This window comes from Amblyraja radiata, chromosome 5, assembly GCF_010909765.2.
Source record: "Amblyraja radiata isolate CabotCenter1 chromosome 5, sAmbRad1.1.pri, whole genome shotgun sequence".
NCBI classification, from domain to species: domain Eukaryota; kingdom Metazoa; phylum Chordata; class Chondrichthyes; order Rajiformes; family Rajidae; genus Amblyraja; species Amblyraja radiata.
The window spans coordinates 53,592,728-53,713,209 of record NC_045960.1 but is presented as its reverse complement, the minus strand read 5'-3'; the positions used below and the strand labels follow the sequence as shown (position 1 = coordinate 53,713,209).

At 43.6% G+C, this 120,482-nt stretch overlaps 1 protein-coding gene across 1 annotated transcript; it reads right to left on the bottom strand.

Moving 5' to 3' along the window:
- Positions 1-34,667: 34,667 nt before the first annotated feature.
- On the bottom strand, positions 34,668-117,263 carry rspo3 (R-spondin 3). Its single transcript, XM_033021220.1, has 5 exons — positions 116,186-117,263; positions 99,717-99,908; positions 85,066-85,215; positions 81,788-81,985; positions 34,668-37,919 (listed from the first exon to the last, which is right to left on the bottom strand). The coding sequence occupies exons 1-5, from the start codon at positions 116,280-116,282 to the stop codon at positions 37,738-37,740; spliced, it is 819 nt and encodes a 272-aa protein (XP_032877111.1). The 5' UTR covers positions 116,283-117,263; the 3' UTR covers positions 34,668-37,737.
- Positions 117,264-120,482: the final 3,219 nt, after the last annotated feature.

The following is a 120,482-nucleotide window of genomic DNA, read 5'->3' as shown; positions in this document are numbered from 1 at the left end:
AAGGATTACTGATTTGATAAGCTATTTATGAAGAATAAATTTGGGCATAAGAGGGAAAGTAATCCAATAGAAGATCATGTAAAATCTGTGAAATGTGATTCTGAGCTACAGGAAAGCGGGTGGCACGGTGGCACAGCGGTAGAGCTACAGTGCCAGATATCTGGGTTTGATCCTGACTATGGGTGCTGTGTGTGTTTGTGCGTTCTCCCCGTGACCCGCGTGGGTCAACCCGTGACCTGCGTGGGTCACCCTGTGACGTGACCTAGGTCCCACACTCCAAAGATGTACAGGTTTGTAGGTTTATTGGCTTGGTATAAATGTAAAATAGTCCATAGTGTGTGTCGGGTAATGCTAATGTGTGGGCATCGCTGATCGGTGCAGGTTTGGTTACCTGAAGGGCCTGTTTCTGTGCTGTATCACTAAACTAAAGTGGAGTGTCAGTGGAGAGAGAAAACTTGAGTTAATGTTAGATTCATCATCTGCAGCAGAATTGGTCTACTTTTATACAAACAGAGTAAACAATTTAGCTGAAATTGTTGAAGTTGATATTGAGTCTTAATAGAAGATAGAAGATGAGGTGCTGTTCCCCGAGTATACATGGTGCCTGATCAGTAGAGCCAGGATGTTTAGGCGCTAAAAATCTCTGAAATAAGCAGGCAAAAAGGCAAAATAAAATTACCAAAAATGCACGAAAATGGCATTTATTGACAATAAAGGTATAAAAAGGCATGTATTCCACCACCAAAATATGGTTAAAAATGATTTTTATAAAGGTATACTACATTATTGCCTGGTTGCACATAACTACTAGCATTCTTTTCAAATTATCTGGTGTTAAACTATGCTGTCTGTCAGACAGAATATGCTTCAGTTGTGAAAAACTTATTTCTACCCCAGCTGAGGTCACTGGTGCATTCCTGAAACAAGCTACAAACTCTACATTACAACTACCTTTGAGAATTTATTTTTTTTAAATAATATTTCTATTGGAAGTAATGCACGATAATATAAGACATGAATAACATATTACATTTCATGTACAACTTCTTATTTTAAATTTAATAGTAAAAAAGAAGAGTAAGAAAAGCAATAAATAAAGAGAAAGAGAATATTATATAGCTCGAAAAAGAAAACAAGAAGGTGATGTGAAATAAGAAAAAAAAAAGAATAGAGAAGAAAAAAGAGAACAAGAAAAAAAATGAGAAATGGAAAGGGATATACCTACTTCATATCTTTACCCACCCCTCACCCGGTTCTGAAACAATTAATTTCTAAGATTGTGTTGCACTTTTCTAAGGTTGTGTTGCACCACCTTTGAGAAATTTAGCTATGTTTTGTACTTCAAGATCTTTGTTAGCTAAAATCCCCCTCACATTTTCCTTGTATGTCTTTACCTACATCGCCAGGAACTTTAAGTACAAAGTACAGCAAGTGAGGATGTAAACAACTGAGCAATAGTTGAGCTGTCTGACTTCTTCAATACTTCCAACGTCAACAAATACTCCTTTGGTGGTTGACCTGCTTCCAGTGTACCAATGGCCACATTGGCAACATATCTCCCCACAGCATCGATTGTCTCGTCTATTGAGATCCATATTTTGTTGCGTGCAACTTCCTCTCTAATTTTCTGCACAACAATGTTGAAGTTGCTATCATCAAATTTTTCCGTAATGATGACTCGCTATGTTCGATGTGACCGATATGTTCCTCTGTGTATTTCTCTAAAAAACCTGAGAGATTTGTTTTCCAATTTCCACAGTGGAATTCCAGCATCAATGAATGCTTTGCACAGGTCACATGAAAACTCAGATTTGCGACTGGAGCCAGCAGTAAATGTTGTGAGGAGACAAGCTTGCGTATTTCCTGCCTTCAGTTTCTCTGCCGCCTGACTTGTGTTTAGCTGTCTGTACATGCTGGGAGATGAAATATTTCTTCTCATAATTCACTGCTTTCTCACATGCTTTGCAAAACAGCACAGTTATCTGTAGCGAATATATCACTCCCATACTCTCACCAAATTGTTCAGTTTTTTTACAAGGCTTCACTTGACTTTAGGCATTTTGACGTTTGCAGGGGTAGATCCCACTGGAACGGGGATGCAGACCTCTACAGGCAGGCCAAGTACAAGCTGAGAAGAGGAATCAGAGCTGCCAAGGAAAGGTACTCTGAGAAGTTGAGGAGCAAGTTCTCAGCAAATAACTTCTTCAGTGTGGAAGGCTTGCAAGTAATCACAAGCTACAAGGGGAAAAAACCCCGCTCCTTGGACAATCGTCAGCTGACCAACGACCTGAACGAGTTCTACTGCAGGTACACAAAAATGCTGGAGAAACTCAGCGGGTGCAGCAGCATCTATGGAGCGAAGGAAATAGGCGACGTTTCGGGCCGAAACCCTTCTTCAGACTGATGGGGGGTGGGGGGGGAGAAGGAAGGAAAAAGGGAGGAGGAGGAGCCCAAGGGCGGTGGGATGGGAGGAGACAGCTCGAGGGTTATGGAAGGGGAGGAGACAGCAAGGGCTAGCAAAACTGGGAGAATTCAACGTTCATGCCATCCGGACGCAAGCAACCCAGGCAGAATATGAGGTGCTGTTCCTCCAATTTCCGGTGTTGCTCACTCTGGCAATGGAGGAGACCCAGGACAGAGAGGTCGGATTGGGAATGGGAGGGAGAGTTGAAGTGCTGAGCCACTGGGAGTTCAGGTAGGTTATTGCGGACTGAGCGGAGGTGTTCGGCGAAACAATCGCCCAACCTCCACTTAGTCTCCCCGATGTAAATCAGCTGACATCTAGAGCAGCGGATGCAGTAGATGAGGTTGGACGAGATACAGGTGAACCTTTGTCTCACCTGGAATGACTGCTTGGGTCCTTGAATGGAGTCGAGGGGGGAGGTGAAGGGACAGGTGTTGCATTTCTTGCGGTTGCAACGGAAAGTGCCCGGGGAGGGGGTGGTATGGGAGGGAAGGGAAGAATTGACAAGGGAGTTGCGGAGGGAGCAGTCTTTGTGGAAGGCAGACATGGAAGATGTGGCGAGTGGTGGGGTCACGTTGGAGGTGGCGGAAATGGCGGAGGATTATTTGTTGTATTTCCCGGCTGGTGGGGTGAAAGGTGAGGACTAGGGGGACTCTGCCCTTGCTGCGAGTGCGGGGATGGGGAGAGAGAGCAGTGTTGCGGGGTATGGATGAGACCCTGGTGCGAGCCTCATCTATGGTGGCGGAGGGGAATCCCGTTCCCTGAAGAACGAGGACATTTCCGATGCCCTGGTGTGGAATGTCTCATCCTGGGAGCAGATGCGGCGTAGGCGGAGGAATTGGGAGTAGGGGATGGAGTCTTTACAGGGGGCAGGGTGGGAAGACGTGTAGTCCAGATAGCCATGTGAGTCAGTTGGTTTGTAGTGTATGTTGGTCAGAAGTCTGTCCCCTGCGATGGAGATGGTGAGGTCAAGGAATGGTAGGGAAGTGTGGGAAATGGTCCAGGTGTATTGGAGTGCCGGATGGAAGTTGGTGGTGAAGTGGATGAAGTCAGTCAGTTGTGTGTGGGTGCAGGAGGTGGCCCCAAAGCAGTCGTCAATGTAACGGAGGTGGAGGTCGGGGATGGGGCCCTGGTACGTATTGAACAAGGATTGTTCAACGTACCTGACAAAGAGGCAGGCATAGCTGGGGCCCATGCGTGTGCCCATAGCTACGCCTTGTGTTTGGAGGAAATGGGAGGAGTCAAACGTAAAGTTGTTGAGGGTGAGGACCAACTAGGCGGAGGAGGGTGTCAGTGGCTGGGTATAGGTTGCTCCTCTGGTCGAGGAAGAACCGGAGGGCTTTGACGCCATCCTGGTGGGGGATGGAGGTGTAGAGTGACTGGACATCCATGGTGAAGATGAGGGGGTGAGGGCCTAGAGAGTGGAATGCGCGGAGGCGGCGGAGAGTGTCTGAGGTGTCTAGAACATAGGTGGGAAGGGATTTGACCAAGGGGGATAGTATGGAGTCAAGGTAGGTGGAGATGAGTTCGGTGGGGCACGAACAAGCAGAGACAATGGGTCTGCCGGGAGAGCCGGGATTGTGGATTTTGGGGAGAAGGTAAAAACGGGCCGTGCAGGGCGTGGGAATTGATGAAGGCGGTGATGGTGCTAGATATGGTGGCCTGGTTCTCGTCAGTGGGGTCATGGTCCAAGGGTAAGTAGGAGGAGGTGTCCGAGAGTTGGCGCGTGGCCTCAGCTTTGTAGAGATCGACGCGCCAGACTACCACGGCACCTCCCTTGTCGGCTGGTTTGATAACCCAATCTGGGTTTTTGCGGAGTGATTCAATGGCAGTGCATTCAGGGGGGGAGAGATTGGAGTGAGACAGGGGAGTGGAGAAGTTGAGGCGGTTGACGTCGCGGCGGCAGTTCTGGATAAAGAGTTCCAGAGCCGGGACTTTACGAGAGGGGTTCCACGAGGAGGGGGTGCGGTGGAGACGGGAAAAAGGGTCATCATTGGGGGGCGAAGACTCCTTCCCATGGAAGTGCGCTGTGAGGCGGAGGCGACGGTAGAAGCGCTCCAAGTCATGGTGGGCGCGGAACTCATTGAGATGGGGATGGAGGGGGACAAAGGTAAGGCCTCTGCTGAGGACAGACCGTTCGGTGTGGGAGTTCACAAGGCGTAGCTATGGGCACACGCATGGGCCCAGCTACGCCTGCCTCTTTGTCGGGTACGTTGAACAATCCTTGTTCAATACATACCAGGGCCCCATCCCCGACCTCTACCTCCGTTACATTGACGACTGCTTTGGGGCCACCTCCTGCACCCACACACAACTGACTGACTTCATCCACTTCACCACCAACTTCCATCCGGCACTCCAATACACCTGGACCATTTCCGACACTTCCCTACCATTCCTTGACCTCACCATCTCCATCGCAGGGGACAGACTTCTGACCGGCATACACTACAAACCAACTGACTCACATGGCTATCTGGACTACACGTATTCCCACCCTGCCCCCTGTAAAGACTCCATCCCCTATTCCCAATTCCTCCGCCTACGCCGCATCTGCTCCCAGGAGGAGACGTTTCACACCAGGGCATCGGAAATGTCCTCGTTCTTCAGGGAATGGGGATTCCCCTCCGCCACCATAGATGAGGCTTGCACCAGGGTCTCATCCATACCCCGCAACACTGCTCTTTCTCCCCATCCCCGCACTCGCAACAAGGGCAGAGTCCCCCTAGTCCTCACCTTTCACCCCACCAGCCGGGAAATACAAGAAATAATCCTCCGCCATTTCCGCCACCTCCAACGTGACCCCACCACTCGCCACATCTTCCCATCTCCCCCTATGTCTGCCTTCCGCAAAGACCGCTCCCTCCGCAACTCCCTTGTCAATTCTTCACTTCCCTCCCGTACCACCCCCTCCCCGGGCACTTTCCGTTGCAACTGCAAGAAATGCAACACCTGTCCCTTCACCTCCCCCCTCGACTCCATTCAAGGACCCAAGCAGTCGTTCCAGGTGCGACAAAGGTTCACCTGTATCTCCTCCAACCTCATCTACTGCATCCGCTGCTCTAGATGTCAGCTGATTTACATCGGGGAGACTAAGCGCAGGTTGGGCGATCGTTTCGCCGAACACCTCCGCTCAGTCCGCAATAACCTACCTGAACTCCCGGTGGCTCAGCACTTCAACTCCCCCTCCCATTCCCAATCTGACCTCTCTGTCCTGGGTCTCCTCCATTGCCAGAGTGAGCAACACCGGAAATTGGAGGAACAGCACCTCATATTCCGCCTGGGTTGCTTGCGTCCGGATGGCATGAACGTTGAATTCTCCCAGTTTTGCTAGCCCTTGCTGTCTCCTCCCCTTCCATAACCCTCGAGCTGTCTCCTCCCATCCCCCCACCCTCGTGCTCCTCCTCCTCCCTTTTTCCTTCCTTCTCCCCCCCACCCCCCATCAGTCTGAAGAAGGGTTTCGGCCCGAAACGTCGCCTATTTCCTTCGCTCCATAGATGCTGCTGCACCCGCTGAGTTTCTCCAGCATTTTTGTGTACCTTCGATCTTCCAGCATCTGCAGTTCCTTCTTGAACACGAGTCCTACTGCAGTTTTGATACACATAAACTTGGGGAGGGGGTGTGTGGTACCCCTACACTCCCTTCCCAACCAACACTTCACACCTACTCACAGCCTGACTCCAGTTTGAAAAGGCTAGATCCTTCCCCACCTACACCTCCCCAATCACCACTTCACACGTACTTAAAGCATGACTCCAGTCTGCAAAGACTGGACCCTTTCCCACGCACGCACCCTTTTCCAATCTCCACTTAACACCTACTTACAGCCGGGTTTCGCCCTGGTAGTGTAAATTTTCTTGTAAATTACGTTAAAATGGCAAAAAAAAAGGCTTATTTAGGCACACATCGTGAAAAAGGCATTATCTTCCTGAAATCATCAAAAAAGCATGAAAAGGCATGGCATTTACAGCAAAATCCTGGCTCTACTGATTAGTATGGGTAAGTCACAGACAGATAGGTCAGAGACAATGGGACAGGCCATTAGAATGAGAGGTAATTGAAAGGTCAGGATCACCCCCGTGGATTAAGAAAAGATGCTCTGCAAAGTTGTCACCCAATCTGCATTTAGTCTTTCCAACATAAAAGACTGCAGGTTGTGAACACTGCATACAGTATACTAGATTAGATTCCAAGTTAATCACTGCTTTACCGGTAAAGACTATTTGAGTCCCTGGATAGTAGGAAGGGAAGATGTAAAAGAACAGATATTACATTTCCTGCCTTTGCATAGGAAAGTGCCATGTTCACTCTGAGCATGTAATCAAATAAGCCATTTCATAATAAATTCTCAATTCAGGTTATGCCAGTATCAATTGCCTCAATAGTTTATAGCAGCCTTGCTCCACTCAAAAATATAAAGGTTTTAGTCTTATCCTAAATCCACTATCAACATTTGGGGTAAGGTAAATACTCATTTAGGACCTTGCCCATCTCCTGTGGCTCCACACAGAGGTGACCGCTTTGATTCCTGACAGGTCCCACTCTCTCTCTAGTTCCCCTCCCTCATCCCAGCTCTCCCACATAGCCTATTGTCTCCGCCTCTTCCTTTCTTTTTCCTGCCCCCACCCCCCGACATCAGTCTGAAGAAGGGTCTCGACCTGAAACATCGCCTACTCCATTTCTCCATAGATGCTGCCTCCTCACCCGCTGAGTTTCTCCGGCATTTTTTGTCTACCTCAGATTCCTATTAAATCTTTTCCCCTTCACCTTGAACCTATGTCCTCTGGTCCTCGGTTCCCCTACTCTGGGCAAAAGTATCTACCGATCTATTCCTCTCATGATTTTGTATACCTCTATAAGATCTCCCCTCATCCTCCTGCGCTCCATGAAATAGAGACCCAGCCTACTCAGCCTCTCTCTACAGTACACATCCTCTAGTCCTGGCAACATCCTTGTAAATGTTTTCTGAACCCTTTCAAGCTTGACAATATCTCTCCTATAACATGGTGCCCAGAACTGAACACAATATTCTAAATGCAGTCTCACCAACGCCTTATACAACTGCAACATGACCTCCCAACTTCTATACTCAATACTCTGACTGATGAAGGCCAAAGTGCGAAAAGCCTTTTTGACCACCTTATCTACCTGCGACCCGACCTTCATGCACCTGTACTCCTAGATCCCTCTGCTCTACAACACTACCCAGAGGCCTACCATTTACTGTGTAGGTCCTGACCTTGTTCGACATCCCAAAATGCAACACCTCACACTTTTCTGTATTAAATTCCATCAACCATTCCTGGTCAATTGATCCAGAACATGCTGCAATCTTTCACAATCATCTTCACTATTTTCAAAACCACTAACTTTTGTATCATCAGCAAACTTGCTAATCTTGCCCTGTATGTTCTCATCCCAATCATTGATGTAGATGACAAACAGTAACGGGCCCAGCACCGAACCCTGAGGCACACCACTAGTCACAGGCCTCCAGTCCAAGAAGCAACCTTCCATCATTACCCTCTGCTTCCTTCCTTGGAGCCAATTTGCTATCCATTCAGCTATCTCTCCTCGCATCCCATGCGATCTAACCTTCCAGAGGACCCTACCATGCGGAACCTTGTCGAACGCCTTACTGAAGTCCATGTACACAACATCTACAGCTCTGCCCTCATCAACCTTTTTGGTCACGTCTTCAGAAAATTCAATCAGATTTGTGAGACACGACCTCCCACTTACAAAACCATGCTGACTATCCCTGATCAGCCCATGCCCACCCAAATGCCTGTATAAACTATCCCTCAGAATACTCTCCAGTAACTTACCAACTACAGATGTTAGGCTCACTGGCCTATAGTTCCCACCATTTTCCCTGCAGCCCTTCTTGAAAAGAGGTACACCATTTGCCACCCTCCAGTCTTCCGGCACTTCTCCTGTATTTAAGGATGACTCGTATATTTCAACCAGGACTCCCGCAATTTCCTCTCTAGTTTCCCGCAATGTCCTTGGATATATCTGATTAGTCTGTGGAGATTTGTCTTCCTTCAAACACGGCAGTACCTTTAGTACTTCTTCGATGGTAACCCTGACTGCTCTCAAGACACGTCCAGCGACTGCTCTAATTTCCTCCATCCTACTGTCTTTCTCCTCGGTATATATAGAAAAGAAATACTCATTTAGGACCTTGCCCATCTCCTGTGGCTCCACACAGAGGTGACTGCTTTGATTCCTGACAGGTCCCACTCTCTCTCTAGTTACCCTTTTCCCCCATGTATTTATAAAATCTTTTGAGATTGTTCTTAATGCTTTTTGGATTGTCCAGAGCTATCTCCTGCCACTTTTTGCCTTTCCTTTTTTATTTTACTCCTTAGTTCCCAAAACTCCTCCAGGGATGCACTTGATCCCAGCTGCCTATACCTGTCCCATGCATCCTTCTTGCTTTTGACTAACGTCTCAATTTCCCTCGTCAGCCAAGCTTGCTTACATTTGCCTGCTTTGCCCTTCACTCTAACGGGGATGTACATATCCTGAGCTTTCTTCAGTACACTTTTAAAAACATCCCACTTGGCCGATGATCCTTTCCCCTCAAATAACCTGCTCCAGGCAACTTGAGCGAGACCTTCTCACATACCCTCAAAGTTGGTCTTACCCCAATTGAGCGTTTTAACATGTGGACCCTCTCCGTCCCTATCCATAACTATCTTAAACCTAAACACACTGTGGTCACTGGTCCAAAAAGTCTCCTCCACACACACTTCATTAACTTGCCCCTCCCATTTTCCTAATACTAGATCCAGCATTGCCCTCTCACATGTGGAGGCCTCCACATAATGCTTAAGAAAACTCTCCTGAACACTTTTGAGGAATTGCACCTGATCTAAACCCCCAAGGCTATGATTTTCCCAGTCAATATTAGGAAAGTTAAAATCTCCTACTACAACAACCTTATTTGACCTGCAGCTGTCTGCAATCTCCTGGCATATTTGTTCCTCTAATTCCCATTGACTATTTGGGCGTTTGTAGTGCACCCCCAACAAGGTGATCATCCCTTTCTTGTTCCTCAGTTCCACCCATATAGCCTCACTAGACAAACCATCCATAATGTCACCTGCCAATCTAGTTTAAACCCTCCAGTGTAGCATTAGCAAACCTTCCCGCTAGAATATAGGTCCTTCTCCAGTTTAGGTGCAACCCGTCCCTTTTATAAACCTGTAACTTCCTGCTTCTTGACTTAAAAGTGATAATACTGTAAAATGGGTCGCTGTAACCTCTTCTTTTCTTTCTGTCTTGACTTTTCAACCGACAGGATAAATATGTCAACCTGCACAATTCTCTCTAAAGCATTGCCGAATGAGTCAGTGAATGTCATGGGATCTAATTAGAGCCATTAGTAAAATCCACACCAGCTGTCATGTAAGAGTTCCTTGGAGACCCAGAAAGGGCTCAAGGATGAAATTCCCAGTGGATCTTAAGAATGCCTACCGATTTGCTCCCTTGATATGGCAAGGTGTGCTGAATATCAATCTGATGTGTTGTCAGTGAAAAATGAGAGCAACATAGGGCAGAGAGCAAGTAGATTGGATTTGCTCTCATTTTCTAGTTTGCCCAGATTGGTTGGGGCCTCGTTGAAATTCTGTTCCTATGTCATTTATAAGATTGGACTTTTGCTTACAATTTTTTTCCTACACTCGTGAATACTCCCATAACCCACAGTTAAATGGCATGTTATCTCATAACTAATACTTACACATGAGCATTTGCACAAAGTACCTCAACAACCGTCTCAGATACAGGGTGATAATAAGATATTGGGTGATAAGAAGTTATATGAATTATGCACTCATAATTACTTTATATTGGTCTGTACTTCAGAATAATTTTTAACATTCCTTTTGCTTCATCCAGGAAAACAAAAAGCAATATGTTTTATAACACAACTTACTATCAACTATAACAATATATACCATACCAAAATAAATTGACCTCCATCTTATCTATCTATCTATCTATCTATCTATCTATCTATCTATCTATCTATCTATCTATCTATTGTATCTATCTCTCTCGTGTTGGTTCCTACGGGTTCTATTTCGCGAATATTCGTTTTAGGCGTTTGTGAATCTCCTCCAAAATTTTCAAAAACTAAAGAATTTTTACATATTCCGGTAGGGTTTTTCCTCCTCTTAATGTTTGTAAAATTAGAACATTTGGTTCAATCTTTCCCTGCTTTTTTGGTAAAAAACATTAAAAATTTCAAAATGTTAAAAAAAAATCAAACAGCTTCTCGCCCACAGAACGCTGACGAACGTTCCATCGTGTGATGTCACAATGCCCAATGCTCACAGATGTCCAATCGCAATGGATCTCATTTACATCTGTCTTTGCTCCAGCCCCAGCCCCCTCCCCCCCCACCTGATGTCGCAGCACGTTCCATTGTGTGATGGCACAATGCCATCGCTCACAGATGGCCAATCGCAATGGATCTCATTTACATATGCCTTTGCTCCAGCTCCAGCCCCAGCCCCGCCTCCCACCGCCTGTGTCAAAGCGCGTGATCACGAGTGTGGGAATCGAGGGAGAGGAGTGGGGGTGATAGGGAGTGGGGAACAGATGGACTGCCCCTACCCATCCCCCTCCCCCTCACTTTTCCCCTCTCTCCCCCCCACCCCTCTCCCCCTCCCTCCACACTCTTCCGCCTCTCTCCCCTAACCCATCTCCCTCCTCCCCTCCCTCCCCTCCACCTCTCTCCCCCTCCCCACCACTCTCTCCTCCCCTCCCCCACCGCTCTCTCCTCCCCCTCTCCATCTCCCTCTGCTCACCCCTCTCCCACTCCTCCCCCTCCTCCCACCGCGTCTATCACCCCCAACCCTCTCTCCCCACCCCCCTTCCCTCTCTTCCCCCACCCCCTACCTCCCTACCCCTCTCTCCCTCTTCCACCACTCCCCCCTGCCCCTATCCCCCTCCCCATATCCCCCTCCCTCCCCACTCTTCCACTTTTCTGATTGCGGGGGGGAGGCCCCCCGCAATCGCACGTTGAGGGGACGGGACCCAGCGGTCTCCCCCTCCCTCCCCTCTCCCCACCCCATCTCCCCCTTCCCCCTCCTCACCCCATCTACCCCCTCCACCCCCCCCATGTGTGTGTGTGAGTTGGTTAGTGTGCGTGTGAAGCCGCAGCACCCCCGCCCAACAGCGCGTTGGGGGAACAGACCCAGCGGGTCTGCACAGCTTCTCACCCATAGAATGTTGATGAACGTTCCATCGTGTGATGTCACAATGCCCAATGCCCACAGATGAACAATCGGAATGGATCTCATCTCATGGACCCCTCACCCCTCACCCCTCTCTCCTCCCCCCTCTCTCCTCCCCCCTCACCCCTCACCCCTCTCCCCTCACCCCTCTCTCCTCACCCCTCCTCCCCTCTCTCCTCGCCCCTCTCTCCTCACCCCTCTCTCCTCACCCCTCTCTCCTCACCCCTCTCTCCTCACCCCTCTCTCCTCACCCCTCTCTCCTCACCCCTCTCTCCTCGCCCCTCTCTCCTCGCCCCTCTCTCCTCGCCCCTCTCTCCTCGCCCCTCTCTCCTCGCCCCTCTCTCCTCGCCCCTCTCTCCTCGCCCCTCTCTCCTCGCCCCTCTCTCCTCGCCCCTCTCTCCTCACCCCTCTCTCCTCTCTCCTCGCCCCTCTCACCTTCCCCATCTCTCCCCCATTCGGCCCTTCGAGCCTGCACCGCCATTCAATATGATCATGGCTGATCATCCAACTCAGTATCCCGTACCTGCCTTCTCTCCATACCCTCTGATCCCCTTAGCCACAAGGGCCACATCTAACTCCCTCTTAAATATAGCCAATGAACTGGCCTCGACTACCCTCTGTGGCAGAGAGTTCCAGAGATTCACCACTCTCTGTGTGAAAAAAGTTCTTCTCATCTTGGTTTTAAAGGATTTCCCCCATATCCTTAAGCTGTGACCCCTTGTCCTGGACTTCCCCAACATCGGGAGCAATCTTCCTGCATCTAGCCTGTCCAACCCCTTAAGAATTTTATAAGTTTCTATAAGATCCCCTCTCAATCTCCTAAATTCTAGAGAGTATAAACCAAGTCTATCCAGTCTTTCTTCATAAGACAGTCCTGACATCCCAGGAATCAGTCTGGTGAACCTTCTCTGCACTCCCTCTAGGGCAATAATGTCCTTCTTCAGATTTGGAGACCAAAACTGTACGCAATACTCCAGGTGTGGTCTCACCAAGGCCCTGTACAACTGCAGTAGAACCTCCCTGCTCCTATACTCAAATCCTTTTGCTATGAAAGCTAACATACCATTCGCTTTCTTCACTGCCTGCTGCACCTGCATGCCTACTTTCAATGACTGGTGTACCATGACACCCAGGTCTCGCTGCATCTCCCCTTTTCCTAGTCGGCCACCATTTAGATAATAGTCTGCTTTTCTGTTTTTGCCACCAAAATGGATAACCTCACATTTATCCACATTATACTGCATCTGCCAAACATTTGCCCACTCACCCAGCCTATCCAAGTCACCTTGCAGTCTCCTAGCATCCTCCTCACTGCTAACACTGCCCCCCAGCTTAGTGTCATCCGCAAACTTGGAGATATTGCCTTCAATTCCCTCATCCAGATCATTAATATATATTGTAAATAGCTGGGGTCCCAGCACTGAGCCTTGCGGTCACTGCCTGCCATTGTGAAAAGGACCCGTTTACTCCTACTCTTTGCTTCCTGTTTGCCAGTCAGTTCTCTATCCACATCAATACTGAACCCCCAATGCCGTGTGCTTTAAGTTTGTATACTAATCTCTTATGTGGGACCTTGTCGAAAGCTTTCTGGAAGTCCAGATACACCACATCCACTGGTTCTCCCCTATCCACGCTACTAGTTACATCCTCGAAGAATTCTATAAGATTCGTCAGACATGATTTACCTTTTGTAAATCCATGCTGACTTTGTCCAATGATTTCACCACTTTCCAAATGTGCTGCTACCCCATCTTTAATAACTGACTCTAGTAGTTTCCCCACTACCGATGTTAGACTAACTGGTCTGTAATTCCCCGTTTTCTCTCTCCCTCCCTTCTTAAAAAGTGGGGTTACGTTTGCTACCCGCCAATCCTCAGGAACTACTCCAGAATCTAAAGAGTTTTGAAAGATTATTACTAATGCATCCACTATTTCTGGAGCTACTTCCTTAAGTACTCTGGGATGCAGCCTATCTGGCCCTGGGGATTTATCGGCCTTTAATCCATTCAATTTACCCAACACCACTTCCCGGCTAACCTGGATTTCATTTAATTCCTCCAACTCCTTTGACCCGCGGTCCCCTACTATTTCCGGCAGATTATTTATGTCTTCCTTAGTGAAGATGGAACCAAAGTAGTTATTCAATTGGTCCGCCATATCCTTGTTCCCCATGATCAACTCACCTGTTTCTGACTGCAAGGGACCTACATTTGTTTTAACTAATCTCTTTCTTTTCACATATCTATAAAAACTTTTGCAGTCAGTTTTTATGTTCCTTGCCAGTTTTCTTTCATAATCTATTTTTCCTTTCCTAATTAAGCCCTTTGTCCTCCTTTGCTGGTCTCTGAATTTCTCCCAGTCCTCCGGTATGCTGCTTTTTCTGGCTAATTTGTACGCATCATCCTTCGCTTTGATACTATCCCTGATTTCCCTTGTTATCCACGGATGTACTACCTTCCCTGATTTATTCTTTTGCCAAACTGGGATGAACAATTTTTGTAGTTCATCCATGCAGTCTTTAAATGTCTTCCATTGCATATCCACCGTCAACCCTTTTAGAATTAATTGCCAGTCAATCTTGGCCAATTCACGTCTCATACCCTCAAAGTTACCTTTCTTTAAATTCAGAACCATTGTTTCTGAATTAACAATGTCACTCCACCCTAATGAAGAACTCAACCATATTATGGTCACTCTTGCCCAAGGGGGCACGTACAACAAGACTGCTAACTAACCCTTCCTCATTACTCAATACCCAGTCTAAAATAGCCTGCTCTCTCGTTGGTTCCTCTACATGTTGATTTAGATAACTATATCGCATACATTCCAAGAAATCCACTTCCTCAGCACCCCTGCCAATTTGATTCACCCAATCTATATGTAGATTGAAGTCGCCCATTATAACGGTTTTGCCTTTGTCGCACGCATTTCTAATTTCCTGTTTGATACCATCTCCAACTTCACTACTACTGTTAGGTGGCCTGTACACAACACCCACCAGCGTTTTCTGCCCCTTAGTGTTTCGCAGCTCTACCCATACCGATTCCACATCCTCCAAACTAATGTCCTTCCTTTCTATTGCGTTAATCTCCTCTCTAATCAGCAACGCTACCCCACCTCCTTTTCCTTTCTCTCTATCCCTCCTGAATATTGAATATCCTTGGATGTTCAGCTCCCAGCCTTGGTCACCCTGGAGCCATGTCTCCGTGATCCCAACTATATCATAGTCATTAATAGCTATCTGCACATTCAACTCATCCACCTTATTACGAATGCTCCTTGCATTGAGACACAAAGCCTTCAGGTTTGTTTTTACAACACTCTTACCCCTTAGTCTGCCTGCCACTTTTACTTTTCACCTTGCTACCTATTGCTTCTACCCTCATTTTACACCCCTCTGTCTCTACGCTCACACATTTAAGAAACCCTTTCCCTTTAACTCCATCCTCCACTATCCCATTCGACACCCCACCCCCCTTATTCAGTTTAAAACCACCCATGTAGCAGTGGCAAACCTGCCTGCCAGAATGCTGGTCCCACACCTGTTAAGATGCAATCCGTCCCTTTTGTACAGTTCCCCCTTACCCCAAAACAGATCCCAGTGATCTAAGAATCTAAATCCCTGCCCCGTGCACCAGTTCCTCAGCCACACGTTCAGGTCCCGTATCTCCCTGTTCCTGCTCTCGCCAGCACGAGGAACTGGAAGCAAACCGGAGATAACAACCCTGGAGGTCCTGCTTTTCAGCATTTTTCCGAGCTCTCTAAAGTCACGCTGCAGAATATTCATCCCCTTCTTTCCGACATCGTTTGTGCCAACATGCACTACCACTTCCGGATGTTCACCTTCGCCCTTGAGGATTTTCTGCACTCTGTCCGTGACATCCTGGATCCTGGCACCAGGAAGGCAGCACACCATCCTCGCATCCCATCTGTTGCCGCAGAAACCCCTGTCCGCAGTTTTCGAGGCAACTGCTGGTGTTCAGTCTCCGCTAGGCTGTCCTTCTAATCGTCTGTTTGTCCCCGAGTCTCTTCGTTCACAGGTGATTCACTGGGCTCATACGTCTCGGATCTCCTGTCATCCCGGTGTCCGCCGAACCCTGTTTGTGGCCAAACAGCGGTTTTGGTGGCCTTCCATGGAGAGGGGGATTAAGGAGTACGTCGCCGCCTGCAGTATTTGTGCTCAGAACAAAACCTCACATCGGGCCGCCTTTGGCCTCCTGAATCCGCTGCCTGTCCCCTCGCGCCCCTGGTCAGACATCTCCATGGACTTTGTCACGGGCCTGCCCTCTTCTGAAGGTAACACTTCAGTCATGACTGTGGTGGACAGATTTTCTAAGATGGTCCATTTCATTCCGTTGCACAAGCTTCCCTCCGCCAAGAAAACGGCAGAGGTCATGCTGTCTCATGTTTATCGAATTCATGGATTTTCCAGAGACATTGTGTCTGACCGGGGGCCTCGGTTCGTGTCCAGGTTTTGGAAGGAGTTTTGTTCTCTGTTGGACGCCACAGTCAGCCTTACATCTGGTTATCACCCGGAATCCAATGGACAGACTGAACGCCTTACCCAGGAATTGGAGACAGGACTGCGGTGCTTGGTGGCACAGAACCCTTCAACTTGGAGCAAACACCTTATTTGGGTGGAGTATGCACACAACACACTTCCTTGCTCATCCTCTGGTCTCCCTCCATTCCAGTGTGCCTATGGTTATCAACCGCCATTGTTCCCTGCTGTGGAGAAGGAGTCCAGTGTGCCCTCCGCTCAGGCTCTCATCCGTCGCTGTCGCAAGGTTTGGAATGGGGCTCGTCAGATGCTGTTGCGCAGTTCTGCGCGTTACAAGAGGATGGCTGATCGTGGAAGAACGCCGGCTCCAGTATACTCGCCTGGCCAAAAGGTGTGACTCTCCACTCGAGACTTACCTCTGAGGGTGGAATCCCGGAAGCTGGCTCCTCGTTTTGTTGGTCCTTTCCCCATATCGAAGGTCATCAATCCTGTGGCGGTTCGTCTCAAACTCCCCCGTGCCATGAGGGTCCACCCTACTTTCCATGTCTCCCGACTGAAGCCATTTAAGGAGAGTCCTCTGGTCCCTGCCTCCACACCCCCTCCGCCCCCCCGGTTCCTTGATGGGGGTCCAGTGTTTACGGTCAGCCGGTTGCTGGGGATGCGCCGGCGTGGTCGTGGTTGTCAGTATCTTGTGGATTGGGAGGGTTATGGACCTGAGGAGCGGCCTTGGGTGCCAGCTCGCAACATATGCGACCCGGAACTTATCAGGGAATATCGGCGCCAACATCCTGAAGATCCTGGGCCGTCAGGTACCGGCCGTGGAGGGGGGGGGGGTACTGTCAGGTCTCGCGTTTGATCTAGTTTCTGTTTCTTATTGGTTTTTAGTATTAGAGTTTGCATTCTTGTTTTATTTTGGTGTCTCACATCTCCTCTTGTTTCAGGTCCCATTTCCTGTCAGGTCGTTTACCCTCATGTGATTGTTGGCCACGCCCTGATGTGTTTCACCTGTGTCTCGTTATCCCCTGCTAGTCTGTATTTAAGCCCTTTGTGTTTTAGTTCTCATTGCCAGTTTGTTGTCTATGTTACTTGGTATCACCTCGTGCCAGCTCCAGAAATCTTGTGACCTTGTGATCTCGACCATTGCCTGTTTTTCGACCACTGTTTTTTGCCTGCTCCTAGATTGTACTGTTGCCTCCATTTTTGCTTACCTGTGTACTGACTTGGACCGATTAAACTCTGAAGACTGATCTGCCCTGTGTCTGAGCCTGCATTTGTGTCCTCCTCCTCGTTCAGTTCTGATAGACATCTGGTTAGGTTACTCATTTTATTTCATTCTTGTCTCATAACCAGCTGTTTGATAATAAAACCAGAGCAATCTGGGAGGTTTCAGCAGTTCAAGAAGTATTTGTAAGGACAAAAAGGTAAGAGTTTGTCTTGTCAGTGATTTTATTGAACTTGGGTTATGGTGATAAACTTAATCTATTAACCCTATGTTCTCTCTCGGGTTGGATTTTGTTCGATTGCAAAAGATTTACAGTACATTTTTAAGGTATTTACAGCTTTGGCAGTGTATTTAATAATTTTTTTTGCAAGGAAGTGTTGAGTGGAATTTTGGACCAACAGAAACAACTTCAAATCAAAGGCACATAAGAGATAAATTTTGAATGTATTTATTAGAATGTTTGAGCATCTTTTGTGTTGTCAGAATGGCCCAAAGTGCTCCACTTTTAAAGTACTTTTCTGAGGCATTGCTTTAACTGCTAGTATTGACTTCAGTCTGTGTATTCCAGCATTCTTAGCCAGACAGATTCTGCTGTGTATTGGAAGTTGCTTATTCCAAGGCTAGGAATGCATTCCGGTGGAGTGCACAGCTTTGTGTAATCTTTAGATTGCTATACTGACACCTGGTGGCAGTATTGCATAAAGACTAACATCCAACTCTTAAAGGAGGACAAACACAGAATGATCAGTGCTTAGACAAACTTGATGTAGCATTCACACATGAGTTTTATAAAGACTGCACAACAGTGTGTTAACATGAGGTAGGTTTTACCCTTGTGTTCTGAAAAATCTTGTGCAACAGTTCTCTTGCATATAATTCAGCATGTGGAGCCAAAAAGTTTGCTATAGTCAATTCCTGATTCTGCAGAAATTTTTATTTATAGTCAGACTAACCTCTTCATTCTAATTCAATGAATTTACTGAATGTATTGGAGGGACATTTCCCAAATCATTCATGATATCTCTCTTTATTTGTTTTATTTGTGCGTACCTATGTATGCGTGCGTGTATATAAATAAATAAAACACAAAGGTAGACACAATTGCTGGAGAAACTCAGCGGGTGTGGCAGCATCTATGGAGCGGGGGGGGGGGGGGGGGGAGGAGATGGGAAGATGTGGCGAGTGGTGGGGTCACGTTGGAGGTGGCGAAAATGACGGTGGACTATTTGTTGTATGTGACGGCTAGCGGGGTGGAAGGTGAGGACTAGGGGGACTCTGCCCTTGTTCTGAGTATGGAGATGGGGAGAGAGAGCAGTGTTGCGGGGTATTGAAGAGACTCCGGTGAGAGCCTCATCTATAAGGTAGGGGAGGGGAACCCCCGTACCTTGAAGAATGAGAACATTTCCGATAAAACACTCTTGACGACTCTTCAAATATGTAAATTTGTTAAGGATTTAATTTTTAAATATCTTGAAATATAATTTGATCCCTTTTGGTTTTATTATGTAATTAGATTTTCTAATGCATATTTTCTCTGTGTGATATCTAACAATTTTGATAATTTATATTGGGCTTTAAATTGCATTCTAGTTCCATGCCCATATGTGGTGCATGGCCAACAATTTTCACCAATTGGTTTCAAATGGGAATGTCAGTGAAACATTATCTCCTTAACAAAATCCTTACCTGATGAATGCAGAATCCCTTTTTCCCATTACTCATTTAATTAATTTTTATAGTGTAAACGCAGAAGTGAGATATTAATAGAAGCAGCATAGGGTGAAGTGTGAAGGACAAGGATGGCAAATTCAGGGTGTAATTTCTGACTTTTCCAGTGTCCTCTTTTCCAGTTGCCATTACTACATAGGTAAGAGTGATCTTACGCAGACCAAATAGAACAGATCTTTCAGTCATTAATTCCAGTTTAATTGGTTGTTTTTTGAAGCAGTTGTACAAATAAAGAGATGAACGTACCATGTTTTCCTTATTCTGCATGCAAGTTGTAGCTGTCTGTTCTGTCCCTTGTCGGGTGAGAACTGTATGCTCTCCCTCCCTGTGCCTGCCACTTCCTGTCCTCTATGCCCTTATATATACGCCACTCTGTGCATCTAATGGCTGCCCCCAAGCATCCAAAATAATATGGCAAGATATATCTAGACAAAATAATATAATATGCCAACAGCAGCTAGCCTAAACATAAATGGCACCTACACAGGGAGTCCCTGTCGATGGGAGATGTTGAGGCTCTGGTAAGGAAAGAGAAAGAGGCATGTCATATTTAGGCAGTCGGGATCAAGGGAATCCCCTGCATGAATGCGAAATATAGTACACTTAAGAAGGCAATCAGGAAGGCAAAAGTAGGACAGGAATGGGGTACTGATTTTGGATGATCAGCCATGATCATATTGAATGGCAGTGCTGGCTCGAAGGACCGAATGGCCCACTCCAACACCTATTTTCTATGTTTCTATGTCTCGACCCGAAACATCACCCACTCCTTCTCTCCAGAGATGCTGCCTGTCCCGCTGGTTACTCCAGATTTTGTGTCCATCTTCGATTTAAATCAGCATCTACAGTTCCTTCCAACACACAAACGTCGATGTCTTTTGTAAAAGGTCAACATTTCCAGTGCTGATGCTGTAATTACACTCAGTCAGGGTGTGGGGCACAATGTTCATGTCTGACACCAGACTTGTGAAACACATATTCTCTTATAAGCTCTGCCACAGAAATAGATTTTTTTCGCAGTCATAGAAACATAGAAAATAGGTGCAGGAGGAGGCCATTTGGCCCTTTGAGCCAGCACCGCCATTCATTGCGATCATGGCTGATCATCCCCTATCAATAACCCGTGCCTGCCTTTTCCCCATATCCCTTGATTCCACTAGCCCCTAGAGCTCTATCTAATTCTCTCTTAAATCCATCCAGTGACTTGGCCTCCACTGCCCTCTGTGGCAGGGAATTCCACAAATTCACAACTCTCTGGGTGAAAAAGTTTTTCTCACCTCAGTCTTAAATGGCTTCCCCTTTATTCAGACTGTGCCCCCTGGTTCTGGCCTCGCCCAACATTGGGATTTTTTTCCTGCATCTAGCTTGTCCGGTCCTTTTATAATTTTATATGTTTCTATAAGAACCCCCTCATCCTTCTAAACTCCATGAATACAAGCCTAGTCTTTTCAATCTTTCCTCATATGACAGTCCCGCCATCCCAGGGATCAATCTCGTGAACTTACGCTGCACAGCCTCAATCACAAGGATGTCCTTCCTCAAATTAGGAGACCAAAACTGTACACAATACTCCAGATGTGGTCTCACCAGCATCCTATAAAACTGCAGAAGAACCTCTTTACTCCTATACTGAAATCCTCTTATAATGAAGACCAACATTCCATTAGCTTTCTTCACTGCCTGCTGCACCTGTAAGCCAACTTTCAGTGACTGGTGTACAAAGACGCCCAGGTCTCGCTGCACCTTCCCCTTACCTAACCTAACCCCATTGAGATAATAATCTGCCCCCTTGTTGCTGCCGCCAAAGTGGATAACCTCACATTTATCTATATTATACTGCATCTGCCACGCGTCTGCCCACTCACTCAACCTGTCCATGTCACCCTGCAACCTTCTAACATCCTCTTCACAGTTCACACTGCCACCCAGCTTTGTGTCATCTGCAAACTTGCTAGTGTTGCTCCTAATTCCCTCTTCCAAATCATTAATATATATGGTAAATAGTTGCTGCCCCAACACCGAGCTTTGCGGCACTCCACTTGCTACTGCCTGCCATTCTGAAAAGGACCCATTTAATCCTACTCTTTGCTTCCTGTCTGCCAACCAATTTTCTATCCATGTCAACACCCTACCCCCAATAACATGTGCTCTAATTTTAGTCACCAGTCTCCCGTGCAGTACTTTATCAAAGGCTTTCTGAAAGTCTAGATACACTACATCCACTGGCACCTCTTCATCCATTTTACTTGTCACATCCTAAAAAAATTCCAGGTTAGTCAAGCATGATTTTTCTTTCATAAATCCATGTTGACTTGGACTAATCATTTTACTGTAATCCAAATGCCCCATTATTACCTCTTTAATAATTGACTCCAGCATCTTTCCCACCACCGAAATCAGGCTAACTGGTCTGTAATTCCCCGTTTTCTCTCTCACTCCTTTCTTGAAAATTGGGATAACATTAGCTATCCTCCAATCCACAGGAACTGATCCTGAATCTATTGAACATTGGAAAATCATCACCAATGCGTCCACTATTTCTAGAGCCACCTCCCTGAGAACCCTGGGATGCAGACCATCAGGCCCAGGGGATTTATCATCCTTCAGTCCCATTAGCCTACCCAATACTATTTCTCGCCTAATGAAAATTGCTTTCAGTTCCTCTGCCCCCTTAGATCCTCTGTCCTCCAGTACATCTGGGAGATTGTTTGTGTCTTCCTTAGTGAAGACAGATCCGAAGTACCCGTTCAACTCTTCTGCCATTTCCTTGTTACCCATAATAATTGTCTCTTGGGAGTTCCAGGCCCATCAACATCAACTCAAAGTGAAGAAGGAGCATTCTCAATCATCTTGAGAATCTCAAGACTATACATCGAGAACATACAGAGAATTAGTGTAATGCCTCACAATCCATCCCATCAGGACCATCCTGCCCAATCTATGGAAAAGTCTACAGTTCCCACATTGGCCTCATCAGCCAACTCTGAACCCACAAATCTGGAGAGGAAGCATTTCATTTCGAGGTCTGCCGGAAAAAAAAATCTTTAGTGGATCTTTCACTTGTTAAAGTCTCTGCAGAAAGAGAAATGGTACTTGCAGTGATGTTGTCGGTAGTCCATACCTCACTAGTCACTCTATTCATTGTTCATATTCAAAGTGGTGCTTCTGGAGGGTAATGACTGCCTATCTGCCTTTCATTAGCTTTGCTTGGTTGCCAGTGCGATGACTATGGATTGTTTGAGAGCAATGATGAACCCACGCATGTTGTGAATAACAATTTGTGGCTAGATCTCCTGTGCTCTTTCCACCCGCCATTGGTTGTTTATGGCATTGTTTTTTTGTTGTATACTAACCTTTAGATGCCCATTGTGCTATGTTTTTTCCATTGAGGCTCAATGGAGTTTTGAAACCAAGAACATGTTACAATTCAGTTACTTTAGTTCAGTGTTCAGCATGGTCCTTCTTAAATTGGTCCCCATTTTCCCTGACCTTAGACTATTCTCCCTTCTTAAACATTCTGTCCTAATACTTCCGCAGACTTCAGTAACCTCTCCTGCACTCTCCTTCCCTTTAACTTCATGCATACATTTTCAATTTGTTGCCCCCACCCCTCCCCCACTATTTAGTTTAAAGCCCTAAAAACAGCTCCAGTTATGTGGTTTTCCAAGGACCTTGGTCTCAGCATGGTTCAAGTGGAGCCTGTCCCATCAGATCAGCTCCTTCCTCAATACGGATGCCAATGTCCCATGAATTCAAACCCTCTTCTTCCACACCAATCTTTGAGCCACGCATTCAACTTTTTAATCTTCTCGACCCTGTATGAATTTGCACATGGCTCAGATAGCAATCCAGCGATTATTATCTTTTTGGTTCTTTTTTTCAATTTTGGATCTCGCTGCTTAAATTCCCACAGCAGAACCACTTTCCATGTTCTACATACGTCATTGGTTCCTACATGAACCAAGCCAACTGGGTCTTTCCCCTTCCACTCCAAATTCCTCTGCAGGTCCTATGAGATGTGCCAGACCCAGGTACCTGGCAGGCAACACAGCTTTTCGGACTTTCAATCCTCATGACAGAGAATCCTGTCTATTTTGCTAACTATACTACCCCAATGACAACTATTTGTCTCCCCTCTCCCCTCTTGAATGTGTCCCTGATGCACTGTGCCATGGTTAAGTTGCTCATCTTTCCTGCAGCCACCACACTTATCTGCACAAGAAGCAAGAATCTCAGACCTGCGTGACAAGCTCAAGTGCTGAGGCACCTCTAACACTGCCTTTACCTCTATCCTTCTGCCTGCCTATTATTTCTTAAAATGTTGTATTGACAATAGACAATAGATGCAGGAGTAGGCCATTTCGCCCTTCGAGCCAGCAGCGCCATTCAATGTGATCATGGCTGATCATCCCCAATTAGTACCCCGTTCCTGCTTTCTCCCCATTTTCCCTGACTCCGCTATTTTTAAGAGCCCTATCTAGCTCTCTTGAAAGCAACCAGAGAACCTGCCTCCACCACCCTCTGAGGCAGAGAATACCACAGACTCACCACTCTCTGTGAGAAAAAGTGTTTCCTCGTCTCCGTTCTAAATGGCTCACTCTTTATTCTTAAACTGTGACCCCCAACATCGGGAACATGTTTCCTGCCTCTAGTGTATCCAAGCCCTTAACAATCTTATATGTTTCAATGAGATCCCCCTCATCCTTCTAAACTCCAGAGTGCACAAGCCCAGCTGCTCCATTCTCTCAGCATATGACAGTCCCGCCATCCCGGGAATTAACCTTGTAAACCTACGCTGCACTCCCTCAACAGCAAGAATGTCCTTCCTCAAATTAGGGGACCAAAACTGCACACAATACTCCAGGTGTGGTCTCACTAGGGCTCTGTACAACTGCAGAAGGACATCTTTGCTCCTATATTTGATTCCTCTTGTTATAAAGGCCAAAATGCTATCTGCTTTCTGCACTGCCTGCTGTACCTGCATGCTTACTTTCATAGACTGATGTACAAGGACCCCAGACCCCGTTGTACTTCCAATGCTTTTATCACTTAATCCTTCACTATCTTCACATTAGAGGGCACAACTTTAAGGTGAGAGTGGCAAAGTTTAAAGGTGACTAGACCAAGTGCAGACCCGTTGGGTCAGTTTCTCCAACGGCGTTTGCGGGGCGGGGGGGGGGGGGGGGGGCTGCGGCATCACACTCACATTAACCACCCCCCAAACACACAGGTGGGGGGAGGGGGGTGAGAAGAGGGGGGGGGGGGGAGAGGAGGAAGAGGAAACGGGACAGATTTGGGAGGGAAAGGAGAGCGGGGTAGGGGGTGAGAGAGGGGGATGGGGAGAGAGATGTGGGGGAGGGGGGGGGATGGAGGGGAGGAGGGAGCAAGGGGGAGAGGGGTGGGGGGGAGAAAGGGGAAAGAGTGGGGAGGGAGAGTGGAGAGGGAAGGGGGAGAGAAGTGGAAGAGTGGAGGTGGAGAGGGGTAGGGGGAGTGATGGAAGAGGGACAGAGGGGAAGGGGTGGGGGGAGAGAGTGAGGGGTGGGGTATGGGGGAGTGGTGGAAGAGGTACAGAGGGGAAGGGGGCGGGGAAGAGAGGGAAGGGGGTGGGGGAGAGAGGGATGGCGTGGGAGGAGGAGTGGTGAGGGGGGAGGAGAGCGGGGCGGGGAGAGATGTGTGCGGGTAGGGGAGAGAGGAGGAAGAGTGTGGAGGGAGGGGGCAGGGGTGGGGAGAGAGGGAAGGGGTGGGAGAGGGAATGGGGGTGGGGGAAGAAAGTGATGGGGGAGGTGAGGGAGGGGGAGGAGAGAGGGATGGGGATGGGAGAGATGTGGGGGGGGAGGGAGAGGGGGAAAGAGTGGGGAGGGATAGTGGGAGAGGTGGAAGAGTGGGGAGGGTCAGAGGGGTAGAGGTGGGGGGAGGGAGGGGTAAGGGAGGGAGGAAGAGTGGGGAGGGTCAGAGGGGAAGGGGTGGGGGAGAGAGGAGGGGGAAGGGAGGGAGAGGGGTGGGGTGAGGGAGAGAAGTGGAAGAGTAGGGGGAGTGGTGGAAGAGGGACAGAGGGGTAGGGGAAGGGGGCGGGGGGAGAGGGAAGGGGGTGGGGTAGAGAGTGAAGGGGGGTGGGGGAGAGAGGGATGGGTGGGAGAGGGAGAGGTTGAGGAGAGGGAAACATAGAAACATAAGATTCTATAAGATCCCCCTCAATCTTGTAAATTCTAGCCAAGTACAAACCGAGTCTATCCAGTCTTTCTTCATATGAAAGTCCTGACATCCCAGGAATCAGTCTGGTTAACTTTCTCTGTACTCCCTCTATGGCAAGAATGTCTTTGGGCATTGGGCATTGTGATATCACACGATGGAACGTTCACCAGGGGCTGGGGCTGGTGCAAAGGCATATGTAAATGGATCCATTCCGATTGGACATCTGTGAGCATTGGGCATTGTGACATCACACGATGGAATGAATCAAAAGGCAGAAAGGCAGCCGGACGGCAGGCACACAGTTTTATATATTAACTAGACCAAGTGCAGACCCGTTGGGTCTGTTTCCCCAATGGCGTTTGCGGGGGGCTGAGGCATCACACTCACATTAACCACCCCCAAACACGCAGGTGGGGGGAGGGGAGAGGAGGAGGAGGAAATGGGACAGATTTGGGAGGGAAAGGAGAGCGGGGTAGGGGGTGAGAGAGGGGGATGGGGAGAGAGATATGGGGGAGGGGGGAATGGGGAGGGAGGGAGAGGGGTGGGGGGATAGAGGGGGAAGGGGGGAGAGAAGTGGAGGAGTGGGGAGGAAGGGGTAGGGGGAGTGGTGGAAGAGGGACAGAAGGGTGGGGGAAGGGGGCGGGGGGAGAGGGAAGAGGGTGGGGTAGAGAGTGAAGGGGGTGGGGGGAGAAAGGGATGGGTGGGAGAGGGAGAGGGGTGAGGAGAGGGAAACATAGAAACATAAGATTCTATAAGATTGTAAATTCTAGCGAGTACAAACCAAGTCTATCCAGTCTTTCTTCATATGAAAGTCCTGACATCCCAGGAATCAGTCTGGCGAACCTTCTCTGTACTCCCTCTATGGCAAGAATGTCTTTGGGCATTGGGCATTGTGACATCACACGATGGAACGTTCACCAGGGGCTGGGGCTGGGGCTCCTGCAAAGGCATATGTAAATTGATCCATTCCGATTGGACTTCTGCGAGCATTGGGCATTGTGACATCACATGATGGAACGAATCAAAAGTCAGAAAGGCAGCTGGATGGATGGCGGACGGCAGGCAGAGCCACACAGTTTTAAATATAGACTAACCCAAGTGCAGACCCGTTGGGTCTGTATCCCCAACGGCGTATGCGGGGCGGAGGGGGGGAGGGCTGCGGCATCACACTCACACTCACATTAACCACCCCCAAACACACAGGTGGGGGAAGGGGGATGAGAAGAGGGAGGGAGCGGAGAGGAGGAGGAGGAGGAGGAGGAAACGGGACAGATTTGGGAGGGAAAGGAGAGCGGGGTAGGGGGTGAGAGAGGGGGATGTGGAGAGAGATGTGAGGGAGGGGGGGGAGGGAGGGACGGGGAGAGGGGAGAGGGGAAAGAGTGGGGAGGGAGAGTGAAGGGGGGAGAGGTGGAAGAGTGGGGAGGGAGGAGGAGAGGGGTAGGGGGAGTGATGGAAGAGGGACATAGGGGTAGGAGGAAGGGGGCGGGTGGAGAGAGGGAAGGGGTGGGGAGAGAGGGATGGGTGGAAGAGGGAGAGGGGTGAGGAGAGGGAAACATAGAAACATAGAAATTAAGTGCAGGAGTAGGCCATTCGGCCCTTTGAGGCTGCACAATCATTCAATATGATCATGGCTGATCATTCAACTCAGTATCCTGTACCTGCCTTCTCTCCATACTCCCTGATGATTCCATTATGATTGGGCATATGTGAACATTGGGCATTGTGACATCACACGATGGAACGTTCACCAGGGGCTAGGGCTGGGGCTGCTTCTATGGGTGAGATGCCAGTTTTTTTTTTAAATATTGGGGGGGAGAGGGATTTGATTAAAAATGTGTACATAAACACGACGAAATGTAATCAGGAGTTTCTATAAGATCCCCCCTCAATCTTCTAAAATCTTGTAAATTCTAGCCAAGTACAAGCCGAGTCTTTCCAGTCTTTCTTCATATGAAAGTCCTGACATCCCAGGAATCAGTCTGGTGAACCTTCTCTGTACTCCCTCTATGGCAACGATGTCTTTGAGCATCTCCCTCTCCACTCGATGGAACGTTCACCAAGTGTTTGTGCTCCTGCAAAGGCATATGTAAATGAATCCATTCCGATTGGACATCTGTGAACATTGGGCATTGTGACATCACACAATGGAACGTTCACCATTGGCTGGGGCTCCTGCAAAGGCATATGTAAATGGATCCATTCCGATTGGACTTCTGTGAGCATTGGGCATTGTGACATCACACGATGGAACGAATCAAAAGTCAGAAAGGCAGCTGGATGGATGGCGGACGGCAGGCAGAGCCACACAGTTTTAAATATAGACTAGACCAAGTGCAGACCCGTTGGGTCTGTATCCCCAACGGCGTATGCGGGGCCGGGGGGGGGGGGGAGGGCTGCGGCATCACACTCACACTCACATTAACCACCCCCCAAACACACAGGGGGGGGAAGGGGGATGAGAAGAGGGAGGGAGCGGAGAGGAGGAGGAGGAGGAGGAAACGGGACAGATTTGGGAGGGAAAGGAGAGCGGGGTAGGGGGTGAGAGAGGGGGATGTGGAGAGAGATGTGAGGGAGGGGGGGGGAGGGAGGGGGGAGAGGGGTGGGGGGAGAGAGGGGAAAGAGTGGGGAGGGAGAGTGAAGGGGGGAGAGGGGGAAGAGTGGGGAGGGAGGAGGAGAGGGGTAGGGGGAGTGATGGAAGAGGGATATAGGGGTAGGAGGAAGGGGGCGGGTGGAGAGAGGGAAGGGGGTGGGGAGAGAGGGATGGGTGGAAGAGGGAGAGGGGTGAGGAGAGGGAAACATAGAAACATAGAAATTAAGTGCAGGAGTAGGCCATTCGGCCCTTTGAGGCTGCACAATCATTCAATATGATCATGGCTGATCATTCAACTCAGTATCCTGTACCTGCCTTCTCTCCATACTCCCTGATGATTCCATTTCGATTGGGCATATGTGAACATTGGGCATTGTGACATCACACGATGGAACGTTCACCAGGGGCTAGGGCTGGGGCTGCTTCTATGGGTGAGATGCCAGTTTTTTTTTTTAAATATTGGGGGGGGTAGAGGGATTTGATTAAAAATGTGTACATAAACACGACGAAATGTAATCAGGAGTTTCTGTAAGATCCCCCCTCAATCTTCTAAAATCTAGCGAGTACAAGCCGAGTCTTTCCAGTCTTTCTTCATATGAAAGTCCTGACATCCCAGGAATCAGTCTGGTGAACCTTCTCTGTACTCCCTCTATGGCAACGATGTCTTTGAGCATTGGGCATTGTGACATCACACGATGGAACGTTCACCAAGTGCTTGTGCTCCTGCAAAGGCATATGTAAATGAATCCATTCCGATTGGACATCTGTGAACATTGGGCATTGTGACATCACACAATGGAACGTTCACCATTGGCTGGGGCTCCTGCAAAGGCATATGTAAATGTATCCATTCCGATTGGACATCTGTGAGCATCGGGCATTGTGACATCACACGATGGAACGTTCACCAGGGGCTGGGGCTGGTGCTGATTCTATGGGTGAGAAGCCAGTTTATTTTTGAAATATTAGGGGGGGTGAGGGGGAGAAGGATTTGATTAAAAACGTGTACTTAAACACGACGAAATGTAATGAGGAGCGGATACTTAGAAAGAAAAGTGAAATCTCTACCGAAATGGAAAAGATGTCGGCGATTCTGCGTCTGGTTTCGGAGTTGCAGGGAATCAAAGGAAGAAAGGCGGCCGGCAGCCGTCCATGTGAATGGATCCATTCCGATTGGACATCTGCGAGTATTGGGTATTGTGACATCACACGATGGAACGAATCAAAAGGCAGAAAGGCAGCCGGACGGCAGGCACACAGTTTTATATATTAACTAGACCAAGTGCAGACCCGTTGGGTCTGTTTCCCCAACGGCGTTTGCGGGGGGGGGGGGGGCTGAGGCATCACACTCACATTAACCACCCCCCAAACACACAGGTGGTGGGAGGGGGGGTGAGAAGAGGGGAGGGAGGGGAGAGGAGGAGGATGAAACGGGACAGATTTGGGAGGGAAAGGAGAGTGGGGTAGGGGGTGAGAGAGGGGGATGGAGAGAGAGATGTGAGGGAGGGGGGGGGGGAGGGAGGGGGAGAGGGGGGGGGGGAGATTGGGGAGGGAGAGGGAAGGGGGGGGAGGGGGAAGAGTGGGGAGGGAGCAGGAGAGGGTAGGGGGAGTGATGGAAGAGGGACATAGGGGTAGGAGGAAGGGCGCGGGTGGAGAGAGGGAAGGGGGGGGGGGAGAGAGGGATGGGTGGCAGAGGGAGAGGGGTGAGGAGAGGGAAACATAGAAACATAGAAATTAAGTGCAGGAGTAGGCCATTCGGCCCTTTGAGGCTGCACAACCATTCAATATGATCATGTCTGATCATTAAACTCAGTATGGGGGATGGGGAGAGAGATGTGGGTGAGGGTGGGGAGGGAGGGGAGGAGGGAGGGAAGGGGAGAGGGGTTGGTGGAGAGAGGGGAAAGAGTGGGGAGGGAGAGTGGAGGGGAAGGGGGGAGAGAAGTGAAGTGGAAGAGAGGGAGGAGAGAGGGATGGGGAGGGGAGAGAGATGTGGGGGGGAGGGATGGGGGCGGAGAGGAGGAGGGAGGGGTAAGAGTGTGGAGGGAGGGGGAAGAGGGGGGAGAGAGGTGGGGGGAGAGGGGGGAAAGAGTGGAGAGGGATAGTGGGAGGGGGAGAGGTGGAAGAGTGGGGAGGGTCAGAGGGGTAGGGGAAGGGGTGTGGGGGGGAGAGGGGAGGGAGGGGGAGAGAGAGGGGTGGGGGAGGGAAAGGGGTGGAGTGAGGGAGAGAAGTGGAAGAGTGGGGAGGGAGGGGTAGGGGGAGTGGTGGAAGAGGGACAGAGGGGTAGGGGGAAGGGGGCGGGGGGAGAGAGGGAAGGGGATTGGGTAGAGAGTGAAGGGGGGTGGGGGAGAGAGGGATGGGTGGGAGAGGGAGAGGGGTGAGAAGAGGGAAACTTAGAAACATAGAAATTAGGTGCAGGAGTAGGCCATTCGGCCCTTCGAGCCTGCACCTCCAGTCAATATGATCATGGCTGATCATCCAATTCAGTATCCTGTACCTGCCTTCTCTCCACACCCCCTGATCCCTTTAGCCACAAGGGCCACATCTAACTCCCTCTTAAATATAGCCAATGAACAGGCCTCAACTACCTTCTGTGGCAGTGAATTCCAGTGATTCACCACTCTGTGTGAAAAATGTTTTTCTCATCTCGGTCCTAGAAGATTTCCCCCTTATCCTTAAACTGTGACCCCTTGTTCTGGACTTCCCCAACATCGGTTTCTATAAGATCCCCCCTCAATCTTCTAAAATCTAGCGAGTACAAGCCGAGTCTATCCAGTCTTTCTTCATATGAAAGTCCTGACATCTCAGGAATCAGTCTGGTGAACCTTCTCTGTACTCCCTCTATGGCAAGAATGTCTTTGAGCACTGAGCATTGGGCATTGTGACATCACACAATGGAACGTTCACCATGGGCTGGGGCTCCTGCAAAGGCATATGTAAATGGATCCATTCCGATTGGACATATGTGAACATTGGGCATTGTGACATCACATGATGGAACGAATCAAAAGGAAGAAAGGCCGCCGGCAGCCGGACGGATGGACGGCAGGCGGCAGCCACAGACTTTTATATAATAATAGATAGATAGATGTGCAGGCCAAGTTTTTAATGCAGAGAGTGATGATTGCCTAGAAAGTGCTGCCAAGGATGCTGGTGGAGACGGGCACCAGGACACGCAGGGAATGGAGGGATATGATGCACGTGCTGGCTTGACCATGTTTGACATCATTATTTGCCAAAGGGCCTGCTCTTGAGCTGTAGTTCTATGTTCTATCAGAAATCTTCCTTGGTCCCCTCATCACTTTTTCGCCATCTTAGAAGTTACATTTTCTTAATTACCATTTTTATTGAAAGATTATTTTTCTATGTCTGGAATGGAAGGCGTCTGATTTGTAAGTATGTTCAATCATAACCAACACAGACTTTGTGCCATACTGGGTTTCAGCAACTAAGTTACAGAGAAAGGTTGAACAAGTTAGGGCTTTATTCTTTGGAGCGCAGAAGGTTAAGGGGGGACTTGATAGAGGTTTTTAAAATGATGAGAGGGATAGACAGAGTTGACGTGGAAAAGCTTTTCCCACTGAGAGGAGGGAAGATTCAAACAAGGGGACATGACTTGAGAATTAAGGGACTGAAGTTTAGGGGTAACATGAGGGGGAACTTCTTTACTCAGAGAGTGGTAGCTGTGTGGAATGAGCTTCCAGTGAAGGTGGTGGAGGCAGGTTCGTTTTTATCATTTAAAAATAAATTGGATAGTTATATGGATGGGAAAGGAATGGAGGGTTATGGTCTGAGCGCAGGTATATGGGACTAGGGGAGATTATGTGTTCGGCACGGACTAGAGGGGTCGAGATGGCCTGTTTCCGTGCTGTAATTGTTATATGGTTATATGGTTATATGTTCACAGTTAATTCTCCAGAGAAATGTGATAGAAATGATTTTTTTTGCTCCAGTTTGTGGCACTGAAACAAACATTAATGTTCAAATAACCACAATTCTGCTGTCAGAAATTGCTTTATCTTAATAAAGGTATATGAATAAAATTTAAAAGAGAATATTTGACTTAAATCCATGTCAGAATAAAAGGACGTACCTTTAGAAAGATGTGGTGGAATTTCGTTAGTCAGAGGATGGTGAATCTGTGGCATTCATATCTACAGAGGACTGTGGAGGCCAGGTTCTTAGGTATTTTTAAAGCAGAGATTGGCAGATTCTTGATTAGCAAGGGTGTCACAGGTTATGGGGAGAAGCCAGGCGAATGGGGTTTAATAGGGAAAGATTGATCAGCCATGATTGAATGGCAATGTAGACTTGATGGGCTGAATGGCCTATTTCTGTTCTTATGACTTGTGAAATTATATTATGCAATTAGCAGGTAGATGTTTGGCATTAAATGTGTCTGTTACTGTTTTAAAGAAGGACATGCAGTATAATGTGGATAAATGTGAGGTTATCCATTTTGGTGGCAAAAACAGGAAAGCAGACTATTATCTAAATGGTGGCCGATTAGGAAAAGGGGAGATGCAGCGAGACCTGGGTGTCATAGTACACCAGTCATTGAAAGTAGGCATGCAGGTGCAGCAAGCAGTGAAGAAAGCGAATGGTATGTTAGCTTTCATAGCAAAAGGATTTGAGTATAGGAGCAGGGAGGTTCTACTGCAGTTGTACAGGGTCTTGGTGAGACCACACCTGGAGTATTGCGTACAGTTTTGGTCTCCAAATCTGAGGAAGGACATTATTGCCATAGAGGGAGTGCAGAGAAGGTTCACCAGACTGATTCCTGGGATGTCAGGACTGTCTTATGAAGAAAGACTGGATAGACTTGGTTTATACTCTCTAGAATTTAGGAGATTGAGAGGGGATCTTATAGAAACGTACAAAATTCTTAAGGGGTTGGACAGGCTAGATGCAGGAAGATTGTTCCCGATGTTGGGGAAGTCCAGGACAAGGGGTCACAGCTTAAGGATAAGGGGGAAATCCTTTAAAACCGAGATGAGAAAAACTTTTTTCACACAGAGAGTGGTGAATCTCTGGAACTCTCTGCCACAGAGGGTAGTTGAGGCCAGTTCATTGGCTATATTTAAGAGGGAGTTAGATGTGGCCCTTATGGCTAAAGGGATCAGAGGGTATGGAGAGAAGGCAGGTACGGGATACTGAGTTGGATGATCAGCCATGATCATATTGAATGGCGGTGCAGGCTCGAAAGGCCGAATGGCCTACTCCTGCACCTAATTTCTATGTTTCTATGTTTCTATGACATATATTTTACTTCCCATACTTTCTCTATTTTCTTTTCTTTGATTTGTTATGTTATTCTTTATATGTTGTTATCCTATCATTTATCTACCGTTGATTGTGTTTCTGTATTTAACTGCTCATATGCTAATATCTCAGGTACATTTCTCAGATCAAACTTCCTTTACTATCACCTTTTAAAAAAAAATCTTTCTAATCTTTCAATACTCTACTTTGATTTTTTGTACTTTGACATTTGCTTAATTTATACTTGGCATAATGTATCAGTCTCAACCATGTCTTTTCTCTTTCTCTTCTTCCACCAGTGTCAGTTATAAGTTAAAAAACTGAAGCAGTGAGTTTCGTTTAATTTAGTTTGGAGATCCTGCGCGGAAGCAGGCCCTTTGACCCACTGAATCCACTCCGACCAGCGATCCCCGCACACTAACGCTATCCTACACACACTGGAGACAATTTACAATTATACCAAGTCCATTAACCTACAAACCTGTGCGTCTTTGGCGTGTGGGAGGAAACCCACACAGGTCACAGGGAGAACGTACAAACGCCATACAGACAACAGCCGTGTCAGGATCTAACACGGGCTTCTGGCGCTGTAACGCAGCAACTCTACAGCTGTGCCACCATGCCGAGTTAGACTGAATAAAATCTAGGCTCAAATGACATTCTCTCCCCATTTAAACACAGAAGAATGATAGTTGACTATCATTGCGACTAACTGTCTGGAACCAAAATTGGTAATATATTAAGACAAATTAGTGTAATTATTGTGTAGGAAGGAACTGCAGGTGCTGGTTTACACCGAAGATACACACAAATGCTGGAGTAGCTCAGCGGGAAAGGTAAAATCTCTGGAGAGAAGGACGTTTCGAGTCGAAATCCTCTTCAGCCAATTATTAACCATTCAAGTGACTGCTTGAACAAAATAAGCCATGAACCATTATCCAGATGTGATGGCTCATTTCGATGACATCAATTGTTTTGGATTCCAGCTGAGGTCTGTGCTGAATGAGGCAAATTAAAACAACATTTTTGGGATGGCATTATAGTAAGAGCATTTACTGGAGCATTCTACAGCCTATGAAGTTCCACTAAATTTTTGCCACTGTTGTAACTTGATCAAGCTCTCGTGAGCAGCAAATTAAAAATGACCAGATATTCTGTCATTGTGATGTTGATTGGGACATTATGGTTAGCTATCCTGCTATGCTTCAAAATGTTGCAATTAAGTACATATTAGACAAGGCACAGGCTACTGATAAAATAGCACCACTGACAATCTAGCATTTCCTCGGTACGGCAGAACAATGTCATGCTGAATTTTTGTTCTCTCTGTGATGACTGTGAAGTTGACTGTTTTGTATTTGAAAGAATTGTTTTATGGTTGATCCATGCAGCATACTGATGTAAACACGTAATGTTATCCAATAATTTTCACTAATAATAATTACTTTAATAGAGTCTTGTAAGTATATGAAGTGCTTTATTACAAAGGGTAATTGAGACTGAGATAAAACCAATTACAACAGAAATAAATAACTTGCAGAAGATATGGGAAAAGGGCAACCGAAGAAGTATTTCATTTAATCACTTGTAAGAGCACGGTATTGACTGAGTTGCTTCCTTCTTCACAGTTTTTTTCCCTAATTTAAAAAAATGGAAGCTTAAATGGCAATATTTAACAAACATCATGGACATTAACGGAGAATACATTTTTTCATAGAGGCTGGTAAAATGGTTGAACTAATTGAGAAATTAGTTGCATAAAAGGTTACAGAAGAAGCCACAGTTGAATTTGGTTGAGGTGGGGGAAACTTTAAAAACCGGATATACTTTCATAAATTCAAAACAACCTTAAATTGATTACTACTGTAGGTATAAAATCTGGAATAATGACGGATTACAATTATGTTATTTGGGCAACAAATCATGACAATTAGCACACGAGATGAAAGAAACAGGTGAAATTTGTATTCTTAAAGAGATTTCAGGAAATGTTGTTTAGGTTTCTTTCCTTCTTTATTCATAAGCACATATTGCAATAAATAACATGAACTACATCAAAACATACAAGAGTATCATTTCAGCTGGACACTAGAATGATGAAGTAACATTTTTGTTTCTGACCCGCTCCAGAAATCTTTACGGAAACCTTTAATGAAAGTCATGGTTATATAATCATACGAATTGGGAATGGTACAAAATAAATGTCCACAAAATAAATTGGAAGGTAAATGATAAAACTAGATTTAAATATTAGAAACAAATAAAAATAAAATATTAAAAGGCCTACTAATACTTATTTATAGATACAAAGGAAACATGGAAGAAAATGAAAAAGGAAACAAGTTTCAATTTGCTGAAAAATTATCTGAAATAATTCAATGAATTTGTATAAACAAAGTATTAGCACACTAATCATGTTAGGCCAAACTGATAGTTGTTAAATGAATTGTTCATTGTGGATTGAAAGCAAGCATTCTGGGATGACCTCATTTACAGTCTGACATAGCTGATATCTGATGAAGGAGCAAGAATGATGGTCTATTTTACCTCACAACCCTGGTGAGGAGGAAATGCACCATGCAATATGCTCATTTTTGCAGTTCAATTACTCCTCTTTATTGTATGTGTGCGCTCATGTGTGTGTGTGTGTCTGTGTGTATTTCTGAGTGCGTCTTTCTGTATCTGCATCTATGTGTGTGCTGAATATGTGTTTGTGATTTGGAGAGAGGTATAGAGAAGGTCTATGTGTTTGGCACAGAATTAATATCACACTATATTTTGCTTAAGCTAGTGTCCATAAATGAAGACTCACCACTCTTAGTAGAGGTGTTAGCTTAGGCTTTTGATGTAACTGTATACAATGGAAGAGTGAAAAATGAAAAAAAAAATCACCAAATTCACCACTAAGCAGTATAATTCAGCAATAACTTCCAGAATAAGAACCATCCACTTCTTTCAATGTTTATCATCTCACTATATAAAAAAACAGTTGGAGATAATGGAGGCAATTGGTCCATCTAGCTTAATACATGTTGGAACTCTGGTTTGCCTCTCTTCAGCAACTTCAATTCTTCAGGCAATGTTTCCATTATACTCAATTGACAAGTTCAATTAGCATCTCAAAATCACTGTTCTCATTTTTAGTAAAACAAAAAAATAAAAACATACTTGTTAGTGTTAAGTAGTTTTACTCGACATTAATGCATAATTATTAAACATGGGTGAATCTCATTTGTCATGACTCTCAAAAAACATTTTCAACTGCATATCTTTTTTTCATGCCTCCACAGTTCACCATTTGAATATGAAAAATGCTTTATATATATAAGCATGAAATGGCACTTTGCAATATTAGTAATAAACGATTCATTGGTTGATATAAAATGTTACTATTGACATTGAAAAGATTTTCATTTAAAGCAGCATCCCAATGAATTTCACATTAAAATAGTAAAGATCCATATCATACAAAGTGTTTTCAACTCGGAGATAAATATCTGCAACCAGTTATCTTGGATTTTTTCAAAACATTGATTTTTTTTCCTTTAACTATAACTTTCATATTTGTAATATTTTTTCAATTATTTAAAATTTTCATTTAAAAGATAATGCCAATAAGGAAAAGCAGAAATGGACAAACAAAGCAATATTGATCTGTTGGTAAGTACATCTGTTCTACTTGACTTTTATCAAGTCCTTGCTAAGGAATGCTTAACAAATAGTTAGATTGGGGTAATATTAACTAGTTAATCAAAATGTTTCCAAAAGTACATGCAACAAACTAGTAAATAAATAGTATTTCCCCAAAATATATACTGCAATGCTACATATAGAAAAATATTCCACGTCATAAACATGTACTCTGAGGACTCATTAAAGGAAATATATTTTTTATTTGAAATACAGGTGCTTTTAAGCAGTTTAGTGGCATCTGTTGACAACAATGACACTTGCTATGATGTGTGCACTGTTTCTTACAGAGGTCATAAACAGAAACTTAAAAACAATACTTGAAAAGAAAAGTAACAGTTGGTTCTCTGGGCTTCAAATGACATTTATTACATTCCTCTATATTACAAGGCAGCAATCTGTTAATAATTAAAAGAAAAGAAAGGGTCCTGTTGTCATTTTATACAGAAACCAGTACATGCACATTTGCATATGACATTTGATGAGGAATCTGGCGCAGAAGCTAAAGATACCTCTAAAATGTAATCGTTTTTCTCAGCATAATTCACTGTTTTCTTTTAACCCTTAAAGGGCTAGTCATGATATTTGTTGTGCTAATCATCTGGAGTTTTAATTTATTTGGCAGGGCAGAGGTTAATTATGCATAATATTGTATAAACGTAGGTATATCTACACTTTCAGCTTCGACTGTAGTCCTTGAAATGATTAGCAATGTCCACGAAGATCAGGTATATGGATTAGACGTAGGAGTCCAGCGCTGGATCCATTATGGAGTGCATCTCTATAGGTTAGCTTGTTAATACATAGCAGCATCAGAAATCGCAGCAACCAGGTGAGGTTTTATTGAACAGTGCTCACGGTTGTGGGGATCTGTTTCTTACTCTGTCCTCTCCTTTTTTTGTTTTCAGGTCTTTCTTTCCTTACTCGACCTCCTTTGTTTTCTTTGCCTCTTCTGCTACCTTTGCCTTGTTTGTCTTGTGTCATTTCCCTCCCTGGTTTCTTTGGTTCTTTACTCTTATTTCCTAAAGTAAAAGTGCATGGATTAGAACCAATAATCCAACTTAAAGTTAGAACACATTAAAAGAGAAAATAAACATTTTGAACTTTACAGACCATGAAGAAACAGCACTATCATGAATTTTATGAATATTCTGAAGAAAGGATATACAAAGCATGGAAAATCAGAATACCAATTTAGTCTTAAACGTTATAGGAAAGCAAAGTAATCATGGGGGCACATGTTTGTGCCACAACTCTGTGCTGCCATTCAGATAGTATGGCTGATCTTTTGCCTCAATCCTATCTTCCCACACTATCTCCAGCTCTTTTTATTTCATTTATATCAAAAAGCCTATCAATTCACCAGCATGAATGCTCACGACATATCTGATGATTCACAGTCCTTTGAGTGAAGAAAGTCGCATTCACCTCACTGCTAGCCAAGGACTACCTGAAATTGGAGAGGTCAATGCTCATACCGCTGGGGTGTAAACTACCCAAGCGAAATATGAGGTGCTGCTCCTCCAATTTGCGGTGGGACTCACTCTGGCCATGGAGGAGGCCCAGGACAGAAAGGTCGGATTCAGAATAGGAGGGGAGTTGAAGTGCAGATCCACCGGGAGATCAGGTTGGTTAATGCAAATTGTGCGGAGGTGTTGGGCGAAGCGATCGCCAAGCCTGCGCTTAGTCTCACCGATGTAGAGCAGTTGAAACCTAGAGCAGCGGATGCAACAGATGAGGTTGGAGGAAGTGCAGATGAACCTCTGCCTCACCTGGAAAGACTGCTTGGGTCCTCGGATGGAGTCGAGGAGGGAGGTAAAGCGACAAATCCCACCGCAAATTGGAGGAGCAGTACCTCATATTTCGCTTGGGTAGTTTTCACCCCAGCGGTATGAACATTGACCCCCAATTTCAGGTAGTCCTTGGTTTCTCCCTCCTTCTCCTCCCCTTCCCAGTTCTCCCACAGCCTACTTTCTCCGCCTCTTCCTTTCTTCTTTCTGCCCCCATCCCCACATCAGTCTGAGGAAGGGTCTCGACCTGAAACGTCACCTATTCCTTCGCTCCACAGATGCTGCCTCACCCGCTGAGTTTCTCCAGCATTTCTTTCTAGCCAATGAACATGATCACCAAATTGTCTAAGAACAATTACAAAGTGCCTTAACAAGTAAACAATTTAGCATTATTTCCAAAATCCCAAGTAAGTAACATATCACATTTGCCCTGCTCTACAGTTTTTTATTATTTATAGTCCTATGGTGGCTGGATCAAGAGTTGCAACAGAAGTGCTTTTAGGTCAGAATGTGAATGCCCCCATGCTTCCTGTTACTAGGAGATGCGCAAGCAGGAATAAAGAATAATAAAATGTTCCCTATTACTATTGGGGAAAAAAAAGCTTTTAAATCTTATTTGTGTTGTGAAACAATTGTTTGCAAATGTAAATCATGCCAAGTACAAGCTAACAGCTGTCAGAGAATTTTGGAGAAAAAAAATCATCGATAACCCATATCCCACTGTAAAGGAACCCAAATACCTTGATCATTACTTGACAACGCATGAAACTCAGACATAGCTAGTTATTGTTTGACATTTTTGTATAATGATAATATTACATTTCACAGCTGCACTACAGAAAAAAGGGAAAAAGTGCCAAACACAATGAATGCCGCATCCTGAAGCCCTCGGGTGCATTTTGACATTTCTTAGTCATTAATGATAAAAAGGACCCTGAGATCATTGCACTTCTGACTTTTAAGCATACTGCAAACTATTTGGAAGAGTCAAGATAACGGGGAAGGATTTTTGTCATAGCCGATATGTCTTTGTCCTCCGTTCAAATCTTATCAGCTGAGGAATTACTGTTTCCCTTCCCTTTCCCCTTTCTTCTTTTCCATTTCAATTCTGTCTACTTGAACTATTTCTTCATACAATTCTTGTGAAAGAGCTTCAAACTCCTGCAGTGTTTCAAACTACTTAGTCATTGAGTCATGGAAACAGGCCTTTTGGCTCAACTCGTCCATTGCGGTCGGCCAAGTAGCTTAACTGTGCTAGTCCCTCTTGCCTGTGCCTAGCCTATATATCTCTGTACCTGTCCAAGTATCTAAATTTTGTAATTGTACCTGTCTCTGTTCATTCATTCGGCATGTACACACGCCACCTCCCTGTGTGAAAAGTTGCCCCGCAGATCACTTTCAAGTCTTTCCCCTCATCTTATACTTATGTCCTCTAGTTTTTGACTCTGCAATTCTGGGGAAAAGACTGTGGCTATTCGCCTTATCTGTTCATTTTAGTCAAGAATGTAGCTCTCGGGACTTTTTTAGGTAGTTATGGATATAAAGTTCAGAAAGGTTCATGTAAGCACCAAAACCACGACTGGTTGAAGTATGCTGTTTCTACAAGGAAAGTGTATTTGAGTTTGGAGACAGATCACCCACCCAACCCACCTCCCACTGTCTTCCCTCCACTCCCAATGTTCTTCCCACCACATATGTTTTTTGTTACTCTTCATGAGGATCTGCTTCTCAAGTATGAGGCTGCTGCATTACAGAGAGCAAACTGATATTATAGAACAAGATATGACATCAGAGAGGCACATGAGACCACAGATGAGAGAATCTGTTGCATGAAAAAGGAGAACTGCTGAAGGAACTCAATGGATTAAGCAGCATCTGTGGAGGAAAATGGATAGTTGACATTGTGCGTTGAGATAGTTGATATGACCCCTTTTATGCCATGAAATCAGAGTTGAGGACTGTATCTGATTCAATCTTTAATGTGGAACAAAGAAATAGGAGTAAGCCATTCAGTCCTTTAACATTATTCTGGTATTCAATTACAGATTTTTTTCTTCATAAAAAAAACCCTAACAATCTCAGACTTAATTTTTTATTAGATTCCTAGTCATAACAATTTAAACCAGCAGGGAATTTCTGACCTTTATAAGTTTAGTTTTGAATCCAGTTACTTTAGAATTGGCCGCAACGTTTCTGGGAGTGGAGAAAATCAGTCAAAGATTTTGCTCAACAACACGTCCAAATTGTCTTTTCAGCATGGTCACTTGGTGGCATTTACTGGAAGAGTGTCGGCAGATATTTGCCTTCTCCCCATTTTTCTCCATTGACTCTTTTGGAAGCCGCCCCCCCCTTGCAACCGCGCGTTGCGGGAACAGACCCAACGGGTCTGCACTTGGTCTAGTATCTATTAATTCATCAATATTGTGATTACTATTCTCACTCATTTAAATATTATTTTCATCATCTGCCTTGTCTTCACTCTCTCACCTCATCTCGTCTTTTCTATGATCCTTGTGGTAATTTTCTACCAAATCCTCTCTCCAATCAGTTTTAATTTTTTCATTCCCCTCGCATTTTCTGTCCTTATCTATTTCACGTTCTGCAATGCTTGACCTCATCTCCTTCATCCCAATTTCAATTCACCTCTAGTTTCCCTCCTTCCTTTACACATCCAGACATGAGCCAACATCAACTGCCCTTGATACACCAGGGCATCATTTCACGAAGCGTGGCATCAAAAAATCCTCGTAAGCAATAATTTTCAGGGTTGGAGAAAGGCGGGTGAAATTCTCTGTAACTGGAGACACAATTATCACACCAAATTACGGCTGTGGTTGATGGATGCCAACTAACTTGGCCACGGATATTGCAGCAAGAATTTTGCAAGTCATGATTCCAACTACCTTCATCAATGTTCTTCCCATCATCACATGAATAGAAAACTAATGGTGGCATAGTTGAGGTCCATTAATAACTCCTCAGATAATCAGATAGCAAAATTTGAACATTACCCAACCAGAAAATAGCAAGTGGCATTCAAATAAGCTTTAACCTTTTTTTGTTATTCAATTGCCCCACCATTTCCTAGTTCACCACCTTCAATATCTTGCCGATTGCTAATGACTATAAACTCATCTGGAACGGCCATTATCAATAGTGCCACTACTTGTGTTGGTCAGTAGTATGTGGCTTATTTCCAAACTTTCCAATGTCTCCTTTCCATCATCCCCGTGAGACAGTACAAGAATGTAATGAACACTCGACAACTTTCTGAAAGGATGCACTGGAAGAATAGTGAACAAGTTCAACACCAGCTCATTAAAGTACTACGCTTGATAGGCAAAGTGTCCACCACCTAATCACTGACTTGTTCATCCATCAGTGAACTGGTTACAGTGTGTGAAATCTTCAGGTACACTGCATACATGAGGTGAGAGAGGTACACCGAGGTTTCTTCAGCAGCCTTTAGAAAGCAGCACCCATTCCAGCAATTAGCCATGTGCCACACCATTTCACTCCAAAAACCATGGATGACCAAGTGCAGCAGGTGGATGGGAGCACAATTTCATTACTAGATAAATCATTCATAATCTTGACTTGGTCATATTTCATTGTTCATTCATCACGGCTGTTTAAATTCACCCTGAATGGCAGAGATAGTCAGATGATTATTATTATGACCTTGCAAACTGTTAATATCCTGATAATGATTTAAAATTCCCTTTTCTCACCTTTGCCACTTTTTCCCTAAACCATCTTCATTATCGCCCTCTGATATCTTACTCCTACTTTTCCTTCCACACAATTTTGCACATACTCATACTTATTTTATTAGCCAAGTATGTTATGCACCATATGAGAAATTTGATTTGCATAGTCATACTAATAAAAAGCAACAGAACACACAAAATACATTTAAACATAAACATCCACCACAGTGACTCCTCCACATTCCTCACTGTGATGGAAGTCGAAAGAAAGTTCAATCTTTTCCCTTCTTTGTCCTCCAGCGGTCGGGGGCCTCTAACCTTCCGTTGTCGGGACGATCATACTCCCGTAGCTAGCGGCGGGCTTCCTCGTTGGGGTGATCAAGCTCCTGCATCAGGGGGGAATCTCAATTCCCCCACGCCGGGCGATCTACCTCGGGTCGAGGCTAGTCGACGTCGTGCGGCTTCTGGAGCTTCCTGACTTGGTCTCTCCCGAGACTGCGAGCACTTGATGTTAAAGTCCGCAGGCTGCGGTTGTAGCGTCGATCCCAGGCAAGGAATGGGCTCCGATGGTAAGTCCATGCCCCGCGGTGGGACTCAAATTCAGTCCCGAACAAGGCCTCCAGCTCCACGACGTTAGGCCGCAGAGCGACCGGAGATACGACCCAGAAAACAATCATATCTCCAGCAAGGTAAGAGATTGAAAAAAAGTTTCCCCCGAACCCCTTCCCTGCCCACATCCCACATAAAACAAACCGGAGAACATGAACACAAACTTTTAAAACACACTAAAAATAACTAAAAAAGATGAAAAGGACAGACAGACTGTAGGTGAGGCTGCCGTCAAACGCCACCTGGTGGTTATACATGAAATGTAAATGCAAATAATTTACTAATTGTTGGTTAGGCGGCAATTCAAATATTGGGCTGACCTTGTCCAGGTATACTTGTGAGCCCAGGTTCCCATACCTCAAGGCCCAGAAGCTATGTTCCCTGGCCTGATCTCCATGTAATATTGCCTGAAGTAATGAATAAGTGAATTGCTCAGCTACATCCCAGACCTTTAAAACTCCAACGCCATTAATGTGCCAGACACAATTAAATATGCAGAATAATGCCAGAAGTTTTATGTTGATGTAAGGCCGGATTATACTCTGCACACTTTCAGTTTGTATTTTTAATGAATATTTGTGTGAAATTTGTGTGAATCTCCTTTAAATTGATTGGTGCTGTCATGCAGAGGGTAATGTGGTAACTGCCTGCACCAAGCAATGATCCACATTCCCCCATAATCTGCTTTGAAGGAAGTTGATTAGAGACGTTATGATGTACCACTGAGCATTTCATCGAGTAACATAGAGGAAGATTCTTACTGTTATGGTAGAGAAACAGATAAACGTGACACTGAAGCATTTTGGAGAAATATTTCTAGTAGTTGTGAAGAAGGCTCATTATGCTGCCTCCAAATAAACCGCAATCAGAAAATAGAGGAAGGGTGACACATCACAAAACATAAGATTCCTTAATTCATGCAAAAGACTGACAGCATTCTGCAAAAGGGTACGCCAATCTTTATTTAACATCGTAAAAAGCTCTCTTGGCAACCAATCCATCTTTTAAGGCTAATAGCACTGAAACGGCTGCTCTGGAATCAGCAAGCTAGGCTTTTCCTCTTTATCTGACATCATTGCAGGAAGTTTGGGTGCAGAGGTCTCTGAGATACTTATTCACAGATTTACATTATAGGGGCCCACTTCAGGCAGATGCCAGAAATACATAGTGGAGGTTTAAGGCAAAATGAGAGCACTCTGGCACTTTCTGGTGCCTGAGCGGCTCCCGCCTAATCATCAGTCCGATAGAGCACATCCATCCCTCTGAACCCAAACTGCCTGCTTTCCTACAGTCAAGTGGACGGGATTAAGCCCATGGAGCAAAGAACAAATAAGTGAAATACCATTATGATCCTGACTGTACTAACCTATGGCTGTTACAGTCTGGATAAGAAAGTGAATTTTTTAAAAGCATGCCTTCACCTTCATCGATATTAGTTCTTTTAACCTCATAGCTCTAATTTTCTTGTCACTGGAGGGTTATTAGAGCTGTATTTTTGTTGTTGTTTACATGATGTTATGATAATTGAGCCGAGCTGCATGCAGATATGCTTATAAATCAACTTTGGACCATTTGTGTCAAGCTGGAGTTGGTGTAAACCAGTACCTCACACCTGTTGGGTTTAGGTTATTCCACCATGTTTAGAACTCCTTTCTCTCTGCGCTTCTGATCATGCATTCATCCATGTGAACACGACTGCCAGGTTATGAAGTACATACTAGTTTTAGCATGTAAGAATAACTTGGCGGCATTCCCTTTTCCTTCAGGCATAAGTGACTCCAGTTTAATAACTCGCTTACTTTAAGGCAGAATTCTTTAGTGTGTGAACACGGTGTTGTGTGGTGGATCAGTGCCAGTTTGATGAAAGTAGGTGGGACAGTGATATTCTATTGCGTGCATAAATCTCAGGTCTTCAGAGGTCAAATTACATAAAAAGTGCTTTAACAGCATACTTTGATGCCTAAATTCCCACCATGGTTAAGAACTATAAAGAGGAAGATCCTATCATTTCAAATCATCTTCATCTTTGGAATCACTTTGGAATCACTTTGACCTGACCATTCAGTGGAAGGAAAATGGTCATCATTTTTGAATCCCCAATACAGTACAATTAAAGATCTCGCTACAAGTGTTTGATTGAAAGAGTCGCTTCTTTGCCTAATTCAAGGTACTTTGGTTCACAAGTATGTAGTGCATAAAGCAGTGTCACAGATAGACAGGTTGGTAACCTTCATCATAGACACAGTGTCCTTCATCAATCGTGGCAAAGTATAGAAGTTGGGATGTTATGTTGCATTTGTACTAGACATTGATGAGGCCACGTTTGGAGTATTGTCTTTAGTTTTGAACACACTGCTATAGGACAAATGCCATTAAGTAAGGAAACAGTGCTGAAAAAATGGATGTCGCCAGAATGAGGGACTGAGTTATAAAGAGCGATTGAGAAGGCTAGGACTTTATTTATTGGAGTGTAAGAGACTGGGGGGTGATGTTATAGAAGTGTATACAATCATAAGAGGCACAGATAAGGTGACTTTTCCCTAGATTTTGATAATCAAGAAATAGAGGGCACAGTATGGTATGGCAACTGCTCTGTCTCCGACCGGAAAGCACTGCAGAGGGTGGTGAAAACTGCCCAACGCATTATTGGTTCCTCACTCCCCTCCATTGAGTCTGTCCAAAGCAAGCGATGTCTGCGAAGGGCGCGCAGCATCGTCAAGGACTGCTCTCACCCCAGCCATAGACTGTTTACCCTCCTCCCATCCGGGAGGCGCTACAGGTCGCTCCGTTGCCAGACCAGCAGGTTCAGGAACAGCTTCTTCCCTGCGGCTGTTACACTACTTAACTCTGCACCTCCAGACACTCCTTCCCCCAGAAAAATTGCACTACTACAACTGTTGTACATATATATATTTTACTGTTCATTATTCTATGTTCGCTCTTCTGGGTGAGATGCTAACTGCATTTCATTGTCTCTGTACTGTACACTGCACAATGACAATAAAGATTGAATCTGAATCTGAATCTGAAGTTTAAGGTGAAAGGGGAAAGGTTTAATAATAATTTGAGGGGCAACTTTTTCACACAGAGAGTGGTATGAATATGGAACGAACTGCAATATTAAGTGGTTGCGGTAGGTACAACACAATCTTTTTAATACATTTGGACAGTTACATGGATAGGAAAGGTTTAGAAAGATATGTATCAAACAGTCAAATTAGACTAGTTTAGATGTCTGAAGAAGGGTCTCGACCCGAAACGTCACCTATTCCTTCGCTCCATAGATGCTGCCTCACCCGTTGAGTTTCTCCAGCATTTTTGTCTACCCTAGTTTAGATAAGCATCTTGGTTAGCATGCAAGAGTTGGGCTGAATGGCTTGTTTCTATGCTCTGTGATTCTGTAACTCTTTGACTCCACGACTCTATTAGATAAGGGTGAACCATTGAAACAATGCTGGATAAGATTTCAGTTGTGCAACACAATATAATTTCTCAGCATTTAATTTAATTGACTAATTAACACAGAAAATGCTGGAAATACTCAACAGTTTGTTCAGCGTCTATGAGAAAGACAGAGATAACATTTCTGATGAATGACCATTATCGGATCTGATGAAAGATCCTCCACCTGAAACTTGAATCCAGTTTCTCCATCCACAGGTGTTGCACTAACAGCTGAGCGTTTCCTGCATTTTCTGTTTTATTTAAGTTTTCAAGCATCTATAGTTTTTTGCTTTTACCTTTATTGTGTGATTGCTGATTGATATTTTCAAGCATGCTGAACGACCTTTCACTGTCAGTGAGTCATACGCGTGGAGAAGTGTGATTGAGCTTTCAGTACCCCACTGCACTTGCAGATCCATTTACAGATAAAATACCGTGACATGTCGATAAAATCTTTAAGCTATTTGATTTAATTTCTAGTTCACTGCTCTCCATTTTGGAATAGCTACTACTTTTAGATTTTTGGTTTAGTTTAGTTAAGAGATTCAGTAACTGGACCTGGCCGACCAGTGATCCCCATACACTAGCACTATCCTACACACTAGAGTCAACTAGGGTCAATTTATAATCTTTACCAAAGCAAATTATCCTACAAATCTGGAAGGAAACAGGAGCATCCGGGGAGAACCCTCGCAGTCAGGGGGAGAATAGCTCATGGCTGATCTGAGTTCTCCCCCAATGTGACAGTTCCTCACAGTCTTACTTCCCCGATCTTTCAAAAGTATCTTTCAAAAGTTCAAAAGGGTCCTTGTACATCAGTCTATGAAATTAAGCATGAGGGAGTGCAGCGTAGGTTTACAAGGTTAATTCCTGGGATGGCGGGACTGTCATATGCTGAGAGAATGGAGCAGCTGGGCTTGTACACTCTGGAGTTTAGAAGGATGAGAGGAGATCTCATTGAAACATATAAGATTGTTAAGCGTTTGGACACGACAGTTTAAGAATAAGGAGTAAGCCATTTAGAACGGAGATGACGAAATACTTTTTCTCACAGAGAGTGGTGAGTCTGTGGAATTCTCTGCCTCAGAGGGCAGTGGAGGTAGGTTCTCTGGATGCTTTCAAGAGAGCTAGATAGGGCTCTTAAAAATAGCGGAATCAGGGGATACGGGGAGAAGGCAGGAATGGGGTACAGATTGGGGATGATCAGCCATGATCACATTGAATGGTGGTGCTGGCTCGAAGGGCCAAATGGCCTACTCCTGCACCTAATGTCTATTGTCTATTGTCTATAACTACTTCTTTTTGAAATGACTCCTAATGATCTAGCATCCACAAACTTCCGGGGTAGATAAATCTAGAGATTCATTAGCCTCTATAATAATTCCAACGCACATTACAGTAAGAACATAGAATATAGAACAGCACAGCATTAGAACATGCCTTGTGTTCCACAATGTCTGCGTTGAACATGATGACAAGTTAAAGTAATCGCGTCTGCATGCACATGACCCATACCTGCATATCCACGAGCCTATCCAAAAGCCTCTTAAATGCCGCTATCATATCTGCCTCCATCACCACCCCAGGCAGCGTATTCCATGCACTCACCACCCCTCATCTCCTTTAAATTTAGGTCTTCTCACAAAGCTACACCCTCTAGTCTTTGACATTTCCACCCTGGGAAATTGGTTCTGTTTTAAATAACCACGCCATAATTTTGTAATCTTCTAAAACTCCTGCAAAATTCACCACCACTACCACTATTTATAATGCTTCCCGCCCTGTTCTTTCCATTGCAGGTTTTGCAACTATTTTGCAGTTATTGCAGTTGCTAAAAATCTGAAATAAAAACTGAAAATGCCGAAAACACTCAGCAGATCAGGCAGTATCCATTGAAAGAGAAATCGAGATAAAGTTTCAGGTTGAAGACATTTTGTCAGAACAAGGAAAGCGAGATACCCAGCTTTAAGTTGTGGAGAGGGTGAAGGAAGGATTGTTCAGTCAAATCAAATCTCTCTGATATGGTGAGGCCAGGGATGTCATGGGAATAACCTGTAGATTAAATCATTAACTTGGTAGGTTGACTGTTTACCATATCTATGCCTCTCACAATGTTATATGCTTCTATCAGGTCTCCCTCAACCTCCAACGTTCCAGAGAAAACAATCCACTCCTGATTGCTAATATCCTCTAATCCAGGCAGCATTCCGGTAAAACTCTTCTGAATCTTCTCCAAAGCTTCCACATCCTTATTTTGTGACCAAAACCGCACATAATGCTTCAAATTCAGGCTAACAAAATTCCTTTAAAGCTTCAATATGACTTCCTGACTCTTTTAGTTCAGTTTAGTTTATTGTCACGTGTACCGAGGTACAGTGAAAAGCATTTTATTGTGTGCTAACCAGTCAGCAGAAAGACAATACATGCAGGGCTGGCCTTAGGCCGATTGGACCGATTTTTCCAAATTTCTATGGAAATACAAATTCGCTTTGTTAAATAAAGATTTTTTTTTAAAACATTCGCCATACGGATTTTTTTACAAAACGAACATGGATAACAACCGCTGCACGGCCATCAGACACAAACGATGTGTTAACTACTACAGTAGCACTTGTTAACAGCCAGTAGTTACCAAGTAGTTATACAATGCGGCATCAATGGTCTGATCCACATTCCTCAGTAAATGTAATTGTGTTTTGACTCGCTGCCGCCGGAGCGGCCGAGACTCTGGTCTGGACCGGGGGGAGAGAGAGGAGAGGAGAGGAGGGGGGGGGGGGGTGGGGTAGTACCAGGCTCTGGGGGGGTGTTGGAGTCTCACAGCCCCCGCCAGACTACCATGTCCAGGCGCAAACAGGGCAGCATGCTCCAGCACCGCAGCAAACTCAGCCGTGAGTATTCAACGCTAAACACCGGGAGCGGGCAGGCGGGCGATGTGTGAGTGAGAGGGGGGGGGGCGAGAAAGGGTCAGATTTGTATGCAATCGGCGGCGTGCCGGCCCACTCTTGGTCGGGGGGGGGGGATAGAGTTAAAAGACCTGACGCAAAACGAAAGACAACAGGCCGGATAAGTCCGAGAGGGAGACAATCTGTGGATAAACAGATCTGGGGGTTGTGTTAACTCGTTCGGTGCCGGTACAACAGCAGACCAGGTTGGAGGTTTGAGTCTGTGTTAACATTGGTGTCGGGGTTAATGTCCGGGCCAGGGTACAGGTGGGATTTAACCCCGTGTGTGTGTGTGTGTGTCTGTCTGTCTGTCTGTGTGTGTGTGTGTGTGTCTGTCTGTGTGTGTGTGTCTGTCAGTCTGTGTGTGTGTGTATGTGTGTGTGTGTCTGTGTGTGTGTGTGTCTGTGTGTGTGTGTGTGTCTGTCTCTCTGTGTGTGTGTGTGTGTCTGTCTGTCTGTGTATGTGTGTGTCTGTTTGTGTGTGTGACTCTGTGTCTGTGTATGTCTCTGTGTTTCTGTGTCTGTGTGTGTGAGTGTGTGTCTCTGTGGCTGAGTGTGTGTCTCTGTGGCTGAGTGTGTGTCTCTGTGGCTGTGTGTGTGTCTCCGTGGCTGTGTGTGTGTGGGGTGGGGACAGTGGAGAGACAGAGAGAGGGGGGATTTTCAGTTTGCAAACCACATGTTTTCAGTTAAGAGTTGGACACGATTACTGTCAATACGAGCAGCTCACGGAGCAGAGTCGGAATGAGAAACACTGCTCGGCTCCCACACACACACTCGTGGAGTGAACTGTAGATATAAACATGGCTGGGGGTAGAGGAGTGGGGGGGGGGGAGAGAGAGAGGGAGAGAGAGAGAAAGAGAGAGAAAGAGAGAGGAAATTGGAGAGAGAAGAGAGAGAGAGGAAGCGGGGAGAGGGAGAGGGGGAGAGAGAATTGGAGAGAGAAGTGGGAGAGAGAGAGAGAGAGAGAGAGAGAGGAAGGGGAGAGAGAGAGAGAGAGGGGGGGAGAGAGAGAGATAATTGGAGAGAGAGAGAGAGAGAGCTCCCTTCTGCCTCACCACCACTGCTGGCTGCCCTTTGTGAGGTGATTGGAGATCAAAACCAGTTACCATTTAGATATCCCTCTGCCCCCCCATCTCCCTCTCCCTCCCTCTCACTACCTCCCTCTCCCTCCCTCTTCCTCCTTCTTTAGAGAGGGGGGGAGGATGAGGGGAAGGAAGGGGGGAGAGGGCGGAGGGGAGAGAGGAGTTTGCCTTGCTTGGTGGAGAAGAGGGATGTGGGAACGCTGTACGCAGGTGGTGACTCACTCTCACACCCCCCCCCCCCCCCTGTCATAGTGCAGTCTATCTGACTCCCTGCACCCCTTCACCCCCACTAGAGGTCAAAGCCTCAGAATTAAAGGATGTTCTTTTAGGAAGGCGGAGGAGAAATTTCTTTAGACAGAGGGTGGTGAATCTGTGGAATTCGTTGCTACAGAGGGCTGTGGAGGCCGTCAGTGGATAGTTTTAAAGCAGAGGTAGATAGATTCCTGCTTAGTGTGGGTGTCAGGGGTTATGGGGAGAAGGCAGGCGAATGGGGTTAGGAGGGAGAGATAGATCAGCCATGATCGAATGGCGGAGTAGACTTGATGGGCCGAATGGCCTAATTCTGCTCCTATCAATTATGAATTTATGAACAAGTATTAATGACGCTGCGTTCCTTTGAATACAATTCACGCAGCGTCATTAACACTTGTTCAAAACAGAATTACATTTACTGAGGAATGTAGATCGATGCATTGATGACACATTGAGAATTTTTTTAAACTCATCATCACGATTGAGGACTTCTTCTTGGTGAGCTTCTTGGTCTGCAGCAGGTTAGTCATTCAATTTACCTACCGACCCACGTTGTGTCTCTCTGTGTTTCGCTCTCTCCCTCCCTCTCTCTCTCGCGCGCTCTCTCTCTCCCGCTCTCCATCTCATCTCTCTCTAGCTCTCTCGGCATTCCGGGAATCATTGACGTTTTGCGGTAAACAAAAATGCTGGAGAAACTTAGCGGGTGAGGCAGCATCTATGGAGCGAAGGAAATATGCAACGTTTTGGGTGGAAACCCTTCTTCAGACCCGGCCCGAAACATTGGCTATTTCCTTCGCTCCATAGATGCTGCCTCAAGCCCTGTCCCATTGTGAGAGTTCACCCAAGAGCTCTCCCGAGTTTAACATCTTTGTGTAGCATCTCTGTCCCTATCTTCAAATTCCCACTTTGAAATAAAATACAACTTTCGACTTAAAAATTTCGCAGCAGGATCGCGATTAGTCGATTCCAACACATTTTCAATCATCTTTCGATTCAGTGTAATTTTCACACCTGGTTGATATAGTTTTTTTTAAAGATACAGTACATTACAATAAATAGTTTCAAGCATACCCGGTACTAAATGCACGAACATTAAGGTGGTTACTGATGTTACAAACGGTTATAAATTAATATAATTTCAAAGTGAAATAGAAGCTTTCCGTGGAAAGAATATTTAACCAGAATATGGTGAGGTCGCTGCAAAATGCTCACTTACGCCGTCAACTCAGTGTTTAAGAAGGAACTGCAGATGCTGGAAAATCGAAGGTACACAAAAATGCTGGAGAAACTCAGCAGGTGCAGCAGCATCTATGGAGCGAAGGAAATAGGCAACGTTTCGGGCCGAAACCCTTCTTCAGACTGATGGGGGGTGGCGGGGAGAAGAAAGGAAAAAGGAGGAGGAGGAGCCCGAGGGCTGAGGCTCAGGATTGTTTCTTAGCCCTCTGACAGGTGTTTCAATCTCACCTCGTAGCTCGCTGTTAATCGATTCATAGCTATTAATTTTTATTCCTGGTCTGTATCAAACTTCTCCAAATGCAAACGCTTCAAGTTACGCTCCTTGTGTGGTGGTAAGGGGGGGATGCTAGGATAAAATACCATATATTTGCATTTACATAGCGATCCTGCTGCGAAATTTTAAAGTCGAAAGTTGTATTTTATTTCAAAGTGGGAATTGGAAGATAGGGACAGAGATGCTACACAGAGATTTTGATAGGAAGGAAACGTTACAGCAGCTGAGTAAAATATTGGTCGAATGGTAGGTTCAATGAAGATCGGGCGAGGGGGATTGGGGGTGGGGGAAAAGTATCTATAGCTTGGGACTTGCCTAAATGAGTACTGAGATGGATTATCATTCCACACCAAATTTCTTAGACAATAATACCTTTTATGCAATTATCACAACATTTTGCTGGATATGGATCAACAGGCTCTGTATGGTACATGCTCTTAAAGTAGTAAAACAAATCTTCTTCTTTAAGTACTGTTGTTTCTGGGATGGGGTAACTGATAACAAATAACCTACATTCTATATTTTGTCATAATGTGGCTGAAACAATGGCATATTTTGTGATATTTATTAAGATAGAAAGATACAACTAAGTTTGGGCAAGATATTACCTTTTGGGCTCTAAAGTTGGAAGGGGCTGTAAAAGGACAGCACTGCTGGTGGGGGGGGGGGAGTTCCTTTCAGAGTCTGTCCAGGGGTAAAGTTGCAGGGAGGGCAGGAGCGTTGAGAAGGAGGGGGTCGGCCGGGGATCATCCAGCTCAAGAGCGGGTCAGCGGGCGGTGGATAACAGGACAGTGGGCTGTGGAGCTTACTCCATATGTCAGTGCGAGTAACCTCAGTTGATCCCTTGTTCGTGCTGACACAGGAGTAAGCTCCACCGCCCGATGTGATGTTATCCATCACCCGCTGACCTACTCCGCTCTATGATCTTTGCTCTTGAGCTGGTCCCCTCACTGTTTAGACGGAGAACACTGCCAGAGGTGAGTGGGTCGGCAGAAGGCGCTGAGATGGCAGTCGGTTCCGCTGTCCAGTGATGGAGGCCGCTCGTTGCCACGCGAGCTGCTTCCCTCCCCGGCCACAATGCAGTAGCTTCGCGCACGGAGCGCCGCGGCAGTGGTGAGTGAGTGAGTTACTGGCATGAACCCGACCCCCTCCTTCTCAACGCTCCTGCCCTCCCCGCAACTTTACCCCTGGCTAAACTCCCCACATGCTGTGAAAGGAACGCTCCCCCAAATTGGACCTTTGATAAGTTGAACTAGTATTGTCATTCAATAAGATGACAACTGATTCAACTTGTCCCGGTGTGCTCCCGTTTTCCCCACCATCTTTCCACCTGCCGTCACCCTCCACCCATTAAGTAATTCAGAAAGAAGAAGATTTGGAAGCCGTGGGAAAATTGAATTGTTACTTTATTTATTTTTATTTTTACGGAGAGAACAATCTGCGCATGCGCGGTTTAAGATATTTTTTTAAAGCCGACTGACTGTCATATTAATCACGACACATGACTCATTTATAATTATTTATTTATATTTCTATGAAAACATTTCCCAATTGGGCCCCGCACCACCTAAGGCCGGCCCTGAATACATGATTACAATCAATCCATTTGCAATGCATAGATACATGATAAGAGAATAACGTTCAGTGCAAGGTAAAGCCAGCAAAGTCCGGTGAAGGATAGTCTGAGGGACATCAAAGAGATATAGATAGTTCAGCAATGCTCTCTGGTTGTGGTAGGATGATTCTGTTGCCTGATAACAGTTGGGGAGAAACTGTCCCTGAATCTGGTGGTGTGCGTTTTCACACCTTTTGCCTGATGGGAGAGGGGAGAAGACGGAGTGGCCAGGGTACGCCTCCGTCTTTAATTATGTTGCTGGCCTTGCCGAGGCAGCATGAGGTATAGATGGAATCAACTGCAGGGAGGTTGGTTTGTGTGATGGCTTGGGCTGCTTCCACAATTTGCTGCAGTTTCTTACTCAATGCCCTGAATTATGAAGGCAAGCATATCATACACCCAAACTCGAAACGTCACCACTCCATTCTCCAGAGATGCTGCCTGACCCACTGATTCAGTCCGGCAATGTATATTGTTTTGTAAACCAGCATCTGCAGGTCCTTGTGTTGGCATATCATACACCTTCTTTACCACACTATGGGGGTCAAGGAAAGAGCGTTCACGTCACGGCCCTGTTTCAACCAATCTTTCCAGCACCACGCACAAGAAGCACAAGAAGCGCAAGACAGACACCATTGTGCAGATGCCGAGAAGTGTGTTCAGCTCTGGCTGAACAACTTCTAATCTTGTGTGTGGACTCGATAAGAAGAATACCACACTATGCACTTATGTTACCCTTTCAGGGAACAATGAATTTGAGCCCTAGATCCCTCTGTACATCAATGCTGTCAAGGATCTTGCCATTTAATGTATACTTTCCCATTACATTTGACCTCCCATAGTGTAACACCTCAACAAACATCAAACCATTTCACAGCTGTAGCTTCCTCTGATCCTTTTTGTTTCCTTGTGCAGTCTCCAGCAACCACTAAGAAATCCCTTTATCCAATACATGTAGTGCTATTTACTTGCTTGCTGTTATTTGTGTACTTAATAATCAATGGCACTGCATTACAAATGGTTGCAAAACTTCAGAAATGTTCCAGTTGCAATTGTAACTCACAATTCAATCATTATCCCAGTTTCTTAGTGCTCCACTAGATAGCGTACTTGTAATACAAGAAGCTTCTTTTGCTTGCCCAGTGAGAGAGAATGATCAAACTCTTTTCATTTAATTGTCTAGACAACCATCAGGTCTCTATATATTTTGACTACATGGCTGCCAATGCAGCCCTCCAGTTGCCTATGTCTGGCCACACTCATGGGCACTCATGGCCACTTAATCACTCACTGATATATATATTTCTGTTGGAGAGCTCACTCACTTATGGAAATGAAAGATTCAGTTAGATTCACATACTGGAGCTAATGATGAAGAGGCTTGCCATATTATTACAGTTAACGTGCATTTTAGTGAAGAATTAGCAAAACAGCCGTGTGAAAACAACAGGAGTAAATGCCTCATGGGAAACTGGGTTGTAAATTGAGAAGGATTAAGCAGCTGGCCACATGCCTCACTGATGAATCTGCTGCTGGGATTAGATTGCCTGATCCAGGCACTCTGCTCATGGGATAAGACTTTTCATTTGGGCACTCATTTTCTGGGCTGCCCATTCCATTAGATGTAATACTTTTCTAAGTTTCAATCGTTACAAAATGAAATTAATAGCTTTACCATGTATTCATAATTGCTGATACAAATTCTTTAAATATCATGTTGAATGTCTATTGCATCTGAATACAAATCCACTTTCAATAACATTCCACTGAATCACTACTTCAATGTATTTGTGAACTTGCTTTGTTACTGATATCAGTGAGAACAATTTCAAATTGTACATTTCCTCAATGTGTTATAAAGACATCATGGAGTTTAAACCATATTAATAATTGCATTAACATGAGCTTCGTTCTCTTATTTAAAGCAAAGGAGGGATTGTCAACACTGCAATTGTTTCAATTATTAGAGTTAGGATTGCTTTCTTACAAATGGTAACAGAAACTATAACATAATTTAAAAGGGAGATGTTTAGTTTAGAGGTAGCGTGGAAATAGGCCCTTCGGCCCACCGAGTCCGCACCAACCAGCGATGCCCGTACACTAACACTATCCTACACACTAGGGACAATATTACAATTTTTACCAAAGCCAAATTAACCTATAATCCTGTACATCTTTGGAGTGTGGGAGGAAACCGGAGTACCCGGAAAAAAACCCAAGCAGTCACGGGAAGAATGTACAAACTACACACAGACATTCCATGGTCAGGATCGGACCCATGTCTCTGGCACTGTAAGGCAACAACTCTACGGCTGCACCGCCCTAAATGTAAAGAAAAGCAGATTTTTTCTCCAGGAAAAGAGCAGGGAAATCAAAATAGAATGCTACAATTGAAGAGTCAACAGATTGCATTTCAATTCTGTGTCAGCTTTCAAAGTGATGTGAACTGCTTGGTATATGATTGTATTTTATTTTTGGTGTGTTATGTCCAACAGGATCTCCTCTACAGATGCTGCCAATATGATCAGTATTGTAATTGTATCTGCATTGAACTTAGTTCAACCTTCTATCAATAGCGCTTACTGACGATCGAGGCAGGCAATCCTCTGAACTGATCCACAAGTACAACAATCCTCCTCACTTGTAACTCTTGCAGGAAAAACTCTATTTGGCCAGGTGTCAGAGAGAGAGTTGAAGAGGCTGCGTGACTCAGGCATTTTACCCACATTTTCCTGCCACCATATTATTGTGCCAGCCATTAGCATCATCCAGCATGTAATTACGTCTACTAGGCATTATAAATGCTTTGACAGCAGTTGTGTCTTTTCAAACCTAATTCAGTTTGTTAATCATAGCTGCACTCCCTGGGAGAATGTAAATAGCAGGAGATGAATGAAGCCTACAGAATGCACAGAGTCTATTTCAAAAGGTAGGATGAATGAAGGTATAGAGGGCATAGGTTTATGGTGAGAGGGAAAAGATTTAGTAGGAACCTAAGGGGCAATGTTTTTACACAGATTTACAGTGTATTTGGATGGGAAAAGTTTGAAGGGATTTGGACCAAATAGGTAAGTAAATGAAACCAGCTTAGATGGGGCATCTGGGTCGGTGTAGATGACTAGGGTTGAAAGGTCTGTTTCTGTGCTGTATGACTCTGATTCTATAACTACTGAAACCATTACATTTAGTAAAGAACAGCTGCTGCAAATCTGATGTAAAGGAAATTGCTGGATATACTCAGGACATGACTTCAGAATTAAGGGACAGAGGTTTAGGGGTAACATGAGGGGGAACTTCTTTACTCAGAGAGTGGTAGCTGTGTGGAATGAGCTTCCAGTGGAAGTGGTGAAGGCAGGTTCGATTTTATCATTTAAAAATAAATTGGATAGGTATATGGATGGGAAAGGAATGGAGGGTTATGGTCTGAGTGCAGGTAGATGGGACTAGGGGAAAATAAGTGTTCGGCATGTACTTGTAGGGCCGAGATGGCCTGTTTCCTTGCTGTAATTGTTATATGGTTATATGGTTATATGGATCAAGTAGCTTCTTTGGAGAGATGGCATTTGTGTCACTGGAGAATCTTAATCTCCACATTATCACAAACATTCTACCCCTGCACCTCTCTGCAAAGTATGTTTTTCCCACAGCTCATGAATAGTGATAAAGAGCAAGAGAACAAGTATGATTGAGGGGATCTGGCATAGACAAGCCAAAAATAAATATTAAACAGTTTCATATTCCATGCTTTCTGGCAATCATTGTTGAACAATCCCATGGATATCAAGCAAAAACAATTTCCCTCAAATCCATCTCGGGGAACAAGCGGTTGAGATTTCATGCTATTCTTCTAATTGGCTAACAACTTAATTTACTGCCTCTACAACTATATTGCCAGTCTTATATTTTTGCCGGTCAATTAACTTATGACAACAGTATCAGCTGCAATAATGTTTAGCCAAGTAAGTACTTGCATCATTTTTTTTGTGTTAAAGGCTACTTGCTCTCTCTTATTGACCTCCATTAACAATACAATTTTGGCTGTCGACTCACAATGAATAGTTTACTTTGACTAGTTTTGAAAATCTTGGGAAGGTAGGTAGGTAGACAGGTAGACGGATGGACAGACAGACAGACAGACAGACAGACAGACAGATGGACGTCAAATTTGCCCTGTCCTATCCTGCCTTTCCATTGGACCAGAAATGCCTCCAATGTCTGAGTGGCAAACTTCTTGCAAATGCACACATGCACAAACCTATGTGCACAGATTTTTACTTTTGTCTAACATGAAAAACAAAAGAAATGAACCCTTTTAAATTTTAGTGCTAACTTGTATTCCCTGAATTGATGGAGGATTTCCTGTAGTGAGGCAAAATCACAAAATCAAACATCAGGTTGGAATCAATTTTGGAAACAATTCTTTGACTTTTCAGTTCTAGAAATGAGCATTGAGGAAAGGAAGCAATCCAGCTAATTTTCATTTGAATTATACCAGGCTTGTATTCCTCAAACCATCATAAAACACCAGCATCAGCATTTATTTACAATCTCAGTTTATAATTTATAATCTTCACATTTGGTTGATCTCCCTAAAATGAAATGTGGATGGAAAATATTTTTTCCACCTAGTATTCTTACTAAAAGTCATTAAGCTGCCTAAGCAAATATTTTACACTGTTCTAAATAAAAGATCATCGTAAACAATGCCTTGTACTGGAGACAGCATTATGATGAAAAACCTGCTGTCATGATTTATTTGAATTAAATGTCAACAGGGCAGTGAACAGCTGTAACATAACATAAAAAGCATAATTTAAATAAAGTTTATGAATAATAATTTCCAAACGGGCAGCTGTAATGCTTCAGGATTTAAACTGTTTATATTTTTTGAGTGTAGTGCAGATTTAGAGGTTTTATTTATCAAATATTCAAAAGGCTGTACTTTTATCTCTATTGCAGATAATCAAACATTAATATCAAATGCATGATGCACCAGCAACTTTTACCCATAACAGTTTCAAGTACCTGCAAACAGAATTAATCGTTCATTTTCAATAATAAAAAACATCTACCCTCAGTTTTGCATAAGCCATTTGAGGTTAGATTTAATTCAATGTGCTTCTGATGTGTGAAGTAACGAGTTGAATATTGTTGAGTGGAGCCTACCACTGCAGTTTTGATTAATTATCTCAACGATGTATGATTTTGTTGTCCATATTTGGAAAAATAATCTTGCCGGCGAAAAGCTTTCTGGATGTATTATCAAGGAACTGCAGAAACTGGTTTATGTCAAAGATAGACACAAAATGCAAGAGTGACTCAGCATCTCTGGAGAACATGGATATGTAGCATTTCGGGTCGGAATTTTTCTTCAGACTGATTGCAGGGAATGGGAAAGGAAGCTGGGAGAGAAGAGCGGCAGAACAGAGCATGGCCGGTTATAGGTGAACGCAGGTGAGGAGGTTATTTGATTGTTGGACAAAGGCCAGAGAGGAAGAGATAGGTGTGTGCCAAAAGGATTAAGAGTTGCAAATTGTTAAGCTTGCAGATAGAAAAGTTGCGAGTTGTATAGCCTGTGTAAATCAAAGATCCTATAGACCACTCCTGCTAAATGCAACGGGCTGATGTGTAGTACGTAAAGGAACGGAACGTGGGCCTTTTTTTCATCCATTTCCGTAACCGGACCTGACCCGACCCGACTCGCAGTGTAATCAACATTGCGGGGGATTTGTGTTAATAAATTAAAATTCTGAAAATGAGGAGCAGATTTCTACCAAATAACTTTTATTTTTACGAGGATGTTTCCGTAAACGGCTTCCGTCTCCGCACTATTATCCTATCGGATCTTTGGTGCGGAGACGGAAGCCGATTACGGAAATGGGGCCTTAAATTACCCATGAATCTGCCCATGACCGTACTATGTCTTTTTCGTCGAGTGGACTATCTTGTTCGCTATAGGATCTTTGGTGTAAATGGTACAGGTGGAGTGGAGAAACCGGTTTCAGGGGCTCAGATCTGCAAAAGGCCCATTCAAGTGGCCTGAGAGGCTCATGGATGCTTCTCCCAGATCTGCTAGGAGCAGGTTCTCCAGCAAAGATGCCAGTGAATGTCAGCAAGCCCCTGCTATGTTGGTGGGCGCCCTACAGAGTCCAGTGGAAGAGCATCACCAGCAAGTTGCGGACCAAGCTTGGCCACTAAGATCATGTCTTTTGCATTCTTATGCAGAGATAACATCAGCGGTTCTTCATCAAATTGCCAGCAATGCCCAACACAATCTGGGCCAAAGTACTATGCATTTCTAAGTACAAAAATGTTCTTCTTTCAAGTTTTCACCAACCTGTTCTTCTTCCTGAATAGGTTAAAAAAAAATGTGCAGTGAAACAAAATGTGTAAAACATGTTCCGCCTTTGTTTATCTCCCTTGGAGGTACAGCAGAGCTTTGAAACTGAGTGGCGTTATAGTTTGGGAGAATACCAGCCACATCCTTCTGCTCAATGATGTGTGGAACATTGCATTGCGGCCACCCTAACTGTCCTGTTGCTTAATTTAGTGGATAATTTAAATCAGCTTACTGTCTGCATTTCTTTAACTTGTCAACACAAGAAGGTTCTGCTGAGGAGAAAGCTTGCCTGATGATTTAGATAATATACCAGATGACACTTTATCAAAATACAAACATCCTGTTATGCATCCTATTTGCTTGGTCATATATATTTCCCTGGTTTAAGAGTGACTTGATATACAGAACTAAGACTTTACACAAATTCTCTAATTTTTAAGCAAATTTCAAACCAATAATTACAATAATAATAATAATAACAATAATAATATATTTCCTGGTATTCATTCATTCTGGATCCAGTATATATTCCATCAGTTCAATTATGCATCGTGTTAGAGTGATTATTCGGTGAAATTAAAACTATTATACGAAGTGTATATAGAATAGAATGATATGGGTTACTATAATGAATGGACATTTCTCACTTATGGAGAAAATGGTTTATGTACAGTTCTCATGAATGGAACCCTTACATATCCAGGGAAATAGCCATACTAACATTCTTCTATGTAACTTTTGTTTTACGTGGTCATACTGCAAATATTGGCATCAACTTTGTGTCCGGTGATAAAGTTGCAACGCTCATCATTGAACTTCAAGGTAGCTCCATATAGAATTCCCACAATATCGATTCTGGTGTACAGCAATCTGATCACTCCATCAGGTAAGTTGAACAGCCATTTTTAGTGGAACATTCTCTCAGGCATTAAACCCATTAGCAAAAAGTTAATTGCTTAACTAATTAAAAAAATATTTTACAGCTTTGTTAAAAATAAATTAAAAATAATTTAACATAATAATTTTAAACTACACAGAATTTTGAAAACAATTTGAGAGGATAAGAGTGTATGGCTAAAATTATAAATAGATAAAAAATATAATTAGGTTGTTAAGTAGCAATATAGTTGCCTGCTCTATATTGTTACTCGTTTGTAAGCAAATATTAAGCCTGTCTCTGGCATCTTAAGTGTTTAAAGATTCTGTTATACCAACTATCCACAGCCAAGGATGAGGGAAAGCAAGAAAGAAAAATAAGTCGTTCTTAGTGTAATATCTTGCAGTCTATGACTCTATGACTAATGAAAAAGTTGCAACTGTAGAGCTTTAACCTTATTCTCTTTTTATCAACACTCATAAATAGGACAAATTTAAATTCAGTCTTTTTTCATCAGTGTTATTTTAATGACTGTTAAATTATTAAAAATAAATTAGGGAAAATCTAGGCTCTACTGTGGGTACAGGAAATGACAAATATGAAAGTAATATAAACACCATTTGGAAGTTTGAACAAAATATTAAAATGCTTGAATAACAAGTCATTTATGTTCATGAACAAGTCATTCCTATCATGTTTCGTTATAACACGCGCCAATATAGGATACAGCACAGTCCAAGACAGTTAGTATATGTTGCTTCCCAATTTAAAGATAAGTGCCTATTAACTTCTGCAGAATCCCAATCTGTACAGTGCTGCAATTCTGTTGAAGCATCCTGTCCTTCATTCACAGAGATCCTGCCACACTTTTAATCATGACCTCCACATCCGGGAGCGTTGCCTTTAATCCCAATTGGATTCTCAGTTTAGTGTTGAAGATGTAGTGAAGCAAATGTTCCACATCACATTAATTACAGTTTATGATTATTTCTAGCATCAAGATTTTTTTGCCTCTATTATTAGCATTGCAGAGACATAATGCAGAATCTGGCTAATTGCAACCTTAACTCAACCACAGATTGGCAAAGTATGATTCACATTGAGTTCAAGTCATAGATTCTCATTTGGCTATTCCGTTAATCTGTAACAGGGTAAACTTCCATCCCCAAAAATGTTTCCGAAAGAAAAATAATGCTTTCGTAAGGAGCCATTCTGATTGAGAATATGTTTCTCTAGTGACCAATATATTTCCTATGGCGTTGAACAAAGGAAGTCTAGACCAGATTTTGTCTTTGCATGAAACTAAATTATAGAACAGGGTGTAACTGGACTACGGCATAATATAATCAATTTAAAGAAATGTATATATTTTTTCTATTTCTATTATAATTTCTTTTGTGGACATTTAGACAATAGACAGTAGGTGCAGGAGTAGGCCATTCGGCCCTTCGAGCCAGCACCGCCATTCAATGTGATCATGGCTGATCATCCCCAATCAGTACCCCGTTCCTGCCTTCTCCCCATATCCCCTGACTCTGTTATCTTTAAGAGCCCTATCTAGCTCTCTCTTGAAAGTATCCAGAGAACCGGCCTCCACCGCCCTCTGAGGCAGAGAATTCCACAGACTCACAACTCTCTGTGAGAAAAAGTGTTTCCTCGTCTCCGTTCTAAATGGCTTACCCCTTATTCTTAAACTGTGGCCCCTGGTTCTGGACTCTCCCAACATCAGGAACATGTTTCCTGCCTCTAGCATGTCCAAACCCTTAACAATCTTATATGTTTCAATAAGATTCCCTCTCATCCTTCTAAACTCCAGAGTGTACAAGCCCAGCTGCTCCATTCTATCAGCATGTGACAGTCCTGCCATCCCGGGAATTAAACTTGTAAACCTACGCTGCACTCCCTCAATAGCATGAATGTCCTTCCTCAAATTAGGGGACCAAAACTGCACACAATACTCCAGGTGTGGTCTCATTAGGGCCCTGTATAACTGGTAATGGTTAATGTAAACTTGTCATGTAGTATTAATAACCTGATGGTAGTAGATATAAAGGGGTTAACTTGGCTGGAGGGAATCGCTACAACATCCTGTACTTCCATGGATTGTTTCCAACATAAATGTATACATGTGAATTTATATTAAAACAATGACAGAAAAAGTTAACAGACCCAATATTGTTAATAAAACAATACAGAAGTTTGGATACTTCATGGACTGGAGTATTGAATGTTTCCATAGTACTTAACGTTATATTATTTCTAGTTGCACCTTAAGTTATTATTGTAGCTTTATTTATCTGCCAGCCTGTGTTTGTGCACAATGTGGTTTAGGGCACCTGAATTTTATCATTGTATAAATTACAAAACGTTGTCATTCTTTTCCGCTAGGTAGATTTTTGTCTCCAGATGGGGGAGTTTTGGGTTCAAGCCTCACTGCATAGTCCAAATTGGCACTTTCAGATGAGGCAGGCACTGGCCAGCTTTTGAAATAAATTTTAGTTAGGAGCACGTGTAGCTGAGCTTAAAGGGAGAGTCCCAGACATTTTTGGCACCTAAACTATTTTCTAGCAATTTTCTGACTTCAGTTGAGCGACAGTCTCTGCACGGATTCTGCAGTGGAACTTGAAGCTGCAACTATTTCTCATCATTTAAATTGGAAAACACATTAAATTGGAAAGGTCTATCTGGCACAGGAACCCTGGCCTAGAAATGTAACTTTTTTGTGTTGAAACAGAATTGTTTGTGAAATGAGAGAAGTCCATTTGCAAGGTTTACGGGACAGCATCCAGAGGTTTCCCAGTGTAACCTTGCACTGACTCAGACATTCAGCATGGCATTCCCTATGGATATGTTGTGATTTCTCACAGTCTTCAGTATGCAGCTGAACAGGTGCAATCTTTGGGTCCAGCGCTTAAAGAGACATTCCACGAAATTAAGCTAAACTAAACTAAGAAAATAAACCAAATACAAGCAATACATTTCCAATTACACAAATGTTGCTACTGAATGAATGAATGAATGAATGAATGAATGAATGAATGAATGAATGAATGCTGTATTGACGGTAAAAGGTGGGAATGGGGGATCCCTGGGCGGGTTGGTGACCAACGTCCCCAGCTGAGGGAAGTTGTTTGATCAAGGTGGCCACGGAGACATTTTAGAGCTACACCTGCGTTCCTCAAGCAGGAGAGCTTTCTGAAAAGTAATGAATTTTTATGAATACCTCTGCTGTGGTGAAGACTTATGCTGTGATCACTCTGCCTTTTACTTTGAACTGAAGGAACAGCAAGATGAAATCAAGTCTGGAGAAGGGTCTCAACCCAAAACATCACCCATCCCATCTCTCCAGTGATGCTGCCTGTCCCGCTGAGTTATTCCAGCATTTTGTGTCTATCTTTGGTATAAACGAGCATCTGCAGTTCCTTCGTACACATGAAATCTCCTCTCCTTGATTATGAAATGTTGGTGAGCTCCCCAGTGCAGCTGTGTGATGCTGCGGAGATCAGCAGAGATGTTTAATTTCTAGCGCAATCTCATTGTTCCCAGCCAGTACGGATCACACAGACAGCAGCTGATGTCAGGATTGAACCCATTCATAAATGTTCTCTTCACGGTTGCACAGACACCAGGGTCCAAATTCCTAGGTTTTAAAATCCAATAATGTAATGTTGCTTAAAGTATTTGAAATTTGCGGTAAATAAGACATATGATATGCTTAAGAAGGAACTGCAGATGCTGGAAAATCGCAGGTAGACCAAAATGCTGGAGAAACTCAGCGGGTGAGGCAGCATCTCTGGAGCGAAGGAAATAGGCAACGTTTCGGGTCGAAACCCTTCTTCAGACTGTATTCATATGCTTGTTTTCATAGGTTGGGGCATTGAGTCAGGAAGTCATGATGCAGCCTTATAGACAATAGGTGCAGGAAGATTGTTTGTGTCCTCCTTAGTGAAGTACCTGTTCAACTCATATGCCATTTCCTTGTTCCCCATAATAAATTCCCCTTTTTCAGAACTGTTTATAGGACTGCATTTGGAGTATTGTGTACAGTTGGGGTCACCCCATTACAAGAAAGTTGTGAAGGTTCTGGAAAAGGTGCAGAGGCGGTTTACCTCTGGAATGCTAGAGGTTGAGAGGAGACCTGATAGAAGTATATAAAATTATGTGAGGCATCGATAAGGTAGACAGCCAGAATCTTTTCCCAGGATGGAAAAATCAAATACTAGAGGCATTGCTTTCAGGTGAGAGGGACAACGTTTAAAGGAGATGTTCGGGGCAAGATCTTAACACAGAATATGCTGGTAGTGATTGAAGCAGATACATAGTGGCATTTAAAAGAATTTTAATAAAATGCACAGTGGTCAATTTCAATGCACAGTTCTGATGAAGGGTCTTTAATAGAATATTAACCCCGTTTCATCTTCCACACCTGCTGCCTGGTCCACTGAGCATTTTTAGCATTTCTGCCTTTTTTACATGCTTGGTTCTTTTGGTACAATGGGTTCCTTGCTGTTGTACAGCAGAGCTATAGCAATGTCTTGGAGCAGATTCTCATCAAAGCTTGGCACAATGGTACAGCAGTTAATGCTGATGCCTTATAGCTCCAATGGGGCTGATCTTGTGTGGTGACAGTGTGTTGTCTGTTCTCCCCACAACCACATAGGTTTCCTCCGGTGCTCTGGTTTCCACCCACATTCCAAAGGCATGTTGCTTGATGGGTTAATTGGCCACTGTCAATTGCCCCCATCTTGTAGGTGAGTGGTAAATCTGGGTGGAGTAGAGAGTAATTTGGGAAGAATAAAATAGGATTAGTGCAGGTGTGCATTGATGGCTGGTGCAGGCCTGGTGCAGGCCAGGTGGGCCCGGAGTGCCCGGAGTGCCCGGAGTGCCCGGAGTGCCTGTTGCTGAACTGCTTGACTCTCACTCAAATTATCATTGTTCCTATTCACTGAGATTTCATCTGTGTTAGTAATTTGTACAGAAGCCATTAAGATGATTAAAGTATTCTCCTTATTTGTTTTAATTAATTCAATTAAAATTGTATTTCCTGATTCCTATACATAGTTATCCTCCAACTAAACAACTGCAAACTGTTTTGATTGCACTATGGACTTTGGGCTTTGTTTTGTTCTTTGCACTAATTGGTTTTTTATTTTAATTTATTGAACATTTTTTATGTTTGCTTATTATATTATCTATTGAGTACTGTGTTTACAAACTTGCAGTGCTGCTGCAAGTAAGAATTACTTTGTTATGTTTTGGCAGATATGACGATAAAACACTCTTTGACTTATTCTGGGAGTCCTGGTCTGTTGACAATGTGTGGTTTAAATAACTGCTGAGAGTGAATCCTTCGGGTTTCTTAATTGTGTTGTTTTACTTTGGATTTCTTTTGATGCCTTAGCATCACCTTTTTCAGGGCTAGAACGATAACTTAAATGTTAGTACTCTGCCATTTGGTATTGGGATCACTACACATCTTAATGACAGGATGAAGCATTTTTGAAGTGCCAGCTCTTAACTTCCTTTTTGCAGGGTTTGCCAAGATACAGAAATCCATATCTTACCATGTAATGGATAACTTCAAGAACTTTGGAAGTGTTCAACATAGCAATGGATTAAGACATGCCCTATACATTACAATTTAAAATGTAAGTTCAAGAGAAAATGAAGCACTACTATGACCCCTTCTTTGCCCTGTAAAAATGACTTCCTTGAGACTTCATTCTGGTCCGCTGGCTATTCAGAAAATTAAATTTAAGACTTAAAACAAGATACACCAATCCAAAATTAATAAAGCATACTCTGGACAAAAAAGAATAAGAGGCAAACAGTAGAAGTCTGAGGACATGCTGAGTTTAAATTGTATGTAGTTCACTTTTGGTGAGTTCAAGCTTTGACCCCTCTGCGTATGTGAAATATAAACACTACAGCTCAAAGGATACAGTAATTAGTTTTGAGTTAATTTTAAAAGGCTACAGCCTGCTGGATAAATACGATAGAAAGGTCATTCGTTACATTGGTGTCCATTACCTATGCTTACAGCTGCGAGACTGCAGTGCTACCAGCTCCAGTCTGTAAGTACTCTGACCTAATCATAATTTGACTGGACCAGGGTCTCGCCTGGGAATTCAGATGTTTTTCTTTTATGCTGAGGGGAAATTTAAGACAAGAATTGTACCGCAGAAAGGTTAAATTACAGACATAAAACGCCCTTTAGTATTTCTACAATTCATTGCCAATTATTCCATAAAAAAGTTAAAACACTGGGTATTGCAGCTGCAAGATTTATTAACTTTCTTTTGCACCTATGGGAAATAACTCAGCTGAACTCTGCCAGTGGCTGTTTTTATTTAATTCATTATATTTCAAATCTGCACAATCAAATTGCAATTTCTTATTATTATGATTTTGTAGGCTGCTGCCTTATATTACACACTTTTTTGATTGAATAGGTTCTATCTTCATGTATGACTTCTGAGGTTTGAGAGTTCTTGGCTGGTTTCCCTGGCTCTTCCACCAATATTTGACAGTACTCGGAATATAAGCCAGGGACCCATTTGTCAAATCTTATTGAGGCCAAAAGTAATCTACACTCTTTATCAAAAAGTATTAGATTACTAAGAAGCAACTTGGCTTTGACCAGGCAAGTCCCTGTTCTTTCAATTTCTTTGGTAAATTAGAACATGGGTTGTGCAGTAAAAAATTAATTGCACCCACAATGTTTACATCAAGCCTGTTTGAACAAAGATTATTTCTAAATTTGGGAATAAATTCAAATGAAACTACTTGAGGTGGCGTCCATATACATATCCTCATTTTTGTTCATCGTCTAAATGATTTATGTCAAACATCTAAGGCTCCAATGAGACGGCATGCTGGCAGATTTGTGAGTACAGGTGACCCCTGCATTAAGGGGGTGAGGCGGGGGGGAAGGAATTGTGTTCCTCGAAAACAATCGCAATTTCTCATAACACAAAACCACGTCATCTGTGCACGTATCTAGAAACGTGAATTGAAAAAAAAGTATGTTTATTTATTTACTTTTCTTCATATAAATTACACAAAAGCAAATTTCATTCTATTTCTCCAATTTTTTGGGTCGTGAGTTGCGAATTCTGTAAGGGTGGAGTCCTGTTACCATAATGTGGGGGCTGCCTGTATAAACACTGGTGGTGACCAAGGTGACTCTGCATGTTCTGAACTTGAAATTATTTCAATTAGTATGAGTTCAAAATCTCAAAAGGTGGTCGCAAATGGCTCAAATAAATAATATTAAGCAGGGCTGACAACTGTCCTGCATTGAGCGTGAGAATCACGCATTTTGCCAAATTCTCACGCTGATCACAAATTTCTCATGCTCTGTGATGGAAACAGAAGCAACGGCGGGGACAGATGCAGACGGGAAGCGAGTGTTTGCCGGGCTGGCGAGTGTTTGCCAGGCTGGCGAGTCACTCGCTGCAGCTCCGGCCATGGAGCAGCCTCAGTGCAAGAATCCTGGGCCATCGGAGGCGTCGGAAGCGTTGGGCCGCTGCCGTGAGAGTCTCTGTGCCGAATTTGTCCAGGTGACCGGCATGGATCAGGCTGCGGCTCGGTGCATCCTGGAGGACAACCAGTGGTTGCTGTAAGTAAGTACCAAACACTGGGTAGAAACGGTGGATGATAGTGGCCTTCAAATGGGGGTGATTGGAGAAAGCATCCTGCTTGCCTGCTAGATTTTCACTTACTGTAACTGCAGGAAAAATGTTCCCGATGTTGGGGGAGTTCAGAACCAGGGGTCACAGTTTAAGAATAAGGGGGAGGCCAGTTAGGATTGAGATGAGGACAAACTTTCTTCACGCAGAGAGTTGTGAATCTGTGGAATCTGCCACAGAAGGCAGTGGAGGCCAATTCACTCGATGTTTTCAAAAGAGAGAGTTACGTTTAGTTCTTGGGGCTAGCAAAATCAAGGGATATGGGGAAAAAACAGGAAAGAGGGACTGATTTTAGATGAACAGTCAAGATCATATTAAATGGCAGTGCTGGCTCGAAGGGCCGAATGGCCTATTCCTGCACCTATATTCTATGTTTCTATGCTTGAGTATATGGCAATAAAACTCGATCACTTGATTTTGAAGCATTCATGAACGGTGGAGGTATAATGTAGTCATAGAGTGATACAGTGTGAAAACAGGCCCTTCGGCACAACTTGCCCACACCCGCCAACATGTCCCAGCTACGCTACCTGCTTTTGGTTCATATCCCACTAAACCTGTCCTATCCATGTATCAGTCTAACTGTTTCTTAAATGTTTGGATAGTCCCTGCCTCAACTGCTTCCTCTGGCAGCTTGTTCCATACACCAAAAGTTACCCCGTTAAAAGTTACCTCTTAAAAATAATTCAAACAAAAAACATTGAAATCATACTTTTATAATGCACTAATACATGATTTTAATACATAAAATTTCAAAAAGTTCCTTCCATAGGAAGGAGTCCCTCACCCCCTCCCACACCCACACCCCACTCGGTTGCTCCACTCCCTCGCCGGGTGCCCCCAAGGTCGGTGATCAGTGATCGCTCAGACTCCCCACTTTCAAAAACGCTCCATGGCCCCTGGTTCAGACAGAGAGCACTGCCAGATGTGAACGGGGTACTGAGGCCAATTGTCCGTGATGTCTGGATCCCAATGCTCAGCTCTTCATGTTTCGGAGTTGGCTAATGTGATTGATTTGTAATTAGCCTGCTTTGTAATTAGTTGACAAAACGTTAATTTATTAATCCGGAGTATTCAGGGGGATGGGATAAGTGTAATATTAAAATGACATGCAAGGTGTCAGGCTGTCTGTCACAACATACAGCCCCGATACCCCATTAATTCCTTCAGTTAAATATTGGGAAGGTAGCACTATTGTCATTTGCCACTCAACTATTATGCTTGTTCACCTCACTGACTATTTCTACCCCCCCCCCCCCCCAAATTCCATTGACAGGTTGAATAGAAATGTCGCCAATCTTGTTGTTTTATTAATTGAACATGTAGTATGTTTATTTATTTACTTTTCTTCAAATAAATTACACAAAATCAAATTTCATTCTATTTCTCCAATTTTTTGGGTCGTGAGTTGCGAATTCTGTAAGGGTGGAGTCCTGTTACCATAATGTGGGGGCTGCCTGTATAAACACTGGTGGTGACCAAGGTGACTCTGCATGTTCTGAACTTGAAATTATTTCAATTAGTATGAGTTCAAAATCTCAAAAGGTGGTCGCAAATGGCTCAAATAAATAATATTAAGCAGGGCTGACAACTGTCCTGCATTGAGCGTGAGAATCACGCATTTTGCCAAATTCTCACGCTGATCACAAATTTCTCATGCTCTGTGATGGAAGCAGAAGCAACGGCGGGGACAGATGCAGACGGGAAGCGAGTGTTTGCCGGGCTGGCGAGTGTTTGCCAGGCACGAACGTTCATCTAAAATCAGTACCAAAATCAGAAATGCATTTCGTTGTCTCTGTACTGTACACTGACAATGACAATTAAAATTGAATCTGAATCTGAGATGAACCTCCTCTCGGAGCGTAATCAGATGGAAACTGATTCAGATGCGATGTTTAAGAGCTTGTTCAAAGAAGGGGCATATTTTAAAGGAGTGACAGAGATACTTGCAGGGGAATGTGTGAGGAGGTTATTATTTGTCTTTAGTTTTAGCTTGAACCAGGACATCTGAAGATTCAAAGTTTAATATAGTAATTGTGCTGATACTGACTCCAACCAACCACGTAATGAATATCATCCATTCTGGAGGTTTTATTTTTCTGATGCCATTTAAACTTCACTTGGATTTCAATCACTTCAATGTGAAAGTAATTGGGAATGGGGTGCATTGGAACAAAATTTGCCCTCGGTACATATTGGAGGAAATATTTATCACAAATAGGGGAGACATTTGGGAAGATCTTATTCAATTTAGATTTAGAGTAATAAAGTCTATGCAGCATTTTAAATTGTATTAGCGAGTCCCTAACATTAAGGGAACATTTGTGTATATATAGAATGCTTTCCTCCCAACTATCTTAAAATTTTTTTAGACAGTTCATCTTCCCAAGCTCGCCTAATTATTTCCGATGATGGAGTTTGTAAATTTAAAAGGGTATTATAAAGGTACGATATTAACTTATTTGAATCCGACTTTCTATTCAAGCATTCGTCTAGTATGTCTGGAACCATATATTGACAGTCTTGTGTGTGTGATTTCACATAGTCTTGTATTTGAAGATATCTAAAGCATTGGTTACCTTTCAGATGATATTTCGACTGTAATTCTTGAAATGAGAGGAGAGTCCCCATCTCATAAATGTCTCCCAGCTTTTTAATTCCTAAGCTTTCCCATTGTATAAACGCCTTGTCAAAAGTAGACGGTTTAAACGAGGGATTATTGGCGATTGGTAATAATCTGATTTCCATACATGAATATACTAAGATCATTCATGTGCTGCACCTGTTGATCAGAGCCTCGCTCTACTGCGGAATGTAATTAGGAATGTAATTTAGCCTAACCATATTCATAGCTAATCCAATTTAAAGCATAAATATTGCATTCCAGTGTAAGTTAAAAGACTCGCTACAGTATGCACCAGATTGCACAATTTCAAGCTGAAAAATGCAAAAGCTCCGAATCAATGGGAGGAGGGACACCCCACTCTCACCCCCCCCCCCCCCCCCCCCCCCCCCCCCCACTACCCTCACACCACCCTCACACCACCCCCTCCCCCCTCTGTCGCTACACTCTCTCGGGCTTGGTCTCTCACAATTTCTCACTCCCACCTCTCACCCAATGTTGGTAGCCCTGTGTTAAGATTACTCTGGACTAGATTTGCTGCAGGGACAAAAGAGACTTCCAATCGTGGAATCTGGAACACGAACAATAATAATCAGCTGGAGGAGATCAGCAAATCAAGCAGCATCTGCAGGGAGAAAGTTGTCAAAAGATCCTGATAGGTTTAGATGCTGGGTTTTGACCCAAAACATTGCTAATTCGTTTTGCTCTGCAAATGTTGCTCGATCTGCAGCTCCTCCAGCAGATTGTTGTTGTTCTTGATTTGCTGCAGTGTGGTAACATTAGATTTCCAGGGGGGGGGGGGGGGGGGGGGGGCACGCTACAACGTCCTTCTACAGAATTTATTTCAAAACATTCAAGCTCCAAGAATAGGTTTCAGTGAATGGCTTTTACATTTTTGAGGTTTATATTTTACTGTAACACTAGTTCCCCAATATATTTTTGAATAAATTATAACTCAAACAGTGAATTGTGCTTTGTAAAGTGAAGGAATTTTGAAATAAAGTTAACCTGCTAACAGGATTGTATTATTAAACATCTGAAAAATCCTGTTCCCATTGTAACTTTGTCACTGTCTGTTTCCTTGTGCAGCAGCCCTAGCATTCCTGCACCACTAATCCTTCCCACTAATTAAGATCTTATCGTCACATCTACTTTACACTGACTAGTTGTTGAGTGAAATGAGTTGTTAGGACAGAGGTGCTTTACTTTTCCCCCCAATTCTTCTTAATTAAATTTGATTCCATGTCAGAAGGAACTGAGAAGCTAAAAGGCAAAGTATACAGTAAAAGAAAAAGGCTTGCGTTTAGCTCCCGTCGTGACTATAAGATGTTCCAAAGTGCTTTATATCCAATTAAGTATTGCTTTATTGTAACCACTACTTTATGCAGGGAAAGCAATTGCTGAATTGCACAAAGTATGATCCTGTACAGAGGGTAATGTGACAGTGTTGTTGATTGAGAGATAAATATTCACCAAGGAGAACTCCCTGGATTTTTTTTGAAACACTGTCATTATATTTTCTTTGAGTTAAATTAAATTAAATTAAATTTCTTTATTTATATAGCACATTTTTAGTCAACTTGCATTGACCCCAAAGTGCTTCACATAATTACATCCACACACACAGGCAAAGGTGGGTGAAGTGTCTTGCCCAAGGACACACACAGGCAAAGGTGGGTGAAGTGTCTTGCCCAAGGACACAACGACAGTATGCACTCCAAGCGGGATTCGAACCAGCTACCTTCCGGTTGCCAGCCGAACACTTAGCCCATTGTGCCATCTGTCGTCAAGTTAAGTAGATTGAGTGGACAGGATCCTGGTTTAGGGTTTGCATGTGTAAGATTCCCAACAATACAAGTCTTTTTTAATACAACAAATGGATGCCAGTAAATAATCTCCAATTTTTGCAGAAAACTCCAATGATCTTCCACCCTTTTGGCGAGAAGTCCCGTGAAACTGCCAAGGTAACAAAGTCAAATCTAGTTGTGTTGGTTGTACTTTATCTATTGACCTCCCCTCAATGTCTTTGGATGGAACTACCATTACGGAATCTCGTAACAAACCTGTTACTGCTTCATCATTGAGAAAATGGAATTTGTGTGGTGGCTGGCATGCTGAGTGGAGAGAGGAGCAAGAGGGTGTATATCCAGGTCCAGAACAGCAAATGGTATACAAGTGTACCTGCACCTTTAAGATCTGAGTGTACCATGTGGTATAACATTATTGTATCCAGGGCTGCCAACTCTCACGCTTTGAGCGTGAGAATCACGCCCTCAAGCAAACTCTCACGCCCTCACGCTGATCAGAAATTTCTCACGCTCTGTGGTGAGAAATTATGTGACCAACAAAAATTTCAAAACTCGGATAAACTGCATGGTCCGCGGGCGTTGGAGAGCCGGGGCTGAGGGAGGGATGGAAGCAGCGGGCGGATACAGATGCGGGGAGCCGGGGCTGGTGAGTTTGCGGGGCTGACGAGTATTTGCGCGGCTAGCGAGTCGCTCGCTGCAGCTTCGGCCATGGAGCGCTCCGGACAGTGCGAGTGTCCCGGGCCGCGGAGGCGGCGGAACGCGCCGCAGGCCGCGAGAGTCTCTGTGCCGAAGGGACAGACTCTCAAAGGGAGGTGGAGAGAGAGAGAGAGAGACAGGGAGGAGACAGGGAGGAGACAGGAGAGGGGGGGGGATGAGAGGGGGGTGTGAGAGGGAGAGAGAGGGAGGACAGGGGGGGGTATGGAGCGATAGAAGAGGGAGAGGGGGAAAGAGGTAGGGAGAGAGGGGGGGGGAGAGAGGGGGACAGATAGAGATGGGGGAGAGGGAAGAAGATGGAGAGAGAGATGGTAGGAAGGGAATGGGACGAGAGGGGGAAGAGAGGTGGTGAAAGAGAGAGGGGGAAGGGGAGGGAGGGGGAAAGAGAGAAACTGGGGAAAGAGAGGAGATGGGGGGGGGCAAAGAGAAAGAGGAGATAGAGACAGAGGAGAAAGAGAGAGGGGAGAGGAGCAAGGGGTGAGGAGTGAGGTGGGAGGGAAGATATGGGGGGAGAGGAGAAGGAAAGAGAGAGAGAGGGGGGAAGAGGAGAGAGGGGGGGAAGAGAGAGAGAGAGGGGAGAGTGTGTGGAGAGGGAGGGAGAGAGGGGGAGATAGAGAGGGAGGGAGAAAGAGAGAGAGAGGGGTGGAAGCGAGGGGGAGAGAGGATAGAGAGAGGATAGAGAGAGGATAGAGAGAGGATAGAGAGAGAGGGGGAGGAGAGGAGAAGGGGAGAGAGAGGAGTTAGGGAAAGAGAGGGGAGAGAGAGGTTAGCGGAAAGAGAGGGGAGAGAGAGGGAGAGAGGGGGGTAGAGAGGAGAGAGGGGACGAGAGAGGTGGGGAGAGTGAGGTGGGAGGGAGAGAGGGGGAAGAGAGAGAGAGGGGGAGAGAGAGGGGAAGAGACGGGGAGAGAGAGGGAAGAGAGAGAGAGAGGAGGAGAGAGAGAGAGGGGGAGAGAGGGAAGAGAGAGGGAAGGGGGAGAGTGAGAGGGGGAGACAGGGGAGAGAGAGGGGTGAGAGGAGAGAGAGAGGGAGAGAGGAGAGAGAGAGAGAGGGGAAAGAGAGATGGAGGGGAGAGATAGAGGGGGAGAGAGAGAGGGGGGTTGAGAGGAGAGAGAGTGCATCCTGGAGGACAACCAGTGGCTGCTGGAAGTAAGTACCAAGCACTGGGTAGAAACGGTGGAAGGTAGTGGACTTCAAATGGGGGTGGTTGGAGAAAGCATCCTGCTTGCCTGCTAGATTTTCACTTACTGTAACTGCAGGAAAAATGTTCCCGATGTTGGGGGCGTTCAGAACCATGGGTCACAGTTTAAGAATAAAGGGGGGGCAGTTAGGACTGAGATGAGGACAAACTTTCTTCACGCAGAGAGTTGTGAATCTGTGGAATTCTCTGCCACAGAAGGCAGTGCAGGCCAATTCACTGGATGTTTTCAAGAGAGAGTTACATTTAGTTCTTGGGGCTAACAACATCAAGGGATATGGGGAAAAAACAGGAAAGAAGTACTGATTTTAGATGAATAGCCATGATCATATTGAATGGCAGTGCTGGCTCGAAGGGCCGATGGCCTATTCCTGCACCTATTTTCTATGTTTCTATGCTTGAGTATATGGCAATAAAACTCGATCACTTGATTTTGAAGCATTCATGCATGGTGGAGGTATAATGTAGTCATAGAGTGATACAGTGTGAAAACAGGCCCTTCGGCGCAACTTGCCCACACCCGCCAACATGTCCCAGCTACACTACCTGCTTTTGGTCCATACCTCCAAACCTGTCCTATCCATGTATCAGTCTAACTTTTTCTTAAATGTTGGGATGGTCCCTGCCTCAACTACCTCCTCTGGCAGCTTGTTCCATACACCCATCACCCTTTGTGTGGATAAAGTTACCCCTTAAAAAGTTACCTCTTAAAAATACTTCATACAAAAAACATTGAAATCATACTTCTACAGTGCACTAAAACATGATTTTAATACATCAAATTTCAAAAAGTTCCTACCCTTGGAGGGGGGGACCCCCTTCTTCCACACCCTCTCCCCACTCGGTTGCTCCACTCCCTCACCGGGTACCCCCAAGGCCAGTGGTCAGTGATCGCACAGCCTCCCCCCTTTCAAAAACGCTCCAATCCAATTTAAAGCATATATATTGTATTCATGTGTAAGTTAAAAGACTCGCTGCAGTATGCACCATATTGCACAATTCCAATGGGAAGGGGACACCCTCCTCCCACCCCCCCCCCCCTCCCCCCCCCCCCCCCCCACCCCCCAGGCAGCTTCTGTGAAAAGTGAAACTGAATTAATATTTCAGGATCCTTTGACATGAAGCACAGACACTGTTTGACCTGCTGCTTGTTACCAGCATATGCTGTTTTTATTCTACAATTATTCCTCGTTTGTAGGAAGTGGTATTAAGACTCTTAATATTGTTAAAATTGTGATTTGGAAGTTTTTGTTCAATTGATAGGAATTCTAATTTTTGACAAAGTTTGCAAATGTTGACGAAAGCAAATGTGTAAGTGCATGGTTTCTTCAGGCTTCATAAGGTGCAGTTATTGAATTGCTGTATTCATAACCCCAAGTGTAAAGTACGATAATAATAAATTTGAATCAATCCCTTTTTAATTATGTACTAGACGAACTTGTCTATGAATTGAACAGCACAGTAGGAGAGTCTGAAATTATTTTTTTGGATCCTTATAGTAGGTATTGATCAAAAGTACAGATTTTCACCTCTCATATCCTGATCATACAATAATAATAATAATAATAATAATGGATGGGATTTATATAGCGCCTTTCTAGAATACTCAAGGCGCTTTACATCGCATTATTCATACACTCCTCAGTCACACTCGGTGGTGGTGAGCTACTTCTGTAGCCACAGCTGCCCTGGGGCAGACTGACGGAAGCGTGGCTGCTAATCTGCGCCTACGGCCCCTCCGACCACCACCAATCACTCACACACATTCACACACAGGCAAAGGTGGGTGAAGTGTCTTGCCCAAGGACACAACGACAGTATGCACTCCAAGTGGGATTCGAACCGGCTACCTTCCAGTCGCCAGCCGAGCACTTAGCCCATTGTGCCATCTGTCGTCATACAATGGTCAGATGCAAGCTCAGGACTTCCTTTAAGTTTGTTTTCTATCATATTGTACTAACTACTTGAACAGGTTTGGAATCCCTTCCCTTGCCCTTCTTGGAATATGACAAATGTTTAGTGCAAGACATGGTTTAACATGGTTATCATCTAAACGAACCAAAATAACCACAAAAAAACTAACCTCAGGTGCAAATCTGTTAAATAACTCTGTAGGATCCAAAAGTACATAATACGGGAGCTTCTACTTATTTAATTGTTCCTCGGATTTGAGGATGACTTTAATGAGGATATTGCCAGAACTCAAGGGACTGAGCTAGAAGAAGCTTAGATTAGATTCGTTTATTGTCATTCAGACCTTTCGATCTGAACGACATTTTGAAGAGTTTGAGCAGGCTAGGACTTTATTCCTTGGAGTGCAGGAGGATGAGGGGTGATCTTATAAAGGTGTACAAATCATGAGAGGAATGTACAGTCTTTTTCCCAGAGAGGGGAATCGCGAACCAGAGGACACAGATTTAAGGTGAGGAGAGAAAGATTTAATAGGAACCTGAGGAGTAACTTTTTACACAAGGGTGTTGGGTGTATGGAACAAAAGGGTAGTTGAGGCAGGTACAATTATAATTTTTAAGGGATATTTGGACAGGTACATGGATAGGATAGGTTTAGAGGGTTAATGGGCCAGGCACGAGCAGGTGGGGCTAGTGTAGATGTGACACGTTGGTCGGCGTGCGCAAGTTGGGTCAAAGGGGTATTTTTTCCGTGCTGTATGACTGTCGTGCTTTCTCTACAGTTCTATGAATTCTGAGGTGGCTGATGAGGCCAATGTGAGACTTGTCATGGACTACACCATGAGGTTCTTGGCAGGATGAGCAAGTGAGTAGTTTGGGAAGTATATGCTTTTCTGTCATTTACATTGGGCTTCTGTGCTACATAAACGTGAGGTTCATAATGCCATTCAATAAATTTGGAGTTGTTAAAGGCCAGGCATTCCTACGAGTCAGAATGATACACATTTTTGATGAGGCCTTGAGAATGTCTTTGAACCATTTCCTTTGTTTACCTGGTAATATCTTGATCTACCTCAAGGGTAGGCTATTTAGGACTGAGATGAGGAAAAACCTTTTCACCCAGAGAGTTGTGAATCTGTGGAATTCTCTGCCACAGAAGGCAGTGGAGGCCACTTCACTGGATGTTTTCAAGAGAGATTTAGCTCTTAGGGCTACAGGAATCAAGGGATATGGGGAAAAAAGCAGGAACGGGGTACTGAGTCTGAAGAAGGGTTTTGACCCGAAACGTTGCCTATTTCCTTCGCTCCATAGATGCTGCCTCACCCGCTGAGTTTCTCCAGCATTTTTGTCTGCCTACTGATTTTAGATGATCAGCCTTGATCATATTGAATGGTGGTGCTGGCTCGAAGGGTCGAATGGCCTACTACTGCATCTATTTTTCCATGTTTCTTTGTGATGCTGACTTCTACAGCAAAATGTGCTTCAGACAGGCAGAGGTAATATTTCAAGAACATTCTCAGGGCCACTTCAAAAATATTGTCGCATTCTGACATAGGAATTTTTGGAATAACTTAAAATAAATCAAAGATGCACAAATAAAATTAAAATAAATTATGCTATTTTAACTCTAAACATTCAAAGTTGATAGAAACAAAGTCGGTTTAATAGGTTTCAGACATTTCCCTCTCATGGGTGGGGCAGCAGGAGGGTTAATAATGGTAATGTAAAATTTGACACAACCAGTGTCAACTGAACACTATCAGTTTAACTAGAGAAGACTTGGGGAATTAAATAATAGTTTGAGGTCAATTATTATATTTAAGTGAGGCCTTGTTCCTCAGATTTTGGAAGGCAGTGAGATTTGTGAGGTTCTTTTCTTACGTTCAGTTTGCTCTGAGCTCTTTAAACACCTGTCAAAGAGTTAGAGTCATACAGCATGGAAACAGGCCCTTCGGCCCAACTTGCCCATGCTGAAAAAGATACCCACTGATGCTTGTTCTACTTGCCCGTATTTGGTCCATATCCATCTAAACCTTTTCTATCTATGTACCCGTCTAAATGTATGTTAAATGGTGTTATGGTTTCTGCCTCCACTAGCTCACCTGGCAGCTTGTTCCATATACCCACCACCTTCAGTGTGAAAAAGTTGCCCTTCAGGTTCCTATCAAATCTTTCCTCTCTCACCTGAAACTTATGTCCTCCGGTTCTTGATTCCCCTACCCCGGATAAAAGACTCTCTGCATTCACCGTATCTATCTCCCTCATCATTTTATAAACCTTTATAAGATCACCCTCTCAGCCTCCAGCACTCTAAGGAATAAAATCTGAGCCTGCCCAACCTCTCATAGCTCAAGCCCTCCTGGCAACATCCTTGTAAATCTTCTCTGCACCTTTTCCAGCTTAATAACATCCTTCCTCTAGCGTAGTGATGAAAACTGAACACAATACTCCAAATTCCACACCAACATCTTGTATGACATCTTGTGTAACATCCCAGCTTCTAAAAATAAAAAGGAATTGCAGATGCTGGTTTATACCAAGGAGAGACATAAAATGCTGGAGTAACTCAGTGGATCAGGCAGCATCTCTGGAGAAAATGGATAGGTGACATTTCGGGTCAGGAACCTTCTTTAGACTGATTGTAGGGGATGAGGGAATTGGAAACAAGGAAAGACCAGCACATCAGGACTGGCAACAGATGACTTCAGGCAGGGTGAAACAGTTACTGAGTCTGCGTTTGGTCACACCAATGTACAGGAGCCCACATTGGGAATACCGGATGCAGTAGTTGAGGTTAGAGGAACTACATATGAACCTCTGTCTCACCTCTGCTTCATTCTGTGAGGCCAATTCTCTATCCAGTCAGCTAGTTCTCCCTGGTCCAGTGCTTTGGATTTCCCAGGCCTCGGGAAACCAGACAGCTGAAGGGAGCTTAGAACTGTGTAAGAAGGAACTGCGGATGCTGTTTTAAACCGAAGATAGACACAAAACGTTGGAGTAACTCAGCGGGTCCCTTTATTTTCATTGAAAACTTAGAAAATAGGTGCAGGAGGAGGCCATTCGGCCCTTCGAGCCAGCACCGCCATTCATTGTGATCATGGCTGATTGTCCCCTATCAATAACCCGTGCCTGCCTTCTCCCCATATCCCTTGACTCCACTAGCCCCTAGAGCTCTATTTAACTCTCTCTTAAATCCATTTTCCCCTGACTCTCAGTCTGAAGAAGGGTCTCAACCTGAAACACCACCTATTCCTTTTCTCTGACCTGCTGAGTTACTCTGGATTTTTGTGTCTATCTTTGGAGTTTGGAACTGCCAGATTCAGCAATTAAATACTTTCCATGCTCTTCAAGCAAACCTCCATTATCTCTCTCCCACAGATTTCTCCTTTCCCATGGCCTTTCTCCTTGGGTGTTCACAAATTGTTTATTAAAAAACCCACGACAGGTAATTCTGCATTTTCTGCTTACAAAACATGCTTTTTGGCTGCCTCCTGCTCAGCAACTCTTTTCAAGGCTATTCCCAGCCTTACTTTTCACAACATTGATATATGCTCAGAGGCAGCAAAACCTTTTTGGATTATTTGAGCACAAACAACAAAGTGTGTATGGTCATTCAGAGAAGCATGAAGCAAATTGCCTGGTTTCACTGAATAAATGTAACATATGTTATTGATTGCTTGGAGTTAGTAATTTGTTGATTACTTCAGCTTTTTATAGTCACTTCAACAGGATTCCTACTTTGCGTAACATTTCACATATGTTTGCCAGAAGCCTGAGATTAAGTGGTCTTTCATCAGCAGGAATACAGAGAGCATTACAGTTAAATATTGAAAGAGTAACAATTTAACGGATATTCAAATGCAAAAATTAAATGCTTACTTTCCTAGTTATCAAACAAATAAAACAGCGAATAGACACAAAGTGCTGGAGTAACTCGGTGGGTCAGGCAACATCTCTGGAGAAGTCCTGGGATGGCAGGACTTTCATATGAGGAAAGACTGGATAGACTCGGCTTGTACACGTTGGAATTCAGAAGATTGAGGGGGGATCTTATAGAAACCTACAAAATTCTTAAGGGGTTGGACAGGCTAGATGCAGGAAGATTATTCCCGATGTTGGGGAAGTCCAGAACTAGGGGTCACAGTTTAAGGATTAGAGGGAAGACTTTTAGGACCGAGATGAGGAAATCATTTTTTACACAGAGAGTGGTGAATCTGTGGAATTCTCTGCCCCAGAAGGTAGTTGAGGCCAGTTCATTGGCTATATTTAAGAGGGAGTTAGATGTGGCCCTTGTGGCTAAAGGGATCAGGGGGTATGGAGAGAAGGCAGGGATGGGATACTGAGTTGGATGATCAGCCATGATCATATTGAATGGCGGTGCAGGCTCGAAGGGCCGAATGGCCTACTCCTGCACCTATTTTCTATGTTTCTACCTATGTTTCTATGTTTCTAAAAAGGATGGGTGACTTTCCAGGTTGGGACCTTTCTTCAGAGTCTTCAGAGTCTGAAGAAGGCCCCCTTCCCAAAACATCACCCATCCTTTTTCACCAGAGATGCTGCCTGACCCGCTAAGTTACTCTTACACGTCGTGTCTATCTTCAGTATGAACCAGTAACTGCGGTTCCTTTCTACAAATAACACTAGCATGCAGACTTGATAATAATCACTGGTAACAATAATTGGTTTCCTGAGTTCTTTGAGGCATTTATGGTAGCATTATGAAGTTGGTTATTCAGAGGGCTCATGGTTTATTGCTAAGTCTCACAGAAATCCTCTTACCTTTTTGGCCTGGTGGACACCGCTTTTTCTGAACATTACATTTCCTTCTCTCAGTGGTCTTTGGACAGGAGTTGCCATGTGCTGAAGGTTCCAGCACTATATCCCGGCTCCTTGACTCGCTGCCTCTCCGGAATCCACACGTTCTCCCTCGCTTTGTACAGGGACTCCATGCATTCCACTCACCGACTTCGCAATGCACTGCAAACAGAAAAACAAAGTTGTTCTATATATTCTTGTTTCTTCGTTCTCAGTTTATTTTCCTTCACCAAGAACCTCTCACCCCCAATTCATTGCTTTGCTTTAATCTGCTCATTTAGGGCTGTACATACAATGGGTGGGAATGTAAAGAGAATAAAATCAGATTACACTAGGATTGATGTAAATGGATGTTAGATATGTGGTATGGACTCAGTGAACCAAGTGGCCTGTTTTCTGTGCCGAATGACAATATGGATGCATTGCTCCTCATCAAAATATGAGCGTGAACATTGGATGTCAATAGCTATTTAACTAAAAACTACTCCCGATTAGTACATATTTACTAGGGGTCATTGAACCATGACAAGGAACAGAAAGTGGGCTCCACTGATTTTAATTCTATTGCCCAATTACCAAATCACAATGAGATAAATGCTGTTGACCAAGGGCTAAATTTCATTGGGTTTTGTAAAAGTTCAGTAAAATGTTAAAAACTGAAACGGTCTTTGAAAATGGACCATATGAAACATAATCCAGGTTGTTAAAAGAAGCAAATGTGGAAATTGCAAAGACTCTGGCTAGTGCTGCCTAGGGATTGGCAAACTGGTGATGGTGTACTATTGTTAAAAAAGGAGACAATGGTATAAACCAAGTAATTACAAGCCAGCTAATGCAACACCTGTATTACTTGGATTTAAATCCAAGGGCCAATGTTCACCTTCATTAAGATTAAGAGAAAGTTGTATCTGAGTAGCTCGGTTAAATGATTTGAGGAGGTAATGGGGAGGGCCGATTAAAGGCAGTGCACATAATGCAGTTTACGGGAATTTGTGCAAGGCTTTGATAAGACCCTGCGTGAAATATTTAAAAGGAGTAGAAGTGAAAGAAAGCCAAGGTGTTGTGACAAATTGTACCCAAATTTCCAAATGGCAGGAGGCAAATAGGTGGCCTCTATTATTGGAAGGTTGTTGCCAATGGGGATCCACGAGGCTGGGTACTTGGCCCCTTGCTTCATTATAATTAATGTTTATGACTTGAATGTAAGGGGCATGATAACAAAGTTTGCTGATGATACAAAAATTGGCCATGTCATTGACAGTGAAGAGAAAGCCTTCTACAAGAATAATTAGTTGGTCTAGCAGGTAGGGCAGTAAAGTGGAAAATTTAATTTGAAGTCTGAGTTATCGTATTTGGAGAGATGCAATAGATTCAACATTCAAGAGATTCAAGAGAGTTTATTGTCATGTGTCCCAGATAGGACAATGAAATTCTTGCTTTGCTTCAGCACAACAGAATATGGTAGGCATGAATACAGAACAGATAAGTGTGTCCATATACCATTATATAAATATATACACACATGAATAAATAAACAGATAAAGTGCAAATAAACAGATAATGGGCTATTAATATTCAGTTGAATCTAAGATGGCGCCTGCCAGTGGCGACTTTTTGCTAACAGTCAAACAGCTAACAGCCAAACAAATAAGGCAAGGGAATATACAGTGAATAGGAGATGCTGAAACATGAGGATGAACAGTTTACTTTCATTTATTCTTGTCACATGTATCAAGGTACAGTGTAAAGATGTGCATGCTATCCAGTCAAAGATAAGAAAAGAGGGACGTGGAATGTGAATCTATATGCTTAAAGACAGAAGAATATAACAAGTGGTTGAAAAGGCAAAAAAGATGCTTGCCTTTTTAGCCGAAGCATAGGATACAAGAACAATGAATTTATTAAACGTGTAGCACTTGATAGGCTAGAGCTTGATTATTGCAGATCACCCATTAGAGGAATGGTGTGATTGGATATAATGCAGATTTATTAATATGTTTTTGGGAGTGGAAAGTGGTGACTATGATAAGGTTGGATAAGCAAGGGTTGTTTTCTAGAGGTAACTGAGGGGAGACTTAATTTAGGTGTTTTAATATTATGGGGTGTTCAAACAGACTAAGTCAGATGGATCTAGTCCCTGTAAGAAGGGTCAAAACCTGACAGCAGTGACTTAATGTTATTTGTGCAAAGAATAGAGGGTAGATGAGGAAAGTGATTTTCACCTAAAGGGTTAAAGTGGTCTGGAATTTACTGCTTGAAAAAAGGTGATAAAGGCAGAACATTCATCATATTTAAACAGAATGTGTACTCGAAGAGCAATGACCTGTAGAGCTACAGATTGTGATGGAAGACGGAATGAGGGTTGGGTAGGAAAAACACCAGGAACGAACTGCTTCATTCTGTGATGTAAATGTTCTATGATTCAATAACTGTGACATTTTCCTTCTGCCAAGTTGTAAATTCATTCACAGAGATTGATTGTTATGATGAATAAACAATTTTAATTTTCATTATATCATTTGGCTATCAGGTGATAAAAGGGGAGCCAAGTGAACATTAGTTTGTTTACCAGTTCCTATATTTTATTATTCTCCCTTACCTTCAACACTTCAATTTTTGCTTTTAATCTAGTTTTCCCTCATTTTCTTCCTCAGTTAATATACAATATCTTTTTCTGATCACTGTTCTACAATATCACTGATCTACAATAGATTATAACCTATTCTACCATTTTAACATTCTATTTTTTCCTTTATGCTTTATAACCTTATTTTCCCATTGTAATTCAGGTGTCTCAAGCTAGGTCCCAATCTGCAACTTTGTATTATGATCCACATTTTGTGGCTTGAAACATTTTTTCCTTAAGACATCGAATTTTCTAGCTTTCCATCAACACTAATCATTAGGACTTGCTCAGTGTGAAGGAGTTGCCTTTTTGATAAAACATTAAGCCAACTTTGATCCACTCTCTTAGGTAGATGTAAACAGTTTCATTTTGAAGTAATATGAATAGATTATTACATTGTTATGCCGGGTTATACCCTTCAAACAACATCAATAAAATAAGTAATCTGTCAGACTTTACTGCATGTAAATTGGCTCCTATATTTCCTGCATTATAGCAGTGATTTTGCATCACAAGTTTTAACTTGGTTCCAAGAGCACTTTAAAACACCTTGAGAATATGAAATGCCCTGCACAAATGCCAACCATTCCTTTGCTTTGCACTGAAGTTTGCTTACCAGTCGTAGTGCATTCCATTGTCTGGTTATTTGGGGCAAATCCTTCAGGACAGATATCAAAACATCTTCCTTTATGCAAGTAGAATGCTGGTTTGCATTTTGTGCAGAAATTTTTGTTGAAGCAGGTATCACAGTTGTCAGCTGTACATTCTGAAAAACAATAATTTAAACATGAGAGGCAGTGGCAGGTTTAAAAAAATAATAATCTGATGCCGCTCTGATGCAGTGATAATTTACCCACATATCACATTACAGAAGGGGGCCTTTTGGCCCAAGGGGTCCATGCCAATCCCAACAAAATCAGTCCCATTCCCCCCATTTTTTTTTTACATATGGCCCTAAAATGTGTTCTTTTTCTTATGCTTATTCCTCAACATTTTGATTATTTTGCCACTTACCTACAGTAAAGACTAATTTACACTGGCCAATAACCTACCAACACATCTATAGATGTAGGAGGAAACTAGAGACCTAGAGGAACCCCATGTGGTCTTGGGAAGAACATACACAGACAGAACTAGAAATTGCAAGGCTGCCAACTCTCACGCATTGAGCGTGAGACTCACGCATTTCATGAAATTCTCACGCTCTCACGCTGATCACAAATTTCTCATGCTCAAATTTAAAATAAATAATAAATAAAGTCATGAACAATTCAATTCATCCAAGGCTTCCAGATCTCCTCCACACTCACCAATGAGAATAATTTTCTGTCAGCGGGTTTCCCGTAAAGAACGAGCAATTTAATTGTCTTAGACTCTTAAGCACACTATTTAACATGGCAAACTGCAGTACATTTGCCATTCATGGAACCAAAATCTGCAGGTGCTGGAAATCCCAAATAAAGAAAAAATTGTTTTGGAGGTGAGTAAAAACCACGAGGGGAATATATAAGGTGAATGCCGTCTTTTTCCCGGGATATGTGATTCAAGAACTAGAGGGCATCGGTTTAAAGCAGGGCTGTCAAACTACCAGCCCGTTTGATGATTTTGGGGGAAAAAAGTTGTTTCGTTTCTCCATTGCAGATGGTGTGATAGGTGAGACATGGTGGTGGTCCCAGCACCGACCCCAACCCCCCCACGCCCCCCCCCCCTCCCCCGAGGCACCGCTCACACCTCCCACACTCACGTCCGGCCGCTCTGTGTCCGTCGGCCGCTCTGTCCACACTCCATGGAGTTTTAACCCCGGCCCAGAGCCAGGAGCAGACCGGGTGAGTGGGGGCGTCAGTGCCACCTCCGAAGCCATGGGGATGAATCCCGGGCTAAGGTTCTGCTCTGATGCCCGACCCCTGATCTGCATGAACAAGTTGGGATGAAGGGCCTGTTTCCATGCTGTAAGACTATGACACATTGCAGAAAGGGTGCAATTGCTCTGGAGAGGATCCAGGGGCGATTTATGAAGATGTTGGCAGGGCTGGTATTTTTTTTCACTTTGAAGAAAGATTTGATAACTGGGATTGTAATCTCTGCAGCAACGGAGGTGAAGAAAAGACCTAGTTGAGGTGAATAATATTATGAGAATTGACCTGATTTGCTTAACAAAGAGTGAGTGAAGGAAGGAACTGCAGATGCTGGTTTAAACTGAAGATAATCACTAAAAACTGGAATAACTCAGCAGGACAGGCAGCATCTCTGGAGAGAAAGAATGGGTGATGTTTTGGGTCGAGACCTTCAGACTGAAGAGGTGGAAAACCAGCCATAAAAGACAATGACTGGAGATGTGTGTTATCCAACTAAGGGCAGAAATTAGAATCATGTGTTCATCTTTATTGACGTGACACCATAATAAATATATTACAGAAAAAAGAATTTAATGGAGTGGCACGTTGGCGCAGTGGTAGAGTTGCTGCCTTACAGTACCACAGACCCAGATTTGATCCTGACTACGGGTGCTCTCTGTACAGAATTTATACATTGTCCCTATGACCATATGGATTTTCTCTGGATATTCTGGTTTCTCCCACATCCAAATGAAGTGCAGGTTTGTAGGTTAATTGGCTTCTGTAAATTCTCGCTGGCGTGTAGGATGAAACTGGTGCATGGTCGATTGCTGGTCGGTGTGGACTTGGTGGGTTGAAGGGCCTGTTTCCATATATATGTTTTACATATATATATATCTTAACTTCATTGAATCATATACAATTGAATACGTGGCATTATTTTCGTCTTGTTTCTATAGTCAAAGGGTAAGGTTGATTTATTTATTTGTGCAGAACAGTGATGAAAATCCTACTCTTGCCTTGTTTCTCTGTTTTTTTAAATATATATATATATATATATACATAACAGCATGAATTATAATCTGATTTCCATACATGAATATACTAAGGTCAATCATGTGCTGCACCTGTTGATCAGAGCCTGACTCTACTGTGGAATGTAATTAGGAATGTAATTTAGCCTAACCTAATTCATACCTAATCCAATTTAAAGCTTAAATGTTGCATTCAAGTGTAGGTTAAAAGACTCGCTACAGTATGCACCAGATTGCACAATTTCAAGCTGAAAAATGCAAAATCTCCCTACCGTGGGAGAGGGGACAACCCCCCCCCCCCCCCCCCCCCCCCGGCAGCACTGAAATTGGGATCAAACTAGGGTACAGGAGCTATGAGGCAGCAACACTAACTTAACCTATAGGGAACACTCTTCACAAATTGAATTTAAATCATTTTATTGATGTTTGGAGTCAAGGTCAAACCTGAAAAAAAAACATTCTAACAGACATAAGTGTAAGAGTGGAATTTTACTTCGGAGTCACGTAAGTGACTACGTGAAGAACCCGCTCAGTGCACAGGCGCGGCATTACGCCAGCAGTGCAACAGCGGCAGCAGCGGAAGTCAAACACTCCACTGCAATTTCAAAGACGGACCGTCAGTTAAGTGAACAGAAGTCGGCTTTCCTTCGGCATCGATACCGAAGAAGAGCCGGCTGGCTTCTCTTGCAGAATGTCCACACTCAAGACAAGACTTTCGAAGAAATCTGCCTCCCGTCCAACTCCGCAAGAGGAGAAGGGGGGGGCAGCAACAGGCGGTAGGAGCGCTATCCGGGCGCTCCGCTATCCCCGACACCGAGCCGAGTCCAGCTCCGCTAATGCCTGAACAGCGGGCTGGAGGCAAAGCCAAACGGAAGAGCAACCGGCCGGTGGCATCCGACTCGTCGGACGGGGACGTCTCTCCACCCAGGAGGGGGAGGGACAGCCGCCTGAGCCGCATGGAGCGGCTCTTGGAGCAGGTGCTCCAGCAAGGTGCACCCCGGGAGGGGAGCTCTTGCAGAGGGAGGTCAGGCACTCCCTCTACGGTGCCTCCTGCACTGTCCATTGCATCCTCCTTTCCAGAGGATAGCTTTGGGGACCAGGACTGGGCTGGTCCAGAACAAGGGGTTATGGCTGAAGATTTCGGGAGTATGCAGGGGGTGCAGGAGCAGGAACAGCTGCTTGGTGTAGTGGGCCGCTACGTGTCAAAACCCCGTGCAGGGGAACCGCTAGAGGCCAAACTAGCGGCAAGTATCAATCACCTTTCCAACAGAGCTCTGCAGGAGCAGGTGATTAATGAAGCTTTAGATACCTATACGGCGCCGGAGAACTGTGAATCTCTAAAAGTACCAGCGGTGAACAGCCAAATCTGGGGACACATTGGGGCAACCATCCGGCACCACGAGCTAAAGCTGCAGCGGATACTCCGACTATTGACAGCAGGCATCACTTCGTTTGCTCGTTCTATAAACAACACCGAGATGACCACCAATCAACAGGATACACTCGCGTTGTTGTGTAACACGCAGTTTGAAATTAATAATCTGCGGAAAGAAATCATCAAACCTGCCATCAATCCTCGATTTGCCGGGCTATGTAAAACACCAGCCGATGAGCCAGAAAGGCTGCTCTTCGGGAAGGCAGGGTATAAAACGAGCAAACTGAAAACACACACCACCAAGTGGCAGCACCCCGCCGCATCCACCAGTAAACATCCGCCATTCAACACTGGTGAAAGCTCGGGGTCCGCTTACTTTCACCGTAAGTCTTTTTTAGACCAGGGCCCAGAGCGGACCCCATGGAAAATGCGCCAACCCCCAACAAACACGCCACATCAGACACCTCGCAAGCCTCCTCCGACCAAAGGGAATCAGAGGAAATACCCGTAACCATGGAGGTAGGTGGGTCTGGTTCCAATCAACTTTTGGGAGGTGGAGGCTTAATACTAACAGGAGGTAGATTGCAACGGTTTGAAGCATAGGCAGGGTATTTCTCCCTCCGTCAAAGAGAAACGTGAGGGACAAGCTGAACTGGTGAGACTTATCACAAAGGGGGTCATCGAAAAGACCAAACATGAACCTTTGGAATTTGTATCGAATATATTCACTAAAACCAAAAAAGATGGTGGCTGTCGCATCATCATTGACTTAACATCACTAAACAAATTTGTTAAGTATATACATTTCAAAATGGAGACATATGTTACTGCCAAACAACTAAATTCCAAAGGACACTTCATGGCAAGCATTTATCTTAAAGATGCTTACTATCTAGTACCCATATACAAGGATCATCGCAGATACCTAAAGTTTATCTGGATGGTACAAAGCATTGCCCTATGGGCTAACTTCAGCCCCAAGATTATTCACCAAAATATTGAACCCAGCCATGGCAATACTAAGAAAACAAAAACATATTGTCATGGCATATCTGGATGATATTCTGATAGTAGGGAAAATGATGGAATTGGCTGTGGCAGCAGTATCAGCTACAAAACAGCTCCTCGAAACTCTGGGGTTCGTCCTGCATCCAGATAAATCTAAGTTGAAGCCATCCACTATCATGGACTACCTGGGCTTCACAATTAACTCAGTCCAGATGACTGTTACCTTGCCAAAGGCAAAAATGGTTGAATTAGCACAATCATGCAACAATTTAATGGTCAACGAGCGACCAACTATTCGACAAGTAGCAAGAGTAATTGGGGAAATGGTAGCAGCATTTCCGGCTACACAATTCGGACCTTTGCACTATCAAAAAATTTACAGAGAGCAAAGGTACAGGCAATAAAATGACATACAGGTCACTATGATCGTGTCATGAACTTACCCACTGAAGCAATATCAGAGCTACAGTGGTGGGCAGAAAACGTTTGGCATAGTTTCAGCCCTATCTTTATCACTAACCCTACTTTAGTTACTAAAATAGATGCCAGTGCTCAAGGCTGGGGAGCGACTAACTCCATATCCAGCACAGGTGGATGGACTAACCTAGAGTCATCATTACTACTTACACTGGGCATTAACTATCTAGAGATGTTGGGCGCCTTTTATGGTTTAAAAGCATATGTATCTAATATGCAGCACTTGCATGTTCGGTTACAAATTGATAAATACTACGGTGATGGCTTATATTAACCATATGGGTGGCATAAAATCATTATCATGCGACAAATTGGTCAACATGATTTGGCAATGGTGCGTCGAAAGACATATTTGGCTATCAGCTACTTACCTACCAGGTAAGCTAAACACCCATGCCATGAGAAAATTAAACGCCTGGGTTGCAAGTTTGAACAGACCTTACCTGGAACTGGGATTGTCCAAACAAACCATCACCATGTCGGCATCCCTTCGAACATCCACCAAGAGGCAGTACTTAACCAGCATCAAAAAAGGGAGAAGTACTGCCAGGAAACAGGGACAACATACGCAACAGCTACAGCCACCAACATACTGGAGTTCCTGGCCTATCTACACCACGATGTAGGGATCAGCTACAGTGCCATCAACACAGCGCAGAGTGCTCTTTCTGCTTATCTCAAACCAGCGCCAGGACAACAGGCGATGGGATCCCATCCACTGGTGGTAAAACTGATGAAGGGCATTTACAATATCAAGCCCTAAGCCCAGGTATACCCATATTTGGGATATCAGTGTGGTCCTGACATATCTCAGGGAATGGCCACCAGCCAGATCCCCCGGCCTCGAGCAAGCTACACTAAAGACGCTCATGTTGATGGCACTTGTATCCGCTCAGAGGGTCCAGTCACTACACCTATTGCGACTGGACAACATGATCACAGCTCCAGACCAGATCTGTCGTTATCCAGCGACTGATTCAAACAGAGCAGACCAGGAACACCTAATCCAGTCGTGGCTTACCCACCAGAACCACGGTTATGTGCCATGACCCACCTACTATCCTACATAGACACAACCAAAATATTCGAGGGAGATGAAAAGCCTTGGGGGTCAGTCACAAAAACCTTATGGTCGGGTGACGAGCCAAACCATTGCGAGATGGCTCAAGCAGGTGCTAGAAACTGCTGGGATAAACACTAACATGTACAAATTTATTCCACCGGGACAGCATCCATGTCGACGGCTAAAGAATGGACATGCCTATAGACCACATCCTGGCTACAGCAGGATGGTGGGGGGGAAAAGACCGTTCAGAAATTTTATAATAAGCCGTTGGCAAAACCTGGTTTATTTGCAGTAAAGATTTACGAACTGCAAATATTTAATTTAAGCCCAGGGGAGCAACTTAATTCTTTGTTGTTATTGTTTAAAAAATACCATTGTGTTTTTCTACAAATAGACTCATTGGTTGATTACGATAACACTTCCTCCCTCAAGAACTTCGGCAGTGAGTGAAATGAAACTGTTACACGGTTTGAAATCACAGAGCTTTGAAATCTTCACGTAGTCACTCACGTGACTCCAAAGTAAAATAGTAAGATTAAACGAGAACTTACCAGTTTGAAGTTTGATCTGTATTTTATGAGGAGTTACGATGAGGGATTACGTGCCCTCCGCTCCCACCCTCATTATATGGATCAAACTAATAAATTGATGTCTCCTTATCTTTACTATGTTTACTTCAAATAACTGTGTCTATCTGTGATTCCACACCGCTGCTTGGAAGTATGCCGCGCCTGCGCACTGAGCGGGTTCTTCACGTAATCCCTCATCGTAACTCCTCATAAAATACAGATCAAACTTCAAACTGGTAAGTTCTCGTTTAATCTTACTATTTTACATTAGACATTGTGACAAAGCTTGCTGTATTTGACTACAGTAGCTATGTGACAAAGCAGTACTCCAGAAATGTTGACTAATGGCATGTTCAAATCTTACTATGGCATTTAGTTAACTAAATAATCTGGAATTAAAAATTAAAAAACAGAAAATATGAGCAAAGGTAGCCATAAAGCTTACCATTAAGAATGCATCTAGGAAAAATAAAATTGATGTGGCCACAATGTGACTCCAGAACTACAAAATCATAGATAGACACACAAAGCTGGTGTAACTCAGCGGAACAGCAGAATAACTCAGCGGAATAACTTAAAGGAATAGGTGATGTTTTAGGTCAAGTCCCTTCCTTTCCTTTTCTTCAGCGATGCTGTTGGACCCACTGTGTTACTCCAGCTTTTGGAGTCTATCTTTGGTTTAAACCAGCATCTGCAGTTCCTTCCTACTACAAAATAGTAGTTGACTCTGAAATGGGCCACCACACTTGAGGGACAATTAAAAAATAAGGAATTTAGTGTTGGTCTTGCTGACAATGACCACATCCAAAGTAGAAATAATCTTTTATCTCTCATAATATGAAGCATTTTCATGGCAATATATTTTACAAGACCATTTTGTTCTAATGTTTCACAAAGCTTGCAGATCACATACAATTGGCAAACCACTTTAAACATAACTGAACCAAAAGAAACACAAAATAAACAGTTTTGAATGTTAAATGAAATTCTAAATGAGAAATTACCAAGTTGCTTTGTTCGGAATCTACAACAATATATGGTTACATCTTGCTGGGATTATGTGGGAATGGATGGAAATATATTCAAACATGAATTAAGGGATACAATGATGACTGGCCCGAAATGTTAACTCTTTCTATCTCCATTGATATTTCCAGCATTTAATTTTTAATTTTTACTTACATCTGACAAAGTGTATAAGTAAATGTGTGGAAATTCCAGAAGCTCCGATTTCCTACCACACTCCAAAGACGTACAGGGTTGTAAATTAATTGGCTTGATAAATTAAGTTGTCCCTCGTGCATGTAGGTCAGAAGGTCATAAGTGATAGGAGTAGAATTAGGCCATTCGACACATCAAGTTTACTCCGCCATTCAATCATGGCTGATATATCTCTCCCTCCTAACCCCATTCTCCTGCCTTCTCCCCATAACCTCTGACACTTGTACTAATCTAGAATCTATCTCTCTGCCATAAAAATATCCACTGACTTGGCCTCCCCTGCCTTCTGTGGCAAATAATTCCACAGATTCATCACCCTTTGATTAAAGAAATTTCTCCTCATCTCCTTCCCAAAAGAACGTCCTTTAATTCTATGGCTATGACCACTAGTCCTAGGCTCTCCCGCTAGTGCAAACATCCTCTGCACATCCACTCTATCCAAGCGTTTCACTATTGTAGGATAGTGTTAATGTGCGGGGATCGCTGTTCGGCGCGGACTCGCTGGGTGAAGGGCCTATTTCCGCACTGTATCTCTAAACTAAACTAAACAAAACTAAACTTCCTACTGTTCCCCAGAGTCATATTGGGAAATCTGGTGCACTTCAGTGGAGAGGAAAGGTTGTAGCTCGAGGTTAGTTTTTGCATTATCTTTGTGAACTTAAGAATATTTTATTATTAAATTTTTAACAATTATATGCATTTAGATATATTTTATTCGTATTGTTTGAACGTTCTAATTTCGGATTTAAATCAATAAATTTTAAATTACATTAAAAAAATTTAAGACATAATAGTATGATTATTATTTTAATAAACAATCGACAATAAAAAAGACAATAAACAATAGGTGCAGGAGTAGGCCATTCGGCCCTTCGAGCCAGCACCACCATTCAATGTGATCATGGCTGATCATCCCCAATCAGTACCCTGTTCCTGCCTTCTCCCCATATCTCCTGACTCCGCTATTTTTAAGAGCCCTATCTAGCTCTCTCTTGAAAGCATCCAGAGAACCCGCCTCCACCGCCCTCTGAGGCAGAGAATTCCACAGACTCACCACTCTCTGTGAGAAAAAGTGTTTCCTCGTCTCCGTTCTAAATGGCTTACTCCTTATTCTTAAACTGTGGCCCCTGGTTCTGGACCACCCCAACATCGGGAACATCTTTCCTGCCTCCAGCGTGTCCAAACCCTTAACAATCTTATATGTTTCAATGAGATCCCATCTCATCCTTCTAAACTCTAGTGTACAAGCCCAGCTGCTCCATTCTCTCAGCATATGATAGTCCCGCCATCCTGGGAATTAACCTTGTAATCCTGCGCTGCATTCCCTCAATAGCAAGAACTTCTTCCTCAAATTAGGGGACCAAAACTGTACACAATACTCCAGATGTGTTATAACTAGGGCTCTGTACAACTGCAGAAGGACCTCTTTGCTCCTATATTCGATTCCTCTTGTTACAAAGGCCAACATGCCATTCACTTTCTTCACTGCCTGCTGTACCTGCATGCTTACTTTCATAGACTGATGAACAAGGACCCCCAGATCCCATTGTACTTCCCCTTTTCCCAACTTGATGCCATTTAGATAGTAATCTGCCTTCCTGTTTTGGCCACCAAAGTGGATAACCTCACATTTATCTGCATTAAACTTCATCTGCCATGCATCTGCCCACTCCCCCAACCTGTCCAAGTCACCCTGCATTCTCAGAGCATCCTCCTCACAGTTCACACTGCCACCCAGCTTTGTGTCATCTGCAAATTTGCTAATGTTACTTTGAATCCCTTCATCTAAATCATTGATGTATATTGTAAATAGCTGCAGTCCCAGCACCGAGCTTGCAGTACCCCACTAGTCACTGCCTGCCATTCTGAAAGGGACCCGTTAATCCCTACTCTTTGTTTCCTGTCTGCCAACCACTTCTCTATCCATGTCAGCACTCTACCCCCAGTACCATGTGCCCTAATTTTGCCCATTAATCTCCTATGTGGGACCTTATCAAAAAGCTTTCTGAAAGTCCAGGTACACTACATCCACTGGCTCTCCCTTGTCCATTTTCCTAGTTACATCTTCAAAAAATTCCAGAAGATCAGTCAAGCATGATTTCCCCTTCGTACATCCACGCTGACTCAGACCGACCCTGTTACTGCTATCCAAATGTTCGGCTATTTCATCTTTTATAATTGACTCCAGCATCTTCCCCTCCAATGTCAGGCTAACTGGTCTATAATTCCCTGTTTTCTCTCTCCTGCCTTTCTTGAAAAGTGGGATAACATTAGCCACCCTCCAATCCACAGGAACTGATCCTGAGTCTATAGAACATTGGAAAATTATCACCAATGCATCCACGATTTCTAGAGTCTTCAGGGGTCTTAACTATTTTTTTCCTCTTCACATACCTAAAGAAGCTTTTACTATCCTGCTTTATATTCTTGGCTAGCTTACCTTCGTACCTCATCTTTTCTCCCCGTATTGTCTTTTTGGTTACCTTTTGTTGTTCTTTAAACATTACCCAATCCTCTTGCTTCCCGCTAATCTTTGCTACATTGTACTTCTTTGCTTTAATTTTTATACTGACCCTGACGTCCCTTGTCAGCCATGGTCGCCCCTTTCTCCCCTTGGAATCTTTCTTCCTCCTAGGAATGAACTGATCCTGCACCTTCTGTACTATTCCTAGTATTTCCTTCTGCGTTTCTGACAATCTCAACTATTTAGTTCTTTAAACAGTTTTGACACTGAAGAGTATGGGTATGACTATCCAATTGCCAAATGATTTCTTGGGGCAGGCATGGCGAAGCTGTTGCATGTGCTGAGCTTTGCTGGGACTTGTTTTTAAGGACCATTTTGACTAGAGATTTTACAACAGCTAAGTGCCACCCAAGTGGGTAAGGGCATGGTGGAAATGGTTGGTTCACTCCTCGCTGTGGAAGGTTAAACTAAAAATCCCATGTGTTTTTCTTTAACCATGCTCTGGGATTATACTGTATGTTGTATACCATTGCTTTACATCATGGGGCGATTTTTAATTTCTCATAGATAATTTCACATTCCTTTGTGGCTTCCCCACTCCCTATCTCGGTGGGCTTGTTCAATCCTAAATCTGTCTAAGATTTCTACTCTCCTATGATTCCGGCCACCTGCACAATTCCAACTTTGCTTGAACACAGTAGGTGTCAATGCTTTCAGCCACCAAGAACCTAAATTCTTTCCCCGAGCCTTTACACATTTCTACCTCTTTCCTTTAAAAGTTTCCTTAAAAATAGATATCCCTTTAAGCAATATTTTGGTCAAGTCCCAGTGTGTCTGAATGTGAAAGTGCCATTTGTTTGTTGTTTCTGTGTTAGATTTACAATTTTGAACTTGCCGTATTATGCAAAAGAATAAAAATGAAAGGCAGGAAATACTGAACGTATGTTGGATCACACCATATATTTCAGGGTAAGGAATACTAATCAGAATTTTTTTTCAGATTTGATGAAAGGTCATTGACCTCAAACTTTTAACATTTGATTCTCTTTCCTCAAATGCTGGACTACTTCGCAGTGTTTCCAATATTTTTTGTTTATGTTTCAGATCAGAGTATTGTGCAACTTGCACTTTACAACATTGCAATAGTGACCGCACTCTAAACAAACGCACATAATTTTATGTGAAGTACTTGGGGCTCCCTGAGGTTGGGGGAAAGGATTATGCAAGATCTTGTCTATTTTTTGTTATTGATAGTTATGTTTTTGGTTGCTACGAACTGGATTGAAACAAAACGGTCAAAGACAATTTCATATCTGTATGGTTTCGCTGACTAGAAAGTGGAACCATTTTTCTGAAATAATATCATTAATTAATGACATAACATCTGTCCCAACTCACTGCCATGAATCAGGGGGTGGGAGATTGCAACCTTCACGTGGTCCGCCCTGTTTTGACGAATGCAATCAACCTGGTGTGCACAATCAAATAAGATCAAATAGAACAAGTTGTCATACAACTTTAGGCTGTGCACGCCATACGCAAGAAGAAGAAGGCATGAATCAGGAGCTTAAAAAACTGAGATGCAAATATGCCGAATGCAAATTAATGAAAAAGTTATATTCCTTTATAGAATCCATCACATAAAATTAATCTTTGTTAATAAAATAGTTTACAGTTTAACTGCACTGTGGATAGAAAGTCTTGAAAATTAATTGCAGGTTATATTTTATTGACAATTTGTTTAATCTTTCAGTAAAACTATTGTCGTTAAATCATGTCAAGTTTCCCCATAATCACAAATACAATCAGTTACATGTACAATGAAAATATTGCTTGCAGCTGCATCACAGACACAGAGACAGACAGCACACAAATTATACATAAATTATTCAAAATAGTGAAAGGAAAAAGACTATACAAAAACTAGATATTAGTGCAAAGCACAATTAGAAAACAAGTCCATGGTAGTACAAGAGGCAGTCAATGGTGTTTCATGGCCAAAGTAAGATTAGGTTGTAGGAAAGAACTGCAGATGCTAGTTTACACCAAAGATAGACATAAAATGCTGGAGTAACTCAGCGGGTAGGCAGCATCTCTGGAGAAAAGCAAGAGATGAGGTTTTGGGTTGAGACCCTGCGCAGGTCAGTTAAAAACCTAATGGTTGTAGGGAAGTCGCTGTTCAAGGTTGTGTGGGATTTCAGATTCTGAACTTTCTGCCCTATGGTAGCAGCTAGAAGAGGGCGTGGTTTGTGGGATTCCTTGATGATAGATGCCTTCTTAAGGCAGCACCTCATGTAGATACTTTTGATATTGGGGAGGCAAGTGTCAGTGATCGACCAGGCTGAGTTCACCAGTCTCTGCAGCCTTTTGCTTTTCTGGGCCTTGGAATTACTGTATCAATGCAACCAGTCAGGATATGTACAATGCATTTGTAGACATTTATTAAGATTATTCAGTGATATGCCAAATCTCTTGAAACTTTTAAGAAAGTAGTGGTATTGGTGCGCTGTCCTCATTGTCACATTTATGTGCTGGGCCCAGGATAGGTCAATTGAGATGTTATTGCCCTGGAATTTGAAGCAGCAACGCCTCCAACAGCGGCCAGCGAATGAAAAATGGCACATGGTCTCCAACTTCCTGAAATCAACGATAAGTTTCTTGTCTTTGGTGATTCAGTCAATAACAGTAGTGTCAACGGCGAATTTATAGATGGCAATGGTACAAAGTGAGTAGAGCGGCGAGCCAAGCACCCATGGAGTGTAAATCGAAGATAGACATAAAATGCTGGAGTAACTCAGTGGGACAGGCAGCATCTCTGGAGAAAAGGAATGGGTGATGTTTTGGGTCGAGACTCTTCTTCGGATCTGGAGTGTACCTGTGTTGATGGTCATTGAGATGTGTTACCAAGCAGCACTGATTAAGGTCTGCTGATGAGGAAATCAAGGATCTCTTTGCAAAGGGAGATGCAGGGTCCCAGTCTTGGAGCTTGGTCTTTGGGTTTGGAGGGGATGATTGTGTTGAATACAAGCTGTAGTTGATGAATAGCAGCTTGACATGTGTTCTTGTTATCCAGATAGTTCAGAGCAGAGTGGAGAACCAGTGAAATGGCATCCACTGTTGAAAACACCTGTTGTGGCGATAGGCAAAATGAAGCCAATTCTGGCGATTCCTGAGGCAGCAGATGATTTACGCCGCAACCAACCTCTTCAAGCACTTCATCATAGCGGATACAAGTGCTCCAAACAGTAGTCATTGTGGCAGGTCACCATGCTTTTGGGCATTGATATGATAGATGTCCTTTGGAATCAAATGGGAACCTCAGACCACAGAAAGTGAGGCAGACAGTTGTTGCTTGCATTTAAAACAAAATTCCCTGAAACTTCAATAGTCACGTCGCATTAATCTTTTATTTAAAATATATCACAATTTAATTACAATTGTGTTATCTAATCTTGCATTCCCAGTACAATTATAGATTGTTTAGTCTTTCTCCTACTAAAACTCCCATTTAAACTTCAGCCAACTGCATGGGAACTATCCTTAGGAGATTTATTTAATACTACTGCCAGCTTGAACCTGAAAAATTGTGGTGGTGCTGAATTTGAAAGATTTTCTTTTTGGAGTAGTCATTTTGCAGAAATTTTCAGAAAGTAGAATGTAAGAGAAAATGTCATTGTCTTTTCACCCCCATCTGTCACCCAGACATTTACAAAGAGCTAACAATGGCCTGTTTCCTTTATCATCATAACTTTTTTGCATATCTTTCATTCATTGTTCTTTATCTCTCCGCATCACCATCTATATCTCTCATTCCCTTAACCCTAACCAGTCTGAAGAAGGCTCTCGATCAGAAACGTCACCCATTCCTTCTCTCCAGAGATGCTGCCTGTCCCGCTGAGTTACTCCAGCTTTTTGTGTCTATCTTCGGTTTAAACCAGCATCTGCAGTTCCTTCCTACACATTTAATCTGGGCTGATTCTGCTGACCGTATCACACTATTTGGTGGGAACTGAAATGTAGTTAAAGTCCTTTTCATCTATAACATTTATCACCTCCAATGATACATAAAGAATCTTCTGTCTTGTTTTACAAATATCAGTGTAAACCCAAAACACAATCCCATTCCATTGATATACTTTTCATTGTGGGAAAAGAGCATTTAAGATAAATGAACACAACAGTAATTCCTGGTGGCATCTATACATATTTAACACTTACGTGCACATTTGTTCATTTCCGGTGTTCGGACTCCATAATATCCACTTGGACAAGAAGAGAGACAAACTCCAGTCTGTTTCATCCCATTTCTCTCCAGAGAGAAAAAAAGTCTGGGCATACATGACAGACATCCATTAAACTCAGAACATCGATCACACCCTTTTGGGCAACCTTGGTTCACACCTGTATTTGCTGGAAGGAAGCAAGAATATTTGTTATCTAGTTGGCTTTTAACACTATCCTAATTTTTTACGTATTATTATACTTTATGAACGAAATTCTAAGAAACTATCAGAATATTCGAGACACATATTCATTATCATTCTTTGCTAATGCAACGAATAGCTGTTAATATGCATTTAATAGTGGTTGATTGGTAGCTGTAAAATATATTGATAATATAAATATATACTACTGATACTTAGTTTGCATTTATGGTTGAGGGAGAGCAATCAGAATGTGAAATGCCTCTGTCCAGAGGCTCTTTATAGTCACCAGTTTGCAGCATCAACTATTCTACTGTTTTCACCTATTTGGAATATGTTAATCTACATGTTAATCAATATTATGGGAAGAATACTCTCCTGGTATCAAGAGGTTGAATCTGTAATTCATTAGTGTGAATGTGACTTTTACAAATTATTTTTTATATTCTGTACAGGAATGTTCTTCCAAATTTTAATACTTCAATAAGACTACACCAATAATATTAACTCTGAGTTGCATTCTTCTTATGTCAAGAATTCCAAATTATTCCAGTCTATCTTCATAATATAGTTATTTAGTTGTTCAGATCAGATCTGTTCGGATCAGTTTATATCAATTCTGTTTATTGTCTCCAACATTTCATTATCTGCTTCATGTCATGCTGACCAGAACTGAAAGTTATTCTGACAACGACACTCTGACAATGGAGGAGGCCCAGGACAGAAAGGTCAGATTGGGAATGGGAGGGGGAGTTAAAGTGCTGAGCAACCGGGAGATCAGGTAGGTTAAGGTGGACCGAGCGGAGGTGTTCAGCGTAATGATCGCCGAGCCTGCGTTTGGTCTTGCAGATGTTCGGGTCACTCGCCAATTGTTTTGCTAAACGCTGTTTCAGGTGTCAATTTCTGTACATCGGCGAGACCAAGTGCAGGCTCGGCGATCGTTTCGCTGAACACCTCCGCTCAGTCCGCCTTAACCTACCTGATCTCCCGGTTGCTCAGCACTTTAATTCCCCCTCCCATTCCCAATCTGCCCTTTCTGTCCTGGGCCTCCTCCATTGTCAGAGTGAGGCTCAGCGCAAATTGGAGGAACAGCACCTCATATTTTGCTTGGGTAGCTTACACCCCAGAGGTATGAACATTGACAACTCTAACTTCAAATAGCCCTTGCTTTCCCTCTCTCTCCATCCCCTCCCCCTTCCCAGTTTTCCCACCAGTCTTACTGTCTCCGACTACATTCTATCTCTGTCCCGCCCACTCCCCTGACATCAGTCTGAAGAAGGGTCTCGACCCGAAACATAACCCATTCCTTCTCTCCAGAGATGCTGCCTGTCCCACTGAGTTACTCCAGCATTTTGTGTCTACCTTTAATCTGCAGTTCTTTCCTAAGACAATAAGTAATATGGGCAAATATAGCACAATATAAATGTGATGTTCTTCATTTAGGTCAGAAGAATAATTTTCACATTAGAAAGAGAACAAAGTATGATTCTCCAAAGAATTTAGATGTGTTTGTACGTAATCACAGTTAACATGCAGATGAGAAAAGCAAGTTTAAATGGAATTTCTCTGCTCGTCTTTATTGGGAAAGGACTGGCCACAATTGGACAGACTTAGGTGATACTACCCCTGGTGTTCACAACTACAAAACTCTCTGCAGTTTACTCTCCCTACTAAAAATATTACACTTACCTTGGCACGATGAAGATTCAATCCCAGGGTGAATAGGTAGCCTTATGAAGAGTGATTGAATATAATGGGTCTACTAGATTTAGAATTAGAAGGACTTTAATAGAAGAACAAGAGAGTCCTGAGAGAATTTGGCATAGCCAATGTTGCAAAGTTAGCTCTCTCAGGTGGAGAGTCTAGAATTAGGGGTCCTAGAATAAGAGGTCAAAGAAAATAGGAGGAAATGTGTTCACTCAGTAGCTTGCGATTCCTTGGATTATTGTACCTTCGATGTCTTTGTGATTGTGTAAATTCAAAGCTAAAAAACATACAATGCATTCAGAAAGTCTTCAGACCCCTTCACCTTTTCCACATTTTGTTACGTTACAGCCTTATTCTAAAATTGATGAAATTCATTGTTTTTTATCATCATTCTACACACAATACCTCGGAATGAAGCGAAAACAGGTTTTTAGACATTTTTTCACAGTAATTTTAAAAAAAAACTGAAATATCACATTTACATAAGTATTCAATTGATTGGAGTCCATCAGTGGTAAATTAAATTGATTGGACATGATTTGGAAAGGCGCACACCTGTCTATATAAGGTCCCACAGTTGATGTTGCATGTCAGAGCAAAAACCAAGTCATGAAGACGAAGGAATTGTCCGTAGACCTCTGAGACAGGATTGTGTTGAGACACAGATCTGGGGAAGGGTATAAAACAATTTCTGCAGCATTGCAGGTCCCGAAGAGTACGGTGGCCTCCGTCATTCTTAAATGGAAGAACTTTGGAACCACCAGGACTCTTCATAGAGCTGGCCGCCCGGCCAAACTGAGCAATCGGGGGAGAAGGGCCTTGGTCAGGGAGGTGACCAAGAACCCGATCGTCACTCTGACAGAGCTCCAGAGTTCCTCTGTGGACTTGGGAGAACCTTCCAGAAGGACAACTATATCTGCAACACCCCACCAATCAGGCCTTTATGGTAGAGTGGCCTGACGGAAGCCACTCCTCAGTAAAAGGCACATGACAGCCTGCTTGGGGTTTGCCAAAAGGCACCTAAAGAACTCTCTGACCATGAGAAACAAGATTCTCTGGTCTGATGAAACCAAGATTGAACTCTTTGGCCTGAATGCCAAGGGTCACGTCTGGAGGAAATCAGGCACCGCTCATCACCTGGCCAATACCATACCTACGGTGAAGCATGGTGGCGGCAGCATCATGCTGTCGGGATGTTTTTCAGCAGCAGGAACTGGGTGACTAGTCAGGATAGAGGGAAAGATGAACGGAGCAAATACACAGAGATCCTTGATGAAAACCTGCTCCAGAGTGTTCTGGACCTCAGACTGGGGGTGGAGGTTCACCTTTCAACAGGACAATGACCCTAAGCACACAGCCAAGACAACGCAGGAGTGGCTTCATGACAAGTCTGTGAATGTCCTTGAGTAGCCCAGCCAGAGCCTGGACTTGAACCCGATCGAACATTTCTGGAGGGACCTGAAAATAGCTGTGCATCGATGCTCCCCATCCAACCTGACAGAGTTTGAGAGGATCTGCAGAGAAGAATGAGAGACATTACCCAAATACAGGTGTGGCAAGCTTGTAGCATTATACCCAAGAAGACTTGAGGCTGTAATCACTGCCAAAGGTGTCACAACAAAGTACTGAGTACTTATGTCTGAATATTTATGTAAATGTGATATTTCAGTTATTTCTTTTTAATTACTTTGCAAACATTTCTAAACACTTGTTTTTGCTTTTTATTATGGGGTATTGTGTGTAGATTGATGATAAAAAAAAGTATTTAATCCATTTTCGAATAAGGCTATAACGTAACAAAATGTGGAAAAAGTGAAGGGGTCTGAATACTTTCTGAATGCACTATTGAAACATAGAAAAAGAGGTGCAGGAGCAGGCCATTTGGCTCTTCGAGCCAGCACCGCCATCAATATGATTATAGCTGATCATCCAAAATCAGTACCCCGTTCCTGCTTTTTCCCCATATCCCTTGACTCCTTTAGCCCTCAAAGCTAAATCCAACTATCCCTTGATTATTAGATACAAAGGCAATCAAAGGATTTCGAGATTGGGTGCAAAAGTCGATTAGGTCAATGTTCAGACGTGGTCTTATTGCAAGAATGATGTCCCTTGTTCCTATTTATAATAGAGGGTAGCCAGTGAGAACCCGATTGTACCGCTGCTGGCAAATTCATTTCACTTGTACTTTATGTGCAATGTGACAAATAAGATTGATTGATTGATTGATTGAAAAGGTTTACGAGTTTGGTTAGGCCTCATTTGGAGTATTGTTGAGGATCTGGTTGACCCATTATAGGGAGGATGTGATGGCTCCGGAGAGGGTGCAGAAGAGGTTTGCCAGAATGCTGCCTGGATTAGAGAGTATTAGCTATAAAGAAAGGTTGGAAAAACTTGCTTTCGAACATTTCTTCTAGGATGGCAATGTCACTGCCAAGAAGCCATAGCTTTGTGGTGAGAGAGGCAACGTTTAAAGAAGATATGTGGGGCGATTATATTATACAGAGGGTTGTGAGTTTCTGGAGAAAGCTGCCAGAGGGTGGTGGTGGCAGCACATACAATATTGGCATTTAAGAAGCTGTTAGATAAGCACACAGATATGCAAGGAATGCAGAAATGTGGATCATGTACAAACAGAGATGATTGGATTACCCTGACATCATGTTTGGCATGGATATTGTGGGCTGAAGGGCCAGTTCCCATGCTATCCTGTGCTTTGTCCTATGTTATGGAAATTGAACTAGATAGTCGGTGATGTTAAGGATTATGGTGTTGCAACTTGTCCTAATTGAATAACACTAAAATTGTATTCAAATAATTGCAACGAAAAAAGTACACTGTGGATGCTTTCTTTAGTACATCCATTAAGTATCTGTGTTTGGGCAAAATCTTTTTCTCTGCCTTTGACCGTGATGGGCCTCAAAATATCCAACACAGATATTAGTACTATCCCAATGCAAAACAAGAATAGCTTAAATGCCTTATTGCTACCATAATTATTTACTGAAATTCCTGTGGCAACATTTTCAATTATCTTTAAGGCAACTCCTCAGCTGCAGTATTGAAGACTTATATTTCAGAGTTATAATACTCGAATCTATTTGATAATGTGAAAATCGCTGAGGTGCATCCTGTCCCAAAGCCTAGACAAATCCAATTCAACTAATTATTCTTTAATAATCCACTCACGGAGCAGCTTGTGTTTCACCTAGGACCATTCATCACCAGAACTCATCACATCAGCACCAGGGCTAGATTCCCCATATAACATGGAAGCAGCAATTTACTGAGTGTGGCATTAAGGAGGTACATAGTACAGTACAGTGTAGTACAACACAGGAACAGGGCTTTCCACCCACAATGTCCATTTCGAACATGATTCTAAATGAAACACTGCCTGCATATGATCCATATCCCTCCATTCCCTACATATCCTTGTGCTTATCTAAAAACCTCTTAAATGCCACTATTATATCTACAATACAATACAATACAATACAATTCAATTTATTGTCATTTGGACCCCTTGAGGTCCAAACGAAATGTCGTTTCTGCAGCCATACATTACAAACAAATAGTCCCAAGACACAACATAATTTACATAAACATCCATCACATTGCTGTGATGGAAGGCCAAAAAAACTTATCTCTCCACTGCACTCTCCCCCCCGATGTCAGAGTCAAAGTCAAAGCCCCCGGCGGGCGATGGCGAATTGTCCCGCGGCCATTAAAGCCACGCCGGGTGATGCAAGGTCGCACACCGGGTTCTTGATGTTAGAGCCCCCGGCGTGCGCTCGCAGTCCCGCAGCCATTCCAAGCCGCGCGGGGCGGTGCTGTAAGGCCCCGCTCCAGGAGCTCTTCAACCCCGCAACTCGGGCGGGAGAAGTCGCCGTTGCGGGAGCCCTGAAAAGCGGACTCCCTCCAGGGACCCGCGGGCTCCCGGCGCCGCCGTCCGCCAGACCCGCAGTTGCAGCCACCGAATCTCCGGAGGTCGGGCCGCAGCAGCGTCCACCACAGCTCCACCCGCTCTGGACTCGGCCAGCTCCGCGACGGTGAGGTGAATAGTCGGCACCACAGCCCCCGGTCTTCCTGTTGGAGGCCGCTCCTCGTTGCAGCCCCAACGACAACGGAGACCCGACAAAGAAAAGGTCGGGTCTCCCGTGCAGGGAGAGATGCTGCCTCCATTATCACCCCTGCCAGCATTTTCCAGGCATCCACCACACTCTGTTTAAACAAAACTTGCCCTGCACATCTGTATATAACTAAAACTCTGATCTTGTGCTCTTCCGGTTTGTGCAGTTTTTCTATATGCGCAAAAACAGTATGTGATAGCGCTGCGATTTTTCGTCAGCTCACTCACTATTCTCTTGTGCTGCAAGTGCAACAAGTTTTGTTCTGATCAGTAGTATATTGTAAAGGCAAGGTTTTTAAATCGTAAAAACCGCTCGTGCACAGATTGACCTCCTCCCCTGCCAGTCAGCGCCACGCGGATTGGTCTCTTCTCCGGTCACTCCCCGGGACGGTCCGCCCCTTCCTGCACCATCGCGTCTTTACTGGAGCTGAGGGATGCTGCGGGTGGCCGGCGAAGGTCTCCAACTGGACACAATTTTCGGAGGGACCGGAAGGGGCACGAAGTTGCAAATGTTGCCAAGCGGAAAGTCTGATCCCGGCAGAGAAGAGCGTCCAACGCCCGCTGTGAATCCCAAACGCACTGCCATCGCAACGCCCTGCAGCTCCAGCCCCTGCCCCTCTGGTCCCCCTCACTGGCTCCTGCCCCCCTACCCCGTGATACCCCCTCTCCTCCATGGTTCTTCCCCGTGTTTTCTCCAAGCCCACCCCTACACCCACTCCCCTCACGCTGGCACGGCCATAGCTGCTGGTGCTTTAGGGCCGATCTGAGGATCCGAGGCCTGGGTCTAAGGGCGCTGACGGCTGATGCTCCTCTGGGTCACGCAAGAAGGAAGAGGAGCGGCAACCTCGAGATCCTGGGGAGGGAGAGTGGGGGAGGAGAGGGGATGGAGAGAGAGCAGGGGAGTAGGGAAGGGAGAGGAGTTATGGAGGGAGGGAAAAGCAGAGGGAGAGAGAGGTGAGGGAAGGATTGGGAGAGAGGAGGAGGAGAGGGTAAAGAAGGAGGGTGAAGAGGAGGGAGAGAGGGTGCTAGAGATGAGGGGAAATGAGCTGCACCTGTGCAGTTAGGGGCTATGGGTGAGTGGTGGAATATTGCATTGGGGGACCAACGGGTCCCACTTAGATTAGTCTTCTTTAAATTTTGCCCCTCTCACCTTAAAGTTATGCCCTCTAGTCTTTGACAATTCCAGTCTGGGGAAAGGTTCTGGGTCTACATTATCTGTACATCTCAAAATTGTATTACTTATATCAGGTCTCCTCTCAACCTCCGAGGTTCCAGAGAAAAGGAGTTCTGGTGAAACTGAAATGAATGGAAATCTGGGGGGAAACACCCTAATGATGGAGTAATACTTTGCACATGAGAACGACCTTAATTTTCGAATGTCCATCAATTCAATCCTAAACTATCTCTGCTCCTCAGAACAGTATTGTAGGCCCAATATGAATATTCTCCAATGACTGACAATGTTTAATCCTACTTCCAAATCTTCTGCAAATGAAGCAACAAAACCTAGACAGCATTTAAGTAGGGGCTGATAAGTAGCAATTAATATTATTGCCACAAGTGCCAAGCAGATTATCTCCAACAAGAGTTTATCTACCTTGATATTCAATGGCATTACTGCCACTATGGGATATACAATTGATGAAGACAACAGTACTTTAGACCACCTTTGTTACATCGTGTCTCCACCTACTGACGCACTGAGCAAAACACAAAGTGCAGGTCAGGCAGCATCTGCAGAGGGAATCGATGGGCATGTTTTGGGTCGGGATCCTTATTCAGAAGTAAAGCTCTCCTACTGACACACTGAATTCATTCCAGTATCTACAAGGAGCAAAGTCGGAGGTGTGATGGAATACTCACAAATTAGCTGCACAACACACAAGTTCAATAATATCCTGGAAAAAGCAGTCCAGCATTTTGGCTGGAAACCCATGCACCATCATACATATTATCTCACTGTGTACCATCTACCAAATACTAAGTTACTCACCTAAGTTATTCTGACCACACCTCCCAAACCCATGACCTCTATCACTAAGAAGGACAAGGGCAGTGGGTACATGAGAACACCAACTGGTTCTCCTCAAGTTTACATACCATCCTACTATAGAGAAATAGTCTCATCATTGCTGGGTCTAAATCCTGGAAGGCTTGACCACAATGGAACTGTGGGATAATCATCACCAGATTATCGGAAAGAGAGATCACTATAATTTTTTTAAGGGCAATTAGAGATGGGCAATAAATACTGCCCTTGCTGGTTGCTCCCACTTCCAGAAAACATGAATAAAATATCTAGCAGATCAACTTGAAACATATGAAACCATATGTTAAGATGTTAACACGTTTAATGTGGTAAAACAAAATATAGATCCAATTTATTTAAGATGTAAAACATTTTGAAGTTTTCAATCTTTTCAGGGTTTCCTTTTAGATAAACTTAGTCAAGATAATTACCTAGCCTATCATTTGAAATTTATTTGTAATTAAATAGATAATTTGGAGCTTGCCTCAAAGATGAAGTGGTGTTTAAAGCAAAAATAAATATTTCAATGAAGTGAGCTCCACATAGGCATCTGAATTTTTAAGAACTGTTTCCTGGGAACATCGACTTCTAAACAAAGCCTCAAGTTAATTCGAAATAGATTCAATTAAATATAACTGAGCAACCCAGGGAAATCCAATGAAAGGGGGGAACAAAAATCAGAAAATCAAAGTGTCTTTGCAGTAAACATGTGGATGCATTGCAGCTTAAATAGATCATTTGGAACCCAAAGCCTTGTGAGAACTTGGGACTCAGTTTTGCAGCTTTTATTTGACTAGAGAGGGCACGATAACTTGCTGAAGAAGGGACATTTAAGAAGGGTTGCACTTCATGTCAATTTGAATGACCGTTCATAAAATTTCCATTGGCAATGATTATGAAGTTAGCAAATAACTACCTATCCACTCATTTAAAGGCCAGCATTGGTAGCTCAGGGAAAATTTTGTATCATTGGTAGCCCTGATAAAACTAACAGGAAACAAAAACCTTTCTTTTCACCCAAGGCCAGTGGGAGCTATCTCACAGTCAGCTTATTATAAATAATTCTTCTTTTAATACGCTTTCACACCACGTGCTAAGATATAGATTTTCCCAGACATCAAAATGTTGCTGGGAGTAAGTTTCCTCTCGTGGTATAATCTAAAACTAAGGGGCATCGTTTCAGTATTAGGGGTTCTCCCACTGAAAATGGAAATGAAGAGGAAGTTCTTGTGGAGTGTCTTTGCAATCCTCTGTCTCAAGAGAATTATTGATGCTAAATGATTGAATATATTCAATGCTGAGACAGATTGTCTATTAGGGAATCCAGGGTTATGGGGAACAGACAGGAAATCGGAACTGAAGCCAAGATCACATCAGCGGTGGTTTATTGAACGGCGGAGCTGGCTCCAGGGAGAATGCGGCCTATGCCTGCTCCTATCTTGTTTTTTTTTTAAAGCGCAACACAAACTTTATTAAGCCTCAAATACACAGCCAACTTTCTGCGTATTTTCAAATCTTTATCACATCACAGTTAATTTAAGACTCTACCCACTTTAACCTCAGAGTAATTTGCATTGGCTTCCTGCAGGGGTCTCGTGCTGTTTAACTAGAGTGGGCTCGAAAAGAGTTTCAGAACAATATTTTGTATTCAATTTCCACTTTGTCTCGGTATAAAATGATGATTAAACCTCCACAAAGCTGAAAGTCATGCACAAATTTTCGCTTAACGTTTGCCCCGAGGTTTAGGTAGGTGCTAACTGAGTTTTGCCTATGATCAGGTGTACTTGGGTGGTGTTTATAATATACCCTCTGAACATTTACTGTTGTCCATTTATACCGCACGTGTAATTTCACGAACACGGTACCAATCACTTGAAATTGATTTGCATTAAATATCCATAATTTTCCCTGACGCGTGGCTGTCCTGTCCCCCCCTGTAAGAGTTACTCAGCAGATATAGCAATATCCCCATTTTAAGGAATACCTGAGTCATATTTAAATGGGCCGATTGAGGGGGGATCTTATAGAAACTTTCAAACTTACAAACCCCATAAGAAACGTATAGAATTCTTAAGGGGTTGGACAGGCTAGATGCAGGAAGATTGTTCCCGATGTTGGGGAAGTCCAGAACAAGGGGTCACAGTTTAAGGATAAGGGGGAAGTCTTTTAGGACCGAGCTGAGAAAATTTTTCACACAGTGAGTGGTGAATCTGTGGAATTCTCTGGCACAGAAGGTAGTTGAGGCCAGTTCATTGGCTATATTTAAGAGGGAGTTAGATGTGTCCCTTGTGGCTAAAGGGATCAGGGGGTATGGAGAGAAGGCAGGTACAGGATACTGAGTTGGATGATCAGCCATGATCATATTGAATGACGGTGGAGGCACGAAGGGCCGAATGGCCTACTCCTGCACCTATTTTCTATGTTTCTATGTTCTGTGGATCTCATGCGATGCAATTGAGAACACGGTATCTGGAAGCGAATGCACAGAGTAAGCACGCGGCTTGTGGATTCAGGTCTCCGTGGACCCATCACACATTTATATGGCGAGTTCCAACAGAGAGCAGGGGTTGTTTAAAGCACCAGTACTACAGTATTAGCAACTGGTGCGATTCACGTGTATTTATTACTGGGAACAAATGTAAACAAAAGTTACACTTTAAACATCAGTGACATCTTTGACCCGTCCATAAATTTACATTAAATGCAGAAAACTGGTAAAGCGTTCAATTTGAAGTATGTATTCTCCAGCCCTGGACACTAGGTCATGTATACACCGCTGCAGTGGGAGTCCCCAAACTTAAAGTAAACATATCGTCTTTTCTACATGCTGGATTCAAGGTGTATGACAATGTTTTTTTAATTGATAATTGTGTGGCTTTCTCGCCCTTTCAAAAAACAGGTATTAGTTAACTAAAGATTATTAAAGCAAATGTTGTTAATATTTCAGCCTTCCATGTCGATCTAAATGAACATTGCCCAGAAGACCACAGACATTGGCTGTCCAGCTTGTGCAAAAAAAAAGCAATGTTGTTATTGTAATAGGAACTGTTGTTGTGTTTGGACCTCACCATCCCAGGGCTCGAAGAGGAACGCTATGAATCACTTTTATCGCCCAAAATGTCAGTGGAAGCAATAAGTGGAGCAAAACGCTGCACAAAAAAAGAACTACGACAATGTTATACAACTGTTGAGTTTTGAAAAGACTAAAAATAATGTGTTTCCCACGGTGAAATTGATTAGGAATAAAGAGTGGTGTGGGGAGAGAGAGATTGGTTTGGAATTTTACCCCAGCCCGCTGAGATCCTCCATCACGGTGTGGATTGCCCAACATAAAATAATCCCTGTTTGTAGAGGACGTGTTACTTATAGCATCCGGACAAGACTATGAATCAAATACGGTTATCCGAATACTGGTTGTAAAAAAATTAAAACAGCAGACATTTTCGATGAACAAGCGTCAAACGTTTATTTCTAAACAAGCAAACCAGCTGTGGGGATGTTATTTATGGAGTTCAGCTTCTTAGAACTGTTCTTTTTGGTGACATGCGAATGTGTTTTTTCATTAATCTGCGTTTAATTCCTGCTTGTAAGTGAACACATTTGAAGTGGATCCTGCTCTCAAATCAAGATTCTTGCAATCTTGAGCCAGTCGGTTGTTGCTAAACGTTTGTGGATCGAAGGATGAGGAAAGATTCAGGGCCTGGGGAAGTAGGTAGGGTTGATGCTACGGTGGGGATGATGATTTATCCACATCTCTTCTCCCAATGGCGTCCAATTCAAATCACCACAAAAGGTTCAAATATCTTGCCAAAATGGACATTATCTTGAGAAAAATTCTCAAACAACTGTTTCTGACATAATGCAAATACATGCAGGGTTTAAGCGGGCGTCAATACCACAGTACCTTCGGCCCGAAACGTTGCCTATTTCCTTCGCTCCATAGATGCTGCTGCACCCGCTGAGCTTCTCCAGCATTTTTGTGTACCTCCTGTCTGTATATATGTCTAGCACCAGTCACTATGACTCCAAAAACCTTATAAACTATTATTACATAATTCTCTACACGGCTTGGAGACAAACATTCTTGCTTTAAATGGACAAATTTGAACTTTTTTTAATCTAGCGACAGGTGGGTGGCTGTGTTACTCACATGATATATTAGGTTTAAAAAAAACGCGCAATGCTTCACACAACTTTCGAGCCATATTTACGACTAGCTCTTCTATACAGTATAAACTTTATTTTAATGGCGGGGGTATATCCCTGTGTAAGACGATCTGTACCAAGTTCCCGATTTTGCTATCGGAACCATGCCTCCCTCACAGATCGGGATCTCAGTGTAATTGTGTTAAGGTTTTTGAGTGCTTTGAAGACAATTGAATCTCAGCTGTATGTTAATCATCGGCTCAATGTTAGGCAAATCCAATGGGATTGGAGACAATTTCCTCTCATCGAGGACTTTAGCCATTTGGGAATGATTCTGACTTTTACCCCTAGGCTAATCTCTTGCTGCTGAGTGCCATCAGTCAAACGCCCGCAGCTTCATTATATTTACATCGACCAAGCACAGATATAATAATCACTGGACATTTAATACCACGGACTGGACGATATCATCCCCCAATTAATCATTGCTGAGGCCATTAAGCGACCATGTCAGCATCAGAACATTAGTAAATACTCGGTCCATCCCGCGAGTTTGGTTGTATTGTTTAAAGAGTAAGTGTTGTTCATCAAATAAACCAGTAAAAACCCCTGCGTCTCCAGCCGAAACCTAAGAGCACAGATCTATTTATGCTGAACGACCTCACACTAATAAACTCGAACACGATTAGATGAGAGAATGGGGAGTACGGTTTCTAATGAGGCTTGTCTCCGCCCTCTTCATTCGCAGGTATAACAAAGGGGAAGGTGCCTGTAGCTGCCTGCGGTCAAATATCCATTGCATTTCCAAAACATGTTTTGATTTGGTTTAGAAAATTAACTCAAGTGAAGGGAAAGAAGTGCATACGCACTCTTCCTCTTGCGTGGTTACTTTCGGAGATAAAGGTGGGCTTTCAAAACCAGCATCTTTACAGGGTGTGTGTGCATGAACTCTTAGGGCCTGGCTTTAAATCCTAACTCTCTCTTAGTCCGCAACGCTGAAATGAGATAACTTGTGGTATCAACTCGAGAATTGAGATATTTAAAATAAGATGAATCAGATTCAATTCACTCTCTGACTATTTTAACAATACATTTCTGAAGTGCTGATCGCATGTTGCCAACAACATGATCCTGAATACTGATTGTTGTTATGTTACCTTCACATACGTTAACATTACTTATAAATGCTAGCGTCATTTCTACTAAGGTCAGCGTTATCTGTGTTAGAAAATAAAACCTTCCTCACCAGAATCGCAATGGGCTGGGAGCTGTGATTATATTGACTGATTATAGACGATTAAACAAAATGCTTCCTATGGGCATTAATGGAATTTCAGGTCTCTATGTAAACGGGTCACTTTTTTCAGGGAGTGTTTAGTAACATGATAGTAGGACATGCCCCTACATAAGGCTCTCCTCTCGCCAGCACGTTTAGAAATAACATTTTACAACGCAAGATGTCGCAGTAGGTGTGGGTTTAACAGGATCACAGATATAATGAAATGGAAAATCAAGTCGGAGCTCAGGACAGGCCTTCGAACTGTGATTACTAGCGTAGCCAGTTCGCGGGAATGATCCTCTGCAACAGGGGAGCTAACCGAGAGTGTCCACTGCAGGGCAAGGCACGTGGGCAGGGGGTGGGATACCTCAAACACGGCGCAATGAATGTGAAATAGGACCCCAGCGATTGGTCCCATTCTCCCATTTGTAGACCTTGAGGACTGAAGGTAAACATGAGTCTGAAGAAGGGTTTCGGCCCGAAACGTTGCCTATTTCATTCGCTCCATAGATGCTGCTGCACCCGCTCAGTTTCTCCAGCACTTTTGTCTACCTCCCATTTGTAGATGCTGTTCCCCAGCACTGGTCCCACAAAAGAGAAGTGCTGAGAAGTTGCTTCACTCGTACGGCATTTTTAAAGAGGCTGGAGCGAATGGCAGAAACAGTTCCTGCAGAACAGCGCTCACAACTAAGCCTGGTTTGGGGTTCCACAGTACAGGGCGTGTAAAGCCCGAATATGAATGATGTTCCCAGAGGTATGGTGCGGCTGGGATTGTTGACTAATGTGTCATATGCAGTAAGGATTTAGACTCGTTGCTCACCGACTGCTTATGGACGAGTCCAATCCCTTAGTGCTTCATTCATGAATGTTCCCCTGGTCAGTGAACTTTCTTCTCTCCCTTTCCAAGATCGTTTCTCCGGGCGCTGCTTCTTCCCAACCCTACCCCTCGCCTCCACTTCCCTTCCTGCCTTCCCCTCCCCATCCATTGCCCGCTGAAATCTCGCCTTTTGAGTAACTTAGTCAAAGGATTGAAAAGTAATATTTTGACTTTTTTTCTCCTGCTACCTGGATTTGTAAAATCCAAAGCTGGACAGTACTACACGCTACGTCTACCTCTTCGCCTTTCTTGGCTTCGCTTCTTTCCCTTTGATTCCCAGTAATAACAGATGACAATGTGAGCTGGCTTGCAGTTAATGGCATGCAAACTATTTATTTACGTGGAATTAGGTGCGTAAGTAGTCGCCACTAAGTTATGCATTTCTGAGATATTGAAAGCAAAGATATGTTGAAAAAAGAGAAACATGAAACATCTTCACACGCAAAGAGGATAACGTGCACATACTAGATGGGTTGTCTTTTAAAAAATGTGGTATGGGGGAGGGGTGAAAGCTATTAGATAGCCGCATCTTGAGCTCTGGTTGCTCTACAATTGTGTTTCCTTCCGAAAGTCTCAACACGAGAAGGGCGCCCAGTTTGTTTCCCTCCCTCAGTGTGGGCCATTTGATCACAGATGATCACACGAAGATGGGAAACTTCAAGCGTAAGAAAGAGTTTATCCAGATTTTGATCTGATTTAATTATGATGGGGCTCGTTCTTCCTAGATTTAGTAATCTATAATAATAAGACTGGGCCGTGAATGAGATGTGCTAAAATCGGCAAACGGTAAATCCGAAGCACCTTTTATTTCGAGAAAAACCCGATAGTTTAATCAATCTTTCTGATTCTATATTAATCATCTGCAAAAAAATTGTGGATCATCCTCAACACACGTCTTGCGTTTAACCAGCAGACTTTTGGCATTTTGATATTGAATGACATTAACGGATAGAGTGTTATGAATACTTATATTCCAAAGAAAAGAAACATCCCGACTAGCGTCTAACATCTTAATTTTATGGAAACAAGTTGGAGATATATTCTATTTCAGTTTACACACTGCACTAAGGGGTAGAAGTCCAGCTGCGAGGAGTGTCTGTCAGTAAGTTTCAGATTACATGTAGTTGACCAAAGAAATAGTCTGCAGTCAAACAGAAGAAGCACATTAGCTTCACGATCTCAGGGCGATAAGCGAAGTGTGTCAAATACAAAAAAAACGTTCTCAGCCGCAAAGCTCCATCTGATGAAGAAATAAGCGCTTATTGGTCCGACTTTGGTGAACTGATTACCCGTACCCTTGACCTACAAGTTTTTTTCTCGAAATATTCTCGGGCGAAAAAAGGATGCTTTTGAGCATTTGGGTGGTGGCAATGTGTATTGCCATATGGATCGCTTGGTAGGTACTCAGGATGGTTTCAACTTAAGGTAGTTCACACCCAATCGAAACTCCGGGAGAAGAAGACAGGGATCCACAATATCCAGTTAACTTTATTTAATTAAACATCTCCAACAAAGTGACACACTGTACATCGTTCCCCTTCAGTGCATGTACTGACCTCTTCTATTCTTTTTGTAAAGCTGTTTTTTTAAGTCTAGCTATTAAAATCAGAAGATTACTGGGTTGACATCTACCCCGAGTCATTGGTTCGCTGATTGCTCAGCGTTGAAACTGATCTGTAATTGACAAGCGTCTCGTTGTGAAAGGAATCCCGCCGCCGTTTGAAACCAATGGCGAAATTGTATTAAGCTCACTACAATGTTTTAATTACTATTTTCCCCCACTGGCTATGGGAGCCTCGTTTCAACGGATTGGGAGAGCGGCGAATGGGAACTAAGGACACAGCGTTTTTTTTTAAAAGAGTATATCTTGAAGATCATACACTGTTTAGCGATTATTACAATTAACGTATTGAAGTATCCACTGACAGAAAAGTTACCAGAAATCCTCCACAAAGTGTCTTAGTACTGCGACGAAAGTCTGAATTTAAACGACACAATTTGAATGGGAATCTGAGGTACAGACAGGGGGAATAAATATAATAAATGTAGTTGGAAACTTAAACAGGTGTAACAGTAATAAAAAAAATCAAACTTACTTCGCCTGTGGCGCCTTCCTCTGGAGGCGTTTTGGCTGCCAATGTATTCCATACAGTTTAATAAAATTAGAACCACAGAAATCAGTTGAAATTGCATAGTAACCTGCGGGTGATGGCTCCTGAAAGCAACTACTGCAGTAACTCGGAGCACACTCGAGGGGGAAAATTCCAGGATATCCTCGGCCGCACAATCAGGCACTGGTTATTGATGCAGATGCGAACAAAAAAAGTCAAATCTATAATGCTACAACTTGTAGACAGATCTGATGGAGGGCCCCGGAATCACTGGCCCGAGTTGTATGTAACATCTTGCAGCCAAGTGTTTTGGACCCTCTTCATAGAACTCGCAGTACCGGGGTCTCACCTCTTTAAAAAGCAACGCCTTGGACAGTCCCGGACCAGGTCCCGTCAACATCTGCTCTGCCGACACCCCTTAAAAACTGTCACATTTAACACCTTCACAGCCATCCAGTTTTCAGCCGTCTGAACAAATGCCAATTTTTTTTTCAAAACTTGGGTAAGCCTTTCTGGAATAATGTTCTAGCTATCTGATTGCAGTTCATCCAGATCCTTAAATCACAGGAAAAAATCATAGATCAGCAGACTAACTGAAAGAACAGAACCATTTTTTAAAACTAAACAGGCCTTTCAGTTTTGTTTTAATCAGATTTGGTTTTGTGCCATTTCCCCTTAACACTTTTAAAGAAAAAGGCGATGGAAAATATATTCAGACTTTCCGCACTCAGCATAAGCCAATCCAAGCCCTCTCCAGTATTACGGGAATTGTTGAGATCTTGCTTGTGCCCGAGGTCTTGATAATGCCAACTTTCACGGTGCCGCCGCACTCAACGTCTTCGGAGCCTCACCAGTCATTACCTCCAATCGCTGGACATCTGTAGGTTATTTACAGAGTTGCTGCCTTCTCTCGCTCGCTCAATGAGAGTGGGTGTGAAGCGTGTATGCAGCTGAGCGCTGAGATTTCTCTCAGCACAGCGCAACTGTCCTTCGCACTCTTGAGGGCGATATGACTGAAGGGAACGGGACCCGGCAGATCATATGACGTGAGTTGGCGCTGTGAACCACCGCTGGCCAGTATAAGGCTCTGTCTACTATATTTGTCTTTTTTCAGTAAATATGGACTGGCCTCGCCCCTTCTGCTGATTGAATTCTCCACTGATTTCATTAACTCCGCTAATACCGCACACACTCTTTCTTGGAGGACAGTGAATAGACTGTTGTGGTCATTTTATATCTTTGAAGAAAGTGCTAACTAATACACTATCCCATGAACGCAATTCCATCTTCGCCAGAATATTCTCGCTCACCAAGGGAAGATACCCATTAATAAAGTGGACATAGCAGCCTTACATTGAGAAGAAGAAAATGAATCTTGTTCCGTGCAGAGGAATTGGTATCAGAGCAAAACGGAATAAACGAGGGCATGCGGATGATTCAGTCGTTATTGAGGATATGTTTTCAGTGCAAACTATATCGCCCGCCCGCACGCATGCACTTTTCAATGGTGCATTTTAAAGGCTGTATTTAAGGGAGGATACATTTTTTAAATTAATTTTTCTCAAATTTTGATTATTAAAGGGACAAATAGTAAACTTCTGATGCGTCGGGATTCATGAAGCAGGCAATTGTTGACAATAATAGCAAGACGATACCAAACAGTTGAACAAATACAGCCCCGCAGTCCGTAATCACTTAAATTGCCTGTTAATCATGTAATGAACATGATTATATGTCCCAAGGAATGCATATGAAACCTGTGCAGTTATTGTGCCCTTTTCGTGAAATTAAGAGCAAGATAGATGTAGATGCTATTTGCGTGAAATTAGTGAAGTAACTGTTAAGTCGAGGCACTGGTGACATAACGTGTCATGTTCCACTTGCGAAGTTTACAGCTCAACACTATGAGCATAGAAATAAAGAAATAGAGAAAATAGGTGCAGGAGGAGGCCATTCGGCCCTTCGAGCCAGCACCGCCATTCATTGCGATCATGGCTGATCGTCCCCAATCAATAACCCTTGCCTGCCTTCTCCCCATATCCCTTGATTCCACTAGTCCCTAGAGCTCTATCTAACTCTCTCTTAAATCCATCTAGTAATTTGGCCTCCACTGCCCTCTGTGGCAGGGAATTCCACAAATTCACAACTCTCTGGGTGAAAAAGTTATTTCTCACCTCAGTCTTAAATGGCCTCCCTTTTATTCTAAGAATGTGGCCCCTGGTACTGGACGCGACCAACATTGAGAACATTTTTCCTGCATCTAGCTTGTCCAGTCCTTTTATAATTTTATATGTTTCTATAAGATCCCCCTCATCCTTCTAAACGCCAGTGAATACAAGCCTAATCTTTTCAATCTTTCCTCATATGACAGTCCCGCCATCCCAGGGAGCAATCTCGTGAACCTACGCTGCACTGCCTCAATCACAATTCTTCCTCCAATTAGGAGACCAAAACTGTACGTAATCCAGGTGTGGTCTTACAAGAGCCTTATACAACTGCAGAAGAACCTCTCTACTCCTATACTGAAATCCTCTTGTTATGAAGGCCAACATTCCATTAACTTTCTTCACTGCCTGCTGTACCTGTAAGCCAACTTTCAGTGACTGGTGTACAAGGACACCCAGGTTTTGCTTTACCTCCCCCATACCTAACCTAACCCCATTGAGATAATAATCTGCCGCCTTGTTTTTGCCACCAAAGTGGATAACCTCACATTTATCTATGTTATACTGCATCTGCCACGCATCTGCCCACTCACTCAACCTGTCCAGGTCACCCTGCAACCTCCTAACATCCTCTTCACAGTTCACACTGCCACCCAGCTTTGTGTCATCCGCAAACTTGCTAGTGTTGCTCCTAATTCCCTCTTCCAAATCATTAATATATATGGTAAATAGTTGCTGCCCCAACACCGAGCCTTGCGGCACTCCACTCGCCACTGCCTGCCATTCTGAAAAGGACCCGTTCACTCCTACTCTTTGCTTCCTGTCTGCCAACCAATTTTCTACCCACGTCAACACGCTACCCCCAATACCATGTGCTCTAATTGTAGTCACCAGTCTCCCGTGCGGGACCTTATCAAAGGCTTTTTGAAAGTCTAGATACACTACATCCACTGGTTCCCCTTCATCCATTTTACTTGTCACATCCTCAAAAAATTTCAGAAGATTAGTCAAGCATGATTTTCCTTCCATAAATCCATGCTGACTTGAACTAATCCGTTTACTGCTATCCAAATGCCCCATTATTACCTCTTTAATAATTGACTCCAGCATTATTCCCACCACCGAAGTCAGGCTAACTGGTCTGTAATTCCCTGTTTTCTCTCTCGCTCTTTTCTTGAAAAGTGGGATAACATTAGCTATCATCCAATCCACAGGAACTGATCCTGAATCTATTGAACATTGGAAAATGATCACCAATGCGTCCACTATTTCTAGAGCCACCTCCCTGAGGACCCTGGGATGCAGACCATCAGGCCCAGGGGATTTATCATCCTTCAGCCCCATTAGCCTACCCAATACTATTTCTCGCCTAATGAAAATATCTTTCAGTTCCTCGACCCCCTTAGATCCTCTGTCCTCCAGTACTTCTGGGAGGTTGTTTGTGTCTTCCTTGGTGAAGACAGATCCGAAGTACCTGTTCAACTCTTCGGCCATTTCCTTGTTCCCTGTAATAATTTCACCCGTGTCTGCCTTCAAGGGACCCACATTTGACTTTGCTACTCTTTTTCCCTTAACATATCTAAAGAAGCTTTTACTGTCCTTCTTTATATTCCTGACCAGCTTCCCTTCGTACTTCATCTTTTCAGCCCGTATTGCCCACTTTGTTTCCTTCGGTTGTCCTATGAAAGTTTCCCAATCCTCTGGCTTCCGGCTACTCTTTGCTGTGTTATACATCTTTTCTTTTAGTTTTATTCTATCCCTAACTTCGCTTGTCAGCCACAGTTGCCTCCTACTCCCCTTAGAATCTTTCTTCCTTTTTGGAATGAAATGATCCTGCGTCTTCCGGATTATGCCCAGAAATTCCTGCCATTGCTGTTCCACCATCATTCCTGCTAGTATCCCTTTCCAGTCGACCTTGGCCAGCTCCTCTCTCATGCCTTCATAATCCCCTTTGTTCAACTGCATTACTGCCACTTCCGATTTAACCTTCTCCTTCTCAAATTGCAGATTAAAACTAATCATATTATGATCACTACCTCCAGCGGTTCCTTTACCTCAAGTTCTCTTATCAAATTTGGTTCATTGGACAACACTAAATCCAGAATTGCCTTTTCTCT

Excerpts from the sequence above, each read along its gene's own strand:
- rspo3 (XM_033021220.1), bottom strand. The coding sequence starts at position 116,282 with ATGCAATTTCAACTGATTTCTGTGGTTCTAATTTTATTAAACTGTATG. Across the intron at positions 99,909-116,185 it reads AGGAAGGCGCCACAGGCGAA|CAAATACAGGTGTGAACCAA; the intron begins GTAAGTTTGATT and ends GCTTCCTTCCAG. Across the intron at positions 85,216-99,716 it reads GGAAATGAACAAATGTGCAC|AATGTACAGCTGACAACTGT; the intron begins GTAAGTGTTAAA and ends ATTGTTTTTCAG.